Source organism: Tribolium castaneum, chromosome 2 (genome assembly GCF_031307605.1).
Source record: "Tribolium castaneum strain GA2 chromosome 2, icTriCast1.1, whole genome shotgun sequence".
Classification (NCBI taxonomy): domain Eukaryota; kingdom Metazoa; phylum Arthropoda; class Insecta; order Coleoptera; family Tenebrionidae; genus Tribolium; species Tribolium castaneum.
In genome coordinates, this window is record NC_087395.1 from 12,734,759 (window position 1) to 12,878,937 (window position 144,179).

Consider the following 144,179-nt stretch of genomic DNA (forward strand, 5'->3'; position numbering starts at 1 on the left):
ATACCAGTTTTAAAATGAGTTATTAATTTTAGACAATTTCTTGCCTAAAAACACAGATCACAGATGATCTCTTGCATGGAAATGAGAAAACGCTCAGATAACACAAAATAAGCATCATTTTTGCTTAGAAAAACTAAGCTTTAATTTAGAAAGAAATTCATTATTATAAGTATTATTATCATTATTATTATTATTATTATTATTATTATTATTATTATTATTATTATTATTATTATTATTATTATTTCTTTTATTACTATTATTATTATTATTATTATTATTATTATTATTATTATTATTATTATTATTATTATTATTATTAACTTTTGTATAGTAAATGTTTTTATACCAGTTTTAAAATGAGTTATTAATTTTAGACAATTTCTTGCCTAAAAACACAGATCACAGACGATTTCTTGCATAGAAATGAGAAAACGCTCATATAACACAAAATAAGCTTCATTTTTGCTTAGAAAACTAAGCTTACTTTTATTACTATTATTATTTTTATTATTATTATTATTATTATTACTATTATTAGTATTATTATTTTTATTATTATTATTATTATTATTATTATTATTATTATTATTATTATTATTATTATTGTTATTATTATTATTATTATTATTATTAAAAACTTATATTAAACAGACAGAAAACGTCGTATTCTGACACAAAAAAACGAATTACGTTATAGACTTGACGAGAACGGCGTATCTCGGACTCTTATAGGACTCTTATAGGGTCAAAAAGTATCAGTTTGGATTAAAATAAATTATTTTTCTTGACTCTCAGTCTGAATTGTTCATCAGTTCAAACAAAAACGGCTTATTTTAGACGATCTTTTGCTTTGAACAAGAAAACTTACATCGAACAGACTAAAAACGAATTAATCTGGCATAAAAGAGCAATTTATGTATCACTTTAGATAAAGGCAGCTAATCCTATTCGTTTCATTGCTTAAAATAGACAAAATTGTTAATAAATCTAACAAAAACGATGTATTCTAGCACAAAATACTAATTACATTATAGTTTCGACGAGAATAGCTTATTTGGAATGATTCTATGCTTCCAAACTAGTAAATTTTTATCAAACAGATGCCAAACATCATGTTTTGTCCTATAAAGACATTTTATACTGCAGTTTGTATTAAAACAAAATATTTTCGTTGATTCTTTGTTAGAAGCAGCAAACCTATCATTAAAGAATCTGAAAACTTTGTATTCGGACACAAACCACCGAATTTTGTATCAGTTTAGACAAAAACGGTTGATTTTCGACAATATTTTGCTTTGAACAAGAAAATTTATATCAAACTGACTAAAAACGTTTTATTTTAGCACAAAACAAAAGATTTGCGTTATAGTCTTAAAGCTGATTCATGCCACAGTTTGGATAAAAACAAATTATTTTTGTTAATTCATTGTTACAAACAAGAAACCTTACATCAAAGAAACTGAAAACCCCTTATTCAGGCACAGAAATTAGAATTACGTTTCAGTCTGGACAAAAGCTGCTTATTTTAGACGATCCTTTGTTTTGAACACGAAAACTTACATTAAAAAATTAAAAACGTCTTATTCTGGCTGAAAACTGCAAATTATATATTACTCTAGATAAAAGCAATTTATCCTGATTACTCCTTTACTTAGAATAGAGTAAACTTGTATAAAATTTAATGAAAACTTTAAATTTAGTCTCAAAGAAATAATTTACGTTATAGTTTTGACCAGCACTGTTTATTTCAAACGAATTTATGATTCGAAACTAATGAACTTTTATGGGGCAGATGCAAAACCACATATTACCATATAAAGCGTTGTTTTAAAGCAAAGTATTACCTTTTGCAACAAGAAATTTCACGTCAAAGCAACTGAAAACTTCGTATCCATGCATAAATATCGAATTACGTATCAGTTTAGGCAAATACAGCTTATTTTAAACGATTCCTTGCTATAAACAAGAAAAATTTTATCAAGCATATTGAAAACGTCTTATTCTCGAAAATAAGCGCAAATTATGTATCAGTTTTAACAAAAGCGGATTACTCTGTTTGATTCTATGCTTAGAGTAGAGTAAACTACTATAAAACGTAATGAAAACTCTATATTCAAGCTCAAAAGAACAAATTACGTTATAGTTTTGGCAAAAAAAAAATATTTCGGACGATTACATATTTCGAAGTAAGCAAACTTTAATTGAACAAGTGCAAAAGCTAATACTTTGCTTTAAAATAACGATTTATGTGGTAATATGGTATTTTGCATCTGTCCTATTAAAGTTTACTCGTTTCGCTCCATTGAATCATTCGAAATAAATTATTTTGACACAACAACAACGAAAATAATTTGTTTTTGTTTAAACTGTAACATAAGTCGCTTTTATAAAACGAACTAAGACGTTTGGCATCTGTTTATTGAAAGTTTTCTCGTTTGGGGGCATAAAATCGTTTGAAATTAACAGTTATGGTCAAAACTATAACGTAAATTATTTCTTTGTATCACTTTAAAGATTTGCGTTATAGTCTTGACGAGAACTGTTAATTTCAAACGATTCTATGCTTTGAAACCAGTATACTTTCACTGAACAGAGGCAAAACGTCTGATTTCGCCTTTAAAAAACGATTTATGTCACAGTTTGGATTAAAACCAATGATTTTCGTTTATTCATTGTTACAAACAAGAAACCTTACATCAAAGAAACTGAAAACCTCTTATTCAGGCCCAGAAAATCAAATTACGTTTCAGTCTAGACACAAATTGCTTATTTTAGACGATTCTTTCTTTTGAACACGAAAACTTACATTAAAAAGATTAAAAACGTCTTATTCTGGCTCAAAACTGCAAATTATGTATTACTTTGGATAAAAGCAGTTTATCCTGATTACTCCTTTGCTTAGAATAGAGCAAACTTGTATAAAACTTAATGAAAACTTTAAATTTCGTCTCAAAGAAATAATTTACGTTATAGTTTTGACCAGAACTGTTAATTTCAAACGATTTTATGTCCCCAAACGAGAAAACTTTCACTAAACAAATGCCAAACGTCTTAGTTCGTTTTATAAAAGCGACTTATGATACAGTTTAAACAAAAACAAATTATTTTCGTTGTTGTGTTAAAATAATTTATTTCGAATGATTCAATGGAGCGAAACAAGTAAACTTTTATAGGACAGATGCAAAATACCATATTACCACATAAATCGTTATTTTAAAGCAAAGTATTAGCTTTTGCACTTGTTCAATTAAAGTTTGCTTACTTCGAAGTATGTAATCGTCCGGAATATTTTTTTTTGTCAAAACTATAACGTAATTTGTTCTTTTGAGCTTGAATATAGAGTTTTCATTACGTTTTATAGTAGTTTACTCTACCCTAAGCATAGAATCAAACAGAGTAATCCGCTTTTGTTAAAACTGATACATAATTTGCTCTTATTTTCGAGAATAATACGTTTTCAATATGCTTGATAAAATTTTTCTTGTTTATAGCAAGGAATCGTTTAAAATAAGCTGTATTTGCCTAAACTGACACGTAATTCGATATTTATGCATTGATACGAAGTTTTCAGTTTCTTTGACGTGAAATTTCTTGTTGCAAAAGGTAATACATTGCTTTAAAACAAGGCTTTATATGGTAATATGTAGTTTTGCATCTGCCCCATAAAAGTTCATTAGTTTCGAATCATAAATTCGTTTGAAATAAACAGTGCTGGTCAAAACTAGAACGTAAATTATTTCTTTGAGACGAAATTTAAAGTTTTTATTAAGTTTTATACAAGTTTGCTCTATTCTAAGCAAAGGAGTAATCAGGATAAATTGCTTTTATCTAGAGTAATACATAATTTGCAGTTTTCAGCCAGAATAAGACGTTTTTAATCTTTTTAATGTAAGTTTTCGTGTTTAAAACAAAGGATTGTCTAAAATAAGCAGTTTTTGTCCAGACTGAAACGTAATTCGAATTTCTGTGCCTGAATAAGGGGTTTTCAGTTTCTTTGATGTAAGGTTTCTTGTTTGTAACAATGAATTAACAAAAATAATTAGTTTTTATCCAAACTGTAGCATGAATCAGCTTTAAGACTATAACGCAAATCTTTTGTTTTGTGCTAAAATAAGACGTTTTTAGTCAGTTTGATGTAAGTTTTCTTGTTGAAAGCAAAATATTGTCGAAAATCAACCGTTTTTGTCTAACTGATACAAAATTCGGTGGTTTGTGTCCGAATACAAAGTTTTCAGATTCTTTAATGTTAGGTTTGCTGCTTCTAACAAAGAATCAACGAAAATATTTTGTTTTAATACAAACTGCAATATAAAATGTCTTTATAGGACAAAACATGATGTTTGGCATCTGTTTAATAAAAATTTACTCGTTTGGAAGCATAGAATCATTCCAAATAAGGTATTCTCGTCAAAACTATAATGTAATTAGTATTTTGTGCTAGAATACTGCGTTTTTGTTAAATTTTTTAACAATTTTGTCTATTTTAGGCAATGAAACGAATAGGATTAGCTGCCTTTATCCAAAGTGATACATAAATTGCTCTTTTATGCCAGATTAATACGATTTTAGTCTGTTCGATGTAAGTTTTCTTGTTCAAAGCAAAAGATCGTCTAAAATAAGCCGTTTTTGTTTGAACTGATGAACAATTCAGACTGAGAGTCAACAAAAATAATTTGTTTTAATCCAAACTGATACTTTTTGACCCTATAAGAGTCCTATAAGAGTCCGAGATACGCCGTTCTCGTCAAGTCTACAACGTAATTCGTTTTTTTGTGTCAGAATACGACGTTTTCTGTCTGTTTAATATAAGTTTTTAATAATAATAATAATAATAATAATAACAATAATAATAATAATAATAATAATAATAATAATAATAATAATAATAATAATAATAAAAATAACAATAGTAATAAAAGTAAGCTTAGTTTTCTAAGCAAAAATGAAGCTTATTTTGTGTGTTATATGAGTGTTTTCTCATTTCTATGCAAGAAATCATCTGTGATCTGTGTTTTTGGGCAAGAAATTGTCTAAAATTAATAACTCATTTTAAAACTGGTATAAAAACATTTACTATACAAAAGTTACTAATAATAATAATAATAATAATAATAATAATAATAATAATAATAGTAATAGTAACAAAAGTAATAATAATAATAATACTTTTAATAAGAAAAAATGGAGCTTATTTTTTGTGTTACATGAGCGTTTTCTCATTTCTATGCTAAAGATCATGTGTGTCTGTGTTTTTAGGCGATCTAAGCCATTTTATAGTTTTTAATATTTAACAAAAATTAGCTTTAAAATAAAATGTTTGAAAAACTGAAATTAAACTAAATTAATTGTGTCTAACACTTTAGTAGAGAAAAAAGGAGGAGACATAAAAGTCACTAAAGTCTTAGAGTTGTCTTTAGTCGTCAAATTAATAACAATAACATTTATAATAACAATACTAGTAGTACTAAATTTGCTTATATGCAAGCGCTTAATTAAGGTAACAGTTTTTTTGTTTTTTGCTTATATCTCGAAAACAGTTACTCCTATCAATTTTTACTTTTTCACAAAATTAAAGGTGATAAAATTTCCTACAAAATAGTTATTTGCATTTTTCATGTAGAACTAATCATAAGTGAGATATAAGTTAAGTAATTAATAATTAAAAAAAAGTGTTTTAACAGAAAATGTCTTGTGATTTAAAATACACTTAATTTATTGGGTCCAATACTTTATTAGAAGAAAAAGAAGGTGACATAAAAGGCACTGAAGTCTTCAGAGTCGATTTTAAATGCTGCATTTTCGTCTTCGTCTCAAACATTGAAAACTGAATTACATTTTTGTTCAGTAACTGTAACAGTTTTTACTTTGGTTTTTTGCATATATCTCGAAAACAATTACTCCTATCAATTTTTATCTTTCTTTCAAAATTAAAGCTGATAAAATTTCCTACAAAATAGTTATTTGCATTTTTCATGTAAGACTAACCATAAGCGAGATATAAGTTTAAAAATTATTAATATTTAAAAAAAAAAGTGCTTTAACAGAAAATGTCTTGTGATTTAAAATACACTTAATTTATTGGGTCCAATACTTTATTAGAAGAAAAAGGAGGTGACATAAAAGTCGCTGAAGTCTTCAGAGTCGTTTTTAAATGTTGCATTTTCGTCTTCCTCTCAAACATTGAAAACTGAATTACATTTTTTTTCAGTAACTGTAACAGTTTTTACTTTGGTTTTTTGCATATATCTCGAAAACAATTACTCCTATCAATTTTTATCTTTCTTTCAAAATTAAAGCTGATAAAATTTCCTACAAAATAATTATTTGCATTTCTTTTGTAAGACCAACCATAAGCGAGTTACAGAGTTGGATATAAATAATCTTTAACAAAAATTTGCTTTAAAATATAATGTTTGAAAAACCGAAATTAAACTAAATTAATTGAGTCTAACACTTTAGTATAGGAAAAAGGAGAAGACATAAAAGTCACCAAAGTCTTCAGAGTCGTTTTTAGTCGTCATATTAATAACAATAACATTAATAATAATAATAATGCTGCATTTTCGTCTTCGTCTCAAACATTGAAAACTGAATTACATTTTTGTTCAGTAACAGTTACAGTTTTCTTATTGGATTTTTGCTTATATCTCGAAAACAGTTACTCCTATCAATTTTTATCTTTCTTTCAAAATTAAAGCTGATAAAATTTCCTACAAAATAGTTATTTGCATTTTTCTTGTAGGACCAACCATAAGCGAGTTATAGAGTTGGATATAAATAATATTTAACAAAAACTTGCTTTAAAATAAAATGTTTGAAAAACTAAAATTAAACTAAATTAATTGTGTCTAACACTTTAGTAGAGGAAAAAGGAGAAGACATAAAAGTCGCTAAATGTTTCAGAGTCGTTTTTAGTCGTCATATTAATAACAATAACATTAATAATAATAATACTAATAGTACTAAATTTGCTTACATGCAAACGCTTAATTAAGGTAACAGTTTTTTGGTTTCTTGCTTATATCTCGAAAACAGTTACTCCTATCAATTTTTATCTTTTTACTAAAATTAAAGCTGATAAAATTTCCTACAAAATAGTAATTTGCATTTTTCATGTAGGACTAACCATAAGCGAGATATAAGTTTGAAAATAATTAATATTTAAAAAAAAACTGCTTTAACAGAAAATGTCTTGTGATTTAAAATACACTTAATTTATTGGGTCCAATACTTTATTAGAAGAAAAAGGAGGTGACATATAAGTCACTGAAGTCTTCATAGTCGATTTTAAATGCTGTATTTTCGTCTTTGTCTTAAACATTGAAAACTGAATTACATTTTTGTTCAGTAACAGTTACAGTTTTCTTATTGGTTTTTTGCTTATATCTCGAAAACAGTTACTCCTATCAAATTTTATCTTTCTTCCAAAATTAAAGCTGATAAAATTTCCAACAAAATAGTTATTTACATTTTTCTTGTAGGACCAAGCATAAACGAGTTATAGAGTTGGACATAAATAATATTTAACAAAAATTTGCTTTAAAATAAAATGCTTGAAAAACCGGAATTAAACTAAACTAATTGTGTCTAACACTTTAGTAGAGGAAAAAGGAGAAGACATAAATGTCACTAAAGGTTTCAGAGTCGTCTTTAGTCGTCATATTAATAACAAGAACATTAATAATAATAATATTAATAGTACTAAATTTGCTTACATGCAAACGCTTAATTAAGGTAACAGTTTTTTGGTTTCTTGCTTATATCTCGAAAACAGTTACTTATATCAATTTTTATCTTTTTACTAAAATTAAAGCTGATAAAATTTTCTACAAAATAGTTATTTGCATTTTTCATGTAAGACTAACCATAAGCGAGATATAAGTTTAAAAATTATTAATATTTAAAAAAAAAGTGCTTTAACAGAAAATGTCTTGTGATTTAAAATATACTTAATTTATTGGGTCCAATACTTTATTAGAAGAAAAAGAAGGTGACATAAAAGTCGCTGAAGTCTTCAGAGTCGTTTTTAAATGCTGCATTTTCGACTTCGTCTCAAACATTGAAAACTGAATTACATTTTTGTTCAGTAACTGTAACAGTTTTTACTTTGGTTTTTTGCTTATATCTCGAAAAAAAATACTCCTATCAATTTTTATCTTTCTTTCAAAATTAAAGCTGATAAAATTTCCTACAAAATAGTTATTTGCATTTTTCTTGTAGGACCAACCATAAGCGAGTTATAGAGTTGGATATAAATAATATTTAACAAAAACTTGCTTTAAAATAAAATGTTTGAAAAACTAAAATTAAACTAAATTAATTTAAAAAAAAAAAAATAACTTAAATTAATTGTGTCTAACACTTTAGTAGAGGAAAAAGGAGAAGACATAAAAGTCACTAAATGTTTCAGAGTCGTTTTTAGTCCTCATATTAATAACAATAACATTAATAATAATAATACTAATAGTACTAAATTTGCTTACATGTAAACGCTTAATTAAGGTAACAGTTTTTTGGTTTCTTGCTTATATCTCGAAAACAGTTACTCCTATCAATTTTTATCTTTCTTTCAAAATTAAAGCTGATAAAATTTCCTACAAAATAGTTATTTGCATTTTTCTTGTAGGACCAACCATAAGCGAGTTATAGAGTTGGATATAAATAATATTTAACAAAAACTTGCTTTAAAATAAAATGTTTGAAAAACTAAAATTAAACTAAATTAATTGTGTCTAACACTTTAGTAGAGGAAAAAGGAGAAGACATAAAAGTCGCTAAATGTTTCAGAGTCGTTTTTAGTCGTCATATTAATAACAATAACATTAATAATAATACTAATAGTACTAAATTTGCTTACATGCAAACGCTTAATTAAGGTAACAGTTTTTTGGTTTCTTGCTTATATCTCGAAAACAGTTACTCCTATCAATTTTTATCTTTTTTTCAAAATTAAAGCTGATAAAATTTCCTACAAAATAGTTATTTGCATTTTTTTGTAGGACCAACCATAAGCGAGTTATAGAGTTGGATATAAATAATCTTTAACAAAAATTTGCTTTAAAATAAAATGTTTGAAAAACCGATATTAAACTAAATTAATTGGGTCTAACACTTTAGTTGAGAAAAAAGGAGAAGACATAAAAGTCACCAGTCTTCAGAGTTGTTTTTAGTACTACATTTGCTTATATGCAAGCGCTTAATTAAGGTAACAGTTTTTTGGTTTCTTGTTTATATCTCGAAAACCGTTACTCCTATCAATTATTTTCTTTTTACTAAAATTAAAGCTGATAAAATTTTCTACAAAATAGTAATTTGCATTTTTCATGTAGGACTAACCTTAAGCGAGATATAAGTTTAAAGATAATTAATATTTAAAAAAAAAGTGCTTTAACAGAAAATGTCTTGTGATTTAAAATACACTTAATTTATTGGGTCCAATACTTTATTAGAAGAAAAAGAAGGTGACATAAAAGTCACTGAAGTCTTCAGAGTCGTTTTTAAATGCTGCATTTTTGTCTTCGTCTCAAACATTGAAAACTGAATTACATTTTTGTTCAGTAACAGTTACAGTTTTCTTATTGGTTTTTTGCTTATATCTCGAAAACAGTTACTTCTATTAATTTTTATCTTTCTTTCAAAATTAAAGCTGATAAAATTTCCTACAAAATAGTTATTTGCATTTTTTTGTAGGACCAAGCATAAGCGAGTTATAGAGTTGGATATAAATAACCTTTAAAATAAAATGTTTGAAAAACCGATACTAAACTAAATTAATTGGGTCTAACACTTTAGTTGAGGAAAAAGGAGAAGACATAAAAGTCGCTAAATGTTTCAGAGTCGTTTTTAGTCGTCATATTAATAACAATAACATTAATAATAGTAATACTAATATTACTAAATTTGTTTATATGCAATCGCTTAATTAAGGTAACAGTTTCTTGCTTATATCTCGAAAACAGTTACTCCTATCAATTTTTATCTTTTTACTAAAATTAAAGCTGATAAAATTTCCTACAAAATAGTTATTTGCATTTTTCATGTAGAACTAACCATAAACGAGATATAAGTTTGAAAATAATTAATAATTAAAAAAAAATGTGCTTTAACAGAAAATGTCTTGTGATTTGAAAATACACTTAATTTATTGGGACCAATACTTAATTAGAAGAAAAAAGAGGTGACAGTAAATGCTGCATTTTCGTCTTCGTCTTAAACATTGAAAACTAAATTACATTTTTGTTTAGTAACTGTTACAGTTTTCACTTTGGTTTTTTGCTTATATCTCGAAAACATTTACACCTATCAATTTTTATCTTTCTTTCAAATTAAAGCTGATAAAATTTCCTACAAAATAGTTTTTTGCATTTTTTTTGTAGAACCAACCATAAACGAGTTATAGAGTTGGATATAAATAATCTTTAACAAAAATTTGCTTTAAAATAAAATGTTTGAAAAACCGAAATTAAACTAAATTAATTAAGACTAACACTTTAGTAGAGGAAAATGGAGATGACATAAAAGTCACCAAAGTCTTCAGAGTCGTTTTCAGTCGTCATATTAATAACAATAACATTAATAATAATAATACTAATAGTACTAAATTTGCTTACATGCAAACGCTTAATTCAGGTAACAGTTTTTTGTTTTTTTGCTTATAGCTCGAAAACAGTTACTCCTATAAACTTGAGTAATCATAAGCGAAATATAAGTTTGAAAATAATTAATAATTAAAAAAAAATGTGCTTTAACAGAAAATGTCTTGTGATTTGAAAATACACTTAATTTATTGGGACCAATACTTAATTAGAAGAAAAAAGAGGTGACAGTAAATGCTGCATTTTCGTCTTCGTCTTAAACATTGAAAACTAAATTACATTTTTGTTCAGTAACTGTTACAGTTTTCACTTTGGTTTTTTGCTTATATCTCGAAAACATTTACACCTATCAATTTTTATCTTTCTTTCAAATTAAAGCTGATAAAATTTCCTACAAAATAGTTTTTTGCATTTTTTTTGTAGAACCAACCATAAACGAGTTATAGAGTTGGACATAAATAATATTTAACAAAAATTTGCTTTAAAATAAAATGCTTGAAAAACCGGAATTAAACTAAATTAATTGTGTCTAACACTTTAGTAGAGAAAAAAGGAGAAGACATAAAAGTCACTAAATGTTTCAGAGTCGTCTTTAGTCGTCATATTAATAACAATAACATTAATAATAATAATACTAAAAGTACTAAATTTGCTTATATGCAAACGCTTAATTAAGGTAACAGTTTTTTGGTTTTTTGCTTATATCTCGAAAACAGTTACTCCTATCAATTTTTATCTTTTTTTCAAAATTAAAGCTGATAAAATTTCCTACAAAATAGTTATTTGCATTTTTTTGTAGGACCAACCATAAGCGAGTTATAGAGTTGGATATAAATAATCTTTAACAAAAATTTGCTTTAAAAGAAAATGATTGAAAAACCGATATTAAACTAAATTAATTGGGTCTAACACTTTAGTCTTTAGTAGAGGAAAAATGAGAAGACATAAAAGTCACCAAAGTCTTCAGAGTTGTTTTTAGTTCTAAATTTGCTTATATGCAAGCGCTTAATTAAGGTAACAGTTTTTTGGTCACTTGCTTACATCTCGAAAACAGTTACTCCTATCAATTTTTATCTTTTTACTAAAATTAAAGCTGATAAAATTTCCTACAAAATAGTAATTTGCATTTTTCATGTAGGACTAACCATAAGCGAGATATAAGTTTGAAAATAATTAATATTTAAAAAAAAGTGCTTTAACAGAAAATGTCTTGTGATTTAAAATACACTTAATTTATTGGGTCCAATACTTTATTAGAAGAAAAAGGAGGTGACATAAAAGTCACTGAAGTCTTCAGAGTCGATTTTAAATGCTGCATTTTCGTCTTCGTCTCAAACATTGAAAACTGAATTACATTTTTGTTCAGTAACAGTTACAGTTTTCTTATTGGTTTTTTGCTTATATCTCGAAAACTGTTACTTCTATCAATTTTTATCTTTCTTTCGAAATTAAAGCTGATAAAATTTTCTACAAAATAGTTATTTGCATTTTTCATGTAAGACTAACCATAAGCGAGATATAAGTTTGAAAATAATTAATATTTAAAAAAAAGTGCTTTAACAGAAAATGTTTTGTGATTTAAAATACACTTAATTTATTGGGTCCAATACTTTACTAGAAGAAAAAGGAGGTGACATATAAGTCACTGAAGTCTTCAGAGTCGTTTTTAAATGCTGCATTTTCGACTTCGTCTCAAACATTGAAAACTGAATTACATTTTTGTTCAGTAACTGTAACAGTTTTTACTTTGGTTTTTTGCTTATATCTCGAAAACAATTACTCCTATCAATTTTTATCTTTTTTTCAAAATTAAAGCCGATAAAATTTCCTACAAAAGAGTTATTTGCATTTCTTTTGTAAGACCAACCATAAGCGAGTTATAGAGTTGGATATAAATAATCTTTAACAAAAATTTGCTTTAAAATAAAACTAAAATTAAACTAAATTAATTGTGTCTAACACTTTAGTAGAGGAAAAAGGAGAAGACATAAAGGTCACTAAAGTCTTCAGAGTCGTTTTTAGTCGTCATATTAATAACAATAACATTAATAATAATAATACTAATAGTACTAAATTTGCTGATATGCAAGCGCTTAATTAAGGTAACAGTTTATTGGTTTCTAGCTTATATCTCGAAAACAGTTACTCCTATCAATTTTTATTTTTTTACTAAAATTAAAGCTGATAAAATTTCCAACAAAATAGTTATTTGCATTTTTCATGTACGACTAACCATAAGCGAAATATAAGTTTGAAAATAATTAATATTTAAATCAGAAGTGGAAAAGTTGGAAATTTTATCAGCTTTAATTTTGAAAGAAAGATAAAATTTGATAGGTGTAACTGTTTTCGAGATATAAGCAAAAAACCAATAAGAAAACTGTAACTGTTACTGAACAAAAATGTAATTCAGTTTTCAATGTTTGAGACGAAGACGAAAATGCAGCATTTAAAAATTTACTCTGAAGACTTTGGTGACTTTTATGTCTTCTCCTTTTTCCTCAACTAAAGTGTTAGACCCAATTAATTTAGTTTAATATCGGTTTTTCAAACATTTTATTTTAAAGCAAATTTTTGTTAAAGATTATTTATATCCAACTCTATAACTCGCTTATGGTTGGTCCTACAAAAAAATGCAAATAACTGTTTTGTAGGAAATTTTATCAGCTTTAATTTAAAAAAAATAAAAATTGATAGGAGTAACTGTTTTCGAGATACAAGCAAGAAACCAAAAAACTGTTACCTTAATTAAGCGTTTGCATATAAGCAAATTTAGTACTATTAGTATTATTATTATTAATGTTATTGTTATTAATATGACGACTAAAGACGACTCTGAAACATTTAGTGACTTTTATGTCTTCTCCTTTTTCCTCTACTAAAGTGTTAGACACAGTTAATTTAGTTTAATTCCGGTTTTTTCAAGCATTTTATTTTAAAGCAAATTTTTGTTAAATATTATTTATATCCAAGTCTATAACTCGTTTATGCTTGGTCCTACAAGAAAAATGTAAATAACTAATTTGTTGGAAATTTTATCAGCATTAATTTTGAAAAAAAGATAAAATTTGATAGGAGTAACTGTTTTCGAGATATAAGCAAAAAACCAATAAGAAAACTGTAACTGTTACTGAACAAAAATGTAATTCAGTTTTCAATGTTTGAGACGAAGACAAAAATGCAGCATTTAAAAACGACTCTGAAGACTTCAGTGACTTTTATGTCACCTTCTTTTTCTTCTAATAAAGTATTGGACCCAATAAATTAAGTGTATTTTAAATCACAAGACATTTTCTGTTAAAACACTTTTTTTTAATTATTAATTATTTAACTTATATCTCGCTTATGGTTAGTTCTACATGAAAAATGCAAATAACTATTTTGTAGGAAATTTTATCACCTTTAATTTTGGTAAAAAAGTAAAAATTGATAGGAGTAACTGTTTTCGAGATATAAGCAAAAAACAAAAAAACTGTTACCTTAATTAAGCGCTTGCATATAAGCAAATTTAGTACTACTAGTATTGTTATTATAAATGTTATTGTTATTAATATGACGACTAAAGACAACTCTAAGACTTTTGTGACTTTTATGTCTCCTTCTTTTTCCTATATTAAAGTGTTAGACACAATTAATTTAGTTTAATTTCAGTTTTTTAAACATTTTATTTTAAAGCAAATTTTTGTTAAATATTAAAAACTATAAAATGGCTTAGATTGCCTAAAAACACAGATCACACATGATCTTTTGCATAGAAATGAGAAAACGCTCATGTAACACACAAAATAAGCCTCATTTTTTCTTATTAAAAGTATTATTATTATTATTACTTTTGTTACTATTACTATTATTATTATTTTTATTATTACTATTATTATTATTATTATTATTATTATTATTATTATTAACTTTTGTATAGTAAATGTTTTTATAACAGTTTTAAAATGAGTTATTAATTTTAGCCAATTTCTTGCCTAAAAACTATAAAATGGCTTAGATTGCCTAAAAACACAGATCACACATGATCTTTTGCATAGAAATGAGAAAACGCTCATATAACACAAAATAAGCTTCATTTTTGCTTAGAAAACTAAGCTTACTTTTATTACTACTATTATTATTATTATTATTATTACTATTATTTTTATTATAATTATTACTATTATTATTATTATTATTATTATTATTATTATTATTATTATTAAAAACCGATTATAACTTTTGGATAGTAAATGTTTTTATACCAGTTTTAAAATGAGTTATTAATTTTAGACAATTTCTTGCCTAAAAACACAGATCACAGATGATCTCTTGCATAGAAATGAGAAAACGCTCATATAACACACAAAATAAGCTTCATTTTTGCTTAGAAAACTAAGCTTACTTTTATTACTATTATTATTATTTTTATTATTATTATTATTATTATTACTATTAATATTATTATTATCATTATTATTATTATTATTATTATTATTATTAATAATATTATTATTATTATTATTATTATTAACTTTTGTATAGTAAATGATTGTATACCAGTTTTGAATTGAGTTATTAATTTTAGACAATTTCTTGCCTAAAAACACAGATCACAGATGATTTCTTGCATAGAAATGAGAAAACGCTCATATAACACACAAAATAAGCTTCATTTTTGCTTAGAAAACTAAGCTTACTTTTATTACTATTATTATTTTTATTATTATTATTATTATTATTATTATTAAAAACTTATACTAAACAGACAGAAAACGTCGTATTCTGACACAAAAAAACGAATTACGTTATAGACTTGACGAGAACGGCGTATCTCGGACCCTTATAGAACTCTTATAGGGTCAAAAAGTATCAATTTGGATTAAAACAAATTATTTTTGTTGACTCTCAGTCTGAATTGTTCATCAGTTCAAACAAAAACGGCTTATTTTAGACGATCTTTTGCTTTGAACAAGAAAACTTACATCGAACAGACTAAAAACGTATTAATCTGGCATAAAAGAGCAATTTATGTATCACTTTGGATAAAGGCAGCTAAACCTATTCGTTTCATTGCCTAAAATAGACAAAATTGTTAAAAAATCTAACAGAAACGCTCTATTCCAGCACAAAATACTAATTACATTATAGTTTTGACGAGAATACCTTATTTGGAATGATTCTATGCTTCCAAACGAGTAAATTTTTATTAAACAGATGCCAAACATCATGTTTTGTCCTATAAAGACATTTTATATTGCAGTTTGTATTAAAACAAAATATTTTCGTTGATTCTTTGTTAGAAGCAGCAAACCTAACATTAAAGAATCTGAAAACTTTGTATTCGGACACACACCACCGAATTTTGTATCAGTTTAGACAAAAACGGTTGATTTTCGACAATATTTTGCTTTCAACAAGAAAACTTACATCCAACTGACTAAAAACGTCTTATTTTAGCACAAAACAAAAGATTTGCGTTATAGTCTTAAAGCTCATTCATGCCACAGTTTGGATAAAAACCAATTATTTTTGTTAATTCATTGTTACAAAGAAACTGCAAACCCCTAATTCAGGCACAGAAATTCGAATTACGTTTCAGTCTGGACAAAAACTGCTTATTTTAGACGATCCTTTGTTTTGAACACGAAAACTTACATTAAAAAAATTAAAAACGTCTTATTCTGGCTGAAAACTGCAAATTATATATTACTCTAGATAAAAGCCATTTATCCTGATTACTCCTTTGCTTAGAATAGAGCAAACTTGTATAAAACTTAACGAAAACTTTAAATTTCGTCTCAAAGAAATAATTTACGTTATAGTTTTGACCAGCACTGTTTATTTCAAACGAATTTGCGATTCGATACTAATGAACTTTTATGGGGCAGATGCAAAACCACATATTACCATATAAAGCGTTGTTTTAAAGCAAAGTATTACCTTTTGCAACAAGAAATTTCACGTCAAAGAAACTGAAAACTTCGTATCCATGTATAAATATCGAATTACGTATCAGTTTAGGCAAATACAGCTTATTTTAAACGATTCCTTGCTATAAACAAGAAAAATTTTATCAAGCATATTGAAAACGTCTTATTCTCGAAAATAAGAGCAAATTATGTATCAGTTTTAACAAAAGCGGATTACTCTGTTTGATTCTATGCTTAGAGTAGAGTAAACTACTTTAAAACGTAATGAAAACTCTATATTCAAGCTCAAAAGAGCAAATTACGTTATAGTTTTGACAAAAAAAAATATTCCGGACGATTACATACTTCGAAGTAAGCAAACTTTAATTGAACAAGTGCAAAAGCTAATACTTTGCTTTAAAATAACGATTTATGTGGTAATATGGTATTTTGCATCTGTCCTATAAAAGTTTACTCGTTTCGCTCCATTGAATCATTCGATATAAATTATTTTAACACAACACCAACGAAAATAATTTGTTTTTGTTTAAACTGTATCATAAGTAGCTTTTATAAAACGAACTAAGACGTTTGGCATTTGTTTAGTGAAAGTTTTCTCGTTTGGGGGCATAAAATCGTTTGAAATTAACAGTTCTGGTCAAAACTATAACGTAAATTATTTCTTTGAGACGAAGTTTAAAGTTTTCATTAAGTTTTATACAAGTTTGCTCTATTTTAAGCAAAGGAGTAATCAGGATAAACTGCTTTTATCCAAAGTAATACATAATTTGCAGTTTTGAGCCAGAATAAGACGTTTTTAATCTTTTTAATGTAAGTTTTCGTGTACAAAAGAAAGAATCGTCTAAAATAAGCAATTTGTGTGTAGACTGAAACGTAATTTGATTTTTTGGGCCTGAATAAGAGGTTTTCAGTTTTTTTGATGTAAGGTTTCTTGTTTTTATGCCCCCAAACGAGAAAACTTTTAATAAACAGATGCCAAACGTCTTAGTTCGTTTTATAAGAGCGACTTATGTTACAGTTTAAACAAAAACAAATTATTTTCGTTGTTGTTGTGTCAAAATAATTTATTTCGAATGATTCAATGGAGCGGAACGAGTAAACTTTTATAGGACAGATGCAAAATACCATATTACCACATAAATCGTTATTTTAAAGCAAAGTATTAGCTTTTGCACTTGTTCAATTAAAGTTTGCTTACTTCGAAGTATGTAATCGTCTGAAATATTTTTTTTTGCCAAAACTATAACGTAATTTGTTCTTTTGAGCTTGAATATAGAGTTTTCATTACGTTTTATAGTAGTTTACTCTACTCTAAGCATAGAATCAAACAGAGTAATTCGCTTTTGTTAAAACTTATACATAATTATTTTCGAGAATAAGACGTTTTCAATATGCTTGATAAAATTTTTCTTGTTTATAGCAAGGAATCGTTTAAAATAAGCTGTATTTGCCTAAACTGATACGTAATTTGATATTTATGCATGGAAACGAAGTTTTCAGTTTCTTTGACGTGAAATTTCTTGTTGCAAAAAGTAATACTTTGCTTTAAAACAACGCTTTATATGGTAATATGTGGTTTTGCATCTGCCCCATAAAAGTTCATTAGTTTCGAATCATAAATTCGTTTGAAATAAACAGTGCTGGTCAAAACTATAACGTAAATTATTTCTTTGAGACTAAATTTAAAGTTTTCATTAAGTTTTATACAAGTTTACTCTATTCTAAGTAAAGGAGTAATCAGGATAAATTACTTTTATCTAGAGTAATATATAATTTGCAGTTTTCAGCCAGAATAAGATGTTTTTAATCTTTTTAATGTAAGTTTTCGTGTTCAAAACAAAGGATCGTCTAAAATAAGCAGCTTTTGTCCAGACTGAAACGTAATTCGAATTTCTGTGCCTGAATAAGGGGTTTTCAGTTTCTTTGATGTAAGGTTTCTTGTTTGTAACAATGAATTAACAAAAATAATTGGTTTTTATCCAAACTGTGTTATGAATCAGCTTTAAGACTATAACGCAAGTCTTTTGTTTTGTGCTAAAATAAGACGTTTTTAGTCAGTTTGATGTAAGTTTTCTTGTTGAAAGCAAAATATTGTCGAAAATCAACCGTTTTTGTCTAAACTGATACAAAATTCGGTGGTTTGTGTCCGAATACAAAGTTTTCAGATTCTTTAATGTTAGGTTTGCTGCTTCTAACAAAGAATCAACGAAAATATTTTGTTTTAATACACACTGCAATATAAAATGTCTTTATAGGACAAAACATGATGTTTGGCATCTGTTTAATAAAAATTTACTCGTTTGGAAGCATAGAATCATTCCAAATAAGGTATTCTCGTCAAAACTATAATGTAATTAGTATTTTGTGCTAGAATACAGCGTTTTTGTTAGATTTTTTAACAATTTTGTCTATTTTAGGCAATGAAACGAATAGGATTAGCTGCCTTTATCCAAAGTGATACATAAATTGCTCTTTAATGCCAGATTAATACGTTTTTAGTCTGTTCGATGTAAGTTTTCTTGTTCAAAGCAAAAGATCGTCTAAAATAAGCCGTTTTTGTTTGAACTGATGAACAATTCAGACTGAGAGTCAACAAAAATAATTTGTTTTAATCCAAACTGATACATTTTGACCCTATAAGAGTCCTATAAGGGTCCGAGATACGCCGTTCTCGTCAAGTCTATAACGTAATTCGTTTTTTTGTGTCAGAATACGACGTTTTCTGTCTGTTTAATATAAGTTTTTAATAATAATAATAATAATAATAATAATAATAATAATAATAATAATAATAATAATAATAATAATAATAATAATAATAATAATAATAAAAATAATAATACTAATAATAGTAATAATAATAATAATAATAATAAAAATAATAATAGTAATAAAAGTAAGCTTAGTTTTCTAAGCAAAAATGAAGCTTATTTTGTGTTATATGAGCGTTTTCTCATTTCTATGCAAGAAATCATCTGTGATCTGTGTTTTTAGGCAAGAAATTGTCTAAAATTAATAACTCATTTTAAAACTGGTTCACTTTGGTTTTTTGCTTATATCTCGAAAACATTTACACCTATCAATTTTTATCTTTCTTTCAAATTAAAGCTGATAAAATTTCCTACAAAATAGTTTTTTGCATTTTTTTTGTAGAACCAACCATAAACGAGTTATAGAGTTGGATATAAATAATCTTTAACAAAAATTTGCTTTAAAATAAAATGTTTGAAAAACCGAAATTAAACTAAATTAATTAAGACTAACACTTTAGTAGAGGAAAAAGATGACATAAAAGTCACCAAAGTCTTCAGAGTCGTTTTCAGTCGTCATATTAATAACAATAACATTAATAATAATAATACTAATAGTACTAAATTTGCTTACATGCAAACGCTTAATTCAGGTAACAGTTTTTTGTTTTTTTGCTTATATCTCGAAAACAGTTACTCCTATAAACTTGAGTAATCATAAGCGAAATATAAGTTTGAAAATAATTAATATTTAAAAAAAAAGTGCTTTAACAGAAAATGTCTTGTGATTAATTAAGGTAACAGTTTCTTGCTTATATCTCGAAAACAGTTACTCCTATCAATTTTTAGCTTTTTACTAAAATTAAAGCTGATAAAATTTCCAACAAAATAGTTATTAACATTTTTCTTGTAGGACCAAGCATAAACGAGTTATAGAGTTGGACATAAATAATATTTAACAAAAATTTGCTTTAAAATAAAATGCTTGAAAAACCGGAATTAAACTAAATTAATTGTGTCTAACACTTTAGTAGAGGAAAAAGGAGAAGACATAAAAGTCACTAAATGTTTCAGAGTTGTCTTTAGTCGTCATATTAATAACAATAACATTAATAATAATAATACTAAAAGTACTAAATTTGCTTATATGCAAACGCTTAATTAAGGTAACAGTTTTTTGGTCTCTTGCTTACATCTCGAAAACAGTTACTCCTATCAATTTTTATCTTTTTACTAAAATTAAAGCTGATAAAATTTCCTACAAAATAGTAATTTGCATTTTTCATGTAGGACTAACCATAAGCGAGATATAAGTTTGAAAATAATTAATATTTAAAAAAAAAGTGCTTTAACAGAAAATGTCTTGTGATTTAAAATACACTTAATTTATTGGGTCCAATACTTTATTAGAAGAAAAAGGAGGTGACATAAAAGTCACTGAAGTCTTCAGAGTCGATTTTAAATGCTGCATTTTCGTCTTCGTCTCAAACATTGAAAACTGAATTACATTTTTGTTCAGTAACAGTTACAGTTTTCTTATTGGTTTTTTGCTTATATCTCGAAAACTGTTACTTCTATCAATTTTTATCTTTCTTTCAAAATTAAAGCTGATAAAATTTTCTACAAAATAGTTATTTGCATTTTTCATGTAATACTAACCATAAGCGAGATATAAGTTTGAAAATAATTAATATTTAAAAAAAAGTGCTTTAAGAGAAAATGTTTTGTGATTTAAAATACACTTAATTTATTAGGTCCAATACTTTACTAGAAGAAAAAGGAGGTGACATATAAGTCACTGAAGTCTTCAGAGTCGTTTTTAAATGCTGCATTTTCGACTTCGTCTCAAACATTGAAAACTGAATTACATTTTTGTTCAGTAACTGTAACAGTTTTTACTTTGGTTTTTTGCTTATATCTCGAAAACAATTACTCCTATCAATTTTTATCTTTTTTTCAAAATTAAAGCCGATAAAATTTCCTACAAAATAGTTATTTGCTTTTTTTTTGTAAGACCAACCATAAGCGAGTTATAGAGTTGGATATAAATAATTTTTAACAAAAATTTGCTTTAAAATAAAATGTTTGAAAAACTAAAATTAAACTAAATTAATTGTGTCTAACACTTTAGTAGAGGAAAAAGGAGAAGACATAAAGGTCACTAAAGTCTTCTGAGTCGTTTTTAGTCGTCATATTAATAACAATAACATTAATAATAATAATACTAATAGTACTAAATTTGCTTATATGCAAGCGCTTAATTAAGGTAACAGTTTTTTGGTTTCTAGCTTATATCTCGAAAACAGTTACTCCTATCAATTTTTATCTTTTTAGTAAAATTAAAGCTGATAAAATTTCCTACAAAATAGTTATTTGCATTTTTCATGTACGACTAACCATAAGCGAGATATAAGTTTGAAAATAATTAATATTTAAATCAGAAGTGGAAAAGTTGGAAATTTTATCAGCTTTAATTTTGAAAGAAAGATAAAATTTGATAGGTGTAACTGTTTTCGAGATATAAGCAAAAAACCAATAAGAAAACTGTAACTGTTACTGAACAAAAATGTAATTCAGTTTTCAATGTTTGAGACGAAGACGAAAATGCAGCATTTAAAAACGACTCTGAAGACTTCAGTGACTTTTATGTCACCTCCTTTTTCTTCTAATAAAGTATTGGACCCAATAAATTAAGTGTATTTTAAATCACAAGGCATTTTCTGTTAAAGCACTTTTGTTTTAAATATTAATTATTTTCAAACTTATATCTCGCTTATGGTTAGTCGTACATGAAAAATGCAAATAACTATTTTGTAGGAAATTTTATCGGCTTTAATTTTAGTAAAAAGATAAAAATTGATAGGAGTAACTGTTTTCGAGATATAAGCTAGAAACCAAAAAACTGTTACCTTAATTAAGCGCTTGCATATAAGCAAATTTAGTACTATTAGTATTATTATTATTAATGTTATTGTTATTAATATGACGACTAAAAACGACTCTGAAGACTTTAGTGATCTTTATGTCTTCTCGTTTTTCCTCTACTAAAGTGTTAGACACAATTAACTTGGTTTAATTTTAGTTTTTCAAACATTTTATTTTAAAGAAAATTTTTGTTAAAGATTATTTATATCCAACTCTATAACTCGCTTATGGTTGTTCCTACAAAAAAATGCAAATAACTATTTTGTAGGAAATTTTAACAGCTTTAATTTTGAAAAAAAGATAAAAATTGATAGGAGTAACTGTTTTCGAGATATAAGCAAGAAACCAAAAAACTGTTACCTTAATTAAGCGTTTGCATATAAGCAAATTTAGTACTTTTAGTATTATTATTATTAATGTTATTGTTATTAATATGACGACTAAAGACGACTCTGAAACATTTAGTGACTTTTATGTCTTCTCCTTTTTCCTCTACTAAAGTGTTAGACACAATTAATTTAGTTTAATTCCGGTTTTTCAAGCATTTTATTTTAAAGCAAATTTTTGTTAAATATTATTTATGTCCAACTCTATAACTCGTTTATGCTTGGTCCTACAAGAAGAATGTAAATAACTATTTTGTTGGAAATTTTATCAGCTTTAATTTTGGAAGAAAGATAAAATTTGATAAGAGTAACTGTTTTCGAGATATAAGCAAAAAACCAATAAGAATACTGTAACTGTTACTGAACAAAAATGTAATTCAGTTTTCAATGTTTAAGACGAAGACGAAAATGCAGCATTTAAAAACGACTCTGAAGACTTCAGTGACTTATATGTCACCTCCTTTTTCTTCTAATAAAGTATTGGACCCAATATATTAAATGTATTTTAAATCACAAGACATTTTCTGTTAAAGCACTTTTTTTTAAATATTAATTATTTTCAAACTTATATCTCGCTTATGGTTAGTCCTACATGAAAAATGCAATCAACTATTTTGTAGGAAATTTTATCAGCTTTAATTTTAGTAAAAAGATAAAAATTGATAGGAGTAACTGTTTTCGAGATATAAGCAAGAAACCAAAATACTGTTACCTTAATTAAGCGCTTGCATATAAGCAAATTTAGTACTAAAAACAACTCTGAAGACTTTGGTGACTTTTATGTCTTCTCCTTTTTCCTATACTAAAGTGTTAGACCCAATTAATTTAGTTTAATATCGGTTTTTCAAACGTTTTATTTTAAAGCAAATTTTTGTTAAAGATTATTTATATCCAACTCTATAACTCGCTTATGGTTGGTCCTACAAAAAAATGTAAATAACTATTTTGTAGGAAATGTTATCAGCTTTAATTTAGAAAAAAAGATAAAAATTGATAGGAGTAACTGTTTTCCAGATATAAGCAAGAAACCAAAAAACTGTTACCTTAATTCAGCGTTTGCATTTAAGCAAATTTAGTACTACTAGTTTTATTATTATTAATGTTATTGTTATTAATATGACGACTAAAGACGATTCTGAAACCTTTAGAAACTTTTATGTCTTCTCCTTTTTCCTCCACTAAAGTGTTAGGCACAATTAATTTAGTTTAGTTTCAGTTTTTCAAACATTTTATTTTAAAGCAAATTTTTGTTAGATATTATTTATATCCATCTCTAAAACTCGCTTATGCTTGGTCCTACAAGAAAAATGCAAATAATTTCTTTGTTGGAAATTTTATCAGCTTTAATTTTGAAAGAAAGATAAAATTTGATAGGTGTAACTGTTTTCGAGATATAAGCAAAAAACCAATAAGAAAACTGTAACTGTTACTGAACAAAAGTGTAATTCAGTTTTCAATGTTTGAGAGGAAGACGAAAATGCAGCATTTAAAAACGACTCTGAAAACTTCAGCGACTTTTATGTAACCTCCTTTTTTTTCTAATAAAGTATTGGATCCAATAAATTAAGTGTATTTTAAATCACAAGACATTTTCTGTTAAAGCACTTTTTTTTTAAATATTAATAATTTTTAAACTTATATCTCGCTTATGGTTAGTCTTACATGAAAAATGCAAATAACTATTTTGTAGGAAATTTTATCAGCTTTAATTTTAAAAGAAAGATAAAAATTGATAGGAGTAACTGTTTTCGAGATATAAGCAAAAAACCAATAAGAAAACTGTAACTGTTACTGAACAAAAATGTAATTCAGTTTTCAATGTTTGAGACGAAGACGAAAATGCAGCATTTAAAATCGACTCTGAAGACTTCAGTGACTTATGTCACCTCCTTTTTCTTCTAATAAAGTATTGGACCTAATAAATTAAGTGTATTTTAAATCACATAACATTTTCTGTTAAAGCACTTTTTTTTTAAATATTAATTATTTTCAAACTTATATCTCGCTTATGGTTAGTCCTACATGAGAAATGCAAATAACTATTTTGTAGAAAATTTCATCAGCTTTAATTTTAGTAAAAAGATAAAAATTGATAGGAGTAACTGTTTTCGAGATATAAGCAAGAAACCAAAAAAATTGTTACCTTAATTAAGCGATTGCATATAAGCAAATTTAGTACTATTAGTATTATTATTATTAATGTTATTGTTATTAATATGACGACTAAAGACGACTCTGAAACCTTTAGTGACCTTTATGTCTTTTTCTTTTTTCTCTACTAAAGTGTTAGACACAATTAAATTAGTTTAATTTCAGTTTTTCAAACATTTTATTTTAAAGCAAATTTTTGTTAAATATTATTCATATCCAACTCTATAACTCGCATATGGTTGGTCCTACAGGAAAAATGCAAATAACGATTTTGTAGAAAATTTTATCAGCTTTAATTTTGAAAGAAAGATAAAAATTGATAGGAGTAACAGTTTTCGAGATATAGGCAAAAAACCAATAAGAAAACTGTAACTGTTACTGAACAAAAATGTAATTCAGTTTTCAATGTTTGAGACGAAGACGAAAATGCAGCATTTAAAATCGACTCTGAAGACTTCAGTGACTTATGTCACCTCCTTTTTCTTCTAATAAAGTATTGGACCTAATAAATTAAGTGTATTTTAAATCACATAACATTTTCTGTTAAAGCACTTTTGTTTTAAATATTAATTATTTTCAAACTTATATCTCGCTTATGGTTTAATTTTAATTTTAGTGAAAAATTAAAAATTGATAGGAGTAACTGTTTTCGAGATATAAGCAAAAAACAAAAAAACTGTTACCTTAATTAAGCGCTTGCATATAAGCAAATTTAGTACTACTAGTATTGTTATTATAAATGTTATTGTTATTAATATGACGACTAAAGACAACTCTAAGACTTTAGTGACTTTTATGTCTCCTCCTTTTTCCTCTACTAAAGTGTTAGACACAATTAATTTAGTTTAATTTCAGTTTTTCAAACATTGTATTTTAAAGCAAATTTTTGTTAAATATTAAAAACTATAAAATGGCTTAGATTGCCTAAAAACACACATCACACATGATCTTTTGCATAGAAATGAGAAAACGCTCATGTAACACACAAAATAAGCTCCATTTTTCCTTATTAAAATTATTATTATTATTATTAACTTTTGTATAGTAAATGTTTTTATACCAGTTTTAAAATGAGTTATTAATTTTAGTCAATTTCTTGCCTAAAAACACAGATCACAGATGATTTCTTGCATAGAAATGAGAAAACACTCATATAACACACAAAATAAGCTTCATTTTTGCTTAGAAAACTAAGCTTACTTTTATTACTATTAATATTATTTTAATTATTATTATTATTGTTATTATTATTATTATTATTATTATTATTGTTATTATTATTATTATTATTATTATTATTATTATTATTATTATTATTATTATTATTATTATTATTATTATTATTATTATTATTAAAAACCGATTTTAAATTTTGTATAGTATTGTTTTTATACCAGTTTTAAAATGAGTGATTAATTTTAGCCAATTTCTTGCCTAAAAGCTATAAAATGGCTTAGATTGGCTAAAAACACAGATCACAGATGATTTCTTGCATAGAAATAAGAAAACACTCATATAACACACAAAATAAGCTTCATTTTTGCTTAGAAAACCAAGCTTACTTTTATTACTATTATTATTATTTTTATTATTATTATTATTATTGTTATTATTTTTATTATTATTATTATTATTATTATTATTATTATTAATATTATTATTATTAAAAACCGATTATAACTTTTGTATAGTAAATGTTTTTATACCAGTTTTAAAATGAGTTATTAATTTTAGACAATTTCTTGCCTAAAAACACAGATCACAGATGATCTCTTGCATGGAAATGAGAAAACGCTCAGATAACACAAAATAAGCATCATTTTTGCTTAGAAAAACTAAGCTTTAATTTAGAAAGAAATTCATTATTATAAGTATTATTATCATTATTATTATTATTATTATTATTATTATTATTATTATTATTATTATTATTATTATTATTATTATTATTTCTTTTATTACTATTATTATTATTATTATTATTATTATTATTATTATTATTATTATTATTATTAACTTTTGTATAGTAAATGTTTTTATACCAGTTTTAAAATGAGTTATTAATTTTAGACAATTTCTTGCCTAAAAACACAGATCACAGACGATTTCTTGCATAGAAATGAGAAAACGCTCATATAACACAAAATAAGCTTCATTTTTGCTTAGAAAACTAAGCTTACTTTTATTACTATTATTATTTTTATTATTATTATTATTACTATTATTAGTATTATTATTTTTATTATTATTATTATTATTATTATTATTATTATTATTATTATTATTATTATTATTATTATTGTTATTATTATTATTATTATTATTATTATTAAAAACTTATATTAAACAGACAGAAAACGTCGTATTCTGACACAAAAAAACGAATTACGTTATAGACTTGACGAGAACGGCGTATCTCGGACTCTTATAGGACTCTTATAGGGTCAAAAAGTATCAGTTTGGATTAAAATAAATTATTTTTCTTGACTCTCAGTCTGAATTGTTCATCAGTTCAAACAAAAACGGCTTATTTTAGACGATCTTTTGCTTTGAACAAGAAAACTTACATCGAACAGACTAAAAACGAATTAATCTGGCATAAAAGAGCAATTTATGTATCACTTTAGATAAAGGCAGCTAATCCTATTCGTTTCATTGCTTAAAATAGACAAAATTGTTAATAAATCTAACAAAAACGCTGTATTCTAGCACAAAATACTAATTACATTATAGTTTCGACGAGAATAGCTTATTTGGAATGATTCTATGCTTCCAAACGAGTAAATTTTTATTAAACAGATGCCAAACATCATGTTTTGTCCTATAAAGACATTTTATATTGCAGTTTGTATTAAAACAAAACATTTTCGTTGATTCTTTGTTAGAAGCAGCAAACCTAACATTAAAGAATCTGAAAACTTTTTATTCGGACACAAACCACCGAATTTTGTATCAGTTTAGACAAAAACGGTTGATTTTCGACAATATTTTGCTTTGAACAAGAAAACTTATATCAAACTGACTAAAAACGTTTTATTTTAGCACAAAACAAAAGATTTGCGTTATAGTCTTAAAGCTGATTCATGCCACAGTTTGGATAAAAACAAATTATTTTTGTTAATTCATTGTTACAAACAAGAAACCTTACATCAAAGTAACTGAAAACCCCTTATTCAGGCACAGAAATTCGAATTACGTTTCAGTCTGGACAAAAATTGCTTACTTTAGACGATCCTTTGTTTTGAATACAAAAACTTACATTAAAAAGATTAAAAACGTCTTATTCTGGATGAAAACTGCAAATTATATATTACTCTAGATAAAAGCAATTTATCCTGATTACTCCTTTACTTAGAATAGAGTAAACTTGTATAAAATTTAATGAAAACTTTAAATTTAGTCTCAAAGAAATAATTTACGTTATAGTTTTGACCAGCACTGTTTATTTCAAACGAATTTATGATTCGAAAGTAATGAACTTTTATGGGGCAGATGCAAAACCACATATTACCATATAAGGCGTTGTTTTAAAGCAAAGTATTACCTTTTGCAACAAGAAATTTCACGTCAAAGCAACTGAAAACTTCGTATCCATGCATAAATATCGAATTACGTATCAGTTTAGGCAAATACAGCTTATTTTAAACGATTCCTTGCTATAAACAAGAAAAATTTTATCAAGCATATTGAAAACGTCTTATTCTCGAAAATAAGCGCAAATTATTTATCAGTTTTAACAAAAGCGGATTACTCTGTTTGATTCTATGCTTAGAGTAGAGTAAACTACTATAAAACGTAATGAAAACTCTATATTCAAGCTCAAAAGAACAAATTACGTTATAGTTTTGGCAAAAAAAAAATATTTCGGACGATTACATATTTCGAAGTAAGCAAACTTTAATTGAACAAGTGCAAAAGCTAATACTTTGCTTTAAAATAACGATTTATGTGGTAATATGGTATTTTGCATCTGTCCTATTAAAGTTTACTCGTTTCGCTCCATTGAATCATTCGAAATAAATTATTTTGACACAACAACAATGAAAATAATTTGTTTTTGTTTAAACTGTAACATAAGTCGCTTTTATAAAACGAACTAAGACGTTTGGCATCTGTTTATTGAAAGTTTTCTCGTTTGGGGGCATAAAATCGTTTGAAATTAACAGTTCTGGTCAAAACTATAACGTAAATTATTTCTTTGTATCACTTTAAAGATTTGCGTTATAGTCTTGACGAGAACTGTTAATTTCAAACGATTCTATGCTTTGAAACCAGTATACTTTCACTGAACAGAGGCAAAACGTCTGATTTCGCCTTTAAAAAACGATTTATGTCACAGTTTGGATTAAAACCAATGATTTTCGTTTATTCATTGTTACAAACAAGAAACCTTACATCAAAGAAACTGAAAACCTCTTATTCAGGCCCAGAAAATCAAATTACGTTTCAGTCTAGACACAAATTGCTTATTTTAGACGATTCTTTCTTTTGAACACGAAAACTTACATTAAAAAGATTAAAAACGTCTTATTCTGGCTCAAAACTGCAAATTATGTATTACTTTGGATAAAAGCAGTTTATCCTGATTACTCCTTTGCTTAGAATAGAGCAAACTTGTATAAAACTTAATGAAAACTTTAAATTTCGTCTCAAAGAAATAATTTACGTTATAGTTTTGACCAGAACTGTTAATTTCAAACGATTTTATGTCCCCAAACGAGAAAACTTTCACTAAACAAATGCCAAACGTCTTAGTTCGTTTTATAAAAGCGACTTATGATACAGTTTAAACAAAAACAAATTATTTTCGTTGTTGTGTTAAAATAATTTATTTCGAATGATTCAATGGAGCGAAACAAGTAAACTTTTATAGGACAGATGCAAAATACCATATTACCACATAAATCGTTATTTTAAAGCAAAGTATTAGCTTTTGCACTTGTTCAATTAAAGTTTGCTTACTTCGAAGTATGTAATCGTCCGGAATATTTTTTTTTGTCAAAACTATAACGTAATTTGTTCTTTTGAGCTTGAATATAGAGTTTTCATTACGTTTTATAGTAGTTTACTCTACCCTAAGCATAGAATCAAACAGAGTAATCCGCTTTTGTTAAAACTGATACATAATTTGCTCTTATTTTCGAGAATAATACGTTTTCAATATGCTTGATAAAATTTTTCTTGTTTATAGCAAGGAATCGTTTAAAATAAGCTGTATTTGCCTAAACTGACACGTAATTCGATATTTATGCATTGATACGAAGTTTTCAGTTTCTTTGACGTGAAATTTCTTGTTGCAAAAGGTAATACATTGCTTTAAAACAAGGCTTTATATGGTAATATGTAGTTTTGCATCTGCCCCATAAAAGTTCATTAGTTTCGAATCATAAATTCGTTTGAAATAAACAGTGCTGGTCAAAACTAGAACGTAAATTATTTCTTTGAGACGAAATTTAAAGTTTTTATTAAGTTTTATACAAGTTTGCTCTATTCTAAGCAAAGGAGTAATCAGGATAAATTGCTTTTATCTAGAGTAATACATAATTTGCAGTTTTCAGCCAGAATAAGACGTTTTTAATCTTTTTAATGTAAGTTTTCGTGTTTAAAACAAAGGATTGTCTAAAATAAGCAGTTTTTGTCCAGACTGAAACGTAATTCGAATTTCTGTGCCTGAATAAGGGGTTTTCAGTTTCTTTGATGTAAGGTTTCTTGTTTGTAACAATGAATTAACAAAAATAATTAGTTTTTATCCAAACTGTAGCATGAATCAGCTTTAAGACTATAACGCAAATCTTTTGTTTTGTGCTAAAATAAGACGTTTTTAGTCAGTTTGATGTAAGTTTTCTTGTTGAAAGCAAAATATTGTCGAAAATCAACCGTTTTTGTCTAACTGATACAAAATTCGGTGGTTTGTGTCCGAATACAAAGTTTTCAGATTCTTTAATGTTAGGTTTGCTGCTTCTAACAAAGAATCAACGAAAATATTTTGTTTTAATACAAACTGCAATATAAAATGTCTTTATAGGACAAAACATGATGTTTGGCATCTGTTTAATAAAAATTTACTCGTTTGGAAGCATAGAATCATTCCAAATAAGGTATTCTCGTCAAAACTATAATGTAATTAGTATTTTGTGCTAGAATACTGCGTTTTTGTTAAATTTTTTAACAATTTTGTCTATTTTAGGCAATGAAACGAATAGGATTAGCTGCCTTTATCCAAAGTGATACATAAATTGCTCTTTTATGCCAGATTAATACGATTTTAGTCTGTTCGATGTAAGTTTTCTTGTTCAAAGCAAAAGATCGTCTAAAATAAGCCGTTTTTGTTTGAACTGATGAACAATTCAGACTGAGAGTCAACAAAAATAATTTGTTTTAATCCAAACTGATACTTTTTGACCCTATAAGAGTCCTATAAGAGTCCGAGATACGCCGTTCTCGTCAAGTCTATAACGTAATTCGTTTTTTTGTGTCAGAATACGACGTTTTCTGTCTGTTTAATATAAGTTTTTAATAATAATAATAATAATAATAATAACAATAATAATAATAATAATAATAATAATAATAATAATAATAATAAAAATAACAATAGTAATAAAAGTAAGCTTAGTTTTCTAAGCAAAAATGAAGCTTATTTTGTGTGTTATATGAGTGTTTTCTCATTTCTATGCAAGAAATCATCTGTGATCTGTGTTTTTAGGCAAGAAATTGTCTAAAATTAATAACTCATTTTAAAACTGGTATAAAAACATTTACTATACAAAAGTTAATAATAATAATAATAATAATAATAATAATAATAATAATAGTAATAGTAACAAAAGTAATAATAATAATAATACTTTTAATAAGAAAAAATGGAGCTTATTTTTTGTGTTACATGAGCGTTTTCTCATTTCTATGCAAAAGATCATGTATGTCTGTGTTTTTAGGCGATCTAAGCCATTTTATAGTTTTTAATATTTAACAAAAATTAGCTTTAAAATAAAATGTTTGAAAAACTGAAATTAAACTAAATTAATTGTGTCTAACACTTTAGTAGAGAAAAAAGGAGGAGACATAAAAGTCACTAAAGTCTTAGAGTTGTCTTTAGTCGTCAAATTAATAACAATAACATTTATAATAACAATACTAGTAGTACTAAATTTGCTTATATGCAAGCGCTTAATTAAGGTAACAGTTTTTTTGTTTTTTGCTTATATCTCGAAAACAGTTACTCCTATCAATTTTTACTTTTTCACAAAATTAAAGGTGATAAAATTTCCTACAAAATAGTTATTTGCATTTTTCATGTAGAACTAATCATAAGTGAGATATAAGTTAAATAATTAATAATTAAAAAAAAGTGTTTTAACAGAAAATGTCTTGTGATTTAAAATACACTTAATTTATTGGGTCCAATACTTTATTAGAAGAAAAAGAAGGTGACATAAAAGGCACTGAAGTCTTCAGAGTCGATTTTAAATGCTGCATTTTCGTCTTCGTCTCAAACATTGAAAACTGAATTACATTTTTGTTCAGTAACTGTAACAGTTTTTACTTTGGTTTTTTGCATATATCTCGAAAACAATTACTCCTATCAATTTTTATCTTTCTTTCAAAATTAAAGCTGATAAAATTTCCTACAAAATAGTTATTTGCATTTTTCATGTAAGACTAACCATAAGCGAGATATAAGTTTAAAAATTATTAATATTTAAAAAAAAAAGTGCTTTAACAGAAAATGTCTTGTGATTTAAAATACACTTAATTTATTGGGTCCAATACTTTATTAGAAGAAAAAGGAGGTGACATAAAAGTCGCTGAAGTCTTCAGAGTCGTTTTTAAATGTTGCATTTTCGTCTTCCTCTCAAACATTGAAAACTGAATTACATTTTTTTTCAGTAACTGTAACAGTTTTTACTTTGGTTTTTTGCATATATCTCGAAAACAATTACTCCTATCAATTTTTATCTTTCTTTCAAAATTAAAGCTGATAAAATTTCCTACAAAATAGTTATTTGCATTTCTTTTGTAAGACCAACCATAAGCGAGTTACAGAGTTGGATATAAATAATCTTTAACAAAAATTTGCTTTAAAATATAATGTTTGAAAAACCGAAATTAAACTAAATTAATTGAGTCTAACACTTTAGTATAGGAAAAAGGAGAAGACATAAAAGTCACCAAAGTCTTCAGAGTCGTTTTTAGTCGTCATATTAATAACAATAACATTAATAATAATAATAATGCTGCATTTTCGTCTTCGTCTCAAACATTGAAAACTGAATTACATTTTTGTTCAGTAACAGTTACAGTTTTCTTATTGGATTTTTGCTTATATCTCGAAAACAGTTACTCCTATCAATTTTTATCTTTCTTTCAAAATTAAAGCTGATAAAATTTCCTACAAAATAGTTATTTGCATTTTTCTTGTAGGACCAACCATAAGCGAGTTATAGAGTTGGATATAAATAATATTTAACAAAAACTTGCTTTAAAATAAAATGTTTGAAAAACTAAAATTAAACTAAATTAATTGTGTCTAACACTTTAGTAGAGGAAAAAGGAGAAGACATAAAAGTCGCTAAATGTTTCAGAGTCGTTTTTAGTCGTCATATTAATAACAATAACATTAATAATAATACTAATAGTACTAAATTTGCTTACATGCAAACGCTTAATTAAGGTAACAGTTTTTTGGTTTCTTGCTTATATCTCGAAAACAGTTACTCCTATCAATTTTTAGCTTTTTACTAAAATTAAAGCTGATAAAATTTCCTACAAAATAGTAATTTGCATTTTTCATGTAGGACTAACCATAAGCGAGATATAAGTTTGAAAATAATTAATATTTAAAAAAAAACTGCTTTAACAGAAAATGTCTTGTGATTTAAAATACACTTAATTTATTGGGTCCAATACTTTATTAGAAGAAAAAGGAGGTGACATATAAGTCACTGAAGTCTTCATAGTCGATTTTAAATGCTGTATTTTCGTCTTTGTCTTAAACATTGAAAACTGAATTACATTTTTGTTCAGTAACAGTTACAGTTTTCTTATTGGTTTTTTGCTTATATCTCGAAAACAGTTACTCCTATCAAATTTTATCTTTCTTCCAAAATTAAAGCTGATAAAATTTCCAACAAAATAGTTATTTACATTTTTCTTGTAGGACCAAGCATAAACGAGTTATAGAGTTGGACATAAATAATATTTAACAAAAATTTGCTTTAAAATAAAATGCTTGAAAAACCGGAATTAAACTAAACTAATTGTGTCTAACACTTTAGTAGAGGAAAAAGGAGAAGACATAAATGTCACTAAAGGTTTCAGAGTCGTCTTTAGTCGTCATATTAATAACAAGAACATTAATAATAATAATATTAATAGTACTAAATTTGCTTACATGCAAACGCTTAATTAAGGTAACAGTTTTTTGGTTTCTTGCTTATATCTCGAAAACAGTTACTTATATCAATTTTTATCTTTTTACTAAAATTAAAGCTGATAAAATTTTCTACAAAATAGTTATTTGCATTTTTCATGTAAGACTAACCATAAGCGAGATATAAGTTTAAAAATTATTAATATTTAAAAAAAAAGTGCTTTAACAGAAAATGTCTTGTGATTTAAAATATACTTAATTTATTGGGTCCAATACTTTATTAGAAGAAAAAGAAGGTGACATAAAAGTCGCTGAAGTCTTCAGAGTCGTTTTTAAATGCTGCATTTTCGACTTCGTCTCAAACATTGAAAACTGAATTACATTTTTGTTCAGTAACTGTAACAGTTTTTACTTTGGTTTTTTGCTTATATCTCGAAAAAAAATACTCCTATCAATTTTTATCTTTCTTTCAAAATTAAAGCTGATAAAATTTCCTACAAAATAGTTATTTGCATTTTTCTTGTAGGACCAACCATAAGCGAGTTATAGAGTTGGATATAAATAATATTTAACAAAAACTTGCTTTAAAATAAAATGTTTGAAAAACTAAAATTAAACTAAATTAATTTAAAAAAAAAATAACTTAAATTAATTGTGTCTAACACTTTAGTAGAGGAAAAAGGAGAAGACATAAAAGTCACTAAATGTTTCAGAGTCGTTTTTAGTCCTCATATTAATAACAATAACATTAATAATAATAATACTAATAGTACTAAATTTGCTTACATGCAAACGCTTAATTAAGGTAACAGTTTTTTGGTTTCTTGCTTATATCTCTAAAACAGTTACTCCTATCAATTTTTATCTTTCTTTCAAAATTAAAGCTGATAAAATTGCCTACAAAATAGTTATTTGCATTTTTCTTGTAGGACCAACCATAAGCGAGTTATAGAGTTGGATATAAATAATATTTAACAAAAACTTGCTTTAAAATAAAATGTTTGAAAAACTAAAATTAAACTAAATTAATTGTGTCTAACACTTTAGTAGAGGAAAAAGGAGAAGACATAAAAGTCGCTAAATGTTTCAGAGTCGTTTTTAGTCGTCATATTAATAACAATAACATTAATAATAATACTAATAGTACTAAATTTGCTTACATGCAAACGCTTAATTAAGGTAACAGTTTTTTGGTTTCTTGCTTATATCTCGAAAACAGTTACTCCTATCAATTTTTATCTTTTTACTAAAATTAAAGCTGATAAAATTTCCTACAAAATAGTAATTTGCATTTTTCATGTAGGACTAACCATAAGCGAGATATAAGTTTGAAAATAATTAATATTTAAAAAAAAAGTGCTTTAACAGAAAATGTCTTGTGATTTAAAATACACTTAATTTATTGGGTCCAATACTTTATTAGAAGAAAAAGGAGGTGACATATAAGTCACTGAAGTCTTCATAGTCGATTTTAAATGCTGTATTTTCGTCTTTGTCTTAAACATTGAAAACTGAATTACATTTTTGTTCAGTAACAGTTACAGTTTTCTTATTGGTTTTTTGCTTATATCTCGAAAACAGTTACTCCTATCAAATTTTATCTTTCTTCCAAAATTAAAGCTGATAAAATTTCCAACAAAATAGTTATTTACATTTTTCTTGTAGGACCAAGCATAAACGAGTTATAAAGTTGGACATAAATAATATTTAACAAAAATTTGCTTTAAAATAAAATGCTTGAAAAACCGGAATTAAACTAAACTAATTGTGTCTAACACTTTAGTAGAGGAAAAAGGAGAAGACATAAATGTCACTAAAGGTTTCAGAGTCGTCTTTAGTCGTCATATTAATAACAAGAACATTAATAATAATAATATTAATAGTACTAAATTTGCTTACATGCAAACGCTTAATTAAGGTAACAGTTTTTTGGTTTCTTGCTTATATCTCGAAAACAGTTACTTATATCAATTTTTATCTTTTTACTAAAATTAAAGCTGATAAAATTTTCTACAAAATAGTTATTTGCATTTTTCATGTAAGACTAACCATAAGCGAGATATAAGTTTAAAAATTATTAATATTTAAAAAAAAAGTGCTTTAACAGAAAATGTCTTGTGATTTAAAATATACTTAATTTATTGGGTACAATACTTTATTAGAAAAAAAAGGAGGTGACATAAAAGTCGCTGAAGTCTTCAGAGTCGTTTTTAAATGCTGCATTTTCGACTTCGTCTCAAACATTGAAAACTGAATTACATTTTTGTTCAGTAACTGTAACAGTTTTTACTTTGGTTTTTTGCTTATATCTCGAAAAAAATTACTCCTATCAATTTTTATCTTTCTTTCAAAATTAAAGCTGATAAAATTTCCTACAAAATAGTTATTTGCATTTTTCTTGTAGGACCAACCATAAGCGAGTTATAGAGTTGGATATAAATAATATTTAATAAAAACTTGCTTTAAAATAAAATGTTTGAAAAACTAAAATTAAACTAAATTAATTTAAAAAAAAAAAATAACTTAAATTAATTGTGTCTAACACTTTAGTAGAGGAAAAAGGAGAAGACATAAAAGTCACTAAATGTTTCAGAGTCGTTTTTAGTCCTCATATTAATAACAATAACATTAATAATAATAATACTAATAGTACTAAATTTGCTTACATGCAAACGCTTAATTAAGGTAACAGTTTTTTGGTTTCTTGCTTATATCTCGAAAACAGTTACTCCTATCAATTTTTATCTTTTTACTAAAATTAAAGCTGATAAAATTTCCTACAAAATAGTAATTTGCATTTTTCATGTAGGACTAACCATAAGCGAGATATAAGTTTGAAAATAATTAATATTTAAAAAAAAGTGCTTTAACAGAAAATGTCTTGTTATTTAAAATACACTTAATTTATTGGGTCCAATACTTTATTAGAAGAAAAAGGAGGTGACATATAAGTCACTGAAGTCTTCATAGTCGATTTTAAATGCTGTATTTTCGTCTTTGTCTCAAACATTGAAAACTGAATTACATTTTTGTTCAGTAACAGATACAGTTTTCTTATTGGTTTTTTGCTTATATCTCGAAAACAGTTACTCCTATCAAATTTTATCTTTCTTCCAAAATTAAAGCTGATAAAATTTCCAACAAAATAGTTATTTACATTTTTCTTGTAGGACCAAGCATAAACGAGTTATAGAGTTGGACATAAATAATATTTAACAAAAATTTGCTTTAAAATAAAATGCTTGAAAAACCGGAATTAAACTAAACTAATTGTGTCTAACACTTTAGTAGAGGAAAAAGGAGAAGACATAAATGTCACTAAAGGTTTCAGAGTCGTCTTTAGTCGTCATATTATTAACAAGAACATTAATAATAATAATACTAATAGTACTAAATTTGCTTACATGCAAACGCTTAATTAAGGTAACAGTTTTTTGGTTTCTTGCTTATATCTCGAAAACAGTTACTTATATCAATTTTTATCTTTTTACTAAAATTAAAGCTGATAAAATTTTCTACAAAATAGTTATTTGCATTTTTCATGTAAGACTAACCATAAGCGAGATATAAGTTTAAAAATTATTAATATTTAAAAAAAAAGTGCTTTAACAGAAAATGTCTTGTGATTTAAAATATACTTAATTTATTGGGTCCAATACTTTATTAGAAGAAAAAGGAGGTGACATAAAAGTCGCTGAAGTCTTCAGAGTCGTTTTTAAATGCTGCATTTTCGACTTCGTCTCAAACATTGAAAACTGAATTACATTTTTGTTCAGTAACTGTAACAGTTTTTACTTTGGTTTTTTGCTTATATCTCGAAAACAATTACTCCTATCAATTTTTATCTTTCTTTCAAAATTAAAGCTGATAAAATTTCCTACAAAATAGTTATTTGCATTTATCTTGTAGGACCAACCATAAGCGAGTTATAGAGTTGGATATAAATAATATTTAACAAAAACTTGCTTTAAAATAAAATGTTTGAAAAACTAAAATTAAACTAAATTAATTGTGTCTAACACTTTAGTAGAGGAAAATGGAGAAGCCATAAAAGTCACTAAATGTTTCAGAGTCGTTTTTAGTCGTCATATTAATAACAATAACATTAATAATAATAATACTAATAGTACTAAATTGGCTTACATGCAAACGCTTAATTAAGGTAACAGTTTTTTGGTTTCTTGCTTATATCTCGAAAACAGTTACTCCTATCAATTTTTATCTTTTTACTAATATTAAAGCTGATAAAATTTCCTACAAAATAGTAATTTGCATTTTTCATGTAGGACTAACCATAAGCGAGATATAAGTTTGAAAATAATTAATATTTAAAAAAAAAGTGCTTTAACAGAAAATGTCTTGTGATTTAAAATACACTTAATTTATTGGGTCCAATACTTTATTAGAAGAAAAAGGAGGTGACATAAAAGTCGCTGAAGTCTTCAGAGTCGTTTTTAAATGCTGCATTTTCGACTTCGTCTCAAACATTGAAAACTGAATTACATTTTTGTTCAGTAACTGTAACAGTTTTTACTTTGGTTTTTTGCTTATATCTCGAAAACAATTACTCCTATCAATTTTTATCTTTCTTTCAAAATTAAAGCTGATAAAATTTCCTACAAAATATTTATTTGCATTTCTTTTGTAAGACCAACCATAAGCGAGTTATAGAGTTGGATATAAATAATCTTTAACAAAAATTTGCTTTAAAATAAAATGTTTGAAAAACTAAAATTAAACTAAATTAATTGTGTCTAACACTTTAGTAGAGGAAAAAGGAGAAGACATAAAGGTCACTAAAGACTTCAGAGTCGTTTTTAGTCGTCATATTAATAACAATAACTTTAATAATAATAATACTAATAGTACTAAATTTGCTTACATGCAAACGCTTAATTAAGGTAACAGTTTTTTGGTTTCTTGCTTATATCTCGAAAACAGTTACTTATATCAATTTTTATCTTTTTACTAAAATTAAAGCTGATAAAATTTTCTACAAAATAGTTATTTGCATTTTTCATGTAAGACTAACCATAAGCGAGATATAAGTTTAAAAATTATTAATATTTAAAAAAAAGTGCTTTAACAGAAAATGTCTTGTGATTTAAAATATATTTAATTTATTGGGTCCAATACTTTATTAGAAGAAAAAGGAGGTGACATAAAAGTCGCTGAAGTCTTCAGAGTCGTTTTTAAATGCTGCATTTTCGACTTCGTCTCAAACATTGAAAACTGAATTACATTTTTGTTCAGTAACTGTAACAGTTTTTACTTTAGTTTTTTGCTTATATCTCGAAAACAGTTACACCTATCAAATTTTATCTTTCTTTCAAAATTAAAGCTGATAAAATTTCCAACATTTCCACTTTTGATTTAAATATTAATTATTTTCAAACTTATATCTCGCTTATGGTTAGTCGTACATGAAAAATGCAAATAACTATTTTGTAGGAAATTTTATCAGCTTTAATTTTAGTAAAAAGATAAAAATTGATAGGAGTAACTGTTTTCGAAATATAAGCTAGAAACCAAAAAACTGTTACCTTAATTAAGCGCTTGCATATAAGCAAATTTAGTACTATTAGTATTATTATTATTAATGTTATTGTTATTAATATGACGACTAAAAACGACTCTGAAGACTTTAGTGACCTTTATGTCTTCTCCTTTTTCTTCTACTAAAGTGTTAGACACAATTAATTTAGTTTAATTTTAGTTTTTCAAACATTTTATTTTAAAGCAAATTTTTGTTAAAGATTATTTATATCCAACTCTATAACTCGCTTATGGTTGGTCTTACAAAAGAAATGCAAATAACTATTTTGTAGGAAATTTTATCAGCTTTAATTTTGAAAGAAAGATAAAAATTGATAGGAGTAATTGTTTTCGAGATATAAGCAAAAAACCAAAGTAAAAACTGTTACAGTTACTGAACAAAAATGAAATTCAGTTTTCAATGTTTGAGACGAAGTCGAAAATGCAGCATTTAAAAACGACTCTGAAGACTTCAGTGACTTATATGTCACCTCCTTTTTCTTCTAGTAAAGTATTGGACCTAATAAATTAAGTGTATTTTAAATCACAAAACATTTTCTGTTAAAGCACTTTTTTTTTAAATATTAATTATTTTCAAACTTATATCTCGCTTATGGTTAGTCTTACATGAAAAATGCAAATAACTACTTTGTAGAAAATTTTATCAGCTTTAATTTTGAAAGAAAGATAAAAATTGATAGAAGTAACAGTTTTCGAGATATAAGCAAAAAACCAATAAGAAAACTGTAACTGTTACTGAACAAAAATGTAATTCAGTTTTCAATGTTTGAGACGAAGACGAAAATGCAGCATTTAAAATCGACTCTGAAGACTTCAGTGACTTTTATGTCACCTCCTTTTTCTTCTAATAAAGTATTGGACCCAATAAATTAAGTGTATTTTAAATCACAAGACATTTTCTGTTAAAGCACTTTTTTTTTAAATATTAATTATTTTCAAACTTATATCTCGCTTATGGTTAGTCCTACATGAAAAATGCAAATTACTATTTTGTAGGAAATTTTTTCAGCTTTAATTTTAGTAAAAAGATAAAAATTGATAGGAGTAACTGTTTTCGAGATGTAAGCAAGAGACCAAAAAACTGTTACCTTAATTAAGCGCTTGCATATAAGCAAATTTAGTACTAAAAACAACTCTGAAGACTTTGGTGACTTTTATGTCTTCTCATTTTTCCTCTACTAAAGACTAAAGTGTTAGACCCAATATTTAGTTTAATATCGGTTTTTCAAACATTTTATTTTAAAGCAAATTTTTGTTAAAGATTATTTATATCCAACTCTATAACTCGCTTATGGTTGGTCCTACAAAAAAATGCAAATAACTATTTTGTAGGAAATTTTATCAGCTTTAATTTTGAAAAAAAGATAAAAATTGATAGGAGTAACTGTTTTCGAGATATAAGCAAGAAACCAAAAAATTGTTACCTTAATTAAGCGTTTGCATATAAGCAAATTTACTTCTTTTAGTATTATTATTATTAATGTTATTGTTATTAATATGACGACTAAAGACGACTCTGAAACATTTAGTGAATTTTATGTCTTCTCCTTTTTCCTCTACTAAAGTGTTAGACACAATTAATTTAGTTTAATTTTAGTTTTTCAAGCATTTTATTTTAAAGCAAATATTTGTTAAATATTATTTATGTCCAACTCTATAGCTCGTTTATGCTTGGTCCTACAAGAAAAATGTTAATAACTATTTTGTTGAAAATTTTATCAGCTTTAATTTTAGTAAAAAGCTAAAAATTGATAGGAGTAACTGTTTTCGAGATATAAGCAAAAAAACAAAAAACTGTTACCTGAATTAAGCGTTTGCATGTAAGCAAATTTAGTACTATTAGTATTATTATTATTAATGTTATTGTTATTAATATGACGACTGAAAACGACTCTGAAGGCTTTGGTGACTTTTATGTCTTCTCCATTTTCCTCTACTAAAGTGTTAGTCTTAATTAATTTAGTTTAATTTCGGTTTTTCAAACATTTTATTTTAAAGCAAATTTTTGTTAAAGATTATTTATATCCAACTCTATAACTCGTTTATGGTTGGCTCTACAAAAAAAATGCAAAAAACTATTTTGTAGGAAATTTTATCAGCTTTAATTTGAAAGAAAGATAAAAATTGATAGGTGTAAATGTTTTCGAAATATAAGCAAAAAACCAAAGTGAAAACTGTAACAGTTACTGAACAAAAATGTAATTTAGTTTTCAATGTTTAAGACGAAGACGAAAATGCAGCATTTACTGTCACCTCTTTTTTCTTCTAATTAAGTATTGGACCCAATAAATAGTGTTTTTTAAATCACAAGACATTTTCTGTTAAAGCACATTTTTTTTTAATTATTAATTATTTTCAAACTTATATCTCGTTTATGGTTAGTTCTACATGAAAAATGCAAATAACTATTTTGTAGGAAATTTTATCAGCTTTAATTTTAGTAAAAAGATAAAAATTGATAGGAGTAACTGTTTTCGAGATATAAGCAAGAAACTGTTACCTTAATTAAGCGCTTGCATATAAACAAATTTAGTAATATTAGTATTATTATTATTAATGTTATTGTTATTAATATGATGACTAAAAACGACTCTCAAGACTTTGGTGACTTTTATGTCTTCTCCTTTTTCCTCAACTAAAGTGTTAGACCCAATTAATTTAGTTTAGTTTCGGTTTTTTAAACATTGTATTTTAAAGATTATTTATATCCAACTCTATAACTCGCTTATGCTTGGTCCTACAAAAAAATGCAAATAACTATTTTGTAGGAAATTTTATCAGCTTTAATTTTGAAAGAAAGATAAAAATTGATAGGAGTAACTGTTTTCGAGATATAAGCAAAAAACCAATAAGAAAACTGTAACTGTTACTGAACAAAAATGTAATTCAGTTCTCAATGTTTGAGACAAAGACGGAAATACAGCATTTAAAATCGACTATGAAGACTTCAGTGACTTTTATGTCACCTCCTTTTTCTTCTAATAAAGTATTGGACCCATTAAATTAAGTGTATTTTAAATCACAAGACATTTTCTGTTAAAGCACTTTTTTTTTAAATATTAATTATTTTCAAACTTATATCTCACTTAAGGTTAGTCCTACATGAAAAATGCAAATTACTATTTTGTAGGAAATTTTATCAGCTTTAATTTTAGTAAAAAGATTAAAATTGATAGGAGTAACTATTTTCGAGATATAAGAAAGAAACCAAAAAAGTGTTACCTTAATTAAGCGCTTGCATATAAGCAAATTTAGTACTAAAAACAACTCTGAAGGCTTTGGTGACTTTTATGTCTTCTCCTTTTTTCTCAACTAAAGTGTTAGACCCAATTAATTTAGTTTAATATCGGTTTTTCAAACATTTTATTTTAAAGCAAATTTTTGTTAAAGATTATTTATATCCAACTCTATAACTCGCTTATGGTTGGTCCTACAAAAAAATGCAAATAACTATTTTGTAGGAAATTTTATCAGCTTTAATTTTGAAAAAAAGATAAAAATTGGTAGGAGTAACTGTTTTCGAGATACAAGCAAGAAACCAAAAAACTGTTACCTTAATTAAGCGTTTGCATATAAGCAAATTTAGTATTATTAGTATTATTGTTATTAATGTTATTGTTATTAATATGACGACTAAAGACGACTCTGAAACATTTAGTGACTTTTATGTCTTCTCCTTTTTCCTCTACTAAAGTGTTAGACACAGTTAATTTAGTTTAATTCCGGTTTTTCAAGCATATTATTTTAAAGCAAATTTTTGTTAAATATTATTTATATCCAACTCTATAACTCGTTTATGCTTGGTCCTACAAGAAAAATGTAAATAACTATTTTGTTGGAAATTTTATCAGCTTTAATTTTGAAAGAAAGATAAAATTTGATAGGAGTAACTGTTTTCGAGATATAAGCAAAAAACCAATAAGAAAACTGTAACTGTTACTGAACAAAAATGTAATGCAGTTTTCAATGTTTGAGACGAAGACAAAAATGCAGCATTTAAAAACGACTCTGAAGACTTCAGTGACTTTTATGTCACCTTCTTTTTCTTCTAATAAAGTATTTGACCCAATAAATTAAGTGTATTTTAAATCACAAGACATTTTCTGTTAAAACACTTTTTTTTAATTATTAATTATTTAACTTATATCTCGCTTATGGTTAGTTCTACATGAAAAATGCAAATAACTATTTTGTAGGAAATTTTATCACCTTTAATTTTGGTGAAAAAGTAAAAATTGATAGGAGTAACTGTTTTCGAGATATAAGCAAAAAACAAAAAAACTGTGACCTTAATTTAGCGCTTGCATATAAGCAAATTTATTAATATTAGTATTATTATTATTAATGTTATTGTTATTAATTTGACGACTAAAAACGACTCTGAAAACTTTGGTGACTTTTATGTCTTCTTCTTTTTCCACTACTAAAGTGTTAGACCCAATTAATTTAGTTTAATTTCAGTTTTTCAAACATTTTATTTTAAAGCTAATTTTTGTTAAATATTAAAAACTATAAAATGGCTTAGATTGCCTAAAAACACAGATCACACATGATCTTTTGCATAGAAATGAGAAAAGGCTCATGTAACACACAAAATAAGCTCCATTTTTCCTTATTAAAAGTATTATTATTATTATTACTTTTGTTACTATTACTATTGTTATTATTATTATTATTAATATTATTATTATTATTATTATTATTATTATTATTATTATTATTATTATTATTATTATTATTAACTTTTGTATAGTAAATGTTTTTATACCAGTTTTAAAATGAGTTATTAATTTTAGACAATTTCTTGCCTAAAAACACAGATCACAGATGATTTCTTGCATAGAAATGAGAAAACGCTCATATAACACACAAAATAAGCTTCATTTTTGCTTAGAAAACTAAGCTTACTTTTATTACTATTATTATAATTTTTATTATTATTATTATTATTATTACTATTATTATTATTATTATTATTATTATTATTATTATTATTATTATTATTATTATTATTATTATTATTATTATTATTATTATTATTATTATTATTAATATTATTATTATTATTATTAACTTTTGTATAGTAAATGTTTTTATACCAGTTTTGAATTGAGTTATTAATTTTAGACAATTTCTTGCCTAAAAACACAGATCACAGATGATTTCTTGCATAGAAATGAGAAAACGCTCATATAACACACAAAAGAAGCTTCATTTTTGCTTAGAAAACTAAGCTTACTTTTATTACTATTATTATTATTATTATTATTATTAGTATTATTATTATTATTATTATTATTATTATTATTAAAAACCGATTATAACTTTTGTATAGTAAATGTTTTTATACCAGTTTTAAAATGAGTTATTAATTTTAGACAATTTCTTGCCTAAAAACACAGATCACAGATGATCTCTTGCATAGAAATGAGAAAACGCTCATATAACACACAAAATAAGCTTCATTTTTGCTTAGAAAACTAAGCTTACTTTTATTACTATTATTATTATTTTTATTATTATTATTATTATTATTACTATTATTATTATTATTATTATTATTATTATTATTATTATTAATATTATTATTATTATTATTATTATTATTATTATTATTATTATTATTATTATTATTATTATTATTATTATTATTATTATTAACTTTTGTATAGTAAATGTTTTTATACCAGTTTTAAAATGAGTTATTAATTTTAGACAATTTCTTGCCTAAAAACACAGATCACAGATGATTTCTTGCATAGAAATGAGAAAACGCTCATATAACACACAAAATAAGCTTCATTTTTGCTTAGAAAACTAAGCTTACTTTTATTACTATTATTATAATTTTTATTATTATTATTATTATTATTACTATTATTATTATTATTATTATTATTATTATTATTATTATTATTATTATTATTATTATTATTATTATTATTATTATTATTATTATTATTATTATTATTATTATTATTATTATTATTATTATTATTATTATTATTATTATTATTATTATTATTATTAATATTATTATTATTATTATTATTAACTTTTGTATAGTAAATGTTTTTATACCAGTTTTGAATTGAGTTATTAATTTTAGACAATTTCTTGCCTAAAAACACAGATCACAGATGATTTCTTGCATAGAAATGAGAAAACGCTCATATAACACACAAAAGAAGCTTCATTTTTGCTTAGAAAACTAAGCTTACTTTTATTACTATTATTATTATTATTATTATTATTATTATTATTATTAGTATTATTATTATTATTATTATTATTATTATTATTATTATTATTATTATTAAAAACCGATTATAACTTTTGTATAGTAAATGTTTTTATACCAGTTTTAAAATGAGTTATTAATTTTAGACAATTTCTTGCCTAAAAACACAGATCACAGATGATCTCTTGCATAGAAATGAGAAAACGCTCATATAACACACAAAATAAGCTTCATTTTTGCTTAGAAAACTAAGCTTACTTTTATTACTATTATTATTATTTTTATTATTATTATTATTATTATTACTATTATTATTATTATTATTATTATTATTATTATTATTATTATTATTAATATTATTATTATTATTATTATTATTATTATTATTATTATTATTATTATTATTATTAACTTTTGTATAGTAAATGTTTTTATACCAGTTTTGAATTGAGTTATTAATTTTAGACAATTTCTTGCCTAAAAACACAGATCACTGATGATTTCTTGCATAGAAATGAGAAAACGCTCATATAACACACAAAAGAAGCTTCATTTTTGCTTAGAAAACTAAGCTTACTTTTATTACTATTATTATTTTTATTATTATTATTATTATTATTATTATTATTATTATTATTATTATTAAAAACTTATATTAAACAGACAGAAAACGTCGTATTCTGACACAAAAAAACGAATTACGTTATAGACTTGACGAGAACGGCGTATCTCGGACCCTTATAGGACTCTTATAGGGTCAAAAAGTATCAGTTTGGATTAAAACAAATTATTTTTGTTGACTCAGTCTGAATTGTTCATCAGTTCAAACAAAAACGGCTTATTTTAGACGATCTTTTGCTTTGAACAAGAAAACTTACATCGAACAGACTAAAAACGTATTAATCTGGCATAAAAGAGTAATTTATGTATCACTTTGGATAAAGGCAGCTAATCCTATTCGTTTCATTGCCTAAAATAGACAAAATTGTTAAAAAATCTAACAAAAACGCTGTGTTCTAGCACAAAATACTAATTACATTATAGTTTTGACGAGAATACCTTATTTGGAATGATTCTATGCTTCCAAACGAGTAAATTTTTATTAAACAGATGCCAAACATCATGTTTTGTCCTATAAAGACATTTTATATTGCAGTTTGTATTAAAACAAAACATTTTCGTTGATTCTTTGTTAGAAGCAGCAAACCTAACATTAAAGAATCTGAAAACTTTTTATTCGGACACAAACCACCGAATTTTGTATCAGTTTAGACAAAAACGGTTGATTTTCGACAATATTTTGCTTTCAACAAGAAAACTTACATCAAACTGACTAAAAACGTCTTATTTTAGCACAAAACAAAAGATTTGCGTTATAGTCTTAAAGCTGATTCATGCCACAGTTTGGATAAAAGCCAATTATTTTTGTTAATTCATTGTTACAAACAAGAAACCTTACATCAAAGAAACTGAAAACCCCTTATTCAGGCACAGAAATTCGAATTACGTTTCAGTCTGGACAAAAACTGCTTATTTTAGACGATCCTTTGTTTTGAACACAAAAACTTACATTAAAAAGATTAAAAACGTCTTATTCTGGCTGAAAACTGCAAATTATATATTACTCTAGATAAAAGCAATTTATCCTGATTACTCCTTTGCTTAGAATAGAGCAAACTTGTATAAAACTTAATGAAAACTTTAAATTTCGTCTCAAAGAAATAATTTACGTTATAGTTTTGACCAGCACTGTTTATTTCAAACGAATTTATGATTCGAAACTAATGAACTTTTATGGGGCAGATGCAAAACCACATATTACCATATAAAGCGTTGTTTTAAAGCAAAGTATTACCTTTTGCAACAAGAAATTTCACGTCAAAGAAACTGAAAACTTCGTATCCATGTATAAATATCGAATTACGTATCAGTTTAGGCAAATACAGCTTATTTTAAACGATTCCTTGCTATAAACAAGAAAAATTTTATCAAGCATATTGAAAACGTCTTATTCTCGAAAATAAGAGCAAATTATGTATCAGTTTTAACAAAAGCGGATTACTCTGTTTGATTCTATGCTTAGAGTAGAGTAAACTACTTTAAAACGTAATGAAAACTCTATATTCAAGCTCAAAAGAACAAATTACGTTATAGTTTTGACAAAAAAAATATTCCGGACGATTACATACTTCGAAGTAAGCAAACTTTAATTGAACAAATGCAAAAGCTAATACTTTGCTTTAAAATAACGATTTATGTGGTAATATGGTATTTTGCATCTGTCCTATAAAAGTTTACTCGTTTCGCTCCATTGAATCATTCGAAATAAATTATTTTAACACAACAACAACGAAAATAATTTGTTTTTGTTTAAACTGTATCATAAGTCGCTTTTATAAAACGAACTAGGACGTTTGGCATTTGTTTAGTGAAAGTTTTCTCGTTTGGGAGCATAAAATCGTTTGAAATTAACAGTTCTGGTCAAAACTATAACGTAAATTATTTCTTTGAGACGAAATTTAAAGTTTTCATTAAGTTTTATACAAGTTTGCTCTATTCTAAGCAAAGGAGTAATCAGGATTAACTGCTTTTACCCAAAGTAATACATAATTTGCAGTTTTGAGCCAGAACAAGACGTTTTTTAATCTTTTCAATGTAAGTTTTCGTGTTCAAAAGAAAGAATCGTCTAAAATAAGCAATTTGTGTCTAGACTGAAACGTAATGTGATTTTCTGGGCCTGAATAAGAGGTTTTCAGTTTCTTTGATGTAAGGTTTCTTGTTTGTAACAATGAATAAACGAAAATCATTGGTTTTAATCCAAAGTGTGACATAAATCGTTTTTTAATGGCGAAATCAGACGTTTTGCCTCTGTTCAGTGAAAGTATACTGGTTTCAAAGCATAGAATCGTTTGAAATTAACAGTTCTCCTCAAGACTATAACGCAAATCTTTAAAGTGATACAAAGAAATAATTTACGTTATAGTTTTGACCAGCACTGTTTATTTCAAACGAATTTATGATTCGAAACTAATGAACTTTTATGGGGCAGATGCAAAACCACATATTACCATATAAAGCGTTGTTTTAAAGCAAAGTATTACCTTTTGCAACAAGAAATTTCACGTCAAAGCAACTGAAAACTTCGTATCCATGCATAAATATCGAATTACGTATCAGTTTAGGCAAATACAGCTTATTTTAAACGATTCCTTGCTATAAACAAGAAAAATTTTATCAAGCATATTGAAAACGTCTTATTCTCGAAAATAAGCGCAAATTATGTATCAGTTTTAACAAAAGCGGATTACTCTGTTTGATTCTATGCTTAGAGTAGAGTAAACTACTATAAAACGTAATGAAAACTCTATATTCAAGCTCAAAAGAACAAATTACGTTATAGTTTTGGCAAAAAAAAATATTTCGGACGATTACATATTTCGAAGTAAGCAAACTTTAATTGAACAAGTGCAAAAGCTAATACTTTGCTTTAAAATAACGATTTATGTGGTAATATGGTATTTTGCATCTGTCCTATTAAAGTTTACTCGTTTCGCTCCATTGAATCATTCGAAATAAATTATTTTGACACAACAACAACGAAAATAATTTGTTTTTGTTTAAACTGTAACATAAGTCGCTTTTATAAAACGAACTAAGACGTTTGGCATCTGTTTATTGAAAGTTTTCTCGTTTGGGGGCATAAAATCGTTTGAAATTAACAGTTCTGGTCAAAACTATAACGTAAATTATTTCTTTGTATCACTTTAAAGATTTGCGTTATAGTCTTGACGAGAACTGTTAATTTCAAACGATTCTATGCTTTGAAACCAGTATACTTTCACTGAACAGAGGCAAAACGTCTGATTTCGCCTTTAAAAAACGATTTATGTCACAGTTTGGATTAAAACCAATGATTTTCGTTTATTCATTGTTACAAACAAGAAACCTTACATCAAAGAAACTGAAAACCTCTTATTCAGGCCCAGAAAATCAAATTACGTTTCAGTCTAGACACAAATTGCTTATTTTAGACGATTCTTTCTTTTGAACACGAAAACTTACATTAAAAAGATTAAAAACGTCTTATTCTGGCTCAAAACTGCAAATTATGTATTACTTTGGATAAAAGCAGTTTATCCTGATTACTCCTTTGCTTAGAATAGAGCAAACTTGTATAAAACTTAATGAAAACTTTAAATTTCGTCTCAAAGAAATAATTTACGTTATAGTTTTGACCAGAACTGTTAATTTCAAACGATTTTATGTCCCCAAACGAGAAAACTTTCACTAAACAAATGCCAAACGTCTTAGTTCGTTTTATAAAAGCGACTTATGATACAGTTTAAACAAAAACAAATTATTTTCGTTGTTGTGTTAAAATAATTTATTTCGAATGATTCAATGGAGCGAAACAAGTAAACTTTTATAGGACAGATGCAAAATACCATATTACCACATAAATCGTTATTTTAAAGCAAAGTATTAGCTTTTGCACTTGTTCAATTAAAGTTTGCTTACTTCGAAGTATGTAATCGTCCGGAATATTTTTTTTTGTCAAAACTATAACGTAATTTGTTCTTTTGAGCTTGAATATAGAGTTTTCATTACGTTTTATAGTAGTTTACTCTACCCTAAGCATAGAATCAAACAGAGTAATCCGCTTTTGTTAAAACTGATACATAATTTGCTCTTATTTTCGAGAATAATACGTTTTCAATATGCTTGATAAAATTTTTCTTGTTTATAGCAAGGAATCGTTTAAAATAAGCTGTATTTGCCTAAACTGACACGTAATTCGATATTTATGCATTGATACGAAGTTTTCAGTTTCTTTGACGTGAAATTTCTTGTTGCAAAAGGTAATACATTGCTTTAAAACAAGGCTTTATATGGTAATATGTAGTTTTGCATCTGCCCCATAAAAGTTCATTAGTTTCGAATCATAAATTCGTTTGAAATAAACAGTGCTGGTCAAAACTAGAACGTAAATTATTTCTTTGAGACGAAATTTAAAGTTTTTATTAAGTTTTATACAAGTTTGCTCTATTCTAAGCAAAGGAGTAATCAGGATAAATTGCTTTTATCTAGAGTAATACATAATTTGCAGTTTTCAGCCAGAATAAGACGTTTTTAATCTTTTTAATGTAAGTTTTCGTGTTTAAAACAAAGGATTGTCTAAAATAAGCAGTTTTTGTCCAGACTGAAACGTAATTCGAATTTCTGTGCCTGAATAAGGGGTTTTCAGTTTCTTTGATGTAAGGTTTCTTGTTTGTAACAATGAATTAACAAAAATAATTAGTTTTTATCCAAACTGTAGCATGAATCAGCTTTAAGACTATAACGCAAATCTTTTGTTTTGTGCTAAAATAAGACGTTTTTAGTCAGTTTGATGTAAGTTTTCTTGTTGAAAGCAAAATATTGTCGAAAATCAACCGTTTTTGTCTAACTGATACAAAATTCGGTGGTTTGTGTCCGAATACAAAGTTTTCAGATTCTTTAATGTTAGGTTTGCTGCTTCTAACAAAGAATCAACGAAAATATTTTGTTTTAATACAAACTGCAATATAAAATGTCTTTATAGGACAAAACATGATGTTTGGCATCTGTTTAATAAAAATTTACTCGTCTGGAAGCATAGAATCATTCCAAATAAGGTATTCTCGTCAAAACTATAATGTAATTAGTATTTTGTGCTAGAATACTGCGTTTTTGTTAAATTTTTTAACAATTTTGTCTATTTTAGGCAATGAAACGAATAGGATTAGCTGCCTTTATCCAAAGTGATACATAAATTGCTCTTTTATGCCAGATTAATACGATTTTAGTCTGTTCGATGTAAGTTTTCTTGTTCAAAGCAAAAGATCGTCTAAAATAAGCCGTTTTTGTTTGAACTGATGAACAATTCAGACTGAGAGTCAACAAAAATAATTTGTTTTAATCCAAACTGATACTTTTTGACCCTATAAGAGTCCTATAAGAGTCCGAGATACGCCGTTCTCGTCAAGTCTATAACGTAATTCGTTTTTTTGTGTCAGAATACGACGTTTTCTGTCTGTTTAATATAAGTTTTTAATAATAATAATAATAATAATAATAACAATAATAATAATAATAATAATAATAATAATAATAATAATAATAATAATAATAAAAATAACAATAGTAATAAAAGTAAGCTTAGTTTTCTAAGCAAAAATGAAGCTTATTTTGTGTGTTATATGAGTGTTTTCTCATTTCTATGCAAGAAATCATCTGTGATCTGTGTTTTTAGGCAAGAAATTGTCTAAAATTAATAACTCATTTTAAAACTGGTATAAAAACATTTACTATACAAAAGTTAATAATAATAATAATAATAATAATAATAATAATAATAATAATAGTAATAGTAACAAAAGTAATAATAATAATAATACTTTTAATAAGAAAAAATGGAGCTTATTTTTTGTGTTACATGAGAGTTTTCTCATTTCTATGCAAAAGATCATGTGTGTCTGTGTTTTTAGGCGATCTAAGCCATTTTATAGTTTTTAATATTTAACAAAAATTAGCTTTAAAATAAAATGTTTGAAAAACTGAAATTAAACTAAATTAATTGTGTCTAACACTTTAGTAGAGAAAAAAGGAGGAGACATAAAAGTCACTAAAGTCTTAGAGTTGTCTTTGGTCGTCAAATTAATAACAATAACATTTATAATAACAATACTAGTAGTACTAAATTTGCTTATATGCAAGCGCTTAATTAAGGTAACAGTTTTTTTGTTTTTTGCTTATATCTCGAAAACAGTTACTCCTATCAATTTTTACTTTTTCACAAAATTAAAGGTGATAAAATTTCCTACAAAATAGTTATTTGCATTTTTCATGTAGAACTAATCATAAGTGAGATATAAGTTAAATAATTAATAATTAAAAAAAAGTGTTTTAACAGAAAATGTCTTGTGATTTAAAATACACTTAATTTATTGGGTCCAATACTTTATTAGAAGAAAAAGAAGGTGACATAAAAGGCACTGAAGTCTTCAGAGTCGATTTTAAATGCTGCATTTTCGTCTTCGTCTCAAACATTGAAAACTGAATTACATTTTTGTTCAGTAACTGTAACAGTTTTTACTTTGGTTTTTTGCATATATCTCGAAAACAATTACTCCTATCAATTTTTATCTTTCTTTCAAAATTAAAGCTGATAAAATTTTCTACAAAATAGTTATTTGCATTTTTCATGTAAGACTAACCATAAGCGAGATATAAGTTTAAAAATTATTAATATTTAAAAAAAAAAGTGCTTTAACAGAAAATGTCTTGTGATTTAAAATACACTTAATTTATTGGGTCCAATACTTTATTAGAAGAAAAAGGAGGTGACATAAAAGTCGCTGAAGTCTTCAGAGTCGTTTTTAAATGTTGCATTTTCGTCTTCCTCTCAAACATTGAAAACTGAATTACATTTTTTTTCAGTAACTGTAACAGTTTTTACTTTGGTTTTTTGCATATATCTCGAAAACAATTACTCCTATCAATTTTTATCTTTCTTTCAAAATTAAAGCTGATAAAATTTCCTACAAAATAGTTATTTGCATTTCTTTTGTAAGACCAACCATAAGCGAGTTACAGAGTTGGATATAAATAATCTTTAACAAAAATTTGCTTTAAAATATAATGTTTGAAAAACCGAAATTAAACTAAATTAATTGAGTCTAACACTTTAGTATAGGAAAAAGGAGAAGACATAAAAGTCACCAAAGTCTTCAGAGTCGTTTTTAGTCGTCATATTAATAACAATAACATTAATAATAATAATAATGCTGCATTTTCGTCTTCGTCTCAAACATTGAAAACTGAATTACATTTTTGTTCAGTAACAGTTACAGTTTTCTTATTGGATTTTTGCTTATATCTCGAAAACAGTTACTCCTATCAATTTTTATCTTTCTTTCAAAATTAAAGCTGATAAAATTTCCTACAAAATAGTTATTTGCATTTTTCTTGTAGGACCAACCATAAGCGAGTTATAGAGTTGGATATAAATAATATTTAACAAAAACTTGCTTTAAAATAAAATGTTTGAAAAACTAAAATTAAACTAAATTAATTGTGTCTAACACTTTAGTAGAGGAAAAAGGAGAAGACATAAAAGTCGCTAAATGTTTCAGAGTCGTTTTTAGTCGTCATATTAATAACAATAACATTAATAATAATACTAATAGTACTAAATTTGCTTACATGCAAACGCTTAATTAAGGTAACAGTTTTTTGGTTTCTTGCTTATATCTCGAAAACAGTTACTCCTATCAATTTTTATCTTTTTACTAAAATTAAAGCTGATAAAATTTCCTACAAAATAGTAATTTGCATTTTTCATGTAGGACTAACCATAAGCGAGATATAAGTTTGAAAATAATTAATATTTAAAAAAAAACTGCTTTAACAGAAAATGTCTTGTGATTTAAAATACACTTAATTTATTGGGTCCAATACTTTATTAGAAGAAAAAGGAGGTGACATATAAGTCACTGAAGTCTTCATAGTCGATTTTAAATGCTGTATTTTCGTCTTTGTCTTAAACATTGAAAACTGAATTACATTTTTGTTCAGTAACAGTTACAGTTTTCTTATTGGTTTTTTGCTTATATCTCGAAAACAGTTACTCCTATCAAATTTTATCTTTCTTCCAAAATTAAAGCTGATAAAATTTCCAACAAAATAGTTATTTACATTTTTCTTGTAGGACCAAGCATAAACGAGTTATAGAGTTGGACATAAATAATATTTAACAAAAATTTGCTTTAAAATAAAATGCTTGAAAAACCGGAATTAAACTAAACTAATTGTGTCTAACACTTTAGTAGAGGAAAAAGGAGAAGACATAAATGTCACTAAAGGTTTCAGAGTCGTCTTTAGTCGTCATATTAATAACAAGAACATTAATAATAATAATATTAATAGTACTAAATTTGCTTACATGCAAACGCTTAATTAAGGTAACAGTTTTTTGGTTTCTTGCTTATATCTCGAAAACAGTTACTTATATCAATTTTTATCTTTTTACTAAAATTAAAGCTGATAAAATTTTCTACAAAATAGTTATTTGCATTTTTCATGTAAGACTAACCATAAGCGAGATATAAGTTTAAAAATTATTAATATTTAAAAAAAAAGTGCTTTAACAGAAAATGTCTTGTGATTTAAAATATACTTAATTTATTGGGTCCAATACTTTATTAGAAGAAAAAGAAGGTGACATAAAAGTCGCTGAAGTCTTCAGAGTCGTTTTTAAATGCTGCATTTTCGACTTCGTCTCAAACATTGAAAACTGAATTACATTCTTGTTCAGTAACTGTAACAGTTTTTACTTTGGTTTTTTGCTTATATCTCGAAAAAAAATACTCCTATCAATTTTTATCTTTCTTTCAAAATTAAAGCTGATAAAATTTCCTACAAAATAGTTATTTGCATTTTTCTTGTAGGACCAACCATAAGCGAGTTATAGAGTTGGATATAAATAATATTTAACAAAAACTTGCTTTAAAATAAAATGTTTGAAAAACTAAAATTAAACTAAATTAATTTAAAAAAAAAAAATAACTTAAATTAATTGTGTCTAACACTTTAGTAGAGGAAAAAGGAGAAGACATAAAAGTCACTAAATGTTTCAGAGTCGTTTTTAGTCCTCATATTAATAACAATAACATTAATAATAATAATACTAATAGTACTAAATTTGCTTACATGCAAACGCTTAATTAAGGTAACAGTTTTTTGGTTTCTTGCTTATATCTCGAAAACAGTTACTCCTATCAATTTTTATCTTTCTTTCAAAATTAAAGCTGATAAAATTTCCTACAAAATAGTTATTTGCATTTTTCTTGTAGGACCAACCATAAGCGAGTTATAGAGTTGGATATAAATAATATTTAACAAAAACTTGCTTTAAAATAAAATGTTTGAAAAACTAAAATTAAACTAAATTAATTGTGTCTAACACTTTAGTAGAGGAAAAAGGAGAAGACATAAAAGTCGCTAAATGTTTCAGAGTCGTTTTTAGTCGTCATATTAATAACAATAACATTAATAATAATACTAATAGTACTAAATTTGCTTACATGCAAACGCTTAATTAAGGTAACAGTTTTTTGGTTTCTTGCTTATATCTCGAAAACAGTTACTCCTATCAATTTTTATCTTTTTACTAAAATTAAAGCTGATAAAATTTCCTACAAAATAGTAATTTGCATTTTTCATGTAGGACTAACCATAAGCGAGATATAAGTTTGAAAATAATTAATATTTAAAAAAAAAGTGCTTTAACAGAAAATGTCTTGTGATTTAAAATACACTTAATTTATTGGGTCCAATACTTTATTAGAAGAAAAAGGAGGTGACATATAAGTCACTGAAGTCTTCATAGTCGATTTTAAATGCTGTATTTTCGTCTTTGTCTTAAACATTGAAAACTGAATTACATTTTTGTTCAGTAACAGTTACAGTTTTCTTATTGGTTTTTTGCTTATATCTCGAAAACAGTTACTCCTATCAAATTTTATCTTTCTTCCAAAATTAAAGCTGATAAAATTTCCAACAAAATAGTTATTTACATTTTTCTTGTAGGACCAAGCATAAACGAGTTATAAAGTTGGACATAAATAATATTTAACAAAAATTTGCTTTAAAATAAAATGCTTGAAAAACCGGAATTAAACTAAACTAATTGTGTCTAACACTTTAGTAGAGGAAAAAGGAGAAGACATAAATGTCACTAAAGGTTTCAGAGTCGTCTTTAGTCGTCATATTAATAACAAGAACATTAATAATAATAATATTAATAGTACTAAATTTGCTTACATGCAAACGCTTAATTAAGGTAACAGTTTTTTGGTTTCTTGCTTATATCTCGAAAACAGTTACTTATATCAATTTTTATCTTTTTACTAAAATTAAAGCTGATAAAATTTTCTACAAAATAGTTATTTGCATTTTTCATGTAAGACTAACCATAAGCGAGATATAAGTTTAAAAATTATTAATATTTAAAAAAAAAGTGCTTTAACAGAAAATGTCTTGTGATTTAAAATATACTTAATTTATTGGGTACAATACTTTATTAGAAAAAAAAGGAGGTGACATAAAAGTCGCTGAAGTCTTCAGAGTCGTTTTTAAATGCTGCATTTTCGACTTCGTCTCAAACATTGAAAACTGAATTACATTTTTGTTCAGTAACTGTAACAGTTTTTACTTTGGTTTTTTGCTTATATCTCGAAAAAAATTACTCCTATCAATTTTTATCTTTCTTTCAAAATTAAAGCTGATAAAATTTCCTACAAAATAGTTATTTGCATTTTTCTTGTAGGACCAACCATAAGCGAGTTATAGAGTTGGATATAAATAATATTTAACAAAAACTTGCTTTAAAATAAAATGTTTGAAAAACTAAAATTAAACTAAATTAATTTAAAAAAAAAAAATAACTTAAATTAATTGTGTCTAACACTTTAGTAGAGGAAAAAGGAGAAGACATAAAAGTCACTAAATGTTTCAGAGTCGTTTTTAGTCCTCATATTAATAACAATAACATTAATAATAATAATACTAATAGTACTAAATTTGCTTACATGCAAACGCTTAATTAAGGTAACAGTTTTTTGGTTTCTTGCTTATATCTCGAAAACAGTTACTCCTATCAATTTTTATCTTTTTACTAAAATTAAAGCTGATAAAATTTCCTACAAAATAGTAATTTGCATTTTTCATGTAGGACTAACCATAAGCGAGATATAAGTTTGAAAATAATTAATATTTAAAAAAAAGTGCTTTAACAGAAAATGTCTTGTTATTTAAAATACACTTAATTTATTGGGTCCAATACTTTATTAGAAGAAAAAGGAGGTGACATATAAGTCACTGAAGTCTTCATAGTCGATTTTAAATGCTGTATTTTCGTCTTTGTCTCAAACATTGAAAACTGAATTACATTTTTGTTCAGTAACAGATACAGTTTTCTTATTGGTTTTTTGCTTATATCTCGAAAACAGTTACTCCTATCAAATTTTATCTTTCTTCCAAAATTAAAGCTGATAAAATTTCCAACAAAATAGTTATTTACATTTTTCTTGTAGGACCAAGCATAAACGAGTTATAGAGTTGGACATAAATAATATTTAACAAAAATTTGCTTTAAAATAAAATGCTTGAAAAACCGGAATTAAACTAAACTAATTGTGTCTAACACTTTAGTAGAGGAAAAAGGAGAAGACATAAATGTCACTAAAGGTTTCAGAGTCGTCTTTAGTCGTCATATTAATAACAAGAACATTAATAATAATAATATTAATAGTACTAAATTTGCTTACATGCAAACGCTTAATTAAGGTAACAGTTTTTTGGTTTCTTGCTTATATCTCGAAAACAGTTACTTATATCAATTTTTATCTTTTTACTAAAATTAAAGCTGATAAAATTTTCTACAAAATAGTTATTTGCATTTTTCATGTAAGACTAACCATAAGCGAGATATAAGTTTAAAAATTATTAATATTTAAAAAAAAAGTGCTTTAACAGAAAATGTCTTGTGATTTAAAATATACTTAATTTATTGGGTCCAATACTTTATTAGAAGAAAAAGGAGGTGACATAAAAGTCGCTGAAGTCTTCAGAGTCGTTTTTAAATGCTGCATTTTCGACTTCGTCTCAAACATTGAAAACTGAATTACATTTTTGTTCAGTAACTGTAACAGTTTTTACTTTGGTTTTTTGCTTATATCTCGAAAACAATTACTCCTATCAATTTTTATCTTTCTTTCAAAATTAAAGCTGATAAAATTTCCTACAAAATAGTTATTTGCATTTATCTTGTAGGACCAACCATAAGCGAGTTATAGAGTTGGATATAAATAATATTTAACAAAAACTTGCTTTAAAATAAAATGTTTGAAAAACTAAAATTAAACTAAATTAATTGTGTCTAACACTTTAGTAGAGGAAAATGGAGAAGCCATAAAAGTCACTAAATGTTTCAGAGTCGTTTTTAGTCGTCATATTAATAACAATAACATTAATAATAATAATACTAATAGTACTAAATTGGCTTACATGCAAACGCTTAATTAAGGTAACAGTTTTTTGGTTTCTTGCTTATATCTCGAAAACAGTTACTCCTATCAATTTTTATCTTTTTACTAATATTAAAGCTGATAAAATTTCCTACAAAATAGTAATTTGCATTTTTCATGTAGGACTAACCATAAGCGAGATATAAGTTTGAAAATAATTAATATTTAAAAAAAAAGTGCTTTAACAGAAAATGTCTTGTGATTTAAAATACACTTAATTTATTGGGTCCAATACTTTATTAGAAGAAAAAGGAGGTGACATAAAAGTCGCTGAAGTCTTCAGAGTCGTTTTTAAATGCTGCATTTTCGACTTCGTCTCAAACATTGAAAACTGAATTACATTTTTGTTCAGTAACTGTAACAGTTTTTACTTTGGTTTTTTGCTTATATCTCGAAAACAATTACTCCTATCAATTTTTATCTTTCTTTCAAAATTAAAGCTGATAAAATTTCCTACAAAATATTTATTTGCATTTCTTTTGTAAGACCAACCATAAGCGAGTTATAGAGTTGGATATAAATAATCTTTAACAAAAATTTGCTTTAAAATAAAATGTTTGAAAAACTAAAATTAAACTAAATTAATTGTGTCTAACACTTTAGTAGAGGAAAAAGGAGAAGACATAAAGGTCACTAAAGACTTCAGAGTCGTTTTTAGTCGTCATATTAATAACAATAACTTTAATAATAATAATACTAATAGTACTAAATTTGCTTACATGCAAACGCTTAATTAAGGTAACAGTTTTTTGGTTTCTTGCTTATATCTCGAAAACAGTTACTTATATCAATTTTTATCTTTTTACTAAAATTAAAGCTGATAAAATTTTCTACAAAATAGTTATTTGCATTTTTCATGTAAGACTAACCATAAGCGAGATATAAGTTTAAAAATTATTAATATTTAAAAAAAAGTGCTTTAACAGAAAATGTCTTGTGATTTAAAATATATTTAATTTATTGGGTCCAATACTTTATTAGAAGAAAAAGGAGGTGACATAAAAGTCGCTGAAGTCTTCAGAGTCGTTTTTAAATGCTGCATTTTCGACTTCGTCTCAAACATTGAAAACTGAATTACATTTTTGTTCAGTAACTGTAACAGTTTTTACTTTAGTTTTTTGCTTATATCTCGAAAACAGTTACACCTATCAAATTTTATCTTTCTTTCAAAATTAAAGCTGATAAAATTTCCAACATTTCCACTTTTGATTTAAATATTAATTATTTTCAAACTTATATCTCGCTTATGGTTAGTCGTACATGAAAAATGCAAATAACTATTTTGTAGGAAATTTTATCAGCTTTAATTTTAGTAAAAAGATAAAAATTGATAGGAGTAACTGTTTTCGAAATATAAGCTAGAAACCAAAAAACTGTTACCTTAATTAAGCGCTTGCATATAAGCAAATTTAGTACTATTAGTATTATTATTATTAATGTTATTGTTATTAATATGACGCCTAAAAACGACTCTGAAGACTTTAGTGACCTTTATGTCTTCTCCTTTTTCTTCTACTAAAGTGTTAGACACAATTAATTTAGTTTAATTTTAGTTTTTCAAACATTTTATTTTAAAGCAAATTTTTGTTAAAGATTATTTATATCCAACTCTATAACTCGCTTATGGTTGGTCTTACAAAAGAAATGCAAATAACTATTTTGTAGGAAATTTTATCAGCTTTAATTTTGAAAGAAAGATAAAAATTGATAGGAGTAATTGTTTTCGAGATATAAGCAAAAAACCAAAGTAAAAACTGTTACAGTTACTGAACAAAAATGAAATTCAGTTTTCAATGTTTGAGACGAAGTCGAAAATGCAGCATTTAAAAACGACTCTGAAGACTTCAGTGACTTATATGTCACCTCCTTTTTCTTCTAGTAAAGTATTGGACCTAATAAATTAAGTGTATTTTAAATCACAAAACATTTTCTGTTAAAACACTTTTTTTTTAAATATTAATTATTTTCAAACTTATATCTCGCTTATGGTTAGTCTTACATGAAAAATGCAAATAACTACTTTGTAGATAATTTTATCAGCTTTAATTTTGAAAGAAAGATAAAAATTGATAGAAGTAACAGTTTTCGAGATATAAGCAAAAAACCAATAAGAAAACTGTAACTGTTACTGAACAAAAATGTAATTCAGTTTTCAATGTTTGAGACGAAGACGAAAATGCAGCATTTAAAATCGACTCTGAAGACTTCAGTGACTTTTATGTCACCTCCTTTTTCTTCTAATAAAGTATTGGACCCAATAAATTAAGTGTATTTTAAATCACAAGACATTTTCTGTTAAAGCACTTTTTTTTTAAATATTAATTATTTTCAAACTTATATCTCGCTTATGGTTAGTCCTACATGAAAAATGCAAATTACTATTTTGTAGGAAATTTTTTCAGCTTTAATTTTAGTAAAAAGATAAAAATTGATAGGAGTAACTGTTTTCGAGATGTAAGCAAGAGACCAAAAAACTGTTACCTTAATTAAGCGCTTGCATATAAGCAAATTTAGTACTAAAAACAACTCTGAAGACTTTGGTGACTTTTATGTCTTCTCATTTTTCCTCTACTAAAGACTAAAGTGTTAGACCCAATATTTAGTTTAATATCGGTTTTTCAAACATTTTATTTTAAAGCAAATTTTTGTTAAAGATTATTCATATCCAACTCTATAACTCGCTTATGGTTGGTCCTACAAAAAAATGCAAATAACTATTTTGTAGGAAATTTTATCAGCTTTAATTTTGAAAAAAAGATAAAAATTGATAGGAGTAACTGTTTTCGAGATATAAGCAAGAAACCAAAAAATTGTTACCTTAATTAAGCGTTTGCATATAAGCAAATTTAGTTCTTTTAGTATTATTATTATTAATGTTATTGTTATTAATATGACGACTAAAGACGACTCTGAAACATTTAGTGACTTTTATGTCTTCTCCTTTTTCCTCTACTAAAGTGTTAGACACAATTAATTTAGTTTAATTTTAGTTTTTCAAGCATTTTATTTTAAAGCAAATATTTGTTAAATATTATTTATGTCCAACTCTATAGCTCGTTTATGCTTGGTCCTACAAGAAAAATGTTAATAACTATTTTGTTGAAAATTTTATCAGCTTTAATTTTAGTAAAAAGCTAAAAATTGATAGGAGTAACTGTTTTCGAGATATAAGCAAAAAAACAAAAAACTGTTACCTGAATTAAGCGTTTGCATGTAAGCAAATTTAGTACTATTAGTATTATTATTATTAATGTTATTGTTATTAATATGACGACTGAAAACGACTCTGAAGGCTTTGGTGACTTTTATGTCTTCTCCATTTTCCTCTACTAAAGTGTTAGTCTTAATTAATTTAGTTTAATTTCGGTTTTTCAAACATTTTATTTTAAAGCAAATTTTTGTTAAAGATTATTTATATCCAACTCTATAACTCGTTTATGGTTGGCTCTACAAAAAAAATGCAAAAAACTATTTTGTAGGAAATTTTATCAGCTTTAATTTGAAAGAAAGATAAAAATTGATAGGTGTAAATGTTTTCGAAATATAAGCAAAAAACCAAAGTGAAAACTGTAACAGTTACTGAACAAAAATGTAATTTAGTTTTCAATGTTTAAGACGAAGACGAAAATGCAGCATTTACTGTCACCTCTTTTTTCTTCTAATTAAGTATTGGACCCAATAAATAGTGTATTTTAAATCACAAGACATTTTCTGTTAAAGCACATTTTTTTTTAATTATTAATTATTTTCAAACTTATATCTCGTTTATGGTTAGTTCTACATGAAAAATGCAAATAACTATTTTGTAGGAAATTTTATCAGCTTTAATTTTAGTAAAAAGATAAAAATTGATAGGAGTAACTGTTTTCGAGATATAAGCAAGAAACTGTTACCTTAATTAAGCGCTTGCATATAAACAAATTTAGTAATATTAGTATTATTATTATTAATGTTATTGTTATTAATATGATGACTAAAAACGACTCTCAAGACTTTGGTGACTTTTATGTCTTCTCCTTTTTCCTCAACTAAAGTGTTAGACCCAATTAATTTAGTTTAGTTTCGGTTTTTTAAACATTGTATTTTAAAGATTATTTATATCCAACTCTATAACTCGCTTATGCTTGGTCCTACAAAAAAATGCAAATAACTATTTTGTAGGAAATTTTATCAGCTTTAATTTTGAAAGAAAGATAAAAATTGATAGGAGTAACTGTTTTCGAGATATAAGCAAAAAACCAATAAGAAAACTGTAACTGTTACTGAACAAAAATGTAATTCAGTTCTCAATGTTTGAGACAAAGACGGAAATACAGCATTTAAAATCGACTATGAAGACTTCAGTGACTTTTATGTCACCTCCTTTTTCTTCTAATAAAGTATTGGACCCATTAAATTAAGTGTATTTTAAATCACAAGACATTTTCTGTTAAAGCACTTTTTTTTTAAATATTAATTATTTTCAAACTTATATCTCACTTAAGGTTAGTCCTACATGAAAAATGCAAATTACTATTTTGTAGGAAATTTTATCAGCTTTAATTTTAGTAAAAAGATAAAAATTGATAGGAGTAACTGTTTTCGAGATATAAGAAAGAAACCAAAAAAGTGTTACCTTAATTAAGCGCTTGCATATAAGCAAATTTAGTACTAAAAACAACTCTGAAGGCTTTGGTGACTTTTATGTCTTCTCCTTTTTTCTCAACTAAAGTGTTAGACCCAATTAATTTAGTTTAATATCGGTTTTTCAAACATTTTATTTTAAAGCAAATTTTTGTTAAAGATTATTTATATCCAACTCTATAACTCGCTTATGGTTGGTCCTACAAAAAAATGCAAATAACTATTTTGTAGGAAATTTTATCAGCTTTAATTTTGAAAAAAAGATAAAAATTGGTAGGAGTAACTGTTTTCGAGATACAAGCAAGAAACCAAAAAACTGTTACCTTAATTAAGCGTTTGCATATAAGCAAATTTAGTATTATTAGTATTATTGTTATTAATGTTATTGTTATTAATATGACGACTAAAGACGACTCTGAAACATTTAGTGACTTTTATGTCTTCTCCTTTTTCCTCTACTAAAGTGTTAGACACAGTTAATTTAGTTTAATTCCGGTTTTTCAAGCATATTATTTTAAAGCAAATTTTTGTTAAATATTATTTATATCCAACTCTATAACTCGTTTATGCTTGGTCCTACAAGAAAAATGTAAATAACTATTTTGTTGGAAATTTTATCAGCTTTAATTTTGAAAGAAAGATAAAATTTGATAGGAGTAACTGTTTTCGAGATATAAGCAAAAAACCAATAAGAAAACTGTAACTGTTACTGAACAAAAATGTAATGCAGTTTTCAATGTTTGAGACGAAGACAAAAATGCAGCATTTAAAAACGACTCTGAAGACTTCAGTGACTTTTATGTCACCTTCTTTTTCTTCTAATAAAGTATTTGACCCAATAAATTAAGTGTATTTTAAATCACAAGACATTTTCTGTTAAAACACTTTTTTTTAATTATTAATTATTTAACTTATATCTCGCTTATGGTTAGTTCTACATGAAAAATGCAAATAACTATTTTGTAGGAAATTTTATCACCTTTAATTTTGGTGAAAAAGTAAAAATTGATAGGAGTAACTGTTTTCGAGATATAAGCAAAAAACAAAAAAACTGTGACCTTAATTTAGCGCTTGCATATAAGCAAATTTAGTAATATTAGTATTATTATTATTAATGTTATTGTTATTAATTTGACGACTAAAAACGACTCTGAAAACTTTGGTGACTTTTATGTCTTCTTCTTTTTCCACTACTAAAGTGTTAGACCCAATTAATTTAGTTTAATTTCAGTTTTTCAAACATTTTATTTTAAAGCTAATTTTTGTTAAATATTAAAAACTATAAAATGGCTTAGATTGCCTAAAAACACAGATCACACATGATCTTTTGCATAGAAATGAGAAAAGGCTCATGTAACACACAAAATAAGCTCCATTTTTCCTTATTAAAAGTATTATTATTATTATTACTTTTGTTACTATTACTATTATTATTATTATTATTATTATTAATATTATTATTATTATTATTATTATTATTATTATTATTATTATTATTATTATTATTATTAACTTTTGTATAGTAAATGTTTTTATACCAGTTTTAAAATGAGTTATTAATTTTAGACAACTTCTTGCCTAAAAACACAGATCACAGATGATTTCTTGCATAGAAATGAGAAAACGCTCATATAACACACAAAATAAGCTTCATTTTTGCTTAGAAAACTAAGCTTACTTTTATTACTATTATTATAATTTTTATTATTATTATTATTATTATTACTATTATTATTATTATTATTATTATTATTATTATTATTATTATTATTATTATTATTATTATTATTATTATTATTATTATTATTATTATTATTATTATTATTATTATTATTATTATTATTATTATTATTATTATTATTATTATTATTATTATTATTATTATTATTATTATTATTATTAACTTTTGTATAGTAAATGTTTTTATACCAGTTTTGAATTGAGTTATTAATTTTAGACAATTTCTTGCCTAAAAACACAGATCACAGATGATTTCTTGCATAGAAATGAGAAAACGCTCATATAACACACAAAAGAAGCTTCATTTTTGCTTAGAAAACTAAGCTTACTTTTATTACTATTATTATTATTATTATTATTATTATTATTAGTATTATTATTATTATTATTATTATTATTATTAAAAACCGATTATAACTTTTGTATAGTAAATGTTTTTATACCAGTTTTAAAATGAGTTATTAATTTTAGACAATTTCTTGCCTAAAAACACAGATCACAGATGATCTCTTGCATAGAAATGAGAAAACGCTCATATAACACACAAAATAAGCTTCATTTTTGCTTAGAAAACTAAGCTTACTTTTATTACTATTATTATTATTTTTATTATTATTATTATTATTATTATTACTATTATTATTATTATTATTATTATTATTATTATTATTATTATTATTAATATTATTATTATTATTATTATTATTATTATTATTATTATTATTATTATTATTATTATTATTAACTTTTGTATAGTAAATGTTTTTATACCAGTTTTAAAATGAGTTATTAATTTTAGACAATTTCTTGCCTAAAAACACAGATCACAGATGATTTCTTGCATAGAAATGAGAAAACACTCATATAACACAAAATAAGCTTCATTTTTGCTTAGAAAACTAAGCTTACTTTTATTACTATTATTATAATTTTTATTATTATTATTATTATTATTACTATTATTATTATTATTATTATTATTATTATTATTATTATTATTATTATTATTATTATTATTATTATTATTATTATTATTATTATTATTATTATTATTATTATTATTATTATTATTATTATTATTAATATTATTATTATTATTATTAACTTTTGTATAGTAAATGTTTTTATACCAGTTTTGAATTGAGTTATTAATTTTAGACAATTTCTTGCCTAAAAACACAGATCACAGATGATTTCTTGCATAGAAATGAGAAAACGCTCATATAACACACAAAAGAAGCTTCATTTTTGCTTAGAAAACTAAGCTTACTTTTATTACTATTATTATTATTATTATTATTATTATTATTATTATTATTATTATTATTAGTATTATTATTATTATTATTATTATTATTATTATTATTAAAAACCGATTATAACTTTTGTATAGTAAATGTTTTTATACCAGTTTTAAAATGAGTTATTAATTTTAGACAATTTCTTGCCTAAAAACACAGATCACAGATGATCTCTTGCATAGAAATGAGAAAACGCTCATATAACACACAAAATAAGCTTCATTTTTGCTTAGAAAACTAAGCTTACTTTTATTACTATTATTATTATTTTTATTATTATTATTATTATTATTACTATTATTATTATTATTATTATTATTATTATTAATATTATTATTATTATTATTATTATTATTATTATTATTATTATTATTATTAACTTTTGTATAGTAAATGTTTTTATACCAGTTTTGAATTGAGTTATTAATTTTAGACAATTTCTTGCCTAAAAACACAGATCACAGATGATTTCTTGCATAGAAATGAGAAAACGCTCATATAACACACAAAAGAAGCTTCATTTTTGCTTAGAAAACTAAGCTTACTTTTATTACTATTATTATTTTTATTATTATTATTATTATTATTATTATTATTATTATTATTATTAAAAACTTATATTAAACAGACAGAAAACGTCGTATTCTGACACAAAAAAACGAATTACGTTATAGACTTGACGAGAACGGCGTATCTCGGACCCTTATAGGACTCTTATAGGGTCAAAAAGTATCAGTTTGGATTAAAACAAATTATTTTTGTTGACTCAGTCTGAATTGTTCATCAGTTCAAACAAAAACGGCTTATTTTAGACGATCTTTTGCTTTGAACAAGAAAACTTACATCGAACAGACTAAAAACGTATTAATCTGGCATAAAAGAGTAATTTATGTATCACTTTGGATAAAGGCAGCTAATCCTATTCGTTTCATTGCCTAAAATAGACAAAATTGTTAAAAAATCTAACAAAAACGCTGTGTTCTAGCACAAAATACTAATTACATTATAGTTTTGACGAGAATACCTTATTTGGAATGATTCTATGCTTCCAAACGAGTAAATTTTTATTAAACAGATGCCAAACATCATGTTTTGTCCTATAAAGACATTTTATATTGCAGTTTGTATTAAAACAAAACATTTTCGTTGATTCTTTGTTAGAAGCAGCAAACCTAACATTAAAGAATCTGAAAACTTTTTATTCGGACACAAACCACCGAATTTTGTATCAGTTTAGACAAAAACGGTTGATTTTCGACAATATTTTGCTTTCAACAAGAAAACTTACATCAAACTGACTAAAAACGTCTTATTTTAGCACAAAACAAAAGATTTGCGTTATAGTCTTAAAGCTGATTCATGCCACAGTTTGGATAAAAGCCAATTATTTTTGTTAATTCATTGTTACAAACAAGAAACCTTACATCAAAGAAACTGAAAACCCCTTATTCAGGCACAGAAATTCGAATTACGTTTCAGTCTGGACAAAAACTGCTTATTTTAGACGATCCTTTGTTTTGAACACAAAAACTTACATTAAAAAGATTAAAAACGTCTTATTCTGGCTGAAAACTGCAAATTATATATTACTCTAGATAAAAGCAATTTATCCTGATTACTCCTTTGCTTAGAATAGAGCAAACTTGTATAAAACTTAATGAAAACTTTAAATTTCGTCTCAAAGAAATAATTTACGTTATAGTTTTGACCAGCACTGTTTATTTCAAACGAATTTATGATTCGAAACTAATGAACTTTTATGGGGCAGATGCAAAACCACATATTACCATATAAAGCGTTGTTTTAAAGCAAAGTATTACCTTTTGCAACAAGAAATTTCACGTCAAAGAAACTGAAAACTTCGTATCCATGTATAAATATCGAATTACGTATCAGTTTAGGCAAATACAGCTTATTTTAAACGATTCCTTGCTATAAACAAGAAAAATTTTATCAAGCATATTGAAAACGTCTTATTCTCGAAAATAAGAGCAAATTATGTATCAGTTTTAACAAAAGCGGATTACTCTGTTTGATTCTATGCTTAGAGTAGAGTAAACTACTTTAAAACGTAATGAAAACTCTATATTCAAGCTCAAAAGAACAAATTACGTTATAGTTTTGACAAAAAAAATATTCCGGACGATTACATACTTCGAAGTAAGCAAACTTTAATTGAACAAATGCAAAAGCTAATACTTTGCTTTAAAATAACGATTTATGTGGTAATATGGTATTTTGCATCTGTCCTATAAAAGTTTACTCGTTTCGCTCCATTGAATCATTCGAAATAAATTATTTTAACACAACAACAACGAAAATAATTTGTTTTTGTTTAAACTGTATCATAAGTCGCTTTTATAAAACGAACTAGGACGTTTGGCATTTGTTTAGTGAAAGTTTTCTCGTTTGGGAGCATAAAATCGTTTGAAATTAACAGTTCTGGTCAAAACTATAACGTAAATTATTTCTTTGAGACGAAATTTAAAGTTTTCATTAAGTTTTATACAAGTTTGCTCTATTCTAAGCAAAGGAGTAATCAGGATTAACTGCTTTTACCCAAAGTAATACATAATTTGCAGTTTTGAGCCAGAACAAGACGTTTTTTAATCTTTTCAATGTAAGTTTTCGTGTTCAAAAGAAAGAATCGTCTAAAATAAGCAATTTGTGTCTAGACTGAAACGTAATGTGATTTTCTGGGCCTGAATAAGAGGTTTTCAGTTTCTTTGATGTAAGGTTTCTTGTTTGTAACAATGAATAAACGAAAATCATTGGTTTTAATCCAAAGTGTGACATAAATCGTTTTTTAATGGCGAAATCAGACGTTTTGCCTCTGTTCAGTGAAAGTATACTGGTTTCAAAGCATAGAATCGTTTGAAATTAACAGTTCTCCTCAAGACTATAACGCAAATCTTTAAAGTGATACAAAGAAATAATTTACGTTATAGTTTTGACCAGAACTGTTAATTTCAAACGATTTTATGCCCCCAAACGAAAAAACTTTCAATAAACATATGCCAAACGTCTTAGTTCGTTTTATAAAAGCGACTTATGTTACAGTTTAAACAAAAACAAATTATTTTCGTTATTGTTGTGTCAAAATAATTTATTTCGAATGATTCAATGGAGCGAAACGAGTAAACTTTTATAGGACAGATGCAAAATACCATATTACCACATAAATCGTTATTTTAAAGCAAAGTATTAGCTTTTGCACTTGTTCAATTAAAGTTTGCTTACTTCGAAGTATGTAATCGTCCGAAATATTTTTTTTTGCCAAAACTATAACGTAATTTGTTCTTTTGAGCTTGAATATAGAGTTTTCATTACGTTTTATAGTAGTTTACTCTACTCTAAGCATAGAATCAAACAGAGTAATCCGCTTTTGTTAAAACTGATACATAATTTGCTCTTATTTTCGAGAATAAGACGTTTTCAATATGCTTGATAAAATTTTTCTTGTTTATAGCAAGGAATCGTTTAAAATAAGCTGTATTTGCCTAAACTGATACGTAATTCGATATTTATGCATGGATACAAAGTTTTCGGTTTCTCTGACGTGAAATTTCTTGTTGCAAAAGGTAATACTTTGCTTTAAAACAACGCTTTATATGGTAATATGTGGTTTTGCATCTGCCCCATAAAAGTTCATTAGTTTCGAATCATAAATTCGCTTGAAATAAACAGTGCTGGTCAAAACTATAACGTAAATTATTTCTTTGAGACGAAATTTAAAGTTTTCATTAAATTTTATACAAGTTTACTCTATTCTAAGTAAAGGAGTAATCAGGATAAATTGCTTTTATCTAGAGTAATATATAATTTGCAGTTTTCAGCCAGAATAAGACGTTTTTAATCTTTTTAATGTAAGTTTTCGTGTTCAAAACAAAGGATTATTCTAAAATAAGCAGCTTTTGTCCAGACTGAAACGTAATTCGAATTTCTGTGCCTGAATAAGGGGTTTTCAGTTTCTTTGATGTAAGGTTTCTTGTTTGTAACAATGAATTAACAAAAATAATTGGTTTATATCCAAACTGTGTCATGAATCAGCTTTAAGACTATAACGCAAATCTTTTGTTTTGTGCTAAAATAAGACGTTTTTAGTCAGTTTGATATAAATTTTCTTGTTCAAAGCAAAATATTGTCGAAAATCAACCGTTTTTGTCTAAACTGATACAAAATTCTGTGGTTTGTGTCCGGATACAAAGTTTTCAGATTCTTTAATGTTAGGTTTGCTGTTTCTAACAAAGAATCAACGAAAATATTTTGTTTTAATACAAACTGCAATATAAAATGTCTTTATAGGACAAAACATGATGTTTGGCATCTGTTTAATAAAAATTTACTCGTTTGGAAGCATAGAATCATTCCAAATAAGCTATTCTCGTCGAAACTATAATGTAATTAGTATTTTGTGCTAGAATACAGCGTTTTTGTTAAATTTATTAACAATTTTGTCTATTTTAAGCAATGAAACGAATAGGATTAGCTGCCTTTATCTAAAGTGATACATAAATTGCTCTTTTATGCCAGATTAATACGTTTTTAGTCTGTTCGATGTAAGTTTTCTTGTTCAAAGCAAACGATCGTCTAAAATAAGCCGTTTTTGTATGAACTGATGAACAATTCAGACTGAGAGTCAACAAAAATAATTTATTTTAATCCAAATTGATACTTTTTGACCCTATAAGAGTCCTATAAGAGTCCGAGATACGCCGTTCTCGTCAAGTCTATAACGTAATTCGTTTTTTTGTGTCAGAATACGACGTTTTCTGTTTGTTTAATATAAGTTTTTAATAATAATAATAATAATAATAACAATAATAATAATAATAATAATAATAATAATAATAATAATACTAATAATAGTAATAATAATAATAATAATAATAATAAAAATAATAATAGTAATAAAAGTAAGCTTAGTTTTCTAAGCAAAAATGAAGCTTATTTTGTGTTATATGAGCGTTTTCTCATTTTTATGCAAGAAATCATCTGTGATCTGTGTTTTTAGGCAAGAAATTGTCTAAAATTAATAACTCATTTTAAAACTGGTATAAAATCATTTACTATACAAAAGTTAATAATAATAATAATAATAATAATAGTAATAAAAGAAATAATGATAATAATAATAATAATAATAATGATAATAATACTTATAATAATGAATTTCTTTCTAAATTAAAGCTTAGTTTTTCTAAGCAAAAATGATGCTTATTTTGTGTTATCTGAGCGTTTTCTCATTTCTATGCAAGAGATCATCTGTGATCTGTGTTTTTAGGCAAGAAATTGTCTAAAATTAATAACTCATTTTAAAACTGGTATAAAAACATTTACTATACAAAAGTTATAATCGGTTTTTAATAATAATAATATTAATAATAATAATAATAATAATAATAATAATAATAAAAATAATAATAATAGTAGTAATAAAAGTAAGCTTAGTTTTTTAAGCAAAAATGAAGCTTATTTTGTGTTATATGAGCGTTTTCTCATTTCTATGCAAAAGATCATGTGTGATCTGTGTTTTTAGGCAATCTAAGCCATTTTATAGTTTTTAGGCAAGAAATTGGCTAAAATTAATCGCTCATTTTAAAACTGGTATAAAAACAATACTACACAAAAGTTATAATCGGTTTTTAATAATAATAATAATAATAATAATAATAATAATAATAATAATAATAATAATAATAATAATAATAATAATAATAATAATAATAATAATAATAATAATAAAAATAATAATAATAATAATAACAATAATAATAATAATAATAATAATTAAAGTAATAATAATAGTAATAAAAGTAAGCTTAGTTTTCTAAGCAAAAATGAAGCTTATTTTGTGTGTTATATGAGTGTTTTCTCATTTCTATGCAAGAAATCATCTGTGATCTGTGTTTTTAGGCAAGAAATTGTCTAAAATTAATAACTCATTTTAAAACTGGTATAAAAACATTTACTATACAAAAGTTAATAATAATAATAATACTTTTAATAAGGAAAAATGGAGCTTATTTTGTGTGTTACATGAGCGTTTTCTCATTTCTATGCAAAAGATCATGTGTGATGTGTGTTTTTAGGCAATCTAATCCATTTTATAGTTTTTAATATTTAACAAAAATTTGCTTTAAAATAAAATGTTTGAAAAACTGAAATTAAACTAAATTAATTGTGTGTAACACTTTAGTAGAGGAAAAAGGAGGAGACATAAAAGTCACTAAAGTCTTAGAGTTGTCTTTAGTCGTCATATTAATAACAATAACATTTATAATAACAATACTAGTAGTACTAAATTTGCTTATATGCAAGCGCTTAATTAAGGTAACAGTTTTTTTGTTTTTTGCTTATATTTTGAAAACAGTTACTCCTATCAATTTTTACTTTTTCACCAAAATTAAAGGTGATAAAATTTTCTACAAAATAGTTATTTGCATTTTTCATGTAGAACCAACCATAAGCGAGATATAAGTTTGAAAGTAATTAATAATTAAAAAAAAGTGTTTTAACAGAAAATGTCTTGTGATTTATAATACACTTAATTTATTGGGTCCAATACTTTATTAGAAGAAAAAGGAGGTGACATAAAAGTCACTGAAGTTTTCAGAGTCGTTTTTAAATGCTGTATTTTTGTCTTCGTCTCAAACATTGAAAACTGAATTACATTTTTGTTCAGTAACAGTTACAGTTTTCTTATTGGTTTTTTGCTTATATCTCGAAAACAGTTACTCCTATCAAATTTTATCTTTCTTTCACAATTAAAGCTGATAAAATTTCCAACAAAATAGTTATTTGCACCTCCTTTTTCTTCTAATTAAGTATTGGACCCAATAAATTAAGTGTATTTTAAATCACAAGACATTTTCTGTTAAAACACATTTTTTTTTTAATTATTAATTATTTTCAAACTTATATCCCGCTTATGGTTTGTTCTACATGAAAAATGCAAATAACTATTTTGCAGGAAATTTTATCATCTTTAATTTTGGTGAAAAGGTAAAAATTGATAGGAGTAACTGTTTTCGAGATATAAGCAAGAAACCAAAAAACTATTACCTTAATGCAGCGTTTGCATATAAGCAAATTTAGTACTATTAGTTTTATTATTATTAATGTTATTGTTATTAATATGACGACTAAAGACGATTCTGAAACCTTTAGAGACATTTATGTCTTCTCCTTTTTCCTCCACTAAAGTGTTAGACACAATTAATTTAGTTTAATTTCAGTTTTTCAAACATTTTATTTTAAAGCAAATTTTTGTTAAAGATTATTTATATCCAACTCTATAACTCGCTTATGGTTGGTCCTACAAAAAAATGCAAATAACTATTTTGTAGGAAATTTTATCAGCTTTAATTTTGAAAAAAAGATAAAAATTGATAGGAGTAACTGTTTTCGAGATATAAGCAAGAAACCAAAAAACTGTTACTTTAATTAAGCGTTTGCATATAAGCAAATTTAGTACTTTTAGTATTATTATTATTAATGTTATTGTTATTAATATGACGACTAAAAACGATTCTGAAGACTTTGGTGATTTTTATGTCTTCTTCTTTTTCCTCTACTAAAGTGTTAGACCCAATTAATTTAGTTTAATTTCGGTTTTTCAAACATGTTATTTTAAAGCAAATTTTTGTTAAAGATTGTTTATATCCAACTCTATAACTCGCTTATGGTTGGTCTTACAAAAGAAATGCAAATAACTATTTTGTAGGAAATTTTATCAGTTTTAATTTTGAAAGAAAGATAAAAATTGATAGGGGTAACTGTTTTCGAGATATAAGCAAAAAACAAATAAGAAAACTGTAACTGTTACTGAACAAAAATGTAATTCAGTTTTCAATGTTTGAGACAAAGACGAAAATACAGCATTTAAAATCGACTATGAAGACTTCAGTGACTTATATGTCACCTCCTTTTTCTTCTAATAAAGTATTGGACCCATTAAATGAAGTGTATTTTAAATCACAAGACATTTTCTGTTAAAGCACTTTTTTTTTAAATATTAATTATTTTCAAAGTTCTATCTCGCTTAAGGTTAGTCCTACATGAAAAATGCAAATTACTATTTTGTAGGAAATTTTATCAGCTTTAATTTTAGTAAAAAGATAAAAATTGATAGGAGTAACTGTTTTCGAGATATAAGCAAGAAACCAAAAAACTGTTACCTTAATTAAGCGCTTGCATATAAGCAAATTTAGTACTAAAAACAACTCTGAAGACTTTGGTGACTTTTATGTCTTCTCCTTTTTCCTCAACTAAAGTGTTAGACCCAATTAATTTAGTTTAATATCGGTTTTTCAAACATTTTATTTTAAAGCAAATTTTTGTTAAAGATTATTTATATCCAACTCTATAACTCGCTTGTGGTTGGTCCTACAAAAAAATGCAAATAACTATTTTGTAGGAAATTTTATCAGCTTTAATTTTGAAAAAGAGATAAAAATTGATAGGAGTAACTGTTTTCGAGATACAAGCAAGAAACCAAAAAACTGTTACCTTAATTAAGCGTTTGCAAATAAGCAAATTTAGTACTATTAGTATTATTATTATTAATGTTATTGTTATTAATATGACGACTAAAGACGACTCTGAAACATTTAGTGACTTTTATGTCTTCTCCTTTTTCCTCTACTAAAGTGTTAGACACAATTAATTTAGTTTAATTTCAGTTTTTCAAACATTTTATTTTAAAGCTAATTTTTGTTAAATATTAAAAACTATAAAATGGCTTAGATTGCCTAAAAACACAGATCACACATGATCTTTTGCATAGAAATGAGAAAACGGTCATGTAACACACAAAATAAGCTCCATTTTTCCTTATTAAAAGTATTATTATTATTATTACTTTTGTTACTATTACTATTATTATTATTTTTATTAATATTATTGTTATTATTATTATTATTATTATTGTTATTACTATTATTATTATTATTATTATTATTATTATTATTATTATTATTATTATTATTATTATTATTATTATTATTATTATTATTATTATTATTATTATTATTATTATTATAATTATTATTATTAAAAACCGATTATAACTTTTGTATAGTATTGTTTTTATACCAGTTTTAAAATGAGTGATTAATTTTAGCCAATTTCTTGCCTAAAAACTATAAAATGGCTTAGATTGCCTAAAAACACAGATCACACATGATCTTTTGCATAGAAATGAGAAAACGCTCATATAACACAAAATAAGCTTCATTTTTGCTTAGAAAACTAAGCTTACTTTTATTACTACTATTATTATTATTTTTATTATTATTATTATTATTATTACTATTATTTTTATTATTATTATTACTAATATTATTATTATTATTATTATTATTATTATTATTATTATTACTATTATTATTATTATTATTATTATTATTATTATTATTATTAAAAACCGATTATAACTTTTGTATAGTAAAAGTTTTTATACCAGTTTAAAAATGAGTTATTAATTTTAGACAATTTCTTGCCTAAAAACACAGATCACAGATGATCTCTTGCATAGAAATGAGAAAACGCTCATATAACACAAAATAAGCTTCATTTTTGCTTAGAAAACTAAGCTAATTTTTATTACTATTATTATTATTTTTATTATTATTATTATTATTATTATTACTATTACTATTATTATTATTATTATTATTATTATTATTATTATTATTATTATTATTATTATTATTATTAACTTTTGTATAGTAAATGTTTTTATACCAGTTTTGAATTGAGTTATTAATTTTAGACAATTTCTTGCCTAAAAACACAGATCACAGATGATTTCTTGCATAGAAATGAGAAAACGCTCATATAACACACAAAATAAGCTTCATTTTTGCTTAGAAAACTAAGCTTATTTTTATTACTATTATTATTTTTATTATTATTATTTTTATTATTATTATTATTATTATTATTATTATTATTATTATTATTATTATTATTGTTATTATTATTATTATTATTATTAAAAACTTATATTAAACAGACAGAAAACGTCGTATTCTGACACAAAAAAACGAATTACGTTATAGACTTGACGAGAACGGCGTATCTCGGACTCTTATAGGACTCTTATAGGGTCAAAAAGTATCAGTTTGGATTAAAACAAATTATTTTTGTTGACTCTCAGTCTGAATTGTTCATCAGTTCAAACAAAAACGGCTTATTTTAGACGATCTTTTGCTTTGAACAAGAAAACTTACATCGAATATACTAAAAACGTATTAATCTGGCATAAAAGAGCAATTTATGTATCACTTTGGATAAAGGCAGCTAATCCTATTCGTTTCATTGCCTAAAATAGACAAAATTGTTAAAAAAATCTAACAAAAACGCTGTATTCTAGCACAAAATACTAATTACATTATAGTTTTGAAGAGAATACCTTATTTGGAATGATTCTATGCTTCCAAACGAGTAAATTTTTATTAAACAGATGCCAAACATCATGTTTTGTCCTATAAAGACATTTTATATTGCAGTTTGTATTAAAACAAAATATTTTCGTTGATTCTTTGTTAGAAGCAGCAAACCTAACATTAAAGAATCTGAAAACTTTGTATTCGGACACAAACCACCGAATTTTGTATCAGTTAGACAAAAACGGTTGATTTTCGACAATATTTTGCTTTCAACAAGAAAACTTACATCAAACTGACTAAAAACGTCTTATTTTAGCACAAAACAAAAGATTTGCGTTATAGTCTTAAAGCTGATTCATGCCACAGTTTGGATAAAAACTAATTATTTTTGTTAATTCATTGTTACAAACAAGAAACCTTACATCAAAGAAACTGAAAACCCCTTATTCAGGCACAGAAATTCGAATTACGTTTCAGTCTGGACAAAAACTGCTTATTTTAGACCATCCTTCGTTTTGAACACGAAAACTTACATTAAAAAGATTAAAAACGTCTTATTCTGGCTGAAAACTGCAAATTATATATTACTCTAGGTAAAAGCAATTTATCCCGATTACTCCTTTGCTTAGAATAGAGCAAACTTGTATAAAACTTAATAAAAACTTTAAATTTCGTCTCAAAGAAATAATTTACGTTATAGTTTTGACCAGCACTGTTTATTTCAAACGAATTTATGATTCGAAACTAATGAACTTTTATGGGGCAAATGCAAAACTACATATTACCATATAAAGCGTTGTTTTAAAGCAAAGTATTACCTTTTGCAACAAGAAATTTCACGTCAAAGAAACTGAAAACTTCGTATCAATGCATAAATATCGAATTACGTATCAGTTTAGGCAAATACAGCTTATTTTAAACGATTCCTTGCTATAAACAAGAAAAATTTTATCAAGCATATTGAAAACGTCTTATTCTCGAAAATAAGAGCAAATTATGTATCAGTTTTAACAAAAGCGGATTACTCTGTTTGATTCTATGCTTAGAGTAGAGTAAACTACTATAAAACGTAATGAAAACTCTATATTCAAGCTCAAAAGAACAAATTACGTTATAGTTTTGACAAAAAAAATATTCCGGACGATTACATACTTCGAAGTAAGCAAACTTTAATTGAACAAGTGCAAAAGCTAATACTTTGCTTTAAAATAACGATTTATGTGGTAATATGGTATTTTGCATCTGTCCTATAAAAGTTTACTCGTTTCGCTCCATTGAATCATTCGAAATAAATTATTTTGACACAACAACAACGAAAATAATTTGTTTTTGTTTAAACTGTAACATAAGTCGCTTTTATAAAACGAACTAAGACGTTTGGCATTTGTTTAGTGAAAGTTTTTTCGTTTGGGGACATAAAATCGTTTGAAATTAACAGTTCTGGTCAAAACTATAACGTAAATTATTTCTTTGAGACGAAATTTAAAGTTTTCATTAAGTTTTATACAAGTTTGCTCTATTCTAAGCAAAGGAGTAATCAGGATAAACTGCTTTTATCCAAAGTAATACATAATTTGCAGTTTTGAGCCAGAATAAGACGTTTTTAATCTTTTTAATGTAAGTTTTCGTGTTCAAAAGAAAGAATCGTCTAAAATAAGCAATTTGTGTCTAGACTGAAACGTAATTTGATTTTCTGGGCCTGAATAAAAGGTTTTCAGTTTCTTTGATGTAAGGTTTCTTGTTTGTAACAATGAATAAACGAAAATCATTGGTTTTAAATCCAAACTGTGACATAAATCGTTTTTTAAAGGCGAAATCAGACGTTTTGCCTCTGTTCAGTGAAAGTATACTGGTTTCAAAGCATAGAATCGTTTGAAATTAACAGTTCTCGTCAAGACTATAACGCAAATCTTTAAAGTGATACAAAGAAATAATTTACGTTATATTTTCGTTGTTGTTGTGTCAAAATAATTTATTTCGAATGATTCAATGGAGCGAAACGAGTAAACTTTTATAGGGCAGATGCAAAATACCATATTACCACATAAGTCGTTGTTTTAAAGCAAAGTATTAACTTTGGCACTTGTTCAATTAAAGTTTGCTTACTTCGAAGTATGTAATCGTCCGAAATATTTTTTTTTTGGCAAAACTATAACGTAATTTGTTCTTTTGAGCTTGAATATAGAGTTTTCATTACGTTTTATAGTAGTTTACTCTACTCTAAGCATAGAATCAAACAGAGTAATCCACTTTTGTTAAAACTGATACATAATTTGCTCTTATTTTCGAGAATAAGACGTTTTCAATATGCTTGATAAAATTTTTCTTGTTTATAGCAAGGAATCGTTTAAAATAAGTTGTATTTGCCTAAACTGATACGTAATTCGATATTTATGCATGGATACAAAGTTTTCAGTTTCTTTGACGTGAAATTTCTTGTTGCAAAAGGTAATACTTTGCTTTAAAACAACGCTTTATATGGTAATATGTGGTTTTGCATCTGCCCCATAAAAGTTCATTAGTTTCGAATCATAAATTCGTTTGAAATAAACAGTGCTGGTCAAAACTATAACGTAAATTATTTCTTTGAGACTAAATTTAAAGTTTTCATTAAATTTTATACAAGTTTACTCTATTCTAAGTAAAGGAGTAATCAGGATAAATTGCTTTTATCTAGAGTAATATATAATTTGCAGTTTTCATCCAGAATAAGACGTTTTTAATCTTTTTAATGTAAGTTTTTGTATTCAAAACAAAGGATCGTCTAAAGTAAGCAATTTTTGTCCAGACTGAAACGTAATTCGAATTTCTGTGCCTGAATAAGGGGTTTTCAGTTACTTTGATGTAAGGTTTCTTGTTTGTAACAATGAATTAACGAAAATAATTGGTTTTTATCCAAACTGTGGGATGAATCGTTTTTAAAAGGCGAAATAAGATGTTTTTCCTCTGTTCAGTGAAAGTTTACTCGTTTCAAAGCATAGAACCGTCTGAAATTAACAGCTCTCGTTAAGACTATAACGCAAATCTTTTGTTTTGTGCTAAAATAAGACGTTTTTAGTCAGTTTGATATAAGTTTTCTTGTTCAAAGCAAAATATTGTCGAAAATCAACCGTTTTTGTCTTAACTGATACAAAATTCGGTGGTTTGTGTCCGAATACAAAGTTTTCAGATTCTTTAATGTTAGGTTTGCTGCTTCTAACAAAGAATCAACGAACATATTTTGTTTTAATACAAAATGTCTTTATAAGACAAAACATGATGTTTGGCATCTGTTTAATAAAAATTTACTCGTTTGGAAGCATAGAATCATTCCAAAAAAGCTATTCTCGTCGAAACTGTAATGTAATTAGTATTTTGTGCTAGAATACAGCGTTTTTGTTAGATTTTTTAACAATTTTGTCTATTTTAAGCAATGAAACGAATAGGATTAGCTGCCTTTATCTAAAGTGATACATAAATTGCTCTTTTATGCCAGATTAATACGTTTTTAGTCTGTTCGATGTAAGTTTTCTTGTTCAAAGCAAAAGATCGTCTAAAATAAGCCGTTTTTGTTTGAACTGATGAACAATTCAGACTGAGAGTCAACAAAAATAATTTATTTTAATCTAAACTGATACTTTTTGACCCTATAAGAGTCCTATAAGAGTCCGAGATACGCCGTTCTCGTCAAGTCTATAACGTAATTCGTTTTTTTTGTGTCAGAATACGACGTCTTCTGTCTGTTTAATATAAGTTTTTAATAATAATAATAATAATAATAATAATAATAATAATAATAATAATAATAATAATAATAATAATAATAGTAATAATAATAATAATAATAATAATAATAATAATAATAATAATAATAATAATAATAATAATAATAATAATAATAATAATAATAATAATAATAATAATAATAATAATAATAAAAATAATAATAGTAATAAAAGTAAGCTTAGTTTTCTGAGCAAAAATGAAGCTTATTTTGTGTTATATGAGCGCTTTCTCATTTCTATGCAAGAAATCATCTGTGATCTGTGTTTTTAGGCAAGAAATTGTCTAAAATTAATAACTCATTTTAAAACTGGTATAAAAACATTTACTATACAAAAGTTAAAAATAATAATAATAATAATAATAATAGTAATAAAGGAAATAATAGTAATAATAATAATAATAATAATAATAATGATATTTCTTTCTAAATTAAAGCTTAGTTTTTCTAAGCAAAAATGATGCTTATTTTGTGTTATCTGAGCGTTTTCTCATTTTTATGCAAGAGATCATCTGTGATCTGTGTTTTTAGACAAGAAATTGTCTAAAATTAATAACTCATTTTAAAACTGGTATAAAAACATTTACAATACAAAAGTTATAATCGGTTTTTAATAATAATAATATTAATAGTAATAATAATAATAATAATAATAATAATAATAATAATAATAATAATAATAATAACAATAAAAATAATAACAATAATAATAATAATAATAATAATAATAATAATAGTAATAAAAGTAAACTTAGTTTTCTAAGCAAAAATGAAGCTTATTTTGTGTGTTATATGAGCGTTTTCTCATTTCTATGCAAGAGATCATCTGTGATCTGTGTTTTTAGACAAGAAATTGAATAAAATTAATAACTCATTTTAAAACTGGTATAAAAACATTTACTATACAAAAGTTAATAATAATAATAATAATAATAATAATAATAATAGTAATAAATGGAATAATAGTAATAATAATAATAATAATAATAATAATAATAATAATGATAATAATACTTATAATAATAAATTTCTTTCTAAATTAAAGCTTAGTTTTTCTAAGCAAAAATGATGCTTATTTTGTGTTATCTGAGCGTTTTCTTATTTCTATGCAAGAGATCATCTGTGATCTGTGTTTTTAGGCAAGAAATTGTCTAAAACTAATAACTCATTTTAAAACTGGTATAAAAACATTTACTATACAAAAGTTATAATCGGTTTTTAATAATAATAATATTAATAATAATAATAATAATAATAATAATAATAATAATAGTAATAATAATAATAATAAAAATAATAATAATAGTAGTAATAAAAGTAAGCTTAGTTTTCTAAGCAAAAATGAAGCTTATTTTGTGTGTTATAGGAGCGTTTTCTCATTTCTATGCAAGAGATCATCTGTGATGTGTGTTTTTAGCAAGAAATTGTCTAAAATTAATAACTCATTTTAAAACTGGTATAAAAACATTTACTATACAAAAGTTATAATCGGTAAATTACTATTGACTCTGAAGACTTCAGCGACTTTTATGTCACCTCCTTTTTCTTCTAATAAAGTATTGGACCCAATAAATTAAGTGTATTTTAAATCACAAGACATTTTCTGTCAAAGCACTTTTTTTTAAATATTAATAATTTTTAAACTTATATCTCGCTTATGGTTAGTCTTACATGAAAAATGCAAATAACTATTTTGTAGGAAATTTTATCGGCTGTAATTTTAAAAAAAAGATAAAAATTGATAGGAGTAACTGTTTTCGAGATATAAGCAAAAAACCAATAAGAAAACTGTAACTGTTACTGAACAAAAATGTAATTCAGTTTTCAATGTTTGAGACGAAGACGAAAATGCAGCATTTAAAATCGACACTGAAGACTTCAGTGACTTATATGTCACCTCCTTTTTCTTCTAATAAAGTATTGGACCTAATAAATTAAGTGTATTTTAAATCACAAAACATTTTCTGTTAAAGCACTTTTTTTTTAAATATTAATTATTTTCAAACTTTTATCTCGCTTATGGTTAGTCCTACATGAGAAATGCAAATAACTATTTTGTAGGAAATTTTATCAGCTTTAATTTTAGTAAAAAGATAAAAATTGATAGGAGTAACTGTTTTCGAGATATAAGCAAGAAACCAAAAAACTGTTACCTTAATTAAGCGCTTGCATATAAGCAAATTTAGTACTACTAGTATTGTTATTATAAATGTTATTGTTATTAATATGACTACTAAAGACAACTCTAAGACTTTTGTGACTTTTATGTCTCCTCCTTTTTCCTCTACTAGTGTTAGACACAATTAATTTAGTTTAATTTCAGTTTTTCAAACATTTTATTTTAAAGCTAATTTTTGTTAAATATTAAAAACTATAAAATGGCTTAGATTGCCTAAAAACACAGATCACACATGATCTTTTGCATAGAAATGAGAAAACGCTCATGTAACACACAAAATAAGCTCCATTTTTCCTTATTAAAAGTATTATTATTATTATTATTACTTTTGTTACTATTACTATTATTATTATTATTATTATTAATATTATTATTATTATTATTATTATTATTATTATTATTATTATTATTATTATTAATAACTTTTTTATAGTTAATGTTTTTATACCAGTTTTAAAATGCGTTATTAATTTTAAACAATTTCTTGCCTAAAAACACAGATCACAGATGATTTCTTGCATAGAAATGAGAAAACACTCATATAACACACAAAATAAGCTTCATTTTTGCTTAGAAAACTAAGCTTACTTTTATTACTATTATTATTATTTTTATTAATATTATTGTTATGATTATTATTATTATTATTATTATTGTTATTATTATTATTATTATTATTATTATTATTATTATTATTATTATTATTATTATTATTATTATTATTATTATTATTATTATTATTATTAAAAACCGATTATAACTTTTGTATAGTATTGTTTTTATACCAGTTTTAAAATGAGTGATTAATTTTAGCCAATTTCTTGCCTAAAAACTATAAAATGGCTTAGATTGCCTAAAAGCACAGATCACACATGATCTTTTGCATAGAAATGAGAAAACGCTCATATAACACAAAATAAGCTTCATTTTTGCTTAGAAAACTAAGCTTACTTTTATTACTACTATTATTATTATTTTTATTATTATTATTATTACTATTATTTTTATATTATTATTACTATTATTATAATTATTATTATTATTATTATTATTAAAAACCGATTATAACTTTTGTATAGTAAATGTTTTTATACCAGTTTTAAAATGAGTTATTAATTTTAGACAATTTCTTGCCTAAAAACACAGATCACAGATGATCTCTTGCATAGAAATGAGAAAACGCTCATATAACACACAAAATAAGCTTCATTTTTGCTTAGAAAACTAAGCTTACTTTTATTAATATTAATATTATTTTTATTATTATTATTATTACTATTATTACTATTATTATTATTATTATTATTATTATTATTAACTTTTGTATAGTAAATGTTTTTATACCAGTTTTGAATTAAGTTATTGATTTTAAACAATTTCTTGCCTAAAAACACAGATCACAGATGATTTCTTGCATAGAAATGAGAAAACGCTCATATAACACACAAAATAAGCTTCATTTTTGCTTAGAAAACTAAGCTTACTTTTATTACTATTATTATTTTTATTATTATTATTATTATTATTATTGTTATTATTATTATTATTATTATTATTATTATTATTATTATTATTATTATTATTATTATTATTATTATGATTATTATTATTAAAAACTTATATTAAACAGACAGAAAACGTCGTATTCTGACACAAAAAAACGAATTACGTTATAGACTTGACGAGAACGGCGTATCTCGGACTCTTATAGGACTCTTATAGGGTCAAAAAGTATCAGTTTGCATTAAAACAAATTATTTTTGTTGACTCTCAGTCTGAATTGTTCATCAGTTCAAACAAAAACGGCTTATTTTAGACGATCTTTTGCTTTGAACAAGAAAACTTACATCGAACAGACTAAAAACGTATTAATCTGGCATAAAAGAGCAATTTATGTATCACTTCGGATAAAGGCAGATAATCCTATTCGTTTCATTGCCTAAAATAGACAAAATTGTTAAAAAATCTAACAAAAACGCTGTATTCTAGCACAAAATACTAATTACATTATAGTTTTGACGTGAATACCTTATTTGGAATGATTCTATGCTTCCAAACGAGTAAATTTTTATTAAACAGATGCCAAACATCATGTTTTGTCCTATAAAGACATTTTATATTGCAGTTTGTATTAAAACAAAATATTTTCGTTGATTCTTTGTTAGAAGCAGCAAACCTAACATTAAAGAATCTGAAAACTTTGTATTCGGACACAAACCACCGAATTTTGTATCAGTTAGACAAAAACGGTTGATTTTCGACAATATTTTGCTTTCAACAAGAAAACTTACATCAAACTGACTAAAAACGTCTTATTTTAGCACAAAACAAAAGATTTGCGTTATAGTCTTAAAGCTGATTCATGCCACAGTTTGGATAAAAACCAATTATTTTTGTTAATTCATTGTTACAAACAAGAAACCTTACATCAAAGAAACTGAAAACCCCTTATTCAGGCACAGAAATTAGAATTACGTTTCAGTCTGGACGAAAACTGCTTATTTTAGACGATCCTTTGTTTTGAACACGAAAACTTACATTAAAAAGATTAAAAACGTCTTATTCTGGCTGAAAACTGCAAATTATATATTACTCTAGATAAAAGCAATTTATCCTGATTACTCCTTTGCTTAGAATAGAGCAAACTTGTATAAAACTTAATAAAAACTTTAAATTTCGTCTCAAAGAAATAATTTACGTTATAGTTTTGATCTGCACTGTTTATTTCAATCGAATTTATGATTCGAAACTAATGAACTTTTATGGAGCAGATGCAAAACTACATATTACCATATAAAGCGTTGTTTTAAAGCAAAGTATTACCTTTTGCAACCAGAAATTTCACGTCAAAGAAACTGAAAACTTCGTATCAATGCATAAATATCGAATTACGTATCAGTTTAGGCAAATACAGCTTATTTTAAACGATTCCTTGCTATAAACAAGAAAAATTTTATCTAGCATATTGAAAACGTCTTATTCTCGAAAATAAGAGCAAATTATGTATCAGTTTTAACAAAAGCGGATTACTATGTTTGATTCTATGCTTAGAGTAGAGTAAACTACTATAAGACGTAATGAAAACTCTATATTCAAGCTCAAAAGAACAAATTACGTTATAGTTTTGCCAAAAAAAAATATTTCGGACGATTACATACTTCGAAGTAAACAAACTTTAATTGAACAAGTGCAAAAGCTAATACTTTGCTTTAAAACAACGACTTATGTGGTAATATGGTATTTTGCATCTGCCCTATAAAAGTTTACTCGTTTCGCTCCATTGAATCATTCGAAATAAATTATTTTAACACAACAACGAAAATAATTTGTTTTTGTTTAAACTGTATCATAAGTCGCTTTTATAAAACGAACTAAGACGTTTGGCATTTGTTTAGTGAAAGTTTTCTCGTTTGGGGACATAAAATCGTTTGAAATTAACAGTTCCGGTCAAAACTATAACGTAAATTATTTCTTTGAGACGAAATTTAAAGTTTTCATTAAGTTTTATACAAGTTTGCTCTATTCTAAGCAAAGGAGTAATCAGGATAAACTGCTTTTATCCAAAGTAATACATAATTTGCAGTTTTGAGCCAGAATAAGACGTTTTTAATCTTTTTAATGTAAGTTTTCGTGTTCAAAAGAAAGAATCGTCTAAAATAAGCAATTTGTGTCTAGACTGAAACGTAATTTGATTTTCTGGGCCTGAATAAGAGGTTTTCAGTTTCTTTGATGTAAGGTTTCTTGTTTGTAACAATGAATAAACGAAAATCATTGGTTTTAATCCAAACTGTGACATAAATCGTTTTTTAAAGGCGAAATCAGACGTTTTGCCTCTGTTCAGTGAAAGTATACTGGTTTCAAAGCATAGAATCGTTTGAAATAATCAGTTCTCGTCAAGACTATAACGCAAATCTTTAAAGTGATACAAAGAAATAATTTACGTTATAGTTTTGACCAGAACTGTTAATTTCAAACGATTTTATGCTCCCAAACGAGAAAACTTTCAATAAACAGATGCCAAACGTCTTAGTTCGTTTTATAAAAGCGACTTATGTTACAGTTTAAACAAAAACAAATTATTTTCGTTGTTGTTGTGTCAAAATAATTTATTTCGAATGATTCAATGGAGCGAAACGAGTAAACTTTTATAGGACAGATGCAAAATACCATATTACAACATAAATCGTTATTTTAAAGCAAAGTATTAGCTTTTGCACTTGTTCAATTAAAGTTTGCTTACTTCGAAGTATGTAATCGGCCGAAATATTTTTTTTTGCCAAAACTATAACGTAATTTGTTCTTTTGAGCTTGAATATAGAGTTTTCATTACGTTTTATAGTAGTTTACTCTACTCTAAGCATAGAATCAAACAGAGTAATCCGCTTTTGTTAAAACTGATACATAATTTGCTCTTAATTTCGAGAATAAGACGTTTTCAATATGCTTGATAAAATTTTTCTTGTTTATAGCAAGGAATCGTTTAAAATAAGCTGTATTTGCCTAAACTGATACGTAATTCGATATTTATGCATGGATACAAAGTTTTCAGTTTCTTTGACGTGAAATTTCTTGTTGCAAAAGGTGATACTTTGCTTTAAAACAACGCTTTATATGGTAATATGTGGTTTTGCATCTGCCCCATAAAAGTTCATTAGTTTCGAATCATAAATTCGTTTGAAATAAACAGTGTTGGTCAAAACTATAACGTAAATTATTTCTTTGAGACTAAATTTAAAGTTTTCATTAAATTTTATACAAGTTTACTCTATTCTAAGTAAAGGAGTAATCAGGACAAATTGCTTTTATCTAGAGTAATATATAATTTGCAGTTTTCAGCCAGAATAAGACGTTTTTAATCTTTTTAATGTAAGTTTTCGTGTTCAAAACAAAGGATCGTCTAAAATAAGCAGCTTTTGTCCAGACTGAAACGTAATTCGAATTTCTGTGCCTGAATAAGGGGTTTTCAGTTTCTTTGATGTAAGGTTTCTTGTTTGTAACAATGAATTCACAAAAATAATTGGTTTTTATCCAAACTGTGGCATAAATCAGCTTTAAGACTATAACGCAAATCTTTTGTTTTGTGCTAAAATAAGACGTTTTTAGTCAGTTTGATATAAATTTTCTTGTTCAAAGCAAAATATTGTCGAAAATCAACCGTTTTTGTCTAAACTGATACAATATTCGGTGGTTTGTGTCCGAATACAAAGTTTTCAGATTCTTTAATGTTAGGTTTGCTGCTTCTAACAAAGAGTCAACGAAAATATTTTGTTTTAATACAAACTGCAGTATAAAATGTCTTTATAGGACAAAACATGATGTTTGGCATCTGTTTAATAAAAATTTACTCGTTTGGAAGCATAGAATCATTCCAAATAAGCTATTCTCGTCGAATCTATAATGTAATTAGTATTTTGTGCTAAAATACAGCGTTTTTGTTAGATTTATTAACAATTTTGTCTATTTTAAGCAATGAAACGAATAGGATTTGCTGCCTTTATCTAAAGTGATACATAAATTGCTCTTTTATGCCAGATTAATATGTTTTTAATCTGTTCGATGTAAGTTTTCTTGTTCAAAGCAAAAGATCGTCTAAAATAAGCCGTTTTTGTTTGAACTGATGAACAATTCAGACTGAGAGTCAACAAAAATAATTTATTTTTTACTATACAAAAGTTAATAATAATAATAATAATAATAATAATAGTAATAAAAGAAATAATAATAATAATAATAATAATAATAATAATAATAATAATAATAATAATAATAATAATAATGATAATAATACTTATAATAATGAATTTCTTTCTAAATTAAAGCTTAGTTTTTCTAAGCAAAAATGATGCTTATTTTGTGTTATCTGAGCGTTTTCTCATTTCTATGCAAGAAATCATCTGTGATCTGTGTTTTTAGGCAAGAAATTGTCTAAAATTAATAACTCATTTTAAAACTGGTATAAAAACATTTACTATACAATAGTTAATAATAATAATAATACTTTTAATAAGGAAAAATGGAGCTTATTTTGTGTGTTACATGAGCGTTTTCTCATTTCTATGCAAAAGATCATGTGTGATGTGTGTTTTTAGGCAATCTAAGCCATTTTATAGTTTTTAATATTTAACAAAAATTTGCTTTAAAATAAAATGTTTGAAAAACTGAAATTAAACTAAATTAATTGTGTCTAACACTTTAGTAGAGGAAAAAGGAGGAGACATAAAAGTCACTAAAGTCTTAGAGTTGTTTTTAGTCGTCATGTTAATAACAATAACATTTATAATAACAATACTAATAGTACTAAATTTGCTTATATGCAAGCGCTTAATTAAGGTAACAGTTTTTTTTGTTTTTTGCTTATATCTCGAAAACAGTTACTCCTATCAATTTTTACTTTTTCACCAAAATTAAAGGTGATAAAATTTCCTACAAAATAGTTATTTGCATTTTTCATGTAGAACTAACCATAAGCGAGATATAAGTTTGAAAATAATTAATAATTAAAAAAAAGTGTTTTAACAGAAAATGTCTTGTGATTTATAATACACTTAATTTATTGGGTCCAATACTTTATTAGAAGAAAAAGGAGGTGACATAAAAGTCACTGAAGTTTTCAGAGTCGTTTTTAAATGCTGCATTTTTGTCTTCGTCTCAAACATTGAAAACTGAATTACATTTTTGTTCAGTAACTGTAACAGTTTTCACTTTGGTTTTTTGCTTATATCTCGAAAACAGTTACTCCTATCAATTTTTATCTATCTTTCAAAATTAAAGCTGATAAAATTTCCTACAAAATAGTTTTTTGCATTTCTTTCGTAAGACCAACCATAAGCGAGTTATAGAGTTGGATATAAATAATCTTTAACAAAAATTTGCTTTAAAATAAAATGTTTGAAAAACCGAAATTAAACTAAATTAATTGGGTCTAACACTTTAGTATAGGAAAAAGGAGAAGACATAAAAGTCACCAAAGTCTTCAGAGTCGTTTTTAGTCGTCATATTAATAACAATAACATTAATAATAATAATACTAATAGTACTAAATTTGCTTATATGCAAGCGCTTTATTAAGGTAACAGTTTTTTGGTTTCTTGCTTATATCTCGAAAACAGTTACTCCTATCAATTTTTATCTTTTTACTAAAATTAAAGCTGATAAAATTTTCTACAAAATAGTTATTTGCATTTTTTATGTAGGACTAACCATAAGCGAGATAGAAGTTTGAAAATAATTAATATTTAAAAAAAAAGTGCTTTAACAGAAAATGTCTTGTGATTTAAAATACACTTAATTTATTGGGTCCAATACTTTATTAGAAGAAAAAGGAGGTGACATAAAAGTCACTGAAGTCTTCAGAGTCGTTTTTAAATGCTGCATTTTCGTCTTCGTCTCAAACATTGAAAACTGAATTACATTTTTGTTCAGTAGCTGTAACAGTTTTCACTTTGGTTTTTTGCTTATATCTCGAAAACAATTACTCTTATTAACTTTTATCTTTCTTTCAAAATTAAAGCTGATAAAATTTCCTACAAAATAGTTATTTGCATTTCTTTTGTAAGACCAACCATAAGCGAGTTATAGAGTTGGATATAAACAATCTTTAACAAAAATTTGCTTTAAAATAAAATGTTTGAAAAACCGAAATTAAACTAAATTAATTGGGTCTAACACTTTAGTAGAGGAAAAAGAAGAAGACATAAAAGTCACCAAAGTCTTCAGAGTCGTTTTTAGTCGTCAAATTAATAACAATAACATTAATAATAATAATACTACTATTACTAAATTTGCTTATATGCAAGCGCTTAATTAAGGTAACAGTTTCTTGCTTATATCTCTAAAACAGTTACTCCTATCAATTCTTATCTTTTTACTAAAATTAAAGCTGATAAAATTTCCAACAAAATAGTTATTAACATTTTTCTTGTAGGACCAAGCATAAACGAGTTATAGAGTTGGACATAAATAATATTTAACAAAAATTTGCTTTAAAATAAAATGCTTGAAAAACCGGAATTAAACGAAATTAATTGTGTCTAACACTTTAGTAGAGGAAAAAGGAGAAGACATAAAAGTCACTAAATGTTTCAGAGTCGTCTTTAGTCGTCATATTAATAACAATAACATTAATAATAATAATACTAAAAGTACTAAATTTGCTTATTTGCAAACGCTTAATAAAGGTAACAGTTTTTTGGTTTCTTGCTTATATCTCGAAAACAGTTACTCCTATCTTTTATCTTTTTTTCAAAATTAAAGCTGATAAAATTTCCTACAAAATAGTTATTTGCATTTTTTTGTAGGACCAACCATAAGCGAGTTATAGAAGTGGATATAAATAATCTTTAACAAAAATTTGCTTTAAAATAAAATGTTTGAAAAACCGATATTAAACTAAATTAATTGGGTCTAACACTTTAGTAGAGGAAAAATGAGAAGACATAAAAGTCACCAAAGTCTTCAGAGTTGTTTTTAGTACTAAATTTGCTTATATGCAAGCGCTTAATTAAGGTAACAGTTTTTTGGTCTCTTGCTTACATCTCGAAAACAGTTACTCCTATCAATTTTTATCTTTTTACTAAAATTAAAGTTGATAAAATTTCCTACAAAATAGTAATTTGCATTTTTCATGTAGGACTAACCATAAGCGAGATATAAGTTTGAAAATAATTAATATTTAAAAAAAAAAGTGCTTTAACAGAAAATGTCTTGTGATTTAAAATACACTTAATTTATTAGGTCCAATACTTTATTAGAAGAAAAAGGAGGTAACATATAAGTCACTGAAGTCTTCAGAGTCGTTTTTAAATGCTGCATTTTCGTCTTCGTCTCAAACATTGAAAACTGAATTACATTTTTGTTCAGTAACAGTTACAGTTTTCTTATTGGTTTTTTGCTTATCTCTCGAAAACTGTTACTCCTATCAATTTTTATCTTTCTTTCAAAATTAAAGCTGATAAAATTTTCTACAAAATCGTTATTTGCATTTTTTTTAAAGGACCAACCATATGCGAGTTATAGAGTTGGATATGAATAATATTTAACAAAAATTTGCTTTAAAATAAAATGTTTAAAAAACTGAAAGCAAATTTTTGTTAAAGATTATTTATATCCAACTCTATAACTCGCTTATGGTTGGTCCTACAAAAAAATGCAAATAACTATTTTGTAGGAAATTTTATCAGCTTTAATTTTGAAAAAAAGATAAAAATTGATAGGAGTAACTGTTTTCGAGATATAAGCAAAAAACCAAAAAACTGTTACCTTAATTAAGCGTTTGCATATAAGCAAATTTAGTACTTTTAGTATTATTATTATTAATGTTATTGTTGTTAATATGACGACTAAAGACGACTCTAAAACATTTAGTGACTTTTATGTCTTCTCCTTTTTCCTCTACTAAAGTGTTAGACACAATTAATTTAGTTTAATTCCGGTTTTTCAAGCATTTTATTTTAAAGCAAATTTTTGTTAAATATTATTTATGTCCAACTCTATAACTCGTTTATGCTTGGTCCTACAAGAAAAATGTAAATAACTATTTTGTTGTAAATTTTATCAGCTTTAATTTTGAAAGAAAGATAAAATTTGATAGGAGTAACTGTTTTCGAGATATAAGCAAAAAACCAATAAGAAAACTGTAACTGTTACTGAACAAACATGTAATTCAGTTTTCAATGTTTGAGACGAAGACGAAAATGCAGCATTTAAAAACGACTCTGAAGACTTCAATGACTTATATGTCACCTCATTTTTCTTCTAATAAAGTATTGAACCCAATAAATTAAGTGTATTTTAAATCACAAGACATTTTCTGTTAAAGCACTTTTTTTTAAATATTAATTATTTTCAAACTTATATCTCGCTTATGGTTAGTCCTACATGCAAAATGCAAATAACTATTTTGTAGGAAATTTTATCAGCTTTTATTTTAGTAAAAAGATAAAAATTGATAGGAGTAACTGTTTTCGAGATATAAGCAAGAAACCAAAAAACTGTTACCTTAATTAAGCGCTTGCATATAAGCAAATTTAGTACTAAAAACAACTCTGAAGACTTTGGTGACTTTTATGTCTTCTCCTTTTTCCTATACTAAAGTGTTAGACCCAATTAATTTAGTTTAATATCGGTTTTTCAAACATTTTATTTTAAAGCAAACTTTTGTTAAAGATTATTTATATCCAACTCTATAACTCGCTTATGGTTGGTCCTACAAAACAATGCAAATAACTATTTTGTAGGAAATGTTATCAGCTTTAATTTTGAAAAAAAGATAAAAATTGATAGGAGTAACTGTTTTCGAGATATAAGCAAGAAACCAAAAAACTATTACCTTAATTCAGCGTTTGCATATAAGCAAATTTAGTACTATTAGTTTTATTATTATTAATGTTATTGTTATTAATATAACGACTAAAGACGATTCTGAAACCTTTAAAGACTTTTATGTCTTCTCCTTTTTCCTCCACTAAAGTGTTAGGCACAATTAATTTAGTTTAATTTCAGTTTTTCAAACATTTTATTTCAAAGCAAATTTTTGTTATTTATATCCATCTCTATAACTCGCTTATGCTTGGTCCTACAAGAAAAATGCAAATAATTACTTTGTTGGAAATTTTATCAGCTTTAATTTTGAAAGAAAGTTAAAATTTGATAGGTGTAACTGTTTTCGAGATATAAGCAAAAAACCAATAAGAAAACTGTAACTGTTACTGAACAAAAATGTAATTCAGTTTTCAATGTTTGAGACGAAGACGAAAATGCAGCATTTAAAAACGACTCTGAAGACTTCAGTGACTTTTATGTCACCTCCTTTTTCATCTAATAAAGTATTGAACCCAATAAATTAAGTGTATTTTAAATCACAAGGCATTTTCAGTTAAAGCACTTTTGTTTTAAATATTAATTATTTTCAAACTTATATCTCGCTTATGGTTAGTCGTACATGAAAAATGCAAATAACTATTTTGTAGGAAATTTTATCACCTTTAATTCTAGTAAAAAGATAAAAATTGATAGGAGTAACTGTTTTCGAGATATAAGCTAGAAACCAAAAAACTGTTACCTTAATTAAGCGCTTGCATATAAGCAAATTTAGTACTATTAGTATTATTATTATTAATGTTATTGTTATTAATATGACGACTAAAAACGACTCTGAAGACTTTAGTGACCTTTATGTCTTCTCCTTTTTCCTCTACTAAAGTGTTAGACACAATTAATTTAGTTGAATTTTAGTTTTTCAAACATTTTATTTTAAAGCAAATTTTTGTTAAAGATTATTTATATCCAACTCTATAACTCGCTTATGGTTGGTCTTACAAAAGAAATGCAAAAAACTATTTTGTAGGAAATTTTATCAGCTTTAATTTTGAAAGAAAGATAAAAATTGATAGAAGTAACAGTTTTCGAGATATTAGCAAGAAACCAATAAGAAAACTGTAACTGTTACTGAACAAAAATGTAATTCAGTTTTCAATGTTTGAGACGAAGTCGAAAATGCAGCATTTAAAAACGACTCTAAAGATTTCAGTGACTTATATGTCACCTCCTTTTTCTTCTAATAAAGTATTGGACCTAATAAATTAAGTGTATTTTAAATCACAAAACATTTTCTGTTAAAGCACTTTTTTTTTAAATATTAATTATTTTCAAACTTATATCTCGCTTATGGTTAGTCCTACATGAGAAATGCAAATTACTATTTTGTAGGAAATTTTATCAGCTTTAATTTTAGTAAAAAGATAAAAATTGATAGGAGTAACTGTTTTCAAGATGTAAGCAAGAGATCAAAAAACTGTTACTTTAATTAAGCGCTTGCATATAAGCAAATTTAGTACTATTAGTATTATTATTATTAATGTTATTGTTATTAATATGACGACTAAAGACGACTCTGAAACCTTTTGTGACTTTTATGCCTTTTTCTTTTTCCTCTACTAAAGTGTTAGACACAATTAAATTAGTTTAATTTCAGTTTTTCAAACATTTTATTTTAAAGCAAATTTTTGTTAAATATTATTCATATCCAACTCTATAACTCGCTTATGGTTGGTCCTACAGGAAAAATGCAAATAACGATTTTGTAAAAAATTTTATCAGCTTTAATTTTGAAAGAAAGATAAAAATTGATAGAAGTAACAGTTTTCGAGATATAAGCAAAAAACCAATAAGAAAACTGTAACTGTTACTGAACAAAAATGTAATTCAGTTTTCAATGTTTGAGACGAAGACGAAAATGCAGCATTTAAAATCGACTCTCAAGACTTCAGTGACTTTTATGTCACCTCCTTTTTCTTCTAATAAAGTATTGGACCCAATAAATTAAGTGTATTTTAAATCACAAGACATTTTCTGTTAAAGCACTTTTTTTTTTTTAAATATTAATTATTTTTAAACTTATATCTCGCTTATGGTTAGTCCTACATGAAAAATGCAAATTACTATTTTGTAGGAAATTTTATCAGCTTTAATTTTAGTAAAAAGATAAAAATTGATAGGAGTAACTGATTTCAAGATGTAAGCAAGAGACCAAAAAACTGTTACTTTAATTAAGCGCTTGCATATAAGCAAATTTAGTACTAAAAACAATTCTGAAGACTTTGGTGACTTTTATGTCTTCTCATTTTTCCTCTACTAAAGACTAAAGTGTTAGACCCAATTAATTTAGTTTAATATCGGTTTTTCAAACATTTTATTTTAAAGCAAATTTTTGTTAAAGATTATTTATGTCCAACTCTATAACTCGCTTATGGTTGGTCCTACAAAAAAATGCAAATAACTATTTTGTAGGAAATTTTATCAGCTTTAATTTTGAAAAAAAAATAAAAATTGATAGGAGTAACTGTTTTCGAGATATAAGCAAGAAACCAAAAAACTGTTACCTAAATTAAGCGTTTGCATATAAGCAAATATAGTACTTTTAGTATTATTATTATTAATGTTATTGTTATTAATATGACGACTAAAGACGACTCTGAAACATTTAGTGACTTTTATGTCTTCTCCTTTTTCCTCTACTAAAGTGTTAGACACAATTAATTTAGTTTAATTCCGGTTTTTTAAGCATTTTATTTTAAAGCAAATTTTTGTTAAATATTATTTATGTCCAACTCTATAACTCGTTTATGCTTGGTCCTACAAGAAAAATGTTAATAACTATTTTGTTGGAAATTTTATCAGCTTTAATTTTAGTAAAAAGATAAAAATTGATAGGAGTAACTGTTTTCGAGATATAAGCAAGAAACTGTTACCTTAATTAAGCGCTTGCATATAAGCAAATTTAGTAATATTAGTATTATTATTATTAATGTTATTGTTATTAATTTGACGACTAAAAACGACTCTGAAGACTTTGGTGACTTTTATGTCTTCTTCTTTTTCCTCTACTAAAGTGTTAGACCCAATTAATTTAGTTTAATTTCGGTTTTTCAAACATGTTATTTTAAAGCAAATTTTTGTTAAAGATTGTTTATATCCAACTCTATAACTCGCTTATGGTTGGTCTTACAAAAGAAATGCAAATAACTATTTTGTAAGAAATTTTATCAGCTTTAATTTTGAAAGAAAGATAAAAATTGATAAGAGTAAATGTTTTCGAGATATAAGCAAAAAACCAAAGTGAAAACTGTTACAGTTACTGAACAAAAATGTAATTCAGTTTTCAATGTTTGAGACGAAGACGAAAATGCAGCATTTACAAACGACTCTAAAAACTTCAGTGACCTTTCTGTCACCTCCTTTTTCTTCTAATAAAGTATTAGACCCAATAAATTAAGTGTATTTTAAATCACAAGACATTTTCTGTTAAAGCACTTTTTTTTAAATATTAATTATTTTCAAACTTATATTTCGCTTATGATTACTCAAATTTATACGAGTAACTGTTTTCGAGCTATAAGCAAAAAAACAAAAAACTGTTACCTGAATTAAGCGTTTGCATGTAAGCAAATTTAGTACTATTAGTATTATTATTATTAATCTTATTGTTATTTATATGACGACTAAAAACGACTCTGAAGACTTTGGTGACTTTTATGTCTTCTCCTTTTTCCTCTACTAAAGTGTTAGTCTTAATTAATTTAGTTTAATTTTGGTTTTTCAAACATTTTATTTTAAAGCAAATTTTTGTTAAAGATTATTTATATCCAACTCTATAACTCGTTTATGGTTGGTTCTACAAAAAAAATGCAAAAAACTATTTTGTAGGAAATTTTATCAGCTTTAATTTGAAAGAAAGATAAAAATTGATAGGAGTAAATGTTTTCGAGATATAAGCAAAAAACCAAAGTGAAAACTGTAACAGTTACTGAGCAAAAATGTAATTTAGTTTTCAATGTTTAAGACGAAGACGAAAATGCAGCATTTACTGTCACCTCTTTTTTCTTCTAATTAAGTATTGGACCCAATAAATTAAGTGTATTTTAAATCACAAGGCATTTTCTGTTAAAGCACATTTTTTTTTAATTATTAATTATTTTCAAACATATATCTCGTTTATGGTTAGTTCTACATGAAAAATGCAAATAACTATTTTGTAGGAAATTTTATCAGCTTTAATTTTAGTAAAAAGATAAAAATTGATAGGAGTAATTGTTTTCGAGATATAAACAAGAAACTGTTACCTTAATTAAGCGCTTGCATATAAACAAATTTAGTAATATTAGTATTATTATTATTAATGTTATTGTTATTAATATGACGACTAAAAACGACTCTCTAGACTTTGGTGACTTTTATGTCTTCTCCTTTTTCCTCTACTAAAGTGCTAGACACAGTTAATTTAGTTTAATTCCGGTTTTTCAAGCATTTTATTTTAAAGCAAATTTTTGTTAAATAATATTTATATCCAACTCTATAACTCGTTTATGCTTGGTCCTACAAGAAAAATGTAATTAACTATTTTGTTGGAAATTTTATCAGCTTTAATTTTGAAAGAAAAATAAAATTTGATAGGAGTAACAGTTTTCGAGATATAAGCAAAAAACCAATAAGAAAACTGTAACTGTTACTGAACAAAAATGTAATTCAGTTTTCAATGTTTGAGACGAAGTCGAAAATGCAGCATTTTAAAACGACTCTGAAGACTTCAGTGACTTATATGTCACCTCCTTTTTCTTCTAATAAAGTATTGGACCTAATAAATTAAGTGTATTTTAAATCACAAAACATTTTCTGTTAAAGCACTTTTTTTTTAAATATTGATTATTTTCAAACTTATATCTCGCTTATGGTTAGTCCTACATGAGAAATGCAAATAACTATTTTGTAGGAAATTTTATCAGCTTTAATTTTAGTAAAACGATAAAAATTGATAGGAGTAACTGTTTTCGAGATATAAGCAAGAAACCAAAAAACTGTTACCTTAATTAAGCGATTGCATATAAGCAAATTTAGTACTATTAGTATTATTATTATTAATGTTATTGTTATTAGTATGACGACTAAAGACGACTCGGAAACCTTTTGTGACTTTTATGCCTTTTTCTTTTTCCTCTACTAAAGTGTTAGACACAATTAAATTAGTTTAATTTCAGTTTTTCGAACATTTTATTTTAAAGCAAATTTTTGTTAAATATTATTCATATCCAACTCTATAACTCGCTTATGGTTGGTCCTACAGGAAAAATGCAAATAACGATTTTGTAGAAAATTTTATCAGCTTTAATTTTGAAAGAAAGATAAAAATTGATAGGAGTAACTGTTTTCGAGATATAAGCAAAAAACCAATAAGAAAACTGTAACTGTTACTGAACAAAAATGTAATTCAGTTTTCAATGTTTGAGACAAAGACGAAAATACAGCATTTAAAATCGACTATGAAGACTTCAGTGACTTTTATGTCACCTCCTTTTTCTTCTAATAAAGTATTGGACCCATTAAATTAAGTGTATTTTAAATCACAAGACATTTTCTGTTAAAGAACTGTTTTTTTAAATATTAATTATTTTCAAACTTATATCTCGCTTAAGGTTAGTCCTACATGAAAAATGCAAATTACTATTTTGTAGGAAATTTTATCAGCTTTAATTTTAGTAAAAAGATAAAAATTGATAGGAGTAACTGTTTTCGAGATATAAGCATAGAATAAGAGAGAGGAAGAAGCGAATCTCTCTGTCTACCCCTCGTTTTTTCGCGAAAGCGCCACCTAACCTGGGGAGAACAAACTAATTCGATAATAGCGGGAAATTCAAACAGGACATTTTATTTATTTTCCAAATTTAAAGAATTATAAATGTTAAATGTTTCTGTACTCATGCACTGTTACGAGACATTTTAATAAAAAAGCATCTGTAACAGTTGCAATAGCACAAAAACATTTAACATCGCTTAATAAAATGAAACAAAGTCTTTCCAATAAAAATTTATTAAAAAAATAATAACGTGCTGGAATGTATAGGCAAAATTAATTTAACTCGAATTGTTGTTCATAAACATACTCAGATGTAATAATATATGTAAATACATTGTCTAAATATACACAATGATCCAGAGAAACTGAGTATGTTGGCATCAGATTAAATTATTGAATTGCTACCTGAAAGTGTACACTATTGGTATCCTTTAAAATTTAAATTCAGATTGCTAACAGACACAGTATTTCGGGATCAGTCTGTATAAATACATCAGTTTTGTTGGTTTGATTACTTGTCTACAGACTGTTCAGAAAAGCAAAAAAATATCAAAATTTTGCTTGTAACCTTTGACAATAGTCCAATTTTTAAGTCCCTTAAGGCTAAATTTAAACAACTATTTTTCGAAATTTATTCGCGGTTATAAGGTTTACGGACGTTTGTAAAAGCGGCCCTAACACGTACTTTAACAGTTTGATGTCAAAGTTCTTGATAAGTTTTGAAATTTTTTAAAAGTAATCTCGATTGCATCATAGTTATTAGTAAATTACTCAAACACAAGAGAATTACAAGTGTGCTAAAATTATTTTAAATAAAAACCCACATATCTGATATACATAACTATCACTGGAAGTTAACTGATTAAAACTACCATGTAATCATTTAAATTTATAATAATAGTAGGCTTTAATATTGATTAACTTGTATGATACTTGTAGAATACGTTTTTTCGCTTAGTTTCTAAATTAAGCAATCACAAAAAGGACAAACCTTGTTTTTTTAACAGGCATAGGCGTTATAACATTGTGTAAAACAACATAAAAGATTAAGACATAGAGGGACATGGAAAATTTGAAAACCTTGAACCATAGCAAGTCCTAAACTCCCTGCTTTCACAAAATACTAGCTTCGCAACTACAATAAATTTATTTATTATTATGATATACCTATTAATTACTGCACATTATATTTAACTCGTCTTCATGGGATTTTCAATTACATCCCAAGAACCGTTATCATCTCAAAGGACGGTCTTCATCTCCTAAGTTTGTGTGATCCTTCTTGGTGTAATATGATTATATTAATATCTAGAAATCGCAATTAATTGTTGTATAGACACCTTTCAATAACGTTTACCTTAATTTGCCTTAAGTTGATTCATCCTTCATTAAAACACTGTCATTCACACTATACACTAGATTCAAATAAAAGATCCATATAAAAGTAGAGATGTTTGATCACAAAAACATCCAAAAAATCACGTTAAATCGTTTTCTGAAGTCTTTAAAACACATTAAAACAAAATGTCGCCAAAAACCGCAACGACAGCAAAATAATCGGCTGTTGATAAATCAAAGAATTAAAAAGAGAAGTGTGCGCACGTCGATTATTTTTAAGTGAACCTTCTTTACTTTTAGCAAAACGTGTGACAGATTCCTTTAAATTTACGGATTTCTTTGCAACTGACGCGACCTCTAAGCTGGAGCACACGAACTATTTTAGCTATTTCCCCCCTTTGCCCCACCCCTCCTAGTGAACACATAATTTGTATACACTTTCAGAGGCCTGAGATATAAGCAAGAAACCAAAAATCTGTTACTTTAATTAAGCGCTTGCATATAAGCAAATTTAGTACTAAAAACAACTCTGAAGAATGTGGTGACTTTTATGTCTTCTCCTTTTTCCTCAACTAAAGTGTTAGACCCAATTAATTTAGTTTAATATCGGTTTTTCAAACATTTTATTTTAAAGCAAATTTTGTTAAAGATTATTTATATCCAACTCTATAACTCGCTTATGGTTGGTCCTACAAAAAAATGCAAATAACTATTTTGTAGGAAATTTTATCAGTTTAATTTTGAAAAAAAGATAAAAATTGATAGGAGTAACTGTTTTCGAGATACAAGCAAGAAACCAAAAAACTGTTACCTTAATTAAGGGTTTGCATATAAGCAAATTTAGTACTATTAGTATTATTATTATTAATGTTATTGTTATTAATATGACGACTAAAGACGACTCTGAAACATTTAGTGACTTTTATGTCTTCTCCTTTTTTCTCTACTAAAGTGTTAGACACAGTTAATTTAGTTTAATTCCGGTTTTTCAAGCATTTTATTTTAAAGCAAATTTTTGTTAAATATTATTTATATCCAACTCTATAACTCGTTTATGCTTGGTCCTACAAGAAAAATGTAAATAACTATTTTGTTAGAAATTTTATCAGCTTTTATTTTGAAAGAAAGATAAAATTTGATAGGAGTAACTGTTTTCGAGATATAAGCAAAAAACCAATAAGAAAACTGTAACTGTTACTGAACAAAAATGTAATTCAGTTTTTAATGTTTGAGACGAAGGCAAAAATGCAGCATTTAAAAACGACTCTGAAGACTTCAGTGACTTTTATGTCACCTTCTTTTTCTTCTAATAAAGTATTGGACCCAATAAATTAAGTGTATTTTAAATCACAAAACATTTTCTGTTAAAACACTTTTTTTTAATTATTAATTATTTAACTTATATCTCGCTTATGGTTAGTTCTACATGAAAAATGCAAATAACTATTTTGTAGGAAATTTTATCACCTTTAATTTTGGTGAAAAAGTAAAAATTGATAGGAGTAACTGTTTTCGAGATATAAGCAAAAAACAAAAAAACTGTTACCTTAATTAAGCGCTTGCATATAAGCAAATTTAGTACTACTAGTATTGTTATTATAAATGTTATTGTTATTAATATGACGACTAAAGACAGCTCTAAGACTTTTGTGACTTTTATGTCTCCTCCTTTTTCCTACACTAAAGTGTTAGACACAATTAATTTAGTTTAATTTCAGTTTTTTAAACATTTTATTTTAAAGCTAATTTTTGTTAAATATTAAAAACTATAAAATGGCTTAGATTGCCTAAAAACACAGATCACACATGATCTTTTGCATAGAAATGAGAAAACGCTCATGTAACACACAAAATAAGCCCCATTTTTCCTTATTAAAAGTATTATTATCATTATTACTTTTGTTACTATTACTATTATTATTATTATTATTATTATTATTATTATTATTATTATTATTATTATTATTATTACTATTGTTATTATTATTATTATTATTATTATTATTATTATTATTATTATTATTATTATTATTATTATTATTATTATAATTATTATTATTAAAAACCGATTATAACTTTTGTGTAGTATTGTTTTTATACCAGTTTTAAAATGAGTGATTAATTTTAGCCAATTTCTTGCCTAAAAACTATAAAATGGCTTAGATTGCGTAAAAACACAGATCACACATGATCTTTAGCATAGAAATGAGAAAACGCTCATATAACACAAAATAAGCTTCATTTTTGCTTAGAAAACTAAGCTTACTTTTATTACTACTATTATTATTATTATTATTATTACTATTATTTTTATTATTATTATTACTATTATTATTATTATTATTATTATTATTATTATTATTATTATTATTATTATTATTATTATTAAAAACCGATTATAACTTTTGTATAGTAAATGTTTTTATACCAGTTTTAAAATGAGTTATTAATTTTAGACAATTTCTTGCCTAAAAACACAGATCACAGATGATCTCTTGCATAGAAATGAGAAAACGCTCATATAACACACAAAATAAGCTTCATTTTTGCTTAGAAAACTAAGCTTACTTTTATTACTATTATTATTATTATTATTATTATTATTATTATTATTATTATTATTATTAATATTATTATTATTATTATTATTAACTTTTGTATAGTAAATGATTTTATACCAGTTTTGAATTGAATTATTAATTTTAGACAATTTCTTGCCTAAAAACACAGATCACAGATGATTTCTTGCATAGAAATGAGAAAACGCTCATATAACACACAAAATAAGCTTCATTTTTGCTTAGAAAACTAAGCTTACTTTTATTACTATTATTATTTTTATTATTATTATTATTATTATTATTATTATTATTATTATTATTATTATTACAAACTTATATTAAACAGACAGAAAACGTCGTATTCTGACACAAAAAAACGAATTACGTTATAGACTTGACGAGAACGGCGTATCTCGGACTCTTATAGGACTCTTATAGGGTCAAAAAGTATCAGTTTGGATTAAAATAAATTATTTTTGTTGACTCTCAGTCTGAATTGTTCATCAGTTCAAACAAAAACGGCTTATTTTAGACGATCTTTTGCTTTGAACAAGAAAACTTACATCGAACAGACTAAAAACGTATTAATCTGGCATAAAAGAGCAATTTATGTATCACTTTAGATAAAGGCAGCTAATGCTAATCGTTTCATTGCTTAAAATAGACAAAATTGTTAATAAATCTAACAAAAACGCTGTATTCTAGCACAAAATACTAATTACATTATAGTTTCGACGAGAATAGCTTATTTGAAATGATTCTATGCTTCCAAACGAGTAAATTTTTATTAAACAGATGCCAAACATCATGTTTTGTCCTATGAAGACATTTTATATTGCAGTTTGTATTAAAACAAAATATTTTCGTTGATTCTTTGTTAGAAGCAGCAAACCTAACATTAAAGAATCTGAAAACTTTGTGTTCGGACACAAACCACCGAATTTTGTATCAGTTTAGACAAAAACGGTTGATTTTCGACAATATTTTGCTTTGAACAAGAAAATTTATATCAAACTTACTAAAAACGTCTTATTTTAGCACAAAACAAAAGATTTGCGTTATAGTCTTAAAGCTGATTCATGACACAGTTAGGATAAAAACCAATTATTTTTGTTAATTCATTGTTACAAACAAGAAACCTTACATCAAAGAAACTGAAAACCCCTTATTCAGGCACAGAAATTCGAATTACGTTTCAGTCTGGACAAAAGCTGCTTATTTTTGACGATCCTTTGTTTTGAACACGAAAACTTACATTAAAAAGATTAAAAACGTCTTATTCTGGCTGAAAACTGCAAATTATATATTACTCTAGATAAAAGCAATTTATCCTGATTACTCCTTTACTTAGAATAGAGTAAACTTGTATAAAATTTAATGACTGTTTATTTCAAACGAATTTATGATTCGAAACTAATGAACTTTTATGGGGCAGATGCAAAACCACATATTACCATATGAAGCGTTGTTTTAAAGCAAAGTATTACCTTTTGCAACAAGAAATTTCACGTCAAAGAAACTGAAAACTTCGTATCCAAGCATAAATATCGAATTACGTATCAGTTTAGGCAAATACAGCTTATTTTAAACGATTCCTTGCTATAAACAAGAAAAATTTTATCAAGCATATTGAAAACGTCTTATTCTCGAAAATAAGAGCAAATTATGTATCAGTTTTAACAAAAGCGGATTACTCTGTTTGATTCTATGCTTAGAGTAGAGTAAACTACTATAAAACGTAATGAAAACTCTATATTCAAGCTCAAAAGAACAAATTACGTTATAGTTTTGGCAAAAAAAAATATTTCGGACGATTACATACTTTGAAGTAAGCAAACTTTAATTGAACAAGTGTAAAAGCTAATACTTTGCTTTAAAATAACGATTTATGTGGTAATGTGGTATTTTGCATCTGTCCTATAAAAGTTTACTCGTTTCGCTCTATTGAATCATTCGAAATAAATTATTTTGACACAACAACAACGAAAATAATTTGTTTTTGTTTAAACTGTAACATAAGTCGCTTTTATAAAACAAACTAAGACGTTTGGCATCTGTTTATTCAAAGTTTTCTCGTTTGGGGGCATAAAATCGTTTGAAATTAACAGTTCTGGTCAAAACTATAACGTAAATTATTTCTTTGTATCACTTTAAAGATTTGCGTTATAGTCTTGACGAGAACTGTTAATTTCAAACGATTCTATGCTTTGAAACCAGTATACTTTCACTGAACAGAGGCATAACGTCTGATTTCGCCTTTAAAAAACGATTTATGTCACAGTTTGGATTAAAACCAATGATTTTCGTTTATTCATTGTTACAAACAAGAAACCTTACATCAAAGAAACTGAAAACCTCTTATTCAGGCCCAGAAAATCAAATTACGTTTCAGTCTAGACACAAATTGCTTATTTTAGACGATTCTTTCTTTTGAACACGAAAACTTACATTAAAAAGATTAAAAACGTCTTATTCTGGCTCAAAACTGCAAATTATGTATTACTTTGGATAAAAGCAGTTTATCCTGATTACTCCTTTGCTTAGAATAGAGCAAACTTGTATAAAACTTAATGAAAACTTTAAATTTCGTCTCAAAGAAATAATTTACGTTATAGTTTTGACCAGAACTGTTAATTTCAAACGATTTTATGCCCCCAAACGAGGAAACTTTCACTAAACAAATGCCAAACGTCTTAGTTCGTTTTATAAAAGCGACTTATGATACAGTTTAAACAAAAACAAATTATTTTCGTTGTTGTTGTGTTAAAATAATTTATTTCGAATGATTCAATGGAGCGAAACGAGTAAACTTTTATAGGGCAGATGCAAAATACCATATTACCACATAAATCGTTATTTTAAAGCAAAGTATTAGCTTTTGCACTTGTTCAATTAAAGTTTGCTTACTTCGAAGTATGTAATCGTCCGGAATATTTTTTTTGTCAAAACTATAACGTAATTTGTTCTTTTGAGCTTGAATATAGAGTTTTCATTACGTTTTAAAGTAGTTTACTCTACTCTAAGCATAAAATCAAACAGAGTAATCCGCTTTTGTTAAAACTGATACATAATTTGCTCTTATTTTCGAGAATAATACGTTTTCAATATGCTTGATAAAATTTTTCTTGTTTATAGCAAGGAATCGTTTAAAATAAGCTGTATTTGCCTAAACCGATACGTAATTCGATATTAATGCATGGATACGAAGTTTTCAGTTTCTTTAACGTGAAATTTCTTGTTGCAAAAGGTAATACTTTGCTTTAAAACAACGCTTTATATGGTAATATGTGGTTTTGCATCTGCCCCATAAAAGTTCATTAGTTTCGAATCATAAATTCGTTTGAAATAAACAGTGCTGGTCAAAACTATAACGTAAATTATTTCTTTGAAACGAAATTTAAAGTTTTCATTAAGTTTTATACAAGTTTGCTCTATTCTAAGCAAAGGAGTAATCAGGATAAATTGCTTTTATCTAGAGTAATATATAAATTGCAGTTTTCAGCCAGAATAAGACGTTTTTAATCTTTTTAATGTAAGTTTTCGTGTTCAAAACAAAGGATCGTCTAAAATAAGCAGTTTTTGTCCAGACTGAAACGTAATTCGAATTTCTGTGCCTGAATAAGGTGTTTTCAGTTTCTTTGATGTAAGGTTTCTTGTTTGTAACAATGAATTAACAAAAATAATTGGTTTTTATCCAAACTGTGGCATGAATCAGCTTTAAGACTATAACGCAAATCTTTTGTTTTGTGCTAAAATAAGACGTTTTTAGTCAGTTTGATATAAGTTTTCTTGTTCAAAGCAAAATATTGTCGAAAATCAAACGTTTTTGTCTAAACTGATACAAAATTCGGTGGTTTGTGTCCGAATACAAAGTTTTCAGATTCTTTAATGTTAGGTTTGCTGCTTCTAACAAAGAATCAACGAACATATTTTGTTTTAATACAAACTGCAATATAAAATGTCTTTATAGGACAAAACATGATGTTTGGCATCTGTTTAATAAAAATTTATTCGTTTGGAAGCATAGAATCATTCCAAAAAAGCTATTCTCGTCGAAACTATAATGTAATTAGTATTTTGTGCTAGAATACAGCGTTTTTGTTAGATTTATTAACAATTTTGTCTATTTTAAGCAATGAAACGAATAGGATTAGCTGCCTTTATCCAAAGTGATACATAAATTGCTCTTTTATGCCAGATTAATACGTTTTTAGTCTATTCGATGTAAGTTTTCTTGTTCAAAGCAAAAGATCGTCTAAAATAAGCCGTTTTTGTTGGAACTGATGAACAATTCAGACTGAGAGTCAACAAAAATAATTTGTTTTAATCCAAACTGATACTTTTTGACCCTATAAGAGTCCTATAAGAGTCCTACATACGCCGTTCTCGTCAAGTCTATAACGTAATTCGTTTTTTTTTTGTCAGAATATGACGTTTTCTGTCTGTTTAATATAAGTTTTTATTAAAAATAATAATAATAATAATAATAATAATAATAATAATAATAATAATAATAATAATAATAATGATAGTAATAATAATAATAAAAATAATAATAGTAATAAAAGTAAGCTTAGTTTTCTAAGCAAAAATGAAGCTTATTTTGTGTTATATGAGCGTTTTCTCATTTCTATGCAAGAAATCATCTGTGATCTGTGTTTTTAGGCAAGAAATTGTCTAAAATTAATAACTCATTTTAAAACTGGTATAAAAACATTTACTATACCAAAGTTAATAATAATAATAATAATAATAATAATAATAATAATAATAATAATAATAATAATGATAATAGTAATAGTACAAAAGTAATAATAATAATAATACTTTTAATAAGGAAAAATGAAGCTTATTTTGTGTGTTACATGAGCGTTTTCTCATTTCTATGCAAAAGATCATGTGTGATCTGTGTTTTTAGGCAATCTAAGCCATTTTATAGTGTTTAGGCAAGAAATTGTGTTAAATAAATCACTCATTTTAAAACTGGTATAAAAACATTTACTATACAAAAGTTATAATCGGTTTTTAATAATAATAATAATATTAACAATAACAATAATAATAATAATAATAATAATAATAATAATAATAACAATAATAATAATAATAATAATAATAATAATAAAAATAAAAATAATAGTAATAAAAGTAAGCTTAGTTTTCTAAGCAAAAATGAAGCTTATTTTGTGTGTTATATGAGCGTTTTCTCATTTCTATGCAAGAGATCATCTGTGATCTGTGTTTTTAGGCAAGAAATTGAATAAAATTAATAACTCATTTTAAAACTGGTATAAAAACATTTACTATACAAAAGTTATATTCGGTTTTTATTAATAATAATATTAATACTAATAATAATAATAATAATAGTAATAATAATAATAAAAATAATAGTAATAATAATAATAATAATAAAAATAATAAAAATAGTAGTAATAAAAGTAAGCTTAGTTTTCTAAGCAAAAATAAAGCTTATTTTGTGTGTTATATGAGTGTTTTTTCATTTCTATGCAAGAAATCATCTGTGATCTGTGTTTTTAGGCAAGAAATTGTCTAAAATTAATAACTCATTTTAAAACTGGTATAAAAACATTTACTATTCAAAAGTAAATAATAATAATAATAATTATAATAGTAATAGTAACAAAAGTAATAATAATAATAATACTTTTAATAAGGAAAAATGGAGCTTATTTTGTGTGTTACATGAGCGTTTTCTCATTTCTATGCAAAAGATCATATGTGATCTGTGTTTTTAGGCAATGCAAGCCATTTTATAGTTTTTAATATTTAACAAAAATTTGCTTTAAAATAAAATGTTTGAAAAACTAAAATTAAACTAAATTAATTGTGTCTAACACTTTAGTAGAGGAAAAAAGAGAAGACATAAAAGTCACTAAAGTCTTAGAGTTGTCTTTAGTCGTTATACTAATAACAATAACATTTATAATAACAATACTAGTAGTACTAAATTTGCTTATATGCAAGCGCGTAATTAAGATAACAGTTTTTTTGTTTTTTGCTTATATCTCGAAAACAGATACTCCTATCAATTTTTACCTTTTCACCAAAATTAAAGGTGATAAAATTTCCTACAAAATAGTTACTTGCATTTTTCATGTAGAACTAACCATAAGCGAGATATAAGTTTGAAAATAATTAATAATTAAAAAAAAATGTGTTTTAACAAAAAATGTCTTGTGATTTAAAATACACTTAATTTATTGGGTCCAATACTTAATTAGAAGAAAAAGGAGGTGACAGTAAATGCTGCATTTTCGTCTTCGTCTCAAACATTGAAAACTGAATTACATTTTTGTTCAGTAACTGTCGTCGAAGACGAAAATGCATCATTTACAAACGACTCTAAAAACTTCAGTGACTTTTATGTCATCTCCTTTTTCCTCTACTAAAGTGTTAGTTTAATTTAGTTTAATTTCAGTTTTTCAAACATTTAATTTTAAAGCAAATTTTTGTTAAATATTAATTATATCCAACTCTATAACTCGCTTATGGTTGGTCCTACAAGAAAAATGCAAACAACTATTTTGTAGGAAATTTTATCAGCTTTAATTTTGAATGAAAGATAAAAATTGATAGGAGTAACTGTTTTCGAGATATAAGCAAAAACCAAAGTGAAAACTGTAACAGTTACTGAACAAAAATGTAATTCAGTTTTCAATGTTTGAGACGAAGACAAAAATGCAGCATTTACTGTCACCTCATTTTTCTTCTAATTAAGTATTGGACCCAATAAATTAAGTGTATTTTAAATCACAAGACATTTTCTGTTAAAGCACATTTTTTTTAATTATAAATTATTTTCAAACTTATATCTCGCTTATGGTTAGTTCTACATGAAAAATGCAAATAACTATTTTGTAGGAAATTTTATCAGCTTTAATTTCGGTGAAAAGGTAAAAATTGATAGAAGTAACTGTTTTCGAGATATAAGCAAAAAACAAAAAAACTGTTACCTTAATTAAGCGCTTGCATATAAGCAAATTTAGTACTACTAGTATTGTTATTATTAATGTTATTGTTATTAATATGACAACTAAAGACAACTCTAAGACTTTATTGATTTTTATGTCTCCTCCTTTTTCCTCTACTAAAGTGTTAGACACAATTAATTTAGTTTAATTTCAGTTTTTTAAACATTTTATTTTAAAGCAAATTTTTGTTAAATATTCTTTATATCTAACTCTATAACTCGCTTATGGTTGGTCCTACAAAAAAAATGCAAATAACGATTTTGTAGGAAATTTTATCAGCTTTAATTTTGAAAGAAAGATAAAAATTGATAGGAGTAACAGTTTTCGAGATATAAGCAAAAAACCAATAAGAAAACTGTAACTGTTACTGAATAAAAATGTAATTCAGTTTTCAATGTTTAAGACGATGACGAAAATGCAGCATTTACAAACGACTCTGAAGACTTCAGTGACTTTTATGTCACCTTCTTTTTCTTTTAATAAAGTATTGGACCCAATAAATTAAGTGTATTTTAAATCACAAGACATTTTCTGTTAAAACACTTTTTTTTAATTATTAATTATTTAACTTATATCTCGCTTATGGTTAGTTCTACATGAAAAATGCAAATAACTATTTTGTAGGAAATTTTATCACCTTTAATTTTGGTGAAAAAGTAAAAATTGATAGGAGTAATTGTTTTCGAGATATAAGCAAAATACCAAAGTGAAAACTGTTAAGTTACTGAACAAAAATGTAATTCAGTTTTCAATGTTTGAGACGAAGACGAAAATGCAGCATTTAAAAACGTCTCTGAAGACTTCAGTGACTTTTATGTCACCTCCTTTTTCTTTTAATAAAGTATTGGACCCAATAAATTAAGTGTATTTTAAATCACAAGGCATTTTCTGTTAAAGCACTTTTGTTTTAAATATTAATTATTTTCAAACTTATATCTCGCTTATGGTTAGTCGTACATGAAAAATGCAAATAACTATTTTGTAGGAAATTTTATCAGCTTTAATTTTAGTAAAAAGATAAAATTTGATAGGAGTAACTGTTTTCGAGATATAAGCAAAAAACCAATAAGAAAACTGTAACTGTTACTGAACAAAAATGTAATTCAGTTTTCAATGTTTGAGACGAAGACAAAAATGCAGCATTTAAAAACGACTCTAAAAACTTCAGTGACTTTTATGTCACCTCCTTTTTCTTCTAATAAAGTATTGGACCCAATAAATTATGTGTATTATAAATCACAAGACATTTTCTGTTAAAACACTTTTTTTTAATTATTAATTATTTTCAAACTTATATCTCGCTTATGGTTAGTTCTACATGAAAAATGCAAATAACTACTTTTGTAGGAAATTTTATCACCTTTAATTTTGGTGAAAAAGTAAAAATTGATAGGAGTAACTGTTTTCGAGATATAAGCAAAAAACCAATAAGAAAACTGTAACTGTTACTGAACAAAAATGTAATTCAGTTTTCAATGTTTGAGACGAAGACAAAAATGCAGCATTTAAAAACGACTCTGAAGACTTCAGTGACTTTTATGTCACCTTCTTTTTCTTCTAATAAAGTATTGGACCCAATAAATTAAGTGTATTTTAAATCACAAGACATTTTCTGTTAAAACACTTTTTTTTAATTATTAATTATTTAACTTATATCTCGCTTATGGTTAGTTCTACATGAAAAATGCAAATGACTATTTTGTAGGAAATTTTATCACCTTTAATTTTGGTGAAAAAGTAAAAATTTATAGGAGTAATTGTTTTCGAGATATAAGCAAAATACCAAAGTGAAAACTGTTAAGTTACTGAACAAAAATGTAATTCAGTTTTCAATGTTTGAGACGAAGACGAAAATGCAGCATTTAAAAACGTCTCTGAAGACTTCAGTGAATTTTATGTCACCTCCTTTTTCTTCTAATAAAGTATTGGACCCAATAAATTAAGTGTATTTTAAATCACAAGGCATTTTCTGTTAAAGCACTTTTGTTTTAAATATTAATTATTTTCAAACTTATATCTCGCTTATGGTTAGTCGTACATGAAAAATGCAAATAACTATTTTGTAGGAAATTTTATCAGCTTTAATTTTAGTAAAAAGATAAAATTTGATAGGAGTAACTGTTTTCGAGATATAAGCAAAAAACCAATAAGAAAACTGTAACTGTTACTGAACAAAAATGTAATTCAGTTTTCAATGTTTGAGACGAAGACAAAAATGCAGCATTTAAAAACGACTCTGAAAACTTCAGTGACTTTTATGTCACCTCCTTTTTCTTCTAATAAAGTATTGAACCCAATAAATTATGTGTATTATAAATCACCAGACATTTTCTGTTAAAACACTTTTTTTTAATTATTAATTATTTTCAAACTTATATCTCGCTTATGGTTAGTTCTACATGAAAAATGCAAATAACTACTTTTGTAGGAAATTTTATCACCTTTAATTTTGGTGAAAAAGTAAAAATTGATAGGAGTAACTGTTTTCGAGATATAAGCAAAAAACAAAAAAACTGTTACCTTAATTAAGCGCTTGCATATAAGCAAATTTAGTACTACTAGTATTGTTATTATAAATGTTATTGTTATTAATATGACGACTAAAGACTAAAAGACTTTTGTGACTTTTATGTCTCCTCCTTTTTCCTCAACTAAAGTGTTAGACACAATTAATTTAGTTTAATTTCAGTTTTTTAAACATTTTATTTTAAAGCTAATTTTTGTTAAATATTAAAAACTATAAAATGGCTTAGATTGCCTAAAAACACAGATCACACATGATTTTTTGCATAGAAATGAGAAAACGCTCATGTAACACACAAAATAAGCTCCATTTTTCCTTATTAAAAGTATTATTATTATTATTACTTTTGTTACTATTACTATTATTATTATTATTAATATTATTATTATTATTATTGTTATTATTATTATTATTATTATTATTATTATTATTATTATCATTATTATTATTAAAAACCGATTATAACTTTTGTATAGTAAATGTTTTCATACCAGTTTTAAAACGAGTTATTAATTTTAGACAATATCTTGCCTAAAAACACAGATCACAGATGATTTCTTGCATAGAAATGAGAAAACACTCATATAACACACAAAATAAGCTTCATTTTTGCTTAGAAAACTAAGCTTACTTTTATTACTATTATTATTATTTTTATTAATATTATTGTTATTATTATTATTATTATTATTATTATTATAATTATTATTATTAAAAACCGATTATAACTTTTGTATAGTATTGTTTTTATACCAGTTTTAAAATGAGTGATTAATTTTAGCCAATTTCTTGCCTAAAAATTATAAAATGGCTTAGATTGCCTAAAAACACAGATCACACATGATCTTTTGCATGGAAATGAGAAAACGCTCATATAACACAAAATAAGCTTCATTTTTGCTTAGAAAACTAAGCTTACTTTTATTACTACTATTATTATTATTTTTATTATTATTATTACTAATATTATTATTATTATTATTATTATTAAAAACCGATTATAACTTTTGTATAGTAAATGTTTTTATACCAGTTTTAAAATGAGTTATTAATTTTAGACAATTTCTTGCCTAAAAACACAGATCACAGATGATCTCTTGCATAGAAATGAGAAAACGCTCATATAACACACAAAATAAGCTTCATTTTTGCTTAGAAAACTAAGCTTACTTTTATTACTATTATTATTATTTTTATTATTATTATTATTAATATTACTATTATTATTATTATTATTATTATTATTATTATTATTATTATTATTATTATTATTATTATTATTATTATTATTATTATTATTATTAATATTAATATTATTATTATTATTATTATTATTATTATTAACTTTTGTATAGTAAATGTTTTTATACCAGTTTTGAATTGAGTTATTAATTTTAGACAATTTCTTGCCTAAAAACACAGATCACAGATGATTTCTTGCATAGAAATGAGAAAACGCTCATATAACACACAAAATAAGCTTCATTTTTGCTTAGAAAACTAAGCTTACTTTTATTACTATTATTATTTTTATTATTATTATTATTATTATTATTATTATTATTATTATTAAAAACTTATATTAAACACACAGAAAACGTCGTATTCTGACACAAAAAAACGAATTACGTTATAGACTTGACGAGATCGGCGTATCTCGGACTCTTATAGGACTCTTATAGGGTCAAAAAGTATCAGTTTGGATTAAAACAAATTATTTTTGTTGACTCTCAGTCTGAATTGTTCATCAGTTCAAACAAAAACGGCTTATTTTAGACGATCTTTTGCTTTGAACAAGAAAACTTACATCGAACAGACTAAAAACGTATTAATCTGGCATAAAAGAGCAATTTATGTATCACTTTGGATAAAGGCAGCTAATCCTATTCGTTTCATTGCCTAAAATAGACAAAATTGTTAAAAAATTTAACAAAAACGCTGTATTCTAGCACAAAATACTAATTACATTATAGTTTTGACAAGAATACCTTATTTGGAATGATTCTATGCTTCCAAACGAGTAAATTTTTATTAAGCAGATGCCAAACATCATGTTTTGTCCTATAAAGACATTTTATATTGCAGTTTGTATTAAAACAAAATATTTTCGTTGATTCTTTGTTAGAAGCAGCAAACCTAACATTAAAGAATCTGAAAACTTTGTATTCGGACACAAACCACCGAATTTTGTATCAGTTTAGACAAAAACGGTTGATTTTCGACAATATTTTGCTTTCAACAAGAAAACTTACATCAAACTGACTAAAAACGTCTTATTTTAGCCCAAAACAAAAGATTTGCCTTATAGTCTTAAAGCTGATTCATGCCACAGTTTGGATAAAAACCAATTATTTTTGTTAATTCATTGTTACAAACAATAAACCTTACATCAAAGAAATTGAAAACCCCTTATTCAAGCACAGAAATTCGAATTACGTTTCAATCTGGACAAAAACTGCTTCTTTTAGACGATCCTTTGTTTTGAACACGAAAACTTACATTAGAAAGATTAAAAACATCTTATTCTGGCTGAAAACTGCAAATTATATATTACTCTAGATAAAAGCAATTTATCCTGATTATTCCATTGCTTAGAATAGAGCAAACTTGTATAAAACTTAATGAAAACTTTAAATTTCGTCTCAAAGAAATAATTTACGTTATAGTTTTGACCAGCACTGTTTATTTCAAACGAATTTATGATTCGAAACTAATGAACTTTTATGGGGCAGATGCAAAACCACATATTACCATATAAAGCGTTGTTTTAAAGCAAAGTATTACCTTTTGCAACAAGAAATTTCACGTCAAAGAAACTGAAAACTTCGTATCCATGCATAAATATCGAATTACGTATCAGTTTAGGCAAATACAGCTTATTTTAAACGATTCCTTGCTATAAACAAGAAAAATTATATCAAGCATATTGAAAACGTCTTATTCTCGAAAATAGGAGCAAATTATGTATTAGTTTTAACAAAAGCGGATTACTCTGTTTGATTCTATGCTTAGAGTAGAGTAAACTACTTTAAAACGTAATGAAAACTCTATATTCAAGCTCAAAAGAACAAATTACGTTATAGTTTTGACAAAAAAAAATATTCCGGACGATTACATACTTCGAAGTAAGCAAACTTTAATTGAACAAGTGCAAAAGCTAATACTTTGCTTTAAAATAACGATTTATGTGGTAATATGGTATTTTGCATCTGTCCTATAAAAGTTTACTCGTTTCGCTCCATTGAATCATTCGAAATAAATTATTTTAACACAACAACAACGAAAATAATTTGTTTTTGTTTAAACTGTATTATAAGTCGCTTTTATAAAACGAACTAAGACGTTTGGCATTTGTTTAGTGAAAGTTTTCACGTATGGGGGCATAAAATCGTTTGAAATTAACAGTTCTGGTCAAAACTATAACGTAAATTATTTCTTTGAGACGAAATTTAAAGTTTTCATTAAGTTTTATACAAGTTTGCTCTATCTAAGCAAAGGAGTAATCAGGATAAACTGCTTTTATCCAAAGTAATACATAATTTGCAGTTTTGAGCCAGAATAAGACGTTTTTAATCTTTTTAATGTAAGTTTTCGTGTTCAAAAGAAAGAATCGTCTAAAATAAGCAATTTGTGTCTAGACTGAAACGTAATTTGATTTTCTGGGCCTGAATAAGAGGTTTTCAGTTTCTTTGATGTAAGGTTTCTTGTTTGTAACAATGAATAAACGAAAATCATTGGTTTTAATCCAAACTGTGACATAAATCGTTTTTCAAAGGCGAAATCAGACGTTTTGCCTCTGTTCAGTGAAAGTATACTGGTTTCAAAGCATAGAATCGTTTGAAATTAACAGTTCTCGTCAAGACTATAACGCAAATCTTTAAAGTGATACAAAGAAATAATTTACGTTATAGTTTTGACCAGAACTGTTAATTTCAAACGATTTTATGCCCCCAAACGAGAAAACTTTCAATAAACAGATGCCAAACGTCTTAGTTCGTTTTATAAAAGCGACTTATGTTACAGTTTAAACAAAAACAAATTATTTTCGTTGTTGTTGTGTCAAAATAATTTATTTCGAATGATTCAATGGAGCGAAACGAGTAAACTTTTATAGGACAGATGCAAAATACCATATTACCACATAAATCGTTATTTTAAAGCAAAGTATTAGCTTTTGCACTTGTTCAATTAAAGTTTGCTTACTTCGAAGTATGTAATCGTCCGAAATATTTTTTTTTGCCAAAACTATAACGTAATTTGTTCTTTTGAGCTTGAATATAGAGTTTTCATTACGTTTTATAGTAGTTTACTCTACTCTAAGCATAGAATCAAACAGAGTAATCCGCTTTTGTTAAAACTGATACATAATTTGCTTTTATTTTCGAGAATAAGACGTTTTCAATATGCTTGATAAAATTTTTCTTGTTTATAGCAAGGAATCGTTTAAAATAAGCTGTATTTGCCTAAACTGATACGTAATTCGATATTTATGCATGGATACGAATTTTTCAGTTTCTTTGACGTGAAATTTCTTGTTGCAAAAGGTAATACTTTGCTTTAAAACAACGCTTTATATGGTAATATGTGGTTTTGCATCTGCCCCATAAAAGTTCATTAGTTTCGAATCATAAATTCGCTTGAAATAAACAGTGCTGGTCAAAACTATAACGTAAATTATTTCTTTGAGATTAAATTTAAAGTTTTCATTAAATTTTATACAAGTTTACTCTATTCTAAGCAAAGGAGTAATCAGGATAAATTGCTTTTATCTAGAGTAATATATAATTTGCAGTTTTCAGCCAGAATAAGACGTTTTTAATCTTTTTAATGTAAGTTTTCGTGTTCAAAACAAAGGATCGTCTAAAATAAGCAGCTTTTGTCCAGACTGAAACGTAATTCGAATTTCTGTGCCTGAATAAGAGGTTTTCAGTTTCTTTGATGTAAGGTTTCTTGATTGTAACAATGAATTACCAAAATTAATTGGTTTTTATCCAAACTGTGTCATGAATCAGCTTTAAGACTATAACGCAAATCTTTTGTTTTGTGCTAAAATAAGACGTTTTTAGTCAGTTTGATATAAATTTTCTTGTTCAAAGCAAAATATTGTCGAAAATCAACCGTTTTTGTCTAAACTGATACAAAATTCGGTGGTTTGTGTCCGAATACAAAGTTTTCAGATTCTTTAATGTTAGGTTTGCTGCTTCTAACAAAGAATCAACGAAAATATTTTGTTTTAATACAAACTGCAATATAAAATGTCTTTATAGCACAAAACATGATGTTTGGCATCTGTTTAATAAAAATTTACTCGTTTGGAAGCATAGAATCATTCCAAATAAGCTATTCTCGTCGAAACTATAATGTAATTAGTATTTTGTGCTAGAATACAGCGTTTTTGTTAGATTTATTAACAATTTTGTCTATTTTAAGCAATGAAACGAATAGGATTAGCTGCCTTTATCTAAAGTGATACATAAATTGCTCTTTTATGCCAGATTAATACGTTTTTAGTCTGTTCGATGTAAGTTTTCTTGTTCAAAGCAAAAGATCGTCTAACATAAGCCGTTTTTGTTTGAACTGATGAACAATTCAGACTGAGAGTCAACAAAAATAATTTATTTTAATCCAAACTAATACTTTTTGACCCTATAAGAGTCCTATAAGAGTCCGAGATACGTCGTTCTCGTCAAGTCTATAACGTAATTCGTTTTTTTGTGTCAGAATACGACGTTTTCTGTCTGTTTAATATAAGTTTTTAATAATAATAATAATAATAATAACAATAATAATAATAATAATAATAATAATAATAATAATAATAATAAAAATAATAATACTAATAATAGTAATAATAATAATAATAATAATACTAATAATAATAAAAATAATAATAGTAATAAAAGTAAGCTTAGTTTTCTAAGCAAACATGAAACTCTTTTTGTGTTATATGAGCGTTTTCTCATTTCTATGCAAGAAATCATCTGTGATCTGTGTTTTTAGGCAAGAAATTGTCTAAAATTAATAACTCATTTTAAAACTGGTATAAAAACATTTACTATACAAAAGTTATAATCGGTTTTTAATAATAATAATATTAATAATAATAATAATAATAATAATAATAATAAAAATAATAACAATAATAATAATAATAATAAAAATAATAATAATAGTAATAAAAGTAAGCATAGTTTTCTAAGCAAAAATGAAGCTTATTTTGTGTGTTATATGAGCGTTTTCTCATTTCTATGCAAGAGATCATCTGTGATCTGTGTTTTTAGGCAAGAAATTGAATAAAATTAATAACTCATTTTAAAACTGGTATAAAAACATTTACTATACAAAAGTTAATAATAATATAAATAATAATAATAATAATAATAATAATAATAATAGTAATAAATGAAATAATAGTAATAATAATAATAATAATAATAATAATAATAATAATAATAATAATGATAATAATACTTATAATAATAAATTTCTTTCTAAATTAAAGCTTAGTTTTTCTAAGCAAAAATGATGCTTATTTTGTGTTATCTGAGCGTTTTCTCATTTCTATGCAAGAAATCATCTGTGATCTGTGTTTTTAGGCAAGAAATTGTCTAAAATTAATAACTCATTTTAAAACTGGTATAAAAACATTTACTATACAAAAGTTAATAATAATAATAATAAAAATAATAATAATAGTAATAAAAGAAATAATAATAATAATAATAATAATAATAATGATAATAATACTTATAATAATGAATTTCTTTCTAAATTAAAGCTTAGTTTTTCTAAGCAAAAATGATGCTTATTTTGTGTTATCTGAGCGTTTTCTCATTTCTATGCAAGAGATCATCTGTAATCTGTGTTTTTAGGCAAGAAATTGTCTAAAATTAATAACTCATTTTAAAACTGGTATAAAAACATTTACTATACAAAAGTTATAATCGGTTTTTAATAATAATAATATTAATAATAATAATAATAATAATAATAATAACAATAATAATAGTAATAATAATAATAATAATAATAAAAATAATAATAATAGTAATAAAAGTAAGCTTAGTTTTCTAAGCAAAAATAAAGCTTATTTTGTGTGTTATATGAGCGTTTTCTCATTTCTATGCAAGAGATCATCTGTGATCTGTGTTTTTAGGCAAGAAATTGAATAAAATTAATAACTCATTTTAAAACTGGTATAAAAACATTTACTATACAAGAGTTAATAATAATAATAATACTTTTAATAAGGAAAAATGGAGTATATTTTGTGTGTTACATGAGCGTTTTCTCATTTCTATGCAAAAGATCATGTGTGATGTGTGTTTTTAGGCAATCTAAGCCATTTTATAGTTTTTAATATTTAACAAAAATTTGCTTTAAAATAAAATGTTTGAAAAACTGAAATTAAACTAAATTAATTGTATCTAACACTTTAGTAGAGGAAAAAGGAGGAGACATAAAAGTCACTAAAGTCTTAGAGTTGCCTTTAGTCGTCATATTAATAACAATAACATTTATAATAACAATACTAGTAGTACTAAATTTGCTTATATGCAAGCGCTTAAGGTAACAGTTTTTTTGTATTTTGCTTACATCTCGAAAACAGTTACTCCTATCAATTTTTACTTTTTCACCAAAATTAAAGGTGATAAAATTTCCTACAAATAGTTATTTGCATTTTTCATGTAGAACTAACCATAAGCGAGATATAAGTTTGAAAATAATTAATAATTAAAAAAAACTGTTTTAACAGAAAATGTCTTGTGATTTATAATACACTTAATTTATTGGGTCCAATACTTTATTAGAAGAAAACGGAGGTGACATAACAGTCACTGAAGTTTTCAGAGTCGTTTTTAAATGCTGCATTTTTGTCTTCGTCTCAAACATTGAAAACTGAATTACATTTTTGTTCAGTAACAGTTACAGTTTTCTTATTGGTTTTTTGCTTATATCTCGAAAACAGTTACTCCTATCAAATTTTATCTTTCTTTCACAATTAAAGCTGATAAAATTTCTAACAAAATAGCGTTTGCATATAAGCAGATTTAGTACTATTAGTTTTATTATTATTAATGTTATTGTTATTAATATGACGACTAAAGACGATTCTGAAACCTTTAGAGACTTTTATGTCTTCTCCTTTTTCCTCCACTAAAGTGTTAGACACAATTAATTTAGTTTAATTTCAGTTTTTCAAACATATTATTTTAAAGCAAATTTTTGTTAGATATTATTTATATTCATCTCTATAACTCGCTTATGCTTGGTCCTACAAGAAAAATGCAAATAATCAGCTTTAATTTTGAAAGAAAGATAAAATTTGATAGGTGTAACAGTTTTCGAGATATAAGCAAAAAACCAATAAGAAAACTGTAACTGTTACTGAAAAAAATGTAATTCAGTTTTCAATATTTGAGACGAAGACGAAAATGCAGCATTTAAAAACGACTCTGAAGACTTCAGTGACTTTTATGTCACCTCCTTTTTCTACTAATAAAGTATTGGACCCAATAAATTAAGTGTATTTTAAATCACAAGGCATTTTCTGTTAAAGCACTTTTGTTCTAAATATTAATTATTTTCAAACTTATATCTCGCTTATGGTTAGTCCTACATGAAAAGTGCAAATAACTATTTTGTAGAAAATTTTATCAGCTTTAATTTTAGTAAAAAGATAAAAATTGATAGGAGTAACTGTTTTCGAGATATAAGCAAGAAACCAAAAAACTGTTACCTTAATTAAGCGCTTGCATATAAGCAAATTTAGTACTATTAGTATTATTATTATTAATGTTATTGTTATTAATATGACGACTAAAAACGAGTCTGAAGACTTTAGTGACCTTTATGTCTTCTCCTTTTTCCTCTACTAAAGTGTTAGACACAATTAATTTAGTTTAATTTTAGTTTTTCAAACATTTTATTTTAAAGCAAATTTTTGTTAAAGATTATTTATATCCAACTCTATAACTCGCTTATGGTTGGTCTTACAAAAGAAATGCAAATAACTATTTTGTAGGAAATTTTATCAGCTTTAATTTTGAAAGAAAGATAAAAATTGATAGGAGTAATTGTTTTCGAGATATAAGCAAAAAACCAAAGTAAAAACTGTTACAGTTACTGAACAAAAATGTAATTCAGTTTTCAATGTTTGAGACGAAGTCGAAAATGCAGCATTTAAAAACGACTCTGAAGACTTCAGCGACTTTTATGTCACCTCCTTTTTCTTCTAATAAAGTATTGGACCCAATAAATTAAGTATATTTTAAATCACAAGACATTTTTTGTTAAAGCACTTTTTTTTTAAATATTAATTATTTTCAAACTTATATCTCGCTTATGGTTAGTCGTACATGAAAAATGCAAATAACTATTTTGTAGAAAATTTTATCAGCTTTAATTTTAGTAAAAAGATAAAAATTGATATAAGTAACTGTTTTCGAGATATAAGCAAGAAACCAAAGTAAAAACTGTTACAGTTACTGAACAAAAATGTAATTCAGTTTTCAATGTTTGAGACGAAGACGAAAATGCAGCATTTAAAATCGACTCTGAAGACTTCAGTGACTTATATGTCACCTCCTTTTTCTTCTAATAAAGTATTGGACCTAATAAATTAAGTGTATTTTAAATCAAAAACATTTTCTGTTAAAGCACTTTTTTTTTAAATATTAATTATTTTCAAACTTATATCTCGCTTATGGTTAGTCCTACATGAGAAATGCAAATAACTATATTGTAGGAAATTTTATCAGCTTTAATTTTAGTAAAAAGATAAAAATTGATAGGAGTAACTGTTTTCGAGATATAAGCTAGAAACCAAAAAACTGTTACCTTAATTAAGCGTTTGCATGTAAGCAAATTTAGTACTATTAGTATTATTATTATTAATGTTATTGTTATTAATATGACGACTAAAGACGACTCTGAAACCTTTAGTGACATTTATGTCTTCTCCTTTTTCCTCTACTAAAGTGTTAGACACAATTAATTTAGTTTAATTTTAGTTTTTCAATCATTTTATTTTAAAGCAAGTTTTTGTTAAATATTATTTATATCCAACTCTATAACTCGCTTATGGTTGGTCCTACAAGAAAAATGCAAATAACTATTTTGTAGAAAATTTTATCAACTTTAATTTTGAAAGAAAGATAAAATTTGATAGGAGTAACTGTTTTCGAGATATAAGCAAAAAACCAATAAGAAAACTGTAACTGTTACTGAACAAAAATGTAATTCAGTTTTCAATGTTTGAGACGAAGACGAAAATGCAGCATTATTATTATTATTAATGTTGTTGTTATTAATATGACGACTAAAAACGACTCTGAAGACTTTGGTGACTTTTATGTCTTCTCCTTTTTTCTATGCTAAAGTGTTAGACTCAATTAATTTAGTTTAATTTCGGTTTTTCAAACATTATATTTTAAAGCAAATTTTTGTTAAAGATTATTTATATCCAACTCTATAACTCGCTTATGGTTGGTCTTGCAAAAGAAATGCAAATAACTATTTTGTAGGAAATTTTATCAGCTTTAATTTTGAAAGAAAGATAAAAATTGATAGGGGTAATTGTTTTCGAGATATAAGCAAAAAACCAAAGTAAAAACTGTTACAGTTACTGAACAAAAATGTAATTCAGTTTTCAATGTTTGAGACGAAGACGAAAATGCAGCATTTAAAATCGACTCTGAAGACTTCAGTGACTTATATGTCACCTCCTTTTTCTTCTAATAAAGTATTAGACCTAATAAATTAAGTGTATTTTAAATTACAAAACATTTTCTATTGGACCTAATAAATTAAGTGTATTTTAAATCACAAAACATGTTCTGTTAAAGCACTTTTTTTTTAAATATTAATTATATTCAAACTTATATCTCGCTTATGGTTAGTCCTACATGAAAAATGCAAATTACTATTTTGTAGGAAATTATATCAGCTTTAATTTTAGTAAAAAGATAAAAATTGATATGAGTAACTGTTTTCGAGATGTAAGCAAGAGACCAAAAAACTGTTACCTTAATTAAGCGCTTGCATATAAGCAAATTTAGTACTAAAAACAACTCTGAAGACTTTGGTGACTTTTATGTCTTCTCATTTTTCCTCTACTAAAGTGTTAGACCCAATTAATTTAGTTTGATATCGGTTTTTCAAACATTTTATTTTAAAGCAAATTTTTGTTAAAGATTATTTATATCCAACTCTATAACTCGCTTATGGTTGGTCCTACAAAAAAATGCAAATAACTATTTTGTAGGAAATTTTATCAGCTTTAATTTTGAAAAAAAAATAAAAATTGATAGGAGTAACTGTTTTCGAGATATAAGCAAGAAACCAAAAAACTGTTACCTTAATTAAGCGTTTGCATATAAGCAAATTTAGTACTTTTAGTATTATTATTATTAATGTTATTGTTATTAATATGACGACTAAAGACGACTCTGAAACATTTAGTGACTTTTATGTCTTCTCCTTTTTCCTCTACTAAAGTGTTAGACACAATTAATTTAGTTTAATTCCGGTTTTTCAAGCATTTTATTTTAAAGCAAATTTTTGTTAAATATTATTTATGTCCAACTCTATAACTCGTTTATGCTTGGTCCTACAAGAAAAATGTTAATAACTATTTTGTTGGAAATTTTATCAGCTTTAATTTTAGTAAAAAGATAAAAATTGATAGGAGTAACTGTTTTCGAGATATAAGCAAGAAACTGTTACCTTAATTAAGCGCTTGCATATAAGCAAATTTAGTAATATTAGTATTATTATTATTAATGTTATTGTTATTAATTTGACGACTAAAAACGACTCTGAAGACTTTGGTGACTTTTATGTCTTCTTCTTTTTCCTCTACTAAAGTGTTAGACCCAATTAATTTAGTTTAATTTCGGTTTTTCAAACATTTTATTTTAAAGCAAATTTCTGTTAAAGATTGTTTATATCCAACTCTATAACTCGCTTATGGTTGGTCTTACAAAAGAAATGCAAATAACTATTTTGTAGGAAATTTTATCAGCTTTAATTTTGAAAGAAAGATAAAAATTGATAAAAGTAAATGTTTTCGAGATATAAGCAAAAAACCAAAGTGAAAACTGTTACAGTTACTGAAGAAAAATGTAATTCAGTTTTCAATGTTTGAGACGAAGACGAAAATGCAGCATATACAAACGACTCTAAAAACTTCAGTGACCTTTCTGTCACCTCCTTTTTCTTCTAATAAAGTATTGGACCCAATAAATTAAGTGTATTTTAAATCACAAGACATTTTCTGTTAAAGCAATTTTTTTTTAAATATTAATTATTTTCAAACTTATATTTCGCTTATGATTTGTCAAATTTATAGGAGTAACTGTTTTGGAGCTATAAGCAAAAAAACAAAAAACTGTTACCTGAATTAAGCGTTTGCATGTAAGCAAATTTAGTACTATTAGTATTATTATTATTATTAATGTTATTGTTATTAATATGACGACTAAAAACGACTCTGAAGACTTTGGTGACTTTTATGTCTTCTCCTTTTTCCTCTACTAAAGTGTTAGTCTTAATTAATTTAGTTTAATTTCGGTTTTTCAAACATTTTATTTTAAAGCAAATTTTTGTTAAAGATTATTTATATCCAACTCTATAACTCGTTTATGGTTGGTTCTACAAAAAAAATGCAAAAAATTATTTTGTAGGAAATTTTATCAGCTTTAATTTGAAAGAAAGATAAAAATTGATAGGAGTAAATGTTTTCGAGATATAAGCAAAAAACCAAAGTGAAAACTGTAACAGTTACTGAACAAAAATGTAATTTACTTTTCAATGTTTAAGACGAAGACGAAAATGCAGCATTTACTGTCACCTCTTTTTTCTTCTAATTAAGTATTAGACACAATAAATTAAGTGTATTTTAAATCACAAGACATTTTCTGTTAAAGCACATTTTTTTTTAATTATTAATTATTTTCAAACTTATATCTCGTTTATGGCTAGTTCTACATGAAAAATGCAAATAACTATTTTGTAGGAAATTTTATCAGCTTTAATTTTAGTAAAAAGATAAAAATTGATAGGAGTAACTGTTTTCGAGATATAAGCAAGAAACTGTTACCTTAATTAAGCGCTTGCATATAAACAAATTTAGTAATATTAGTATTATTATTATTAATGTTATTGTTATTAATATGACGACTAAAAACGACTCTCAAGACTTTGGTGACTTTTATGTCTTCTCCTTTTTCCTCAACTAAAGTGTTAGACCCAATTAATTTAGTTTAATATCGGTTTTTCAAACATTTTATTTTAAAGCAAATTTTTCTTAAAGATTATTTATATCCAACTCTATAACTCGCTTATGGTTAGTCCTACAAAAAAATGCAAATAACTATTTTGTAGGAAATTTTATCAGCTTTAATTTTGAAAAAAAGTTAAAAATTGATAGGAGTAACTGTTTTCGAGATACAAGCAAGAAACCAAAAAACTGTTACCATAATTAAGCGTTTGCATATAAGCAAATTTAGTACTATTAGTATTATTATTATTAATGTTATTGTTATTAATATGACGACTAAAGACGACTCTAAGACTTTTGTGACTTTTATGTCTCCTCCTTTTTCCTCTACTAAAGTGTTAGACACAATTAATTTAGTTTAATTTCAGTTTTTCAAACATTTTATTTTAAAGCTAATTTTTGTTAAATATTATAAACTATAAAATGGCTTAGATTGCCTAAAAACACAGATCACACATGATCTTTTGCATAGAAATGAGAAAACGCTCATGTAACACACAAAATAAGCTTCATTTTTCCTTATTAAAAGTATTATTATTATTATTACTTTTGTTACTATTACTATTATTATTATTATTATTATTAATATTATTATTATTATTGTTATTATTATTATTATTATTAACTTTTGTATAGTAAATATTTTTATACCAGTTTTAAAATGAGTTATTAATTTTAGACAATTTCTTGCCTAAAAACACATCACAGATGATTTCTTGCATAGAAATGAGAAAACGCTCATATAACACACAAAATAAGCTTCATTTTTGCTTAGAAAACTAAGCTTACTTTTATTACTATTATTATTTTTATTATTATTATTATTATTATTATTATTATTGTTATTAATATTATTATTATTATTATTAAAAACTTATATTAAACAGACAGAAAACGTCGTATTCTGACACAAAAAAAACGAATTACGTTATAGACTTGACGAGAACGGCGTATCTCGGACTCTTATAGGACTCTTATAGGGTCAAAAAGTATCAGTTTGGATTAAAACAAATTACTTTTGTTGACTCTCAGTCTGAATTGTTCATCAGTTCAAACAAAAACGGCTTATTTTAGACGATCTTTTGCTTTGAACAAAAAAACTTACATCGAACAGACTAAAAACGTATTAATCTGGCATAAAAGAGCAATTTATGTATCACTTTGGATAAAGGCAGCTAATCCTATTCGTTTCATTGCCTAAAATAGACAAAATTGTTAAAAAATCTAACAAAAACGCTGTATTCTAGCACAAAATACTAATTACATTATAGTTTTGACGAGAATACCTTATTTGGAATGATTCTATGCTTCCAAACGAGTAAATTTTTATTAAACAGATGCCAAACATCATGTTTTGTCCTATAAAGACATTTTATATTGCAGTTTGTATTAAAACAAAATATTTTCGTTGATTCTTTGTTAGAAGCAGCAAACCTAACATTAAAGAATCTGAAAACTTTGTATTCGGACACAAACCACCGAATTTTGTATCAGTTAGACAAAAACGGTTGATTTTCGACAATATTTTGCTTTCAACAAGAAAACTTACATCAAACTGACTAAAAACGTCTTATTTTAGCAAAAAAACAAAAGATTTGCGTTATAGTCTTAAAGCTGATTCATGCCACAGTTTGGATAAAAACTAATTATTTTTGTTAATTCATTGTTACAAACAAGAAACCTTACATCAAAGAAACTGAAAACCCCTTATTCAGGCACAGAAATTCGAATTACGTTTCAGTCTGGACAAAAACTGCTTATTTTAGACGATCCTTTGTTTTGAACACGAAAACTTACATTAAAAAGATTAAAAACGTCTTATTCTGGCTGAAAACTGCAAATTATATATTGCTCTAGATAAAAGCAATTTATCCTGATTACTCCTTCGCTTAGAATAGAGCAAACTTGTATAAAACTTAATGAAAACTTTAAATTTTGTCTCAAAGAAATAATTTACGTTATAGTTTTGACCAGCACTGTTTATTTCAAACGAATTTATGATTCGAAACTAATGAACTTTTATGGGGCAGATGCAAAACTACATATTACCATATAAAGCGTTGTTTTAAAGCAAAGTATTACCTTTTGCAACAAGAAATTTCACGTCAAAGAAACTGAAAACTTCGTATCAATGCATAAATATCGAATTACGTATCAGTTTAGGCAAATACAGCTTATTTTAAACGATTCCTTGCTATAAACAAGAAAAATTTTATCAAGCATATTGAAAACGTCTTATTCTCGAAAATAAGAGCAAATTATGTATCAGTTTTAACAAAAGCGGATTACTCTGTTTGATTCTATGCTTAGAGTAGAGTAAACAAATATAAAACGTAATGAAAACTCTATATTCAAGCTCAAAAGAACAAATTACGTTATAGTTTTGACAAAAAAAAATATTCCGGACGATTACATACTTCGAAGTAAGCAAACTTTAATTGAACAAGTGCAAAAGCTAATACTTTGCTTTAAAATAACGATTTATGTGGTAATATGGTGTTTTGCATCTGTCCTATAAAAGTTTACTCGTTTCGCTCCATTGAATCATTCGAAATAAATTATTTTAACACAACAACGAAAATAATTTGTTTTTGTTTAAACTGTATCATAAGTCGCTTTTATAAAACGAACTAAGACGTTTGGCATTTGTTTAGTGAAAGTTTTCTCGTTTGGGGACATAAAATCGTTTGAAATTAACAGTTCTGGTCAAAACTATAACGTAAATTATTTCTTTGAGACGAAATTTAAAGTTTTCATTAAGTTTTATACAAGTTTGCTCTATTCTTAGCAAAGGAGTAATCAGGATAAACTGCTTTTATCCAAAGTAATACATAATTTGCAGTTTTGAGCCAGAATAAGACGTTTTTAATCTTTTTAATGTAAGTTATCGTGTTCAAAAGAAAGAATCGTCTAAAATAAGCAATTTGTGTCTAGACTGAAACGTAATTTGATTTTCTGGGCCTGAATAAGAGGTTTTCAGTTTCTTTGATGTAAGGTTTCTTGTTTGTAACAATGAATAAACGAAAATCATTGGTTTTAATCCAAACTGTGACATAAATCGTTTTTTAAAGGCGAAATCAGACGTTTTGCCTCTGTTCAGTGAAAGTATACTGGTTTCAAAGCATAGAATCGTTTGAATTTAACAGTTCTCGTCAAGACTATAACGCAAATCTTTAAAGTGATACAAAGAAATAATTTACGTTATAGTTTTGACCAGAACTGTTAATTTCAAACGATTTTATGCCCCCAAACGAGAAAACTTTCAATAAACAGATGCCAAACGTCTTAGTTCGTTTTATAAAAGCGACTTATGTTACAGTTTAAACAAAAACAAATTAATTTCGTTGTTGTTGTGTCAAAATAATTTACTTCGAATGATTCAATGGAGCGAAACGAGTAAACTTTAATAGGACAGATGCAAAATACCATATTACCACATAAATCGTTATTTTAAAGCAAAGTATTAGCTTTTGCACTTGTTCAATTAAAGTTTGCTTACTTCGAAGTATGTAATCGTCCGAAATATTTTTTTTTGCCAAAACTATAACGTAATTTGTTCTTTTGAGCTTGAATATAGAGTTTTCATTACGTTTTATAGTAGTTTACTCTACTCTAAGCATAGAATCAAACAGAGTAATCCGCTTTTCTTAAAACTGATACATAATTTGCTCTTATTTTCGAGAATAAGACGTTTTCAATATGCTTGATAAAATTTTTCTTGTTTATAGCAAGGAATCGTTTAAAATATGCTGTATTTGCCTAAACCGATACGTAATTTGATATTTATGCATGGATTCGAAGTTTTCAGTTTCTTTGACGTGAAATTTCTTGTTGCAAAAGGTAATACTTTGCTTTAAAACAACGCTTTATATGGTAATATGTGGTTTTGCATCTGCCCCATAAAAGTTCATTAGTTTCGAATCATAAATTCGTTTGAAATAAACAGTGCTGGTCAAAACTATAACGTAAATTATTTCTTTGAGACTAAATTTAAAGTTTTCATTAAATTTTATACAAGTTTACTCTATTCTAAGTAAAGGAGTAATCAGGATAAATTGCTTTTATCTAGAGTAATATATAATTTGCAGTTTTCAGCCAGATTATGACGTTTTTAATCTTTTTAATGTAAGTTTTCGTGTTCAAAACAAAGGATCGTCTAAAATAAGCAGTTTTTGTCTAGACTGAAACGTAATTCGAATTTCTGTGCCTGAATAAGGGGTTTTCAGTTTCTTTGATGTAAGGTTTCTTGTTTGTAACAATGAATTAACAAAAATAATTGGTTTTTATCCAAACTGTGGCATGAATCAGCTTTAAGACTATAACGCAAATCTTTTGTTTTGTGCTAAAATAAGACGTTTTTAGTCAGTTTGATATAAATTTTCTTGTTCAAAGCAAAATATTGTCGAAAATCAACCGTTTTTGTCTAAACTGATACAAAATTCGGTGGTTTGTGTCCGAATACAAAGTTTTCAGATTCTTTGACGTGAAATTTCTTGTTGCAAAAGCTAATACTTTGCTTTAAAATAACGATTTATGTGGTAATATGGTGTTTTGCATCTGTCCTATAAAAGTTTACTCGTTTCGCTCCATTGAATCATTCGAAATAAATTATTTTAACACAACAACGAAAATAATTTGTTTTTGTTTAAACTGTATCATAAGTCGCTTTTATAAAACGAACTAAGACGTTTGGCATTTGTTTAGTGAAAGTTTTCTCGTTTGGGGACATAAAATCGTTTGAAATTAACAGTTCTGGTCAAAACTATAACGTAAATTATTTCTTTGAGACGAAATTTAAAGTTTTCATTAAGTTTTATACAAGTTTGCTCTATTCTTAGCAAAGGAGTAATCAGGATAAACTGCTTTTATCCAAAGTAATACATAATTTGCAGTTTTGAGCCAGAATAAGACGTTTTTAATCTTTTTAATGTAAGTTATCGTGTTCAAAAGAAAGAATCGTCTAAAATAAGCAATTTGTGTCTAGACTGAAACGTAATTTGATTTTCTGGGCCTGAATAAGAGGTTTTCAGTTTCTTTGATGTAAGGTTTCTTGTTTGTAACAATGAATAAACGAAAATCATTGGTTTTAATCCAAACTGTGACATAAATCGTTTTTTAAAGGCGAAATCAGACGTTTTGCCTCTGTTCAGTGAAAGTATACTGGTTTCAAAGCATAGAATCGTTTGAATTTAACAGTTCTCGTCAAGACTATAACGCAAATCTTTAAAGTGATACAAAGAAATAATTTACGTTATAGTTTTGACCAGAACTGTTAATTTCAAACGATTTTATGCCCCCAAACGAGAAAACTTTCAATAAACAGATGCCAAACGTCTTAGTTCGTTTTATAAAAGCGACTTATGTTACAGTTTAAACAAAAACAAATTAATTTCGTTGTTGTTGTGTCAAAATAATTTACTTCGAATGATTCAATGGAGCGAAACGAGTAAACTTTAATAGGACAGATGCAAAATACCATATTACCACATAAATCGTTATTTTAAAGCAAAGTATTAGCTTTTGCACTTGTTCAATTAAAGTTTGCTTACTTCGAAGTATGTAATCGTCCGAAATATTTTTTTTTGCCAAAACTATAACGTAATTTGTTCTTTTGAGCTTGAATATAGAGTTTTCATTACGTTTTATAGTAGTTTACTCTACTCTAAGCATAGAATCAAACAGAGTAATCCGCTTTTCTTAAAACTGATACATAATTTGCTCTTATTTTCGAGAATAAGACGTTTTCAATATGCTTGATAAAATTTTTCTTGTTTATAGCAAGGAATCGTTTAAAATATGCTGTATTTGCCTAAACCGATACGTAATTTGATATTTATGCATGGATTCGAAGTTTTCAGTTTCTTTGACGTGAAATTTCTTGTTGCAAAAGGTAATACTTTGCTTTAAAACAACGCTTTATATGGTAATATGTGGTTTTGCATCTGCCCCATAAAAGTTCATTAGTTTCGAATCATAAATTCGTTTGAAATAAACAGTGCTGGTCAAAACTATAACGTAAATTATTTCTTTGAGACTAAATTTAAAGTTTTCATTAAATTTTATACAAGTTTACTCTATTCTAAGTAAAGGAGTAATCAGGATAAATTGCTTTTATCTAGAGTAATATATAATTTGCAGTTTTCAGCCAGATTATGACGTTTTTAATCTTTTTAATGTAAGTTTTCGTGTTCAAAACAAAGGATCGTCTAAAATAAGCAGTTTTTGTCTAGACTGAAACGTAATTCGAATTTCTGTGCCTGAATAAGGGGTTTTCAGTTTCTTTGATGTAAGGTTTCTTGTTTGTAACAATGAATTAACAAAAATAATTGGTTTTTATCCAAACTGTGGCATGAATCAGCTTTAAGACTATAACGCAAATCTTTTGTTTTGTGCTAAAATAAGACGTTTTTAGTCAGTTTGATATAAATTTTCTTGTTCAAAGCAAAATATTGTCGAAAATCAACCGTTTTTGTCTAAACTGATACAAAATTCGGTGGTTTGTGTCCGAATACAAAGTTTTCAGATTCTTTAATGTTAGGTTTGCTGCTTCTAACAAAGAATCAACAAAAATATTTTGTTTTAATACAAACTGCAGTATAAAATGTCTTTATAGGACAAAACATAATGTTTGGCATCTGTTTAATAAAAATTTACTCGTTTGGAAGCATAGAATCATTCCAAATAAGCTATTCTCGTCGAAACTATAATGTAATTAGTATTTTGTGCTAGAATACAGCGTTTTTGTTAGATTTATTAACAATTTTGTCTATTTTAAGCAATGAAACGAATAGGATTAGCTGCCTTTATCTAAAGTGATACATAAATTGCTCTTTTATGCCAGATTAATACGTTTTTAGTCTGTTCGATGTAAGTTTTCTTGTTCAAAGCAAAAGATCGTCTAAAATAAGCCGTTTTTGTTTGAACTGATGAACAATTCAGACTGAGAGTCAACAAAAATAATTTATTTTAATCCAAACTGATACTTTTTGACCCTATAAGAGTCCTATAAGAGTCCGAGATACGCCGTTCTCGTCAAGTCTATAACGTAATTCGTTTTTTTGTGTCAGAATACGACGTTTTCTGTCTGTTTAATATAAGTTTTTAATAATAATAATAATAATAATAATAACAATAATAATAATAATAATAATTATAATAATAATAATAATAATAAAAATAATAATACTAATAATAGTAATAATAATAATAATAATAATAATAATAATAATAATAATAATAATAAAAATAATAATAGTAATAAAAGTAAGCTTAGTTTTCTAAGCAAAAATGAAGCTTATTTTGTGTTATATGAGCGTTTTCTCATTTCTATGCAAGAAATCATCTGTGATCTGTGTTTTTAGGCAAGAAATTGTCTAAAATTAATAACTCATTTTAAAACTGGTATAAAAACATTTACTATACAAAAGTTAATAATAATAATAATAATACTTTTAATAAGGAAAAATGGAGCTTATTTTGTGTGTTACATGAGCGTTTTCCCATTTCTATGCAAAAGATCATGTGTGATGTGTGTTTTTAGGCAATCTAAGCCATTTTATAGTTTTTAATATTTAACAAAAATTTGCTTTAAAATAAAATGTTTGAAAAACTGAAATTAAACTAAATTAATTGTGTCTAACACTTTAGTAGAAAAAAAAGGAGGAGACATAAAAGTCACTAAAGTCTTAGAGTTGTTTTTAGTCGTCATATTAATAACAATAACATTTATAATAACAATACTAGTAGTACTAAATTTGCTTATATGCAAGCGCTTAATTAAGGTAACAGTTTTTTTGTTTTTTGCTTATATCTCGAAAACAGTTACTCCTATCAATTTTTACTTTTTCACCAAAATTAAAGGTGATAAAATTTCCTACAAAATAGTTATTTGCATTTTTTATGTAGAACTAACCATAAGCGAGATATAAGTTTGAAAATAATTAATATTTAAAAAAAAGTGCTTTAACAGAAAATGTCTTGTGATTTAAAATACACTTAATTTATTGGGTCCAATACTTTATTAGAAGAAAAAGGAGGTGACATAAAAGTCACTGAAGTCTTCAGAGTCCTTTTTAAATGCTGCATTTTCGTCTTTGTCTCAAACATTGAAAACTGAATTACATTTTTGTTCAGTAACTGTAACAGTTTTCACTTTGGTTTTTTGCTTATATCTCGAAAACAATTACTCCTATCAATTTTTATCTTTCTTTCAAAATTAAAGCTGATAAAATTTCCTACAAAATAGTTATTTGCATTTTTTTTGTAAGACCAACCATAAGCGAGTTATAGAGTTTGATATAAATAATCTTTAACAAAAATTTGCTTTAAAATAAAATGTTTGAAAAACCGAAATTAAACTAAATTAATTGGGTCTAACACTTTAGTATAGGAAAAAGGAGAAGACATAAAAGTCACCAAAGTCTTCATAGTCGTTTTTAGTCGTCATATTAATAACAATAACATTAATAATAATAATAATACTAATAGTACTAAATTTGCTTATATGCAAGCGCTTTATTAAGGTAACAGTTTTTTGGTTTCTTGCTTATATCTCGAAAACAGTTACTTCTATCAATTTTTATCTTTTTACTAAAATTAAAGCTGATAAAATTTTCTACAAAATAGTTATTTGCATTTTTTATGTAGGACTAACCATAAGCGAGATAGAAGTTTGAAAATAATTAATATTTAAAAAAAAAGTGCTTTAACAGAAAATGTCTTGTGATTTAAAATACACTTAATTTATTGGGTCCAATACTTTATTAGAAGAAAAAGGAGGTGACATAAAAGTCACTGAAGTCTTCAGAGTCGTTTTTAAATGCTGCATTTTCGTCTTCGTATCAAACATTGAAAACTGAATTACATTTTTGTTCAGTAACTGTAACAGTTTTCACTTTGGTTTTTTGCTTATATCTCGAAAACAATTACTCCTATCAAATTTTATCTTTCTTTCAAAATTAAAGCTGATAAAATTTCCAACAAAGTAATTATTTGCATTTTTCTTGTAGGACCAAGCATAAGCGAGTTATAGAGATGGATATAAATAATATCTAACAAAAATTTGCTTTAAAATAAAATGTTTGAAAAACTGAAATTAAACTAAATTAATTGTGCCTAACACTTTAGTGGAGGAAAAAGGAGAAGACATAAAAGTCTCTAAAGGTTTCAGAATCGTCTTTAGTCGTCATATTAATAACAATAACATTAATAATAATAAAACTAAAAGTACTAAATTTGCTTAGATGCAAACGCTTAATTAAGGTAACAGTTTTTTGGTTTCTTGCTTATATCTCGAAAACAGTTACTCCTATCAATTTTTATCATTTTTTCAAAATTAAAGCTGATAACATTTCCTACAAAATAGTTATTTGCATTTTTTTGTAGGACCAACTATAAGCGAGTTATAGAGTTGGATATAAATAATCTTTAACAAAAATTTGCTTTAAAATAAAATGTTTGAAAAACCGATATTAAACTAAATTGATTGGGTCTAACACTTTAGTATAAGAAAAAGGAGAAGACATAAAAGTTACCAAAGTCTTCAGAGTTGTTTTTAGTACTAAATTTGCTTATATGCAAGCGTTTAATTAAGGTAACAGTTTTTTGGTTTCTTGCTTATATCTCGAAAACTGTTATTCCTATCAATTTTTATCTTTTTACTAAAATTAAAGCTGATAAAATTTCCTACAAAATAGTTATTTGCATTTTTCATGTAGGACTAACCATAAGCGAGATATAAGTTTGAAAATAATTAATATTTAAAAAAAAGTGCCTTAACAGAAAATGTCTTGTGATTTAAAATACACTTAATTTATTGGGTCCAATACTTTGTTAGAAGAAAAAGGAGGTGACATATAAGTTACTGAAGTCTTCAGAGTCGTTTTTAAATGCTGCATTTTCGACTTCGTCTCAAACATTAAAAACTGAATTACATTTTTGTTCAGTAACAGTTACAGTTTTCTTATTGGTTTTTTGCTTATATCTCGAAAACAGTTACTCCTATCAAATTTTATCTTTCTTCCAAAATTAAAGCTGATAAAATTTCCAACCAAATAGTTATTTACATTTTTCTTGTAGGACCAAGCATAAACGAGTTATAGAGTTGGACATAAATAATATTTAACAAAAATTTGCTTTAAAATAAAATGCTTGAAAAACCGGAATTAAACTAAATTAATTGTGTCTAACACTTTAGTAGAGAAAAAAGGAGAAGACATAAAAGTCACTAAATGTTTTAGAGTCGTCTTTAGTCGTCATGTTAATAACAATAACATTAATAATAATAATACTAAAAGTACTAAATTTGCTTATATGCAAACGCTTAATTAAGGTAACAGTTTTTTGGTTTCTTGCTTATATCTCGAAAACGGTTACTCCTATCAATTTTTATCTTTTTTTCAAAATTAAAGCTGATAAAATTTCCTACAAAATAGTTATTTGCATTTTTTTGTAGGACCAACCATAAGCGAGTTATAGAGTTGGATATAAATAATCTTTAACAAAAATTTGCTTTAAAATAAAATGTTTGAAAAACCGAAATTAAACTAAATTAATTAAGACTAACACTTTAGTAGAGGAAAAAGGAGAAGACATAAAAGTCACCAAAGTCTTTAGAGTCGTTTTTAGTCGTCATATTAATAACAATAACATTAATAATAATAATACTAATAGTACTAAATTTGCTTATATGCAAGCGCTTAATTAAGGTAACAGTTTTTTGGTTTCTAGCTTATATCTCGAAAACAGTTACTCCTATCAATTTTTATCTTTCTTTCAAAATTAAAGCTGATAAAATTTCCTACAAAATAGTTATTTGCATTTCTTTTGTAAGACCAACCATAAGCGAGTTATAGAGTTGGATATAAATAATCTTTAACAAAAATTTGTTTTAAAATAAAGTGTTTGAAAAACTAAAATTAAACTAAATTAATTGTGTCTAACATTTTAGTAGAAGAAAAAGGAGAAGACATAAAGGTCACTAAAGTCTTCAGAGTCGTTTTTAGTCGTCATATTAATAACAATAACATTAATAATAATAATACTAATAGTACTAAATTTGCTTATATGCAAGCGCTTAATTAAGGTAACAGTTTTTTGGTTTCTAGCTTATATCTCGAAAACAGTTACTCCTATCAATTTTTATCTTTTTACTAAAATTAAAGCTGATAAAATTTCCTACAAAATAGTTATTTGCATTTTTCATGTACGACTAACCATAAGCGAGATATAAGTTTGAAAATAATTAATATTTAAAACAAAAGTGCTTTAACAGAAAATGCCTTGTGATTTAAAATACACTTAATTTATTGGGTCCAATACTTTATTAGAAGAAAAAGGAGGTGACATAAAAGTCACTGAAGTCTTCAGAGTCGTTTTTAAATGCTACATTTTCGTCTTCGTCTCAAACATTGAAAACTGAATTACATTTTTGTTCAGTAACAGTTACAGTTTTCTTATTGGTTTTTTGCTTATATCTCGAAAACAGTTACACCTATTAAATTTTATCTTTCTTTAAAAATTAAGGCTGATAAAATTTCCAACAAAGTAATTATTTGCATTTTTCTTGTAGGACCAAGCATAAGCGAGTTATAGAGATGGATATAAATAATATCTAACAAAAATTTGCTTTAAAATAAAATGTTTGAAACACTGAAATTAAACTAAATTAATTGTGCCTAACACTTTAGTGGAGGAAAAAGGAGAAGACATAAAAGTCTCTAAAGGTTTCAGAATAGTCTTTAGTCGTCATATTAATAACAATAACATTAATAATAATAAAACTAATAGTACTAAATTAGCTTATATGCAAACGCTGAATTAAGGTAACAGTTTTTTGGTTTCTTGCTTATATCTCGAAAACAGTTACTCCTATCAATTTTTATCTTTTTTTCAAAATTAAAGCTGATAACATTTCCTACAAAATAGTTATTTGCATTTTTTTGTAGGACCAACCATAAGCGAGTTATAGAGTTGGATATAAATAATCTTTAACAAAAATTTGCTTTAAAATAAAATGTTTGAAAAACCGATATTAAACTAAATTGATTGGGTCTAACACTTTAGTATAGGAAAAAGGAGAAGACATAAAAGTTACCAAAGTCTTCAGAGTTGTTTTTAGTACTAAATTTGCTTATATGCAAGCGCTTAATTAAGGTAACAGTTTTTTGGTTTCTTGCTTATATCTCGAAAACTGTTATTCCTATCAATTTTTATCTTTTTACTAAAATTAAAGCTGATAAAATTTCCTACAAAATAGTTATTTGCATTTTTCATGTAGGACTAACCATAAGCGAGATATAAGTTTGAAAATAATTAATATTTAAAAAAAAGTGCCTTAACAGAAAATGTCTTGTGATTTAAAATACACTTAATTTATTGGGTCCAATACTTTATTAGAAGAAAAAGGAGGTGACATATAAGTTACTGAAGTCTTCAGAGTCGTTTTTAAATGCTGCATTTTCGTCTTCGTCTCAAACATTAAAAACTGAATTACATTTTTGTTCAGTAACAGTTACAGTTTTCTTATTGGTTTTTTGCTTATATCTCGAAAACAGTTACTCCTATCAAATTTTATCTTTCTTCCAAAATTAAAGCTAATAAAATTTTCTACAAAATCGTTATTTGCATTTTTCCTGTAGGACCAACCATAAGCAAGTTATAGAGTTGGATATGAATAATATTTAACAAAAATTTGCTTTAAAATAAAATGTTTGAAAAACTGAAATTAAACTAATTTAATTGTGTCTAACACTTTAGTAGAGGAAAAAGAAAAAGACATAAAAGTCACAAAAGGTTTCAGAGTCGTCTTTAGTCGTCATATTAATAACAATAACATTAATAATAATAATACTAATAGTACTAAATTTGCTTATATGCAAACGCTTAATAAAGGTAACAGTTTTTTGGTTTCTTGCTTATATCTCGAAAACAGTTACTCCTATCAATTTTTAACTTTCTTTCAAAATTAAAGCTGATAAAATTTCCTACAAAATAGTTATTTGCATTTTTTTGTAGGACCAACCATAAGCGAGTTATAGAGTTGGATATAAATAATCTTTAACAAAAATTTGCTTTAAAATAAAATGTTTGAAAAACCGAAATTAAACTAAATTAATTGTGTCTAACACTTTAGTAGAGGAAAAAGAAAAAGACATAAAAGTCACAAAAGGTTTCAGAGTCGTCTTTAGTCGTCATATTAATAACAATAACATTAATAATAATAATACTAATAGTACTAAATTTGCTTATATGCAATCGCTTAATTAAGGTAACAGTTTTTTGGTTTCTTGCTTATATCTCGAAAACAGTTACTCCTATCAATTTTTATCGTTTTACTAAAATTAAAGCTGATAAAATTTCCTACAAAATAGTTATTGCATTTCTCATGTAGGACTACCCATAAGCGAGATATAAGTTTGAAAATAATTAATATTTAAAAAAAAAGTGCTTTAACAGAAAATGTTTTGTGATTTAAAATACACTTAATTTATTAGGTCCAATACTTTATTAGAAGAAAAAGGAGGTGACATATAAGTCACTGAAGTCTTCAGAGTCGTTTTTAAATGCTGCATTTTCGACATCGTCTCAAACATTGAAAACTGAATTACATTTTTGTTCAGTAACTGTAACAGTTTTTACTTTGGTTTTTTGCTTATATCTCGAAAACAATTACTCCTATCAATTTTTATCTTTTTTTCAAAATTAAAGCTGATAAAATTTCCTACAAAATAGTTATTTGCATTTCTTTTGTAGGACCAACCATAAGCGAGTTATAGAGTTGGATATAAATAATCTTTAACAAAAATTTGCTTTAAAATAAAATGTTTGAAAAACCGAAATTAAACTAAATTAATTAAGACTAACACTTTAGTAGAGGAAAAAGGAGAAGATAAAAGTCACCAAAGTCTTCAGAGTCGTTTTTAGTCGTCATATTAATAACAATAACATTAATAATAATAATACTAATAGTACTAAATTTGCTTACATGCAAACGCTTAATTCAGGTAACAGTTTTTTGTTTTTTTGCTTATAGCTCGAAAACAGTTACTCCTATAAATTTGAGTAATCATAAGCGAAATATAAGTTTGAAAATAATTAATATTTAAAAAAAAAGTGCTTTAACAGAAAATGTCTTGTGATTTAAAATACACTTAATTTATTGGGTCCAATACTTTATTAGAAGAGAAAGGAGGTGACAGAAAGGTCACTGAAGTTTTTAGAGTCGTTTGTAAATGCTGCATTTTCGTCTTCGTCTCAAACATTGAAAACTGAATTACATTTTTGTTCAGTAACTGTAACAGTTTTCACTTTGGTTTTTTGCTTATATCTCGAAAACATTTACTCTTAGCAATTTTTATCTTTCTTTCAAAATTAAAGCTGATAAAATTTCCTACAAAATAGTTATTTGCATTTCTTTTGTAAGACCAACCATAAGCGAGTTATAGAGTTGGATATAAACAATCTTTAACAAAAATTTGCTTTAAAATAAAATGTTTGAAAAACCGAAATTAAACTAAATTATTTGGGTCTAACACTTTAGTAGAGGAAAAAGAAGAAGACATAAAAGTCACCAAAGTCTTCAGAGTCGTTTTTAGTCGTCAAATTAATAACAATAACATTAATAATAATAATACTAATATTACTAAATTTGCTTATATGCAAGCGCTTAATTAAGGTAACAGATTCTTGCTTATATCTCGAAAACAGTTACTCCTATCAATTTTTATCTTTTTACTAAAATTAAAGCTGATAAAATTTCCAACAAAATAGTTATTAACATTTTTCTTGTAGGACCAAGCATAAACGAGTTATAGAGTTGGACATAAACAATATTTAACAAAAATTTGCTTTAAAATAAAATGCTTGAAAAACCGGAATTCAATTAAATTAATTGTGTCTAACACTTTAGTAGAGGAAAAAGGAGAAGACATAAAAGTCACTAAAAGTTTTAGAGTCGTCTTTAGTCGTCATATTAATAACAATAACATTAATAATAATAATACTAAAAGTACTAAATTTGCTTATATGCAAACGCTTAATTAAGGTAACAGTTTTTTGGTTTCTTGCTTATATCTCGAAAACAGTTACTCCTTTCAATTTTTATCTTTTTTTCAAAATTAAAGCTGATAAAATTTTCTACAAAATAGTTATTTGCATTTTTTTGTAGGACCAACCATAAGCGAGTTATAGAGTTGGATATAAATAATCTTTAACAAAAATTTGCTTTAAAATAAAATGTTTGAAAAACCGGAATTCAATTAAATTAATTGTGTCTAACACTTTAGTAGAGGAAAAAGGAGAAGACATAAAAGTCACTAAAAGTTTTAGAGTCGTCTTTAGTCGTCATATTAATAACAATAACATTAATAATAATAATACTAAAAGTACTAAATTTGCTTATATGCAAACGCTTAATTAAGGTAACAGTTTTTTGGTTTCTTGCTTACATCTCGAAAACATTTACTCTTATCAATTTTTATATTTCTTTCAAAATTAAAGCTGATAAAATTTCCTACAAAATAGTTATTTACATTTTTCTTGTAGAACCAACCATAAACGAGTTATAGAGTTGGATATAAATAATCTTTAACAAAAATTTGCTTTAAAATAAAATGTTTGAAAAACCGAAATTAAACTAAATTAATTAAGACTAACACTTTAGTAGAGGAAAAAGGAGAAGACATAAAAGTCACTAAAAGTTTTAGAGTCGTCTTTAGTCGTCATATTAATAACAATAACATTAATAATAATAATACTAAAAGTACTAAATTTGCTTATATGCAAACGCTTAATTAAGGTAACAGTTTTTTGGTTTCTTGCTTATATCTCGAAAACAGTTACTCCTTTCAATTTTTATCTTCTTTTCAAAATTAAAGCTGATAAAATTTTCTACAAAATAGTTATTTGCATTTTTTTGTAGGACCAACCATAAGCGAGTTATAGAGTTGGATATAAATAATCTTTAACAAAAATTTGCTTTAAAATAAAATGTTTGAAAAACCGATATTAAATTAAATTAATTGGGTCTAACACTTTAGTCTTTAGTAGAGGAAAAATGAGAAGACATAAAAGTCACCAAAGTCTTCAGAGTTGTTTTTTGTACTAAATTTGCTTATATGCAAGCGCTTAATTAAGGTAACAGTTTTTTGGTCTCTTGCTTACATCTCGAAAACAGTTACTCCTATCAATTTTTATCTTTTTACTAAAATTAAAGCTGATAAAATTTCCTACAAAATAGTAATTTGCATTTTTCATGTAGGACTAACCATAAGCGAGATATAAGTTTGAAAATAATTAATATTTAAAAAAAAGTGCTTTAACAGAAAATGTCTTGTGATTTAAAATACACTTAATTTATTGGGTTCAATACTTTATTAGAAGAAAAAGGAGGTGACATAAAAGTCACTGAAGTCTTCAGAGTCGATTTTAAATGCTGCATTTTCGTCTTCGTCTCAAACATTGAAAATTGAATTACATTTTTGTTCAGTAACAGTTACAGTTTTCTTATTGATTTTTTGCTTATATCTCGAAAACTGTTACTTCTATCAATTTTTAACTTTCTTTCAAAATTAAATAAAATTTTCTACAAAATCGTTATTTGCATTTTTCCTGTAGGACCAACCATAAGCGAGTTATAGAGTTGGATATGAATAATATTTAACAAAAATTTGCTTTAAAATAAAATGTTTGAAAAACTGAAATTAAACTAATTTAATTGTGTCTAACACTTTAGTAGAGGAAAAAGAAAAAGACATAAAAGTCACAAAAGGTTTCAGAGTCGTCTTTAGTCGTCATATTAATAACAATAACATTAATAATAATAATACTAATAGTACTAAATTTGCTTATATGCAATCGCTTAATTAAGGTAACAGTTTTTTGGTTTCTTGCTTATATCTCGAAAACAGTTACTCCTATCAATTTTTATCGTTTTACTAAAATTAAAGCTGATAAAATTTCCTACAAAATAATTATTTGCATTTCTCATGTAGGACTACCCATAAGCGAGATATAAGTTTGAAAATAATTAATATTTAAAAAAAAAGTGCTTTAACAGAAAATGTTTTGTGATTTAAAATACACTTAATTTATTAGGTCCAATACTTTATTAGAAGAAAAAGGAGGTGACATATAAGTCACTGAAGTCTTCAGAGTCGTTTTTAAATGCTGCATTTTCGACATCGTCTCAAACATTGAAAACTGTATTACATTTTTGTTCAGTAACTGTAACAGTTTTTACTTTGGTTTTTTGCTTATATCTCGAAAACAATTACTCCTATCAATTTTTATCTTTTTTTCAAAATTAAAGCTGATAAAATTTCCTACAAAATAGTTATTTGCATTTTTTTTGTAAGACCAACCATAAGCGAGTTATAGAGTTGGATATAAATAATCTTTAACAAAAATTTGCTTTAAAATAAAATGTTTGAAAAACTAAAATTAAACTAAATTAATTGTGTCTAACACTTTAGTAGAAGAAAAAGGAGAAGACATAAAGGTCACTAAAGTCTTCAGAGTCGTTTTTAGTCGTCATATTAATAACTATAACATTAATAATAATAATACTAATAGTACTAAATTTGCTTATATGCAAGCGCTTAATTAAGGTAACAGTTTTTTGGTTCCTAGCTTATATCTCGAAAACAGTTACTCCTATCAATTTTTATCTTTTTACTAAAATTAAAGCTGATAAAATTTCCTACAAAATAGTTATTTGCATTTTTCATGTACAACTAACCATAAGCGAGATATAAGTTTTTGTATTCAAAACAAAGGATCGTCTAAAGTAAGCAGTTTTTGTCCAGACTGAAACGTAATTCGAATTTCTGTGCCTGAATAAGTGGTTTTCAGTTACTTTGATGTAAGGTTTCTTGTTTGTAACAATGAATTAACGAAAATAATTGGTTTTTATCCAAACTGTGGCATGAATCGTTTTTAAAAGGCGAAATAAGTTGTTTTTCCTCTGTTCAGTGAAAGTTTACTCGTTTCAAAGCATAGAACCGTTTGAAATTAACAGCTCTCGTTAAGACCATAACGCAAATCTTTTTTCTAGTGCTAAAATAAGACGTTTTTAGTCAGTTTGATATAAGTTTTCTTGTTCAAAGCAAAATATTGTCGAAAATCAACCGTTTTTGTCTAAACTGATACAAAATTCGGTGGATTGTGTCCGAATACAAAGTTTTCAGATTCTTTAATGTTAGGTTTGCTGCTTCTAACAAAGAATCAACGAACATATTTTGTTTTAATACAAACTGCAATATCAAATGTCTTTATAGGACAAAACATGATGTTTGGCATCTGTTTAATAAAAATTTACTCGTTTGGAAGCATAGAATCATTCCAAATAAGCTATTCT

The 144,179-nt window shown here is 25.7% G+C and overlaps 1 long non-coding RNA gene across 1 annotated transcript; it reads right to left on the reverse strand.

Annotated features, from left to right (window-relative positions):
• Window positions 1–99,342: 99,342 nt before the first annotated feature.
• LOC135265386 (uncharacterized) lies at window positions 99,343–100,904 on the reverse strand. Its single transcript, XR_010333028.1, has 2 exons — window positions 100,482–100,904; window positions 99,343–100,432 (listed from the first exon to the last, which is right to left on the reverse strand). It is a non-coding gene; the product is annotated as an uncharacterized LOC135265386 (long non-coding RNA).
• Window positions 100,905–144,179: the final 43,275 nt, after the last annotated feature.